This window comes from Chenopodium quinoa, unplaced genomic scaffold (assembly GCF_001683475.1).
Source record: "Chenopodium quinoa cultivar QQ74 unplaced genomic scaffold, ASM168347v1, whole genome shotgun sequence".
Lineage (NCBI taxonomy): Eukaryota > Viridiplantae > Streptophyta > Magnoliopsida > Caryophyllales > Amaranthaceae > Chenopodium > Chenopodium quinoa.
Genome location: NW_018745666.1, coordinates 62,009 through 203,401, shown reverse-complemented (window position 1 = coordinate 203,401; position 141,393 = coordinate 62,009). Strand labels below are relative to the sequence as shown.

Sequence of the window (141,393 nt, the reverse complement as noted above, 5' to 3'; positions counted from 1 at the left end):
GTTTGAAGATACTCCCGTTCCCTTATTTCAGTATGACGGGTACGGCGGGCCCTTAGGGTCCCGTCTGGAGCTGTATGAGTTTCAACTTCAAATTCACTTTCGGTATCATGGTCCGACTGAACTTGAGGGTCGTCTAGGGGACGCCTCTCTTCTGGGGTCGGTACAGACTTGGATGCCATCTCTGAAGTACTCTCCCCACAGACGGCGCCAAATGTTTCGGGGTTTTCTGATGTCCTGCGGGAGAGTTACAATTCCGAGACTGGAACCGGACGCCTGTACCTGCAAAATAACGGAGACTCCTGAGAGCTCCGCCTCCAACGGTCAAGTTAGTACCTGATTAAGGAGTAATTAATACAGAAATTAAAGTAATAAGGTCTCTCTAGGTGAGAGTATTTAATGTAGGTAATCTGCTTTGCTAGCGAGATCAGCCGGTTATTAGTGTGTTCTGTCAATTATTCGGTCCCCCGATTAATGAGGATTAATCGAGTATTTATAGCCTTGGGAAGCGTGCAACTCTCTAGGTTTAAGGTAAACCTAGGGCCGAACGGGCTTCTAGACTGAAATGGGCCTTGATGGCCGGTTGTCCCATTTGGCATGGGTGGACACGTGGCGTGTCTTAAGTGGTCCGTGGAGGACGCGTGGCGGAACCTGGTTGGTCCACTTGTCAAACGGCGCTTGGTGGATAAAAATCCCCTAATCAACAATAACAATTGAATTAATCAAACCTGCTAATATACAACCACCATGTTATTAAATTGATTAGCAAGCTAAGACCAATTATCACAATAATATATATGAGTATATAATCAAAAGGCTATAATATGCTATGATTGCACCCCAAAAACAAAGAGTACTTATTAAACGAACGTTGGAAATTTTGAATTGACTTCAACTACTCATTGAACTTTTAATCACTAATTAAAACTAAAATGAATTTAACTCTAAATTGATCAACAACTAAAACGTACTTTACATGCTAAAAAGTCTAAATGAGAGGTTTGATTTAAAACGCTATTTAGAAATCACTCAATTTAGTTACGCACTACGTTTACTTTGCGCATGTCATGCAAATTAACTGTCATCGTCACCCTTTAGTTAAATGGAGAGAGAAAATATTATAAAGAAATACGTAATAATACAATAAAGTTGACAAGGTGAATAGTCAACTTGTAATTTAAAGGCATTATTACCAAATTTAATGGAGATTCTTTTTAGCTTACTTTCTATCCTATCATTTTCCTTAATTTTCATGCTTTTGACAAGTCAAAATATTTTAATATTATATGGCTAAGAATTTAAGATAAAGTTTTTTATTTTCAATAATCAATATCAGTTAAATAAATTTAGCTAGTTAAAAGTTTCACAAAAGTCAAAACCATATTACTCCATTATTTATGACTCACTTCATCTGTTTTTCTATACTCACTATACTTGAATTTGCAAATAAATTTAGTACTACGTAGAAGATTAGTACAATACTCCGTAATAATAACTAATTTAAATATATACTTGTAAATAAATAACTTCGTAATATTATGTTATACGGAGTAGTTCATCCCTTGCCCTCCCGATGCCTTATTTTTTGGCTCTCCAAACACCATCATAAATAATAAATATCAAAGAAGTAATGAACCAAAAAAAATACAAGTAGTTGATAGATCCAGAACTCGATCTAATGCATATATAAATCAATTATATATATTATGCAACTTCAATTTTCTCTTTTCATTAGGATAGAAAAGAGAAATTTGTTAATTGTGTTTGTAGTTAGTCTAAATTAAACACAAACATAAGAGCCGCATTGTCGTATTGCTGTCCCTTGGGCCATTGAAAAGTTCCAAGAGGCACAACATCATTTCACTATTACTCCTTTAATCCTTTACTACTAATGCTATTACATAAGATCAAGAAGGTTTAATTTGGATTTTTGTCCTAAATTCTTTTCTTTTAAAATCATTCCTATATAATAACTCTATAATACATCAAAAAGGTTTTGTTAAAACCCTATCTTTAATTTCAATCAATTTAAAAATATTCATGTTGAACATTCACTTAATCACTCACATATGAAAAATTATCATTTTATAAGGTATAGAATGAAGTTATTTTAAATATGATTGCTAAATTTTAGTATGTATTCCATATATAAAATATCCTTTGACTTGAAATTGAATAAAACTCGTTTATTTTATTAGTTCGTAGTTATAGTGTCGCTTTTGTTTCTCCCCTTTTGGTTCCCCACCACTGAGAAAACGATAGGACAACGGACATGAACTTTGATGGGACAATTACATGGTATGTCCCTCTCCTTCTCATATGAATTCCAAAAGGTCAATTAAATTTTCGTACTACAATAATATATGGCCTTTTTTATTTGATTGACCATGTAATGAAAAACAAAGTTCAATGCTTCAATTCGACGTCTTAATATTCAAGAATGATTTTATTACATGCTTCAATTCTAGCTCTGTTTTATTTTTATTTATTTATTTTGTTTATTTTTTTGACATGTACATTTCGTACATGATCAGTACATGCATGCACCTTGTTATTTTAGATGAACTACTACAAGAAGGGGGGGTAAATGGTAGTAGGTTCCAATCGCGGAACTTATGCGGAAATTAAAAACAAAACGTAAAGGAACTTAAAGCACACAACAAGTTTTACGAGGAAACCATCCAATGCCCAACTGAAAGTAAAACCTCGGCCCTATTGTGACTTATAAACAAATTCCACTATAATAGGCAACTCTCCTAGTACAACATATTACACAGACCTTTGCTTTGCAAGTTCCACCACGGACACTTGACTCTATGATAGGACACCTCCTACCAGACCTAAGACACCTCTCAGGACCCTTTTCTCCCTTTACCCAGGACACTTCCTAGGTGACCCAAGACACCTCTCAGGTTCCTTTCACTCACTGTGCACTCACAGCTACCACTCGAATTTTACGAGATTTCAAACTCATACACAAGCGTGAATTTAAGAGAATTCACAATCTCACCCCAAAATACAAAACACTCAAAACCCTTTTTCCTATTACAAGATCTCATTGAATATCCCTAAATACATATCTATGAATAAAGAGATAAAACTAATATGTTGAACACTCAAGATCTGTCTGGAACTAAAAACCTGATAGGAACTTTGACCAGGAGGACTGACTTAGCTTCGTGGTGAAGGATAAAACCATTAAGCACGACCACTACACTTCATCAGCCTCAACTTTGAATGAATACATATGAGCATATTTATAGTACACCCAAATTATTCTTTTCGTAAAAGATAAGTTTTATTAAAAGATAGAAATAAAAGAGATTTTCCAAAAAAAAGTTTTCCAAAAATATATCTTTTGTTAAGAATATATTCTATCAATAATAATAAGATATATTTACCATAAAATCAGATTTTATCTAAATCTTATATTTTTCAAATATACTAATATATCTTTTAACAAAAGATATACTTACCATATCTTTTTACAAAAGATATACTTGCCATATCTTTTGATAAAAGATATACTTACCATATCTTTTTTTACAAAAGATATATTTACCATATCTTTTAACAAAAGATATACTTGCCATAAAATTAGATTTTATTTAAAACTTATTTTGCTGAAAATATTTTCCAAAAATAACTTATCTTTTTCCAAAAGGGATTTATTAGAAAATAAATATTTTTATTCTGTAAAACCAAATCCCTAAAAGATATGCACGTATTAGATAAATATATATATCATTAAAACCGACTTTTGACGACGTGTATACTTAAGTTCCTATTAGGTTCCTGAACTCTAACAGTCTCTGAGTTCCTGACAAGTCAGTTACTCTAATTTCATTGACTGTTTGGAGTTCACCTTGGTTCTATATCGACTTGTTCCAGACCGACTTTTATGTCCAACATACTTACATGAATCCTAGAGCAATATACTTCTATTTCTCTGTCTTCATGTTGCTTCTCTGAAACTCTTGTTCTGGAATCCTGTAGTCTTGATATATTCTGGATCTTAGGGTTTGCCCCAGCATTACACCGGAACCAGGTCGTTACAACCCGTTTTGAAGTTCCTGTTAAGAAACTTCTGGAAGTTCCATTTCTGGAACTCTTCTTCTAACTTTACTTGTATCCTCATGGATCTTCCAAAGTTCCTCTGTTTCAGTTCCTACTTCAGCCCTAAACGCTTACTGAACCTGCAAACATCACAACACTAGAAAATCCTTATTAAATGGAAGTTTGCTCGATCAATTCTTAACATCATCATCAAAACCTCATAAGGGTCAATAAGTTTCTCCTTTTTAATGATGACAAACTGAGCAAACTTCTGAGGATAACAAAGTAACTCAGAAGGTTAGTTTTTTCATTTATAAAAACAGTAAAGAAAACTAAACTAAATTAAAAGACTCCTACACATACATGACCTATATATGTATAGGATACTTACCTTACGAAGCTAACATATGCAAACACATGTTTACATAGTTACCTTCATGGTTCCTTAGCCATCATCATGCTTATCAACCATAACATTTATCGTTGTTCTTGTTCCTCTATTGCTTATCCTATATTGCTCAAGTTCCTTACATATATACCTGTCATTACTCAAGTTCCTTGTATCCTGTTCCAAGCATAACTTGCTCTTTCTATGCACAACTTAACATACACGTTAGATAGATAATCATCATTAGTTTATAATCATCAAAACCTAATTGCTCAACACACCTAACCCAAGTATAGTGAATGCCTTGAATGGTTTCTCAATTTTTTTTTTGGCAGGCTAGTATAAATGTGAATTCATGGAGTCTAGTTGAAGATTTGATTATTATACATTTATACGAGGGCAATCAATGAGCTAGGCGTCTGTTGATCGAATTTACTATACAATATATGTATTATGTAGTACTCCATACAATATATTTTATGAGTTATACTGTTTTTTTAATAAATAATTTATAAGTTTAGAAATGACATGAATTTTCTACTTCCTTTTCATCATGCTTTTTAAATTTGGAGTCAAAGTCTAACAATGACTCCAATCTAATATTATTCAATGTTTTTTCATTTAATTACTTTTATTTTCTAATTCCATCATTATAAAACCAATTATTTCAATTACTTTACAGTTTTATGATTTTGATTACTATTTCAACATCAATTTAATTACAATTGCTGTGCAGTGATGATTATATGTACATCATATTGTTTGGACTTTAAGCAAGCCATATTGTATATATGAACTATATCCTTAAGTACATGGATGAAGGCGCGATATATAAAAATGTACTTATATATAAGTATTTATTTCTACTAGTAATAATTTGGCATGATGAAATGAGGACAGAAAAATTACCCTACACATAATATGTATGATGTATAAGAAACAAATTAAGTCTTATAGTTATAATTTTCAATCCAATTTAGCAGACATCTTCAAACGAAAGGTTCATCATATGATTATGTGTGTTTTGCTGTGGTGTACAAATATTACTTTGCATAGTAATCATATATAGTAGGCGCTCCAATGCTCCATAATGAGGATAATTTGAATTAACGGCGCTCTCTCATTGCATGCTTCTATACACATTATTTTGCATGTATGTTGCATATATGAATTGAAACATATAGCACGTCTGTGTTAGTTAAAAGTTGTTATCATATATCAGATTATCAGCTAATAGTAAATCACCGTCATTTTAAATCTGTAAATCAGAATCCTACGACTATCCTTCCTAATCTAATATTTTTCACGACTCCAATAACCACTAGTATATCCTTTCTTAATACAGACTATTCATTTGTTATACGGGAGTACCATAAAAAGTAACAGGAGAAAAGTCAAATAAAAATTTAACTTACCAAATTTAAAAAGTACTCGTATTATTTACGATCCAACATAAAGTTAATTAGAAATAATCAAAATCGTTGGTTTGGAACTGGTAGAGGTAGTTTAGAAAAAAAAAAAAGTTAGTTTCACTTAGTCATAGCATGAGGGGAGACCAGAGTAATAACTTCAATAAGAATGGTCGTCGGTGCATTGACAAATTGACATAGTCGTCCATATTCACATAATCACATTTTCTGCCTCTTTGTCCCTTTTCTTTCACCAACAGAGTAATAAATAAATAATCACCTATATTTTTCTAATTTACGTAATTTAATAAATATATAAAACCTATGAGACTAAGACTATGCTCAATTTTATTTTATTATTTTCTTTTTTGTTACAAGTATAAAGTATTTTTAAAATTGTGTAACTTCATTCCTGGTGTCCAAAATTCAGAAGCTTCCTTAATTATAGAATTGATCAGTCAACGAAGCAGCAAGTACATGCAAACATGTTTTCAAAAAAAAATAAAATACATGCAAACATGAAACATGCACAAGTGCACAACCGCACAGGTTTACACACATATATACTATGTGTGTTGTTTCATGCTTTGCACGTATAGTGTAATTCCTTTGCCGTCTCGATCTTCTACTTATTACGGAGTACTATGTATTATTCTATACTCTTTACGTTTGAAATTAATTATAGTAGTATAAAGTATGTAACATTTTGCATTATACTATGACACTGTTTGGTAATTAGTTTTAAATTGGTTGGTTTAACTGGTTTTATTGATTGCTGGTTTGACTATATAATCGCACAAGATGTTTTGAAATCGTTAATTTTACCAAACATTGAATTTCTAACTTATTGTAAGAATGGCTCGGATAACTCTTATAAAAAGGTAGGTTAAACTATTTTTTCCTTATGGAAAAATTGTAAATAACATATAAAAAATGTAGATAAGATTTGATATAACACCAGGTAAACTAACTGATATTCATGCTCCGTGATTAAAACTTTTAATTAAGGATTATCAAAGTCAAATACGAGTATATGTATTAGTAAGGCAAGACTATACAAATATACAATTGCACAAGCTAAGTGATGAGGTGTGATGTATTGATATGTGAGTCATAATGTGACCGTGTGAGGCCTTATGGTTTGGTCAATTCAAGTCAAACAAAGATTGGTAGTTGCATTTATAATATTTTTTTTTTTGACACAATCATTATAAATTAATTATTCCGTTACCGTCCATGTATAACATACTTATAGTAATATAACATTAATACGAGTAATTAATTAATAAATAAATTAATAATTGATAAGTACGTGATTATGGGCGGTTAATAGGGTATTTAAGCAGAATATTCCTGATGTTCAACTGCTATAAGATGATTAAAAAAGTAGTCAAAAGCTACATTAACTGTATAGTGTATATATCATATCGTTATTAGCTCTCAATTAATTAATACTTGGTACGCGAATACATAATTAACAAGTAGAGGGTACAACAGAAATTGCCAGCTTGTTAATCATAGGAACCACATTAGTATATTATAAAGTTGTATACTAGTACAGTAGTACTCGTATTAAGAGTATTATTTTTTTTTTTTTACTTGATAAGAAGGTATTATTATTAATTAAGTACTTTTGTGGTCGATTGCATGCTAGACGTGGTCCTAATATTAACTAAAATATATGTAATGTAACATCATGCATCTTCTAGAGAATCTAGACATTAAGAATCATTCATGTCATCACCAAATAAATTTTTTGAATTGCAAGTGATGTTGATTAAAAAATAATATTAAGTAAAAATAAATTTGATTTAGTAAAAATAAGTTCAATTCAGTAAAATTTAGTAACTTTTAATGAAGAATTATTAGCAAAAATAATTTAAATTCACTAAAAATAAATTCAGCAAAAAAAGGTAAAGTGAACGGGAGCCAATACGTAGTAATAAAAGAGAAAAAAGTTGATAATACTATATTAGTTGACTCAAAGCAGCCACTAAAATTAAAAAGTTAAACATACTTAAATATTATATCGATTAAAGTGTGTCGAGTAAATGAAAATAAAGAGTAAGTGAAAATAAAGAGATTTATAGTCAATACGAGTACAACAACTAGTATGATTGTATATATATACACGATACACTAATATAGTAGTTTAAATCCTTAGTATTTTATATATTTCTATGATTAGAACGTATGATGGAGAATCGAACTCGAAGAGGGATCAATTTTATTTTTTGGTAGGGGTGCTTTATGCTTTTTTTCCCCAAAAAAAATTTAAATAAATAAATTTTAATGGTGGGGCTGAGCTGGAAATAGCGGGAGACAGCTGGCGGTAGTACGGCAGCTGAAGTCCAATACGCTACTAAACGTCGCCGTTCCAACTGTCTAAAACTGTAGACGCGCCTTTGTCTCACTCTCTTTTTTTCCCTTTACATTTACCCAAACCAAACATGGTCTTAATATTTCTTCTCTTTTTTTTTTTTTTTTTATTTTATTTATATATATATTTATTTTTACAGAAATATATAAATAAATAAATAGAAATACCTGGTTTGTCCTTGTAAATTGGGCCAATGCCAGTTGGATCCTCTCAACAAATTCTGGAAAAAAGAAGAAATAGTACATTGGAAGAATAATATTTATGCTTAATTATTTGAAATCAGTGCCTTTCTTTGGTCAAGCCAGGTGCTTATTTGGTTTTTCATGCCTTGGACAATAATGCCCTTTCCTTCCCTTTTTTTTTTCCTTCCTATACTTTCCTTAAAATATCACATTGAGTGATTAAAATTATTTTAGGCTGTATCAATATTTTTGTTTCTCTCAAAAAAAAAAAAAAGTGTTTGTCTAGTTTGAAATACTCTATTTAAAGATGAAGCTAATTGACCATGATTATTTGCATTAGGAATACCCTCGTGAGGAGGGGTTCTTAATGTTTTTCTTTTTTCTTACCCTTTAAAATAAAAAAAATTGACCATGATTATTAACCAAAATTTAACGAAATCATACACTCATGTACACTCTTGCTGAATTTGTTTTGATGTAATCTGTATAGTTTCAAAATATGAAGTATGTGCATTTTAAATATTAAAGACATTCACCTGATTTTTTGCACATCTAAACTTATTATCAACTCTTAATATAACTTATCTAAACTTATTTCTCATGAATTAGTGAATAGCACAAGCTCGTATTGCACGTCATTAATCTATATGTGTCAAGAATAAACTCTTTGAAAAGCATCAATGTCCTTTTAAAGAAACTGATTTATTAATGATCAATGAAAGTGACAACCCAAATTTAAAACCGTGGAAATTCTTAACGAATAAAGATACATGATAGTAGTTAAAAGTGCACACCAGTTTATTAATAAATATCTAAGACATATATTCTAAAAAGTGGTACTCATAGAATCTAATTATCAACATAGAATCAAATGCCACACCATATTCCAATTGGAGAATGTAACCATCTTTATTTTGAACATTCTAACATGTTTACAAGACTTATAATTGCTAATTATTTCAAAGTGCATCAACATATTCCCCCCTTTTTCCTACAAATTAGCATCTTTAAACGTTTGACTAATTCATAGTTTCATACCCAAGTTCTCCCTATTTAAACAACTCCAACAAAGAATAAGCAATTAAGCTAAGTATGACACATAATAGGGTCATTTTTGACATTTTAAATAGAATAAAATAGGACCATTAGTCCACAAATAGTAGCAACGAATCCATTAAAAAAGCACGTTTAAGTTTGTAATTTTGCTCATATGAGAAAAAGTCTACATCATTGAGTCAAAATGAATGAAGTCCCCAAATAATTCGTTCAACAGCCAAAACCCACCAACTTCTCCAATGGCCAAGGGCAAAATCTGTAAAAACACACTTCTTTCTTTTTAGGTCCTTATTAAAGCACATAGCTGATTAGAGTTTGAATGGAAAAACACTAGAAAAAAGGTAAGTAAAATCGACTTATAATAATGTTATGCACCAAATTATACATCACAATATCCCCCACCAGATTTATTTTACAAGAATTTGAAAGAATATATCTTAGCTTTCCATTTTATTTTAGATTTGAAATACATTTAAATCATACATAAATATTATACTACGCACTGGTGTACACTTGTACGAGTACGTGAAACTTGAGTTTAAGATTCAGTTGATTGTATCTTATTACTCAAATATTGTAAAAGTATTACTTCATACATTGGAGCATTGGACTGATTGGAGTGTTTACTACGGATCGGAGTAGTAAATCGAAAAGGAAAAATATAATATGTAATTCAGTTAAAGATATTAAGAAAAATAGACGCCGTTATACTACATATATAGTACGTATTAATTCATGTTAACAAATTAATTATTTAACAAAAATAAGTCATTTAAAATATCAATAAACTATGTACCAAAAAAAGTACTCCGTATCAATAAACTATTGTGAATATTCCATTTATTTTTAATTTAAAATTTGAAATACATATTAATAAACTACTCGTACAAAGTATGGTATTTGAAACCTATTCTATTTGAGTTTACATGAATTTCTATTATATAGTCTTATTTATTTACATGAAATTAGTTAATACAAAGTATAAGTTGAATGGTCAATAACCCTTATAAGAATGCCCGAACCAAATGCCCCCCTAATTATTAACTACTTTGTACAACGTACAGTACTAATTTAAATAAAAGTAAACGAGGACTACTAGTACTATACGTAGTACAATTATACATTCTTCAATCACACGTAGATTTGACCCCCGCCAAAAAATAAAAAATAAAAAAAAAACAAATAAAAATAATTTTGGAAAATTAAAAAAGGGCAAAATCGTCATTTCACAACGAGTATAAGTAACTATCGGTTCGCTTTCCAACACTACTTAGCGCAACCCCAGTCCCCCCCTTCGCTCTCCTTTTTTCCCCTTCTCTTTCTCTCTCTAATTTTATTTTCATTTTCTCTCTCTTGAACATTTCGTCGAGCAGGTGTACATCGCCGGAAAACCGCCTTTTAACGGCAAAACCAGACCAAAATAACTCACACTCACTTCTAAACGGCGAGTTTCAGATCGACCCACTTCAAGAACGACGTCGTTTGTGCCTTCTGGGAGGTGGCAAAATGCGGAAGAAGGGGTTGTTCTTGTTATCGGGGTTTAAGTAAATAAAAAAAGGAAAATACAAGTATATAAATAAAGAGGAGAGAGAAGGAGAGGGATGGGAAAAGTGGGGTTTAGTATAGCGGTGGGAATAGCGGTTGTGACGTGTGCGGTGGCGGCGGCGGTGGTCGGAAAAAGGGTTAGAAGTCGGAGAAAATGGAAGAGAGTTGTTGGTGTTTTGAAAGAATTAGAAGAAGCTTGTGGGACCCCTGTTAGTAGATTGAAGCAAGTTGTTGATGCTATGGCTGTTGAGATGCATGCTGGTTTAGCCTCTGAAGGTGGCTCTAAGCTCAAAATGTTGCTCACTTTTGTTGATAAACTTCCCATTGGGTATCAATCATACATTTTTGATTTCAATCTTTGTCTTTTTGTTTGATAAAATGTGTTGTTAATTTTATCTATTTTAAAGGGGTTGGTCGATTAATTTGATTGTTTGTTTGGATTCTTGATTGGGAATGTGGGAAAAAGATTGAATTTTGTTGGGGGTTATAAAAGTTTTTTTTCAAGGTAATTTGATGATTAATTGGGTTGGTTGATGGCATTATGAATTTTTGGATGTTTATGCTTTAATTTGTTGTTCACATTGCCAAACTTTTTCATATTTTTTTTAGGTAATAAGTTTTGACTTGTTATGAACATTGAATATTGGTAATGTGGGTGTTTGATCTAAATTAGTTAGATTTTAGCACCTGGGAAATGTAGTTGCTTTATGATGTATATGGGGTTGGTGAAGTCCAACTATAATTGTTATAAAAATGGGTAAAAGAAATTTCCAAAATGTGATGTATTCTGTTTGTTCTCTGAGTTATAATGTACTACCTGTGGCCCTTTTTACTATTCGTTTTTCCTCATGTTTGATACTATTGGGATGATACTTTGGCAGATTTCTAGCTAATGTTGATTGTTACAATGTGTGAACATGTAATGTGGCAATGTGTCATATTATATTTTCCAAAACCCGACTTTAAAGCCGCATTTGTAGTTGGATTTATCAAACCAAATGCTTTTGTTGAACCATTGAAGTAAAGTTTCATATTTTAATTGCCGCTTGCTCTGAGCTGGCGGCATAGGCTATGGCCAAGTTTGTTCATAAGCGTGCTTGACGAGTATTTTTAAATAATTATATCGTTTGGTTCTTTGTGGAATGAGCTATGCAAATAGCAATGTGTTGGCCGTTGTGTTTAGAGCATTGAATCATCATCATATGTTTAGACTTTAGAGCATTGTTAATGAGCTTGATAGCCTTTTTTTATTGGTATACTTTTTGGTTTTTAGTTTCAGTGCGCAGTTGTGTAATTTTTTTTATCGATTGTGGGGGACGGTAGCAGTCATATTTCTGTTGAATGTGTGGGTTTTTATCTATGCAGCTGGCACAGTTGACAGCCTGTTGCCATTGAATGTGGACCTCACCATTGAAAAAGGGCAATATTGGCATTCTTGGAGTCATATTGTCCTGAATACAGTGAATAGTTGTCCTGTTTTTCACACCCAAGTTTTTTCTTACTGTAATGTTTTGTTAATTAGATATTTAGATGTGATACCTTCATGAAGGTAATTGGTTGTGGACCTTGTAGATTTTTATTTTGTTTACAATGCCCGATTACTGGCTGAGTGGCTGCATACTACTTGGACAAAAAGTGTATACCTGTAATTGTCTTTTTGTTTCTGTCTTATACACTCAATTGATTACTAGCAATTTTTTCCTTAGGAGTGAGAAGGGAATATATTATGCACTAGATCTTGGAGGTACTAATTTTAGGGTCTTGCGGGTTCAGCTAGGAGGACGAAGATCCGGTATCGTTAGACAAGATGTTGAAAGGAAGCCAATCCCTGAGCATTTAATGACTAGCTCCAGTGAGGTTGCTCACTTTCTTTCTTTGTATTGTCTTATGTGATTTGTTTTTTAATGTTCAGCCGTATTTAGAATATTGGATTGTTTTCATTGCAGGACCTGTTTGATTTCATAGCGACATCTCTAAAGGAATTTTTCGATCAAGAGAATGACAAGGATTCAGACATTTCTCCAGCCCCAAAAAGGGAACTTGGTTTTACCTTTTCTTTTCCTGTGAAGCAAACATCAGTCTCCTCTGGAATTTTGATGAAATGGACGAAAGGATTTTCCATTCAAGACATGGTCAGTGCTCAGTGTGTGATCGCTCATTGTTTGATTTTGTTACAGCCAGATTTTTTTTATAGATGGATTGATAGATGCTTTACTCACTGAATCATGGAGTCTATTCACCCCCCCCCCCCGGGTTTTTATGTATCAAATCTTACCATATTTTGCCACCTTAGTAACTATAATATGAATGTAAAAGGTTAAAGTTTGGTCGTCAAAAATGGTTATCTTTCCGTTTTTGTACTTTTTTTTTATGGTTAATGAAGATTTTCTCTGATTTTTCTTACTGTTTGTAATTGTTTGTTTCATCTCAGGTTGGGAATGATGTATGTGAACTCTTGCATCAAGCAATGTCTAGAAAAGGCTTAGATATGCATATTGCAGCCTTGGTAAGCTTATCTTTTTTGGCTAATGTATTTGTCTATGGTGTTGGAGTTCTTTGTGGCCAGTCTTTAATTATCAAAGCTACTTATCGTTTAGAATATAGGTCTTCAACTTTCACACCATATGCTTCAGTGATGATGTTTCAAATTTACAATCCAAAAGTAAACAATTACATGCTTGATATAAAATAGGAGGTAGTTGTAGTTCTTCTTTCCTTGCCTGTGCAGTCTGTTAAGTGTTGATGGACATAGACTGCCATGCATTGTAGTCTCTGATTGAAGAGTATAATTTTAATTTGTTGTTAAGCAGGTAAATGATACTGTGGGAACTTTGGCACTTGGACATTATAATGATGAGGACACTGTTGCTGCAGTGATCATTGGGACTGGAACAAATGCCTGTTATTTTGAGCGGGCAGATGCTATCATAAAGTCTCAAGGTTTTCCAACATCTTCAGGAGGCATGGTATCTTTCTTCAACCATATTTGGTTAGCACCTATTCTGATAAACGTTGTAAATTGTTATGTACTTATGGTATATGTCTTGTATTGATCAGGTTGTTAATATGGAGTGGGGTAACTTTTGGTCGTCCCATTTACCAAGAACTTCTTACGACATCGAGTTAGATGCAGAGAGCCCTAATCCCAATGATCAGGTTGGCTTGATCACCATCATGAAATTGACTCTCGAGGAGTTTCTTACACTCTCTTCCAAGATAAGAATAGATCATGAAGGAATAATTGAATAAAAGTGTTTTCTTGCTGCAGGGTTTTGAGAAAATGATATCTGGAATGTATCTGGGTGAGATTGTGAGAAGAGTTATATTGAGGATGTCAAAGGAGTCTGATGTATTTGGACCTATTTCTTCAAACTTATGCAAAGCTTTCATCTTGAGGTATTACCCTACTGGTGACTTTTGAATGGCTTTTATGCTGCCTTTTGTTATACCCCCTCCCTGCCCTTCTCTTATTGGCGTTATATTGGTTTCAACTTTGACTTTGTGTTAAAGAAGTGCCAAAAAATATTTACGGCATCTGCTTACTGGCAAGTGCCAAGATCCAGATTTCATAAATCCGCTTGGATTTTCGCTCTCTAAATTTGGCTAGCTTCCTTGATCACAATATCGGAAACAATTTTTTAAGGCAAAATAGCCCCTACAAAACAATGATGTCAATTTTATATTTGATTTAAACCACTCGGTAAGCTGCTGCATTGATGCATATTTGTCCATGTATTAGTACTTGTAACATTATCTCACAAAGAAAATCATCTCAGGACGCCTTTGATGTCGACAATGCATGAAGATGAGTCTCCTGACCTGGAAGAAGTAGCAAGAATTTTGGATGAGGTTCTTGGGGTATGTCCTTCTGACTGTATACTACAGCTAATTTCCCAACTGAATTTTGTAAATTTAATTCTTACATCACTTGTCTATCTAATTTTCCCTCTCCTTAGATTCGAGATGTGCCTTCAAAAGTCCGGAAACTCGTTGTGAACATATGTGATGTGGTAACCCGTCGGGCAGCCCGCCTTGCAGCTGCTGGTATTGTCGGGATACTAAAGAAAATTGGTCGAGATGGGAGTGGTGGGGTTGCTAGCAGCAGAGCCAAAGGTCCAAGCAGCAGCAATAGATTAAGGAGAACAGTGGTTGCAGTTGAAGGCGGCCTATATTCAAATTACAGAATGTTCAGAGAGTACTTGAATGATGCCGTGGCCGAGATTTTGGGGGAGGAACTCGCCCCTTACGTAGTTCTGAAGGTAACTGAAGATGGGTCAGGCATCGGAGCTGCTCTTCTTGCTGCCACATACTCGTCACCTGAGACTGTTGATACGTAAAAAATAAAAAAATAAAAAAAAGAAAAGGTTGCTTTGCCTTATACATATAATGTGTGCATATTATATATATTTACATAATATAAGTATAGGCCTTTTGTACAAAGATGTAGAATTCATTGGGTTCGGTCCATATGTATTCAGTATATATATGGTAGTATAAGGGCGGCTTTCGGGGTCTTGTGCAGCAGTTGATAGGGTGTTCTTTCCATCCAATTCTTATTAGTATAGCACAAGTGTAATATTTTGGTAAGAATAGTGAATTTGTTCTGGGTTTGTATTGTGTAAATATAGGACAGGTTATCAATCTCATGGCCTCTCTTTCTCAAGCTCAATATTCTATCATCAACCTTTTCAACCTTTTCAATTCAATTAATAACTTTTGACCACTTTATTCAATAGTATCATCTTTTGGTAAACTCGTAATTTTTCTTGCTTAAACGCATATTAAACCGAGTTTAAGGGAGGTGTTACTAACTTATATGTTTGTCCATTTTGAAAAGGCTGATTTGAAGTAATTGACTACGGAGTTTTGACTTTTAACAACAAAAAATGCGAATTTTAACAACAAAAAATTGCAAAATTTTCAAAATTGAATTATGTTTCTCACTAGCAACACATAAGTCAAACCCCTTCTTCGTATGAGGGTGATGGGGGCATTTTGATGGGCTTGGGCTGTTAGAAATTTTAGTATTAGTTGGACTGCATCACTACATGTATACATACCTCGTTTCAATTTTCTAACAACTTTTGACTACAATTTTTTTTCATCTTAGTGGTAAAAATTAAAAAGCATTTTAGTTTTTGAAAGAAAGTATCATAATTTTATTAATGGAGATTAATAAACATATTGATGATTAAAATTGTATAATTGACAACGTGCAACTCTAAGGGCCTGTTCACATTTATTGAACATAGACTGATTGAAGCTGAACTGAACTGAACTGAATAGAGTTGAAATGAATATTTTATGAGATGAAGAAAATTGGGAGCTGAATTGAACCGAACTGAACTGAACTAAAATTAAGCTGAAGTGAACATACCCTAATTGTTGTCATTATTAAAGAATTTTTTTTTTTTTGACGAGATAATTAAAGAATTATTAATCCCTAAGACAAGTATAACAATTGAAAGTTCCTTCCCCCCACCCCCAAAAAAAGTAAAGCAATTGACAATTGTTATACTTGATTCGTAAGATCTAATCCTTAATCAATTTATTAGGCACAAAGATTTACGTACATGCCATATAAGTGTACATGAAAAGTATTTAATAATACTTACAATCATACAAAATGTATCCGTTTATTTAGGTGTAACAAATGAGAGCTATAAGACAAAATATTTTAATCTGAACATGTTTTTTGGAAACAACAACATTCAAACCTTATTTATTGAACTTATGGAATATAATGAACAACTTTGCATCAAACTTTCTACGTAGTATTTTTATTTCAGATTAAAGACATCTGTATTAAACCTTACGTATATGGTAAAGAGTTTTCCGACTTCCCATTGACTCCTCGTCTACACCACGTGTTTCCACAACGCAATGACACCTTGATAATTTTTATTTTCCATCAACTGTTGTGATTTGTAAATAAAGGGGTTGGTTTTCCAAAAAAAAAAATAAAAAATAAAGAAAACAACAAAACAACAACTCTTTCACTAACTAAAAACTAGCCGTTGGAAAAGGACGCGTATAATCACGCCGCTCAACTCTAACGTTCCAAAAACATCAATATAATTAAAAAAAAAAGTTTATTTCTTTCTCAAACTTTTTCTTCATATTTTAATTTCAACATCACAGTGTTTATAACCCCAAATCAATCAATCTCTTCTTCTCAAACTCATCACTTTTCTTTTTCTCTCTATTTTCTCTCTCCTCCTTTCTCTCTCTACGAAGGAAGAAGAAGAAAGGAATTTCAAATTTCGATTTACTCAAGTTTCTTTCTCTTTCTTCTTTCTTTATCTCTTTAAATGGCGGCGATGAACGGCGGTTACTCCGACAATACTCCGGCGGCAACTCCGGCGGGTCTTCCGGCGAAGCAGAACGTTGCTCCTGCTAAGACTGTTGATACTCAATCCGTTCTTAAAAGGTCAATTGATTAACTCTTGTGTCAATATAATAAATTAATTATTTCTGGGTTCTTGGAATTTGTAGTTTCAATTACTTGGTTTGTATGAAGAATTTCAATAATTCGATTAGTACCCACTACTTGAAATTAGTTTATTCATCCGGGTTTTGATTGAATTTGATTAATTTTATCGATTTAGAAAAATGATAATTAGGGTTTCGATTTAGGGTTTTTAATCGAATAAGCTCCATCTTGTTGATCTAGAACATAAAAATTAGGGTTTTAAAAATCATATAAAATTGGGGGTTTTAATTTTATTATGACTGATTTTCTGACGATTTCTTTCCTTGTTTTTTTTTTTTCCTTGCGATTTTTGAACAGGTTGCAGTCTGAATTAATGTCTCTTATGGTAAGTAAATCATAATATTACAAAAATACATTTTGTTAATTAGTTTTAATCAACTAAAACATAATTCTAAAAATCTTTATTTTGTTTATTTGAATTAGATGAGTGGTGATCCTGGGATCTCAGCGTTTCCTGAAGAAGACAACATATTCAACTGGAAAGGAACAATTCATGGAAGCAAAGAAACAGTATTTGAAGGCACTGAATATAAACTTTCCCTAAGTTTTCCTGCTGATTACCCATTTAAACCTCCTAAAGTCAAGTTTGAGACTGGTTGTTTCCACCCAAATGTCGATGTTTTTGGTAACATTTGCTTGGATATTCTTCAGGTACATTCTGATTGTTAATTGTGCTTGATTATTGTTTTGATTTCGAGTCCTCGGATACCCGAACCGCCACACTAACTGTAAATTTATGAAATGTTTAGGATAAATGGTCATCTGCTTATGATGTGAGAACTATATTGCTTTCTATCCAAAGTTTGCTTGGAGGTAATTGAATTAAATGCACTTAATTTGGGAAGTTTATTTTGTTTTTCTAATTGTAGTTGTGATTAATAAATTTCTGATTTTTGGGGTTGTAATTTCAGAGCCTAATACTAGCTCACCATTAAACACACAAGCAGCAGCTCTTTGGAGCAATCAAGAAGGTTGGTGGTGATTTTGGGTTGTTGATTATTTTAATACAAAATTAATAGTTGTCGTAATAATATTAGTATTCCCTCCGTCTCTAAATGGCTTTGCGGAACTACTTTTAAAGACGGAGAGAGTATAATATATCATAATTAAAATAGTGGAGATTTTGACTGAATTTATGTTGTTGGTATGATGCAGAGTATAGAAAAATGGTGGAAAAGCTTTACAACAAGCCAGCAGCATAGAGAGTGTGGGGTGTTAGATGATGAAAAGGTTGGGTGGTTTGGGAGCATAGTTTATGATGATTTGTTAGGTTGAAAAGACAAAATTCTTTGTGTTTCAATCATTTGTGCCAATCATTTGTTGTTACACAGAACCTTTTTATTTTAATGGAATTTTTACATTTTTTTTACCTAATAAATAATTAATGTGTGTTTATCTCCTTTTGGTCTATAAAACAAGACACAAGTCTTGTACAATTCTGTATTGAAGGATTAACATTGTGAATCATATTGTCAACAATCGTAATATGTTAGAAAAATGTTACGCCCTCACCATTGTGAACTCGTCTGTAACAAGGGTGAGTTTTATTTGGCTTAGAAGAACAAAGTTTTTGACAAATTCCGAGTAAAGTGTAGAAAGATTAATGTTACAAACAAGTCACAAGTCTTAAACAATTCTGTACCATTGTAACATATCATCAACAATCATAAATATGGTCGAAAAAACGCAAGTGCAAGTGTAATAAGATTAAAATAATGTATGAAGCTATAATAACTTCAGTGTTAGGGGAGGAATTTATAAACTCCCTACTTCCCTAGTGACAATGTACTATTTGCTTCTGCTTCCCAAAGCTTGTAAATTCAGATTTTGACGAAAATATTCAAACTTATGAGAAGAAAAATATAGTTAAAAGGGTAAATACTATAGATCTCAAAACAATCTCCTGAATATTTTGCTTATTCTCTAAAATAAGCGGTATTATGATAATAAATAAAATAAATTAAAGGAATATGGAGTTGATTTATTAATTCATATTTTCAAGTTGAATAATGAAGGCTTTCAGAGAAAGTGAATGTGTAAGTGCACATATGACATAATTCTAAGTTCTTTTAGTATAAATCCAACTTCAACAAAGACTAATGTAACAATCACTAAAGTTCAACAGACTAGAGTTAAAAATTTAAGCTGAAACAGATTTGTTTATTTAGTTGAAGACTTGAATTCACTAGCTCAACAAACACACAATATGAGGCAAATAGGGGGTTTAGAGAAAAAGAATGAGCCACTAGTATACAACATTATGAGTGTGTAACTGTGTACTATCATCAAGATGCCCAAAAAGAGTGTCTTGATCTGAGGCCATATTCTTGTTGTGTGTCTTGATCTGGGGCCATATTCTTGTTGTCACTATTGACGTTCTTGTTCTTATTGTCCAAGTTGAATCTCGAGCAAGCCTTACTTAAACCTGGCTATCATGATGTGAGCTGCCTCAAATTAAACTTCGCCAACTCTTTGTACTTCTCCACAATACCAACCAAGCACACAGTCTAGAAAAACAAGGTCGAATATAAGATTCACATGGATTTAGTCTTAACAAACAAAAATCTAGAGACGACTATGGAGAAAACTAAAGCAAATTATGTATGCCAGCCAGTCAAGAACTCAAGACAACACACTTTCAGTACCTTAACAATTTGGACAATAATAGTCTTCTGTGGATTTTTGAGATCTACTTTATGTGGTTCAGGAACAGCTTTGGCAACCGCATCTATTATCTTCATCCTCTCGATGCCAGAATTGGCACGGGCATCATATTGAACAGCAAACTGAGGGAGTACATCCAAAACAAATCAATTATCAGATCCACAAGAACACTGCCATAAAGTTGAAGGAATCTAAGCACCACCAGCTTCCAACTTTCTATGTCGAACAGATATGCAGGATTTTTCTTCCCATGTCATAGTTCGTTTTGTACATTAAATGTCAATCACTCCATAGTAAAAATACCACAATTAATCTTCATAGAATTCACCAGAATATTGATTGTATGAATAATTAAAACCCAAGTAACACTATCTTCAAGCAAAAAAAAAAAGCACTGTTAATGAAAATTCAACATGCATAATTATGGCGAAATAATAACTTAGATCTGCCGGTACCATAGAGTGTTTGTCAAGCATGTATGGGCAAGTACCTTAATCGGTGCTTCAGCGGTGACAGGGAAGTATTGTTCAATAACTGGCTTAATAGCTTTTGATATTTCCTCTTCAGATGCATAACATGAAAGCTCTACGGGTAGCACTCTCAGAAGAAACCTACAGAAATGAAACATCTCAGTGAAGTCCACAACAAAGGTAGTACTCTTTTGTGAAGCTGTCAAATAAAGAAGCTAAATAAAGAAAGGCAGCTTGAACCTTGACATATGCTTTTTTGTAGCTGAAGCAGATTCCATCATATGCTGTACAAGTTCTCCAGGGCTAGGGTCTCCATCCCTTCTCCGCATAAGTACAAAGACAACACCATTACAGCCGGTATCAATCTTTGAGAAACGCCGCTGGTTCAACAAAACAATTTTACTTCAAATACTAGTATAACAGAAACACTCATTATGATGTATAATGTACCTTAAACATGTTAGACTTGGAGGGTGGGGGGCAGTGTTTTACGGATTGTCATATTAACTCACCTTGCTCTTATCTCCTAATTCCTTAAGTTCAGCTTCTATCAACTTATCAACAGATAGCTCTGCGGTATGATTTATGCTTTCTAACTTTTTGGTATCACTGCACTGTTTCTTTTCGATTGGTTCCTCATTCTCCTTGCTTTTGTCATCAGCTTGTTTATCAACTTCCTCACAACCATCAGCAACTTGTCCTGATCCAACCTCAGGCAACTTATCATCCTTCTTAGCAGGATCAGTATTTTCTTCCAGGGTACTTCCATTGTTAGCAACCTCTTCTGCAACTTTTTCAGACTGGTTCTCGGCTCCATTCTCGTCAACATTGTCATCATCTTCTTCATTATCAGAAGAGTCAGAGTATGAAAACTTTATTTTTTTGTTTGCAGGTTTCTCTGGTATCACTGTTATATTAGCCCTTGAATCCTTACCATCGATCAGCTCTTCTAAAATCTAAAAAAAATAAAAATTGATACTTTATAGGATTATCACACAGACAAACAGGAGGAAATAAACCAGAACAGGTCCAATTTCATGACAACATAAGGGCCTTCACAGCCAAATCATATAACATTTAAGACTTGAGTGTATAAGACACTCCATATACTTTGTTATGTGAAATTTTATGCAAAAGTTCAAGCACAGAGAACAACAAGTAAGACTTGATAATGCTCAAGTATTGTACAGTATATGGGTGTTTATGTATGTGCCAATTAGGTCTGTATGAAACAGCTGCTTTGCAAGGATACTACAGTAATATTGATCCGGCACAATTCATGAGCTGTCGTCTGTTTAATAGTAAGACCATAACACTTTTGGCAAATGACAAGCTCTTTTTAATTGTTTTCCTCTTCTCATCATCCACCTTGTGAAAAAAAAAAATCTGGACCATTTGTGCAGCACAAGAAACAATGGTTTTTGGAAGCTGTACTACTAGGACAAACTCACGCTGGAAAATTCTAGTACTAGAAAATAACTGAGTTCGGACCATTCAAAGTTCAAGTCTTGACCAATAATAAAGATAAAAGAAAAGGTACACTATAATCTCTTGAAGCAATGATACAACTTCAAGCCAATATCCATGCCTAATTGCCTAGGCAAGTAGGCAGTAGGTAGCACAGCTATGAAGTCCATGTTATGAAAGATGATACCTACTAAATATCACTTGAATTACTTTGTTCATGGATATTCAACTAATGATCTATTTGTCAGTAGTTTACAATCTTTCTTCCACGTTTTTCCTCTTGATCATTTGTGCAACCTAAGAAACACTACTAGGAACAGGAAGCTGTATTATCAAGGAAAATGCGTGCCGAAACTTTTTTATATAACAGAATGTAAATACCTTAGTTGGAACCCTTCAAAGAGTTCAAACCAATGCTAATGATAAGGGAAAAGGTCCACTTTAATCTCTTGTTGCAATCATACAACTTCAAACCAATACCCATGCTTAAGTAGCATAGTCTACATTAAGCATGTTCAGAGCCCATATTCAACTCAATATCTGTAGAACCACTTGGTTAACGAATATTCATCACTTTCCTTCTATGTCTTTACTTATTTCATCACTTTCCTTTCCTCCAAAGTTCTTATAAATTTGAAATTCCAAAAGATAATTTCTTCTCATCTTTCCTTAAGCCTAAAATAACTATTAGCTCTTGGAAACTTCTCATATATTCTAGCTTAAATACTTGAAGTTCAAACCAACAACAAATATCAGCGAAAAAAGCCCAACTTTTGACAATTACAAGGTCCACCTTAAACAATTAAGCAAGGCTCAATCTTCATAAACCAATTAAACTATAAATTTAACCACAAATCACATTTCACTTCAAATCAACCACCCCACCAAGATTATCAAACCCCATCAATTAATCACATGAATTAAGCCTAACAAATTAATAGTTGAGTTAATTAACAAAATGAACATAAAAATTTAAACTTGAATAATTAGGGTGCTAAAGATTACTTTTTTTATCAATCAAATAACATTTTTTGAATCTATTAACATAAATAAATAATAAAAGACGAATAAAAAATAAAAATCATACAGTATCAATGACATTGATAGCTTCATGAGAAGCTTGGTGTTCCCTTCCACCATCACAGGTTATGAAGAAGCCTTGAATTCCTGGTCTTAAAGGGCTTGGCCCCTTCTTCTTCACTGCTTTCTGGTAAACAAATTAAATTATAAAAAAAAAAAAAAAAACACACACACACAGAAATCAAAGAACAAGTTTATTAAATTAATCATATAATCAATAGTATATAAAAACTGAAGAAATGAAAATGGGAAAAGGAGGATTTACGTTGTGAGGTAAGTAACAACGTTTGCGTTTTTTGGGGTCATTGGTGTTTGCGGTTTTTGGTTGGTTTTCAGAAGCCATTGAAAGAGAGAAAGCGGTTAGTGAAGCACTGAAGCCGAACAACTGAAAGAGGGTTTTGTTTGAGAGAATTTACTTCAATTGGTTTTTACAACCTAAACGCATCGGTTTGTTGAGATGCTCGAACAAAACTCATCGTTTTGATATGTTTTTAATTTTATATCTTGTTTGAATTTACCTAAAATATGGAGTAAGAAGAAATAAAGTACTCGTACAAGGACAAGTTAACTTTTCCTTTGGGTATCATACTATCATTGTATCAGTGACAACCTTAATCTATTCTTGGAATCAATAAATTCGAATTTTGGAGCACTATAGCCAACACTATTGCATCTCGTTTTTTATGGGGCAAGCTGCAAGCAACTCTTATTGATATTGACTAGCTTCTTTGTTCGCATTAAGTGGATTCTAAGAAATAACACTACTCGTATTGATTCCAACAAAACTATTCACACAAGTAATTGACATCAATAAAAGAAATACATTTGTTTAAGTTTTCCTTAACAAATTACGTAATGTGCATTACCTTTGTAATACAAATGAATCCCAAAAGAGGGATTACAATGCCTTAAAAGGATTTAAGTAACAAATCCTTATTAACCGAGTTAACCAAAAAATACAAGTTGAAAAGGCTGATAAACAATTAGCCGGGACCGCCTCCGAGGCTCCGGAGCAAACCAATCCTCACTTGTTGTGCCTCTAGCCAACTTCAACATGGTTCACTTGACTTAGGGCTCAAGGCTCAAACCGCTCATGTAGTCAAGTCTAAAGTGCTCTCCTCCTCTCCTCACATTAGAATTCCAGTCGTTTGATTTCGCGCTAATTAGCCATTGATTTCTCTCTCCTACACTCCATTTTTTCCGCTCAAATTTTCTTCAATCAAGCTTCATCTTCGAATTCAAGGTTTCGAATTTGCAGTTTATTCAACTTTAATTAGTTCAAGCTTCCAATTTCTTCAATTGTTACAATTAGGGTTTATGCTTCCCTTAATCAAATTTTCAATTTTTCTGGTAGTAGTTTTACAATTAATAACCGAATTTGCATGTTGTTTCTGCAGATGGAGGCGCTTTACTCTAAACTCTACGAAAAGTACTCAAAACTCAAGGTTTTCCTCTCAATTTTTATCCTTCAGCCTTTTCATTTTTAGGGATTTTTCCCCAAATTGGGAAATTTTACAGAATTATGAGTTTATGCGGGTTTTTTCGATGATTTTTTCTCTCTCTAGTGAATTTTTTTTGATGAATTTATAGGGTTTCTGGCGTTAAATGATTGTCTATTTGGAATTTAGGTAGAGAAAGATCGTGAGTTGGATCAAGCTAATCAAGAACAAGAAGTGAAATTTATTGAGTTTATATCTGGTAGTCATTCTTTACTCTTAAATTTCACCACTCTATTAACGATTTGTGTAATTTTGCTCGATTTTCGTTCTCTTTAAAGTTTGATTTTCATTGCTAGATATTTAACTATAAAGTCTACATTGTTGGTAAATGGGCATTGCATTTTTTGGATGATGGTGGTTACTTGTTCATGTTACCTCCATTTTAATTGTCATTGCAGCGTCGGAATCTCTAGTAAATCATTTGACCAGTGAGAAAAACAGATTGTTAGAAACTATTGATGAATTACGGAGTGAAGTTGTGTCTCTGAGGTATCTATCGTTGCAATATTTGATGAGTTTTATTTGCTAAGCCTAATCATGACCACCTTTTTTTTTTTTTTTTTTTTTTTCGGGTTGCAGAACTGCTAAAGACCAACAGTATGATGATTTCCAGCAACTTTTAACGGAGGAGAAACAAAAGAGTAAGTTTAATATACTGCCAATTTTTCTGATAGTTGCTTTATGTTCTTGGATTATGCTATAAGCATATTGGATGATAAACATGCCATATAGTGTAGACTGTAGAGGTTCATGGGTAGTTGCTGCTCATTCCATTGGGAATTACTGAATTTGGTATTAAACATTGGAATTTGACATTAAAGGGTGCACAAGGATACATTTGCCCCCCCCCCCCACCCCCCCCAAAGAGAAAAGGAACATACGATAATTAGAATCAGAAAAATGAAAGGAAAATCAGTTTTGTTCCCCTCACTCCTTAGCCCCTAAAATTCCTATGTTTTGCTAAACGAGGGTAGGGATGCACCTTTGGTGGTAAAAAATGCTTAGTATGGGATTAGGGCAAAGCGCAACACCTAAGTGTGGGGTGTTAGGTGGTGATGTTGTTGCCAATGCCAACAACTCTTGGGGCCAAGGCATGGGGAATGTGCACAAGGACAATGCATAAAACACCTTATACTTGAAAAAAAAAATTCTATTTTTTGGCAATTGAGGGTAGCAGCTTGGCTTGCCTTAGTGCCAAATCAAGGTATTGCAAGGCCTAGGAATGCAATGCAATGCAAGCTAAGACAACGCAAGGCCAAGCTAAGGCATTTTAGGACATTATGGCAAAGAGTGGATTAAGGCTTGAGTGAGATGGTTTCAGGCACTAAGTATGCCTCTCATGTTTCTTTGGGATCCTTCGAAAACACCTCGATGCATAATCTGGCAGGTTAGAATTTGTTCTCTAAAAGCTAAAACTGAAGGCTATAATACATGAAATCAAACCTTTTTTAGAGGTTTTGGGACCCGATGTCAAAAAGTCTTGAGATCGTAGGTGATTCATTCCAGGGTCATATAATATTGTTCAAAACCATATACGACTAGTATTCGGTCATATAAAGGTTCGTGGCGGCCTTGAGTCGCTGAAAGGAGACATACGTTGTAAACGGTTAAATTAACGGTACAAAGGCAAAGTGGATGGTTCCAACCACCCAAATGGACTCCCCCCAAGGCCCCAACAAGGTTTTATCCCCGGGTCCAAAAAAGTCAAAATTTGTCCAAAAGTGAAGGCTATAATCCACGCTTTTGGACCAATTTTGGAGGTTTTGGGACCTGATTACGAAAACTTTTGGGATGATAGGGGATGCATCTCAAGGTCATATAATGTTGTTTGGAACCATGTATGACCAATAGTTGGTTGCATAATGGCCCATGATGGCCTTGAGTTATTTAAGTGAGGCGTTTACGTAAATGTCTTAATGACAATTTGGCAGATGGTCCTAACCACCCAAATGGGCTTTTGGGGTCTCGTGGGGTACATGGGTAGCACCTTGCCAATGCTTTTGTCTAGTTTGCAATATCACCTCTGTTTTTGAATTTTATCTCATGGTTAAGGACTTAAGAGTGTGGAGGGTTCTCTCTAGGTGTGGTGCTTTTGTTGCATTGTTAGTTTTGACTCAAGACTGACTCTTTGTCAAGTGTATGCAGATCACGAGCTTTCTGCAGAGGTTGAGAAACTACACCAGTTACAGCAGGAGATTCCCAACTCTAGCAACCAAAATAACCAACATGAGGAGCAGAATATTAACAGTATTCAACGTAGCCCATCTGTATCTCGAGGGCAGGTGAATGAATCACCAATGAGTATGACAAGGACACGTGCTAGACTTCTAATGGAAACTGATTCTGCCACAAATAGTGCATCAGCTGGTCTTCACGAGCCTCCAACCAAGAAAAAAAAGTTATCAGATCAATCTAAAGATGTTTCGAATGCACATGTGCAGGTACTTTTTGGGGCTATTCTTGAGCCTAGGATTATTGATACTTCGTATTATTTACTGATTGTTCTGTGTGTGAACGTGCAGCCAGAATGTTGTTGGAGCAACATTGACAATGAAGGTATGTCTATGTTGTTATCCCACCAATCAACTTGAGAATATATGCCTGCTAAATTCTTTGTTAACTAACAAATTTTCTTTTCAATACTCTACTATTTCCGTAACAGGTCCTTGTAAATGCCTGTTTCAAAATTTTGTCGAGTGCCTGACTGGCATGAAAGTTTCTGTTGCAAATCAGCCTGAGGGAAGGTGTTTACATGCAGTTCATCAGTCCAGTGGTAATTCATTGTTGATCATCTGTTAGCATGGATGGAGAGATTGTTGCTGACAAAGTGACAAGCAGCTCCCATCCTCATGACATATACGCTTAATGTTTGGAGTTTTGTGTTAAGTTTGAAGTGTCACTATCTCTTTCACCTGTACACTACATTTTTACCTTAAATTTTCTGTCCTCACTCTCTTTCTGAAGTATAATTTATTGTCCCATTTCTCATACAATAACCTATACTACCTTATGTAGTGCATATTTATGGAGATTTTTAGCCTATGACTTTCACATAGATTTCATATGAGCCTTTTGTTCTGTATTGAACCATGCCCCTGTTCCAGTTTTTTTTTTTGGCTGTGTTTTTAGTTTGAGTGAATTTATAGAAACACCAACGTGAATTCATAGAAACACCAACACACATGCTTATATTCATGGACTTCCTTCATGGACATTCTTTAGTGGAAATGGTGTTAGTGTGTTACTATTTTCTCATTTCATGGACAAGCTAGTCCTTGGACTGTTGCTGTTTGCCGCATAAGTGCATGTATGTTATATGATAAATTTACCTTTGCACTTAATTTGGCAAATTTTAAACTTAAATTTGTCTATTTTGGCTTATTGCAGGTTATTCATTTACTTTGACATGGGTGAATAAGGCTGCCCCAACTGGAGAGTTATTGTATCATGTTTCCTCCCTAGGGACATTTGCTAATGTGGCTCCGGAGTGGATGCAAGAAGTTATCATCTTCAGCACGAGCATGTGCCCCATTTTCTTTGAGAGGATATCTCGTGTTATCAAACACTGCTAGCTTTGGCTTCTTGTGCTGCCGCAGGCTCATTCTGGTACAGCGCCTTTGATCCAATGACTGAAATTCGAGACTTTATATGTGCATTAGTGATGGATATACTACCACTTATCCCTCATTATCTAATAGTTCTAGTAGCATTTTTAATTCTTCATTCATATGTGATGTATGTAGTAAAACCTGTGAATTTTCAGGTAGTTTCTCACCTATAAAAGCTACTTTTGTAAGTTAATAGTTTTTAATCTAATTCCTTCTACAGTGTTGTGTACTTGTGTGTTCTAGTTTATTTATTGCTTTAATGCCTCAACATAGATTAGCATAAACGATCTAGTTCAAAAGGCAAAACCTGATAACCTTGTGTTCAGAATTGAATACACATTTTTTTGTGCTTTCAGGGGTGCCTAGAGGCTGCTGCAGGCAGTGATTGACAGCGGTTTGATTTCAGTGGTGTTGTACTGACTGCTGAGTGAACTTAAAGTTTAACCTGAGATGATTTTGGAGCCATATTAACTTCCATGAATTTCTAACAGAGGCTATAACTCATCCCTTGTGTGATACAGGATGAATTTACTACAGTAAAAGGTTGTTTATGTAAATTAGGGGACAAATGGCACGTTCTGACTGAATACCTCTGCATGCAGATGCATAATTGTCCAAGTGAGAGGAATTTGAATTGCCCAAATCATGTCACAGTAAGAGTAATTACAGATGATCTGGATCTGAGTCTGCAATCAGAATGTGCAATTTCCATCACTTAGAATATTTTTTTATGCTTCCAACACTTTGCCTCTGAATTGCTAGAAGATGTGTAATGTAAGTTGCATCCTCGGTATGATTTTTTGTTCAGACAGACTTTTGGTTATTTCTCTAGTTCAAATTACAGGTCCAATTTTTGTTTGAACTTCAGTTTGCTACATTTTGGACTGATGATCATCAACCTTGAGCTCTAATTATTGGGTGTCACTTGGAAATAAGAGTGCCTTTACAATACAACCTCACTTCCGACATCGAGTCAAGATCTATTAACATGATTTTATCAAGATCTACAAAATATTTGAGTCATGTTGAAAATAAATTTGCTTTCGATATTGACAACTTGACCTATCTATGTAATCACGAGTTTTTCAAGTCTGACAAGGCGTCCTTGGTTGTTGCTGAGATTACAGCATCAGAAGCATTAGGCAGATAATAGTATTTTCCTGCATAAAGATTTGAAATTTGAATCATATCAGAGAAAGCATAAGAAATTTAAAAAGAAATCTGTTAGTGTAAACCATACCCTGAGCTACTCTGGCTATCTCTTTGGCAAAGCCGGTGGATACAAATTTGTTCTCTGTGTCAATGACAAGCAGGGACATTCCTGATTTGTAAATTTTACCAGCCACTTCCAGAATCTCTTCCTAATAACGAGCACAACCAGAGTAAATAATTTTCAAGACTTAAAAAATAAATTGCAGAAAGGCTGACAGTCAAGGTAATATACTAAGTTTAATGATCTACATTTTAGCAATCATTTGGTGTAGGCTGTAGAGTATAAATTACCTTTAACTCTTTTGAAGAAGGCCGAGGGGTATCTGCAGATGCCGCTGCTTCTGGGTCTGTAGATCTTTTCAGTGATATGTTTGCTCTACCATCAGTTATAGCAACAATCATGATGCGTCCAACATCTCCACTTTTTTCTGCATTCATTCCGACCCTCACAGCCTAAGCATATGCAGAGGAGGAATCAGAAAGGATTCGCAGCATTGTAGCTTGAGTACAGCAATTTGAATGCAAATGATGAGACACATTAAGGCACAGCATAGGTAGTGCAAAAGTACTGACCATTGTAAGACCATGAGCCAGAGGGGAACCTCCACCACACGGAAGTTTCTCGAGACGTTTTCTTGCCATTGAAATTGATCTGGAAGGAGGCAGGAGAACTTCTGCAGAGTCCCCGCGAAATGGAATGATACAAACCTAAGTAACAATGTGAAAACATCAACATAGGGAACCTCCTTAATATTAAAAACAGAGATCTAGAAGAAAATATAGTGCCTTTGTTTTACTAGTTGAAATATATAAATAGAAAGTTTCTGTCTGTCCCCATGTCAGATAGAACAGATATTGTGTAGCCTGTAAAGGAAATGCACTACTACACAAGTATCTGGCAGAGTGGCAGTCAATGGAATCTTAAGAGGTTGTTGGCCTTTTTGCTGAACTGATTACATTATATCAAATTCAAAGCCAAATTATTAACAAGACGAAAAGGCAATATAATCATTCGAAATTTCGAACCATCACGCCCTAACATCAAGTTCGAACATCGCTAATGATGTGACAAGATTGAGCACCCCCCCCCCCCCCAGCATCAAAACAATTCTAAATGTTGGAATCATCAGAAATAGGAAGGTAAAACTGGATACTAGAAAAGGAAGGGGGGGGGGGAGGGGGGTTAAAGATTCATTCGCAAGTTCTCAACATTGATGACTGTCTGTAGAGCTGTCAGTTCGTGTAAACCGGTCGGGTTTGGGTCGGGTCATCTCGGGTCGGGTCGATTCAGATTAATTCCATAACCTATGCGGGTCGGGTTTGGATTAGGTCATGCATGAGTCGGGTCATACTTCTTACCTGGTTAAGGTCGGGTTACATTTGGGTCGGGTGAACAATAGGTTGGGTTTAAATCGGGTTTTCACGGGTTAAAACGGGTTAGGGTAATTCTCGGGTTCGGTTCAATTCAATAATTTGCGGGTTAGAATCAGGTCAGGTTATTCTCGGGTTTGAGTCGGGTTCAGTTCAAGTCAATAATTTGCGGATTATAATTAGGTCGGGTCATTTTCCAGTCGGGTCATTCTCGGGTTCAAGTCGGGTTCGGTTCAAGTCAATAATTTGCGGGTTATAATCAGGTTGGGTCATTTCCAAGTCGGGTCATTCTCGGATTCAAGTCGGGTTATGTTTAAGTCAATAATTTGCTAGGTTACAACCAGGTCGGGTCATTTCCAAGACAGGTCATATTTGGGTTCAACTAACTATAAATAGATAATTATCGTTTTCATCAAGCTAATTATTTCCTTTGACTATAATATATATAGCAATATATTAGGGAAATATAGTCTATAATTTAGGAAGATAATTATCTCCTTTGACCATACAACAAATATATACTATATTTAACTCTTAAATTTGAGGAATATGCTCCTTTCTTTTGCTAGCGTGGACCGACTTGGTCTCCCAAGACAAAATGATTTGATCAACAATAATAAGGTGGTCTAAATTGCATTTAAGGTGATTAGAAATCGAGTCAGGAACAATTAGGGTTGAATTTAGGTCGGGTCAATAACAAGTCGTGCTAATTTCGATTCGGGTTAGTAACATATCAGGTTGAATTTTTGGGTTGGGTAAGTAATAGGTATGGTAAAAGTCAGGGTCAGGTCAATAACAAGTCGGGTTAAATTTGGGTCAGGACAATAACAAGTCAGGTTGATTACGGGTAGGGTTTGTAACAGGTTGGGTTGAATTCGGTTTGGGATAGAAACGGGTCGGGTTCAATTCAGGTCAGGTTAATAACAAGTCGGGTTAAATTCGGGTTTTGACGGGTTAAAACAAATTTGGGTCAATTTCGGTTCAAATCGAATTTAGTGCAAGTTAATTAAATTGGCCGTTGTAAACCGGTAAATCGGTGCAAGTTGTAAACCAGTAAATTGGCCGTTTAAAAGCATATTGAATGGTTTCACACACCCAATTGGACTCCCGGAGGGTATTAGGGACCATGGTAAACATTTCAGCAATTTTTATTTCCAGGCGAAAAAAATCAAAAAATTCTAAAAATTGAAGGCTAATATCCACGTTTTTTGAGAAATTTTAGAGGTTAGGGGGCCCGGGGTCGAAAAGTCTTGAAATTCTATGGAATACATCTTAGGGTCATATAATGCCGTTTGGAACCATATATGATCATTATTTGTTGTCATAAATGTTCGTGGTATGCTTGAATTAATGAAATCGGTGCAAATTGTAAACCGACCAATTGGTCGTTTAAAGATTAATTGGATGGTTCCACCCACCCAGTTGGACTCCCGAAGAATATTAGGGACCATGGTAAACATTTCGGCAATTTTTATTTTCGAGTGAAAAAAAATAAAAAAATTTCAAAATTGAAGGCTAATATCCACGCTTTTTGAGAATTTTTCGGAGGTTTCAGGGCCCGGTGTAGAAAAATATTAATATTTTAGGGGATACATCTCGGGGTCATATAATGCCGTTTGGAACCATATATGATCACTATATGTTGTCATAAATGTTCGTAGTAAACTTGAGTTAATGAAATCCGTAAAAGTTGTAAACCGGTAATTAAATTGGCCGTTTAAAGGCAAATTGGATGGTTCCACCAACCAAATAGGACACCCGAAGGGTATTAGGGAACATGGTAAACATTTCAGCAATTTTAATTTGCGGGCGAAAAAAGTCCAAAAATTCCAAAATTGAAGACTAATATCCACGCTTTTTAAGAAATTTTAGAGGTTTCGAGACTCGGTGTCGAAAAATCTTTAAATTTTAAAGGATACATCTCAAGGTCATATAATGCTGTTTAGAACCATATATGATCATTATTTGTTGTCATAAATGTTCGTGGTAGGCTTGAGTTAATGAAATCGGTGCAAGTTGTAATTTGGTAAATTGGTCGTTTAAAGGAAAATTGGATGGTTCCACCCACCCAATAGGACTCCCTGAAGGTATTAGGAACCATGGTAAATATTTCGGCAATTTTTATTTTCGTGCGAAAAAAGTCAAAAATTTCAAAATTGAAGGCTAATACCACGTTTTTTGAGAAATTTTGGAGGATCCGGGGCCCGTGTCGAAAAGTCTTGAAATTTTAGGGGATATATCTCGAGGTCATTTAATGCCGTTTGGAACCATATATGATCACTATTTGTTGTCATAAATGTTTGTTGTAGGCTTGGATTAATGAAATCGGTGCATGTTATAAACCGATAAATAGGCCGTTTAAAGCAAATTGGATGGTTACACCCACCCAATTAGACTCCCAAAGAATATTAGGGACTATGGTAAACATTTCGGCAATTATTATTACTGGACGAAAAAAAGTCTAAAAATTCCAAAATTAAAGGCTAATATCCACGCTTTTTGAGAAATTTTGTAGGTTTCGGGGCCTGGAATAGAAAAGCTTTGAGATTCTAGGAAATACATATCGGGGTCATATAATGTCGTTTGGAACCATATACGATCACTATTTTTTGTCATAAATGTTCGTTGTAGGCTTGAGTTAATAAAATCGGTGCAAGTTGTAAACCGTTAAATTGGTCGTTTAAAGGCAAATTGGATGGTTCAACCAACGCAATTGGACTGCCGGAGGGTATAATGTACCATGGTAAACATTTCGGCAATTTTTATTTTCTGGCGAAAAAAGTCAAATTTTTTCAAAATTTAAGGCTAATATCCATGCTTTTTGAGAAATTTGGAGGTTTCGAGGCCCGGTGTCGAAAAACATGAGATTTTAGGGGAAACATCTTGGGGTCATATAAAGGCGTTTGAAACCATATATGATCATTATATATTGTCATAAACGATCGTGGTAGGCTTGAGTTAATGAAATCAGTGCAAGTTGTAAACCGTTAAATTGACCGTTAAAAAGGCAAATTGGATGGTTCCACCCATCCAATTGGACTACAGGAGGGTAGTACGGATCATGGTAAACATTTCGGCAATTTTTATTTATGGGCGAAAAAAGTCGAAAAATTCCAAAATAAAAGGCTAATATCTATGTTTTTTAAGAAATTTTGGAGGTTTCGGAACCTGATGTAAAAAAGACTTGAGATTTTAGGGAATATATCTCTGGGTCATATAATGTCGTTTGTAACCAGTTATGATCAGGATTTGTTGTCATAGATGTTCGTAGTAGGCTTGAGTTAATGAAATCGGCGCAAGTTATAAACTGGTAAGTTGGTCGTTTAGAGGCAAATTGGTGGTTCCACCCACCCAATTGGACTATCGGAGGGTATTAGGGACCATGGTAAGTATTTTGACAATTTTTATCCACGCTTTTTGAAAAACTTTGGAGGTTTCAGGGGCCCGGTGTCAAAAAGGCTTTAGATTTTAGAGGATTCATCTCGGAGTCATATAATTCTGTTTGGAACCATATATGATCATTATATGTTGACATAAATGTTCGTGGTTGGCTTGAATTAATAAAATTGGTTCAAGTTGTAAATCGGTATATTGGCCGTTTAAAGGCAAATTGGATGGTTCCACCCACCCAATAAGACTTCCATAGGGTATTAGGCACCATGGTAAACATTTCGACAATTTTTATTTCTGAGGGAAAAAAGTCAAAAAATTCCAAAATTGAAGGCTAATATCCACGTTTTTTGAGAAATTTTGGAGGTTTCGGGGCTCGGTGTTGAAAAAGCTTGAGATTTTAGGGGATATATATCGGAGTCATATAATGCCATTTGGAACCATATATGATCATTATATGTTGTCATAAATGTTCGTGGTTGGCTTGAATTAATGAATTCAGTGCAAGTTGTAAATTGGTAAATTGGGCATTTAAAGGCAAATTGGATGGTTCCACCCAACCAATTGGATTCTAGAGGGTATTAGGGACCATGGTAACATTTCGGCAATTTTTGTTTCCAGGCAAAAAAAAGTCAAAAAATTCCAAAATTGAAGGCTAATATCCACACTTTTTAAGAAATTTTGTAGGTTTCGGGGCCCAGTGTCGAAAAGTATTGAAATTTTAGGGGATATATCTCGGTGTCATATAATGCCGTTTGAAACTATATATGATCATTATTTGTTTTAATAAATGTTCGTGGTAGGCTTGAGTTAAGGAAATCGGTGCAAGGTTTAAACTAGTAAATTAGTCGTTTAAAGACAAATTTGATGGTTCCGCCTACCCGTGGACTCCCGGAGGTTACTAGGGACCATGGTAAAAATTTCGGCAATTTTTATTTCTGTGCGAAGAAAAGTAAAAAATTCCAAAATTGAAGACTAATATTCAAGCTTTTTGAGAAATTTTGTAGGTTTCGGGGCCCAGTGTCGAAAAGCCTTTAGATTTTAAGGGATACATATCGGGGACATATAATGTCGTTTGGAACCATATATGATCATTATTTGTTGTCATAAATGTTTCTGGCAGGCTTTAGTTAATGAAATCGACGCTAGTTGTAAGCCGGTAAATTGGTCGTTTAAAGGCAAAATAGATGGTTCCACCCTTCCTATTGGACTCCCAGAGGGTATTTGGGACCATGGTAAACATTTTGGCAATTTTTATTTCGGGGCCCGGTGTCGAAAAGCATTGAGATTTTAGGGGATACATCTCGGGGTCATATAATGTCGTTTGGATCCATTTATGATCATTATATGTTTTTATAAATATTCGTGGTAAGCTTAATTTAATGAAATCGGTGCAAGTTATAAACCGGTAAATTGATCGTTTAAAGGCAAATTAGATGGTTCTACCCAGCCAATTGGACTGCCGGAGGGTATAAGGGACCATGTTAAAAATTTCGGCAATTTTTATTTTTTCGTGAAAAAATGTCAAAAAAATTCCAAAATTGAAGGCTAATATCCACGCTTTTTGAGAAATTTTGGAGGTTTCGGGTACAGCTGTCAATTAAGATAAATGGGTTGGGTTTGGGTCGGTAAGAGTGGGTCGGGTGAAACCGGATCGGATCAATTCGGATTAATTCCATAACCTATGCGGTTCGGGTTTGGGTTGGGTCATGCATGAGTCGGGTCATACTTCTTATCGGGTTTAGGTCGAGTGAATAATAGGTCGGGTTACATTCGGGTTGGGTGAACAATAGGTCGGATTTAATTCGGGTTTTCACGGGTTAAAACGAGTTAGGGCAATTCTGGGGTTCGAGTCGGGTTCGGTTCAAGTCAATAATTTGCGGGTTAGAATCAGGTCGGGTCATTCTCGGGTTTGAGTCGGGTTAGGCTTAAGTCAATAATTTGCGGGTTATGATCAGGTTGGGTCATTTTCAAGTCGGGTCATTCTCGGGTTCAGTTCAAGTCAATAATTTGCAGGTTATAATCAGGTTGGGTCATTTCCAAGTCGGGTTATGTTCAAGTCAATAATTTGCAGGTTACAATCAGGTCGGGTCATTTCCAAGTCAGGTCATATTCGGGTTCAACTAATTTACGGTTACATTCGGGTCGGGTCATCTCCAGGTCAATTCATGTTCATGTCGGGTCTCACATACTCGGGTCAACTCGGGTTTAGGACTGGTTTCAGGTCGGGTTTGGGTCACCATTTTTTTGGGTTCAGATGAGTCGGTTAATAATCGGGTTTGAGTCGGTATTTCGGGTCGGGTTAACTTTTGACAGCTATAATTGTTTGACTGACTAGTGCCGACCGGCATGGGACATGTATAAGTGCACACATAAGCCCACAAACCTGCTATAAATCATCCCTTGAAAATATATGGAAACACGACAGATTATATAATATAGAAGTGGAATGCCTGGCCATAACATAGCATGCAGTGGATTAGCAGAGGAAGTTATCCATGTGCTATGTTTGGTAGGAAATATGCAAACCTATAACATGTAGTGGAGTAGCATAGGAAGTTATCCATGCGCTATGTTTGGTAGGATGTATGCAAACCTTTGCAAATTTCATCCAGAATAACATCATGTTGGTTTTATTAGTTAAGTTAGATTCACCTGATCTCTACTAGTATAGCTCTCAGCCAACAACTTGAGTGCTGCACCTTTTGCATTCTGCATACGGTTTAGTGCCATGCTCCCACTAGCATCAACCACAAATATAACCTGTCATCAAATAATTATCAAGCCAATGAAATACAGTAGTAAAAGTAATGCCATTTCTAAATTTATTTCTCAAGACCGTAAAATCATTATTTTGCTATGGTATCAGGGTTAAGCTCTGAAAAGTCTGTGTTCTAGTGTTTTGAAGGCTCGGGGAAGTAATGCAATCAAAAGTGTAAAAAATATAGGAAAAATAATCCCAACTTTCATCAATTTTGGTACAATAATCCCAACTTTGAATTATTCTGGAATAATCCGAACTTTGGGGGGTCTTCATTTTCTTCGGTCCTAATGACCGGTTACCTGTTGAGAAGGTTAATTTTTTTTTTATTTTTTAAAAGCCACGTGTCAGCACATGATTTGTCCAAAATTAAAAAAAAAACTTTGAAAATTAAAATAAAATAAAAAACATAAAACCCACCCCTTCCTCCTTAACCGCCACCCAAACCACCCCCTCCCAAGCCCCCACCCCGAAAACACCCCACCCCAGCCGGAAAACCTCCCCCACCCCGAAAACACCCCCCACCCCAGCCGAAACACCTCCCCCTCCCTTCCCCCACCCACGAAAAACCCCTCCCCCCTCCCTTTCCCCCACCCCGTAAACACCCTCCCTTCCCCCACCCCGTAAAAACTCCCCCCTCCCCTTCCCCCACCCTCGAAAACGGCAAGGGGCTTAATTTCCGGCCGTTTTTGAGGGTGGGGGAAGGGGAGGGGGGAGTTTTTACGGGGTGAGGGAAGGGAGGGGAGGGGGTTTTATGGGGTGAGGGGGAGGGGGTTTTACAGGGTGGGGGAAGGGAGGGGTGGGGAGGGTTTCGTGGGTGGGGGAAGGGAGGGGGAGGGTGGGGAGTGGTGGTCGGGGGGTGGGGGGAGTTTTCCGGCTAGCTGAGGGTATTTTCGGGGGTGGGGGCTGGAGGAAAGGGTAGGGAGGGGGTGGTTTAGGTGGGGAACTGGTGGTTTGGGGGGGGGGATTTTTTTTTTTTTAATTTTTTTTTTTTGGACCAATGTCAAGCTGACATGTGTCATAGTGACCTCTTATTAAAGGTTGTTGACTCACATTGACCGGTTTGGGATTGAAGAAAATGAAGATCCCCTAAAGTTCGGATTATTCCAGAATAATCCAAAGTTGGGATTATTGTACCAAAATTGATGAAAGTTGGGATTATTTTTTCTAATTTTTCCAAAAATATAAACGACAAATATAGAGAAGTATTAAAGCCAGCAGTGAATACCAGAGCTCCTGCTTTTCTAGCCATTCTTTTTGCTCTCATGTCTGTTTTTTCCACAAAAACTTTCCTTTCCTTGAGCAAATCCTTTTCCTTCCTCAGTTTTTGATACGGAGCAGCAGCTCTAAGGGTTGCATCCACGGCTAATCTCCTGACAGGACCCTGTTCAGAATAAGTCTTGTTTAGTGGAAATAGAAGGATGGTGGGGCTCAGAGTATATCAGAGGCAGCTAACAGGATAATCAAAGCAATTAAAAAAGTGTCATATTCTGGTTCAAAGTCTTCTGACGCAATACACCTATCCTGCCTTCTGCAATGAAAGAATAATTAGGAATCCTGTTTCTTCTTTTAATCAGTCTTTTCTGGGTGGGTAGGTTAAAATCATTGGAATCATTGGTTTATTGTGGATATTTAGGATATAATAAAGCTTTAGAAAAGTAGATAAGCTTAAGATGCACTAGAAACCTTTGGAAGCATTGGCTTAATGTAACGGCCTCGGTCCTCTGAAAATATGACATTCTTTGCTCTCCCAGCCTTCCCTTTACGTCTCTGAGCTTGTTGAGCAAAGAAAAGAAGTTTCTCATCCACTAAACCTCCCTCTGCGTCAAAGATAAATTCTTCGGGTAGCTGATCTTGTTGTTCATTGTCCTCATCATTTTCATCATTCTCATCCTGCAACACATCAAGTAAATGTCAATCTAGAAACAAGCAAGCAGGAACTAGAACTTAGAAAGGGGGAAAAAGGAACATCTTGGTCTTCTTCCTCATTCTGCTCCTCAGATGAATCCTCATTCTGTTGAGGTGGTGGTGGCGGTGGTGGCTGCTGCTGATTTTGATCTTCTGGAGGCCTTTCCTGAATGATTGAACGAGGAAGAATTACCAGTTCAACCTGAAATGAAACAATATAATAGAGTTTCAAAAACTAGTTGTGTGCTTCAAGAGGTCATCATATCATTTACCAATCCATATTCCAAATGACATTGAAGATGTCCACAACTACACTTGATAAAATGTTCAAATCTAAGAGAAACTCCCAAGCTACATATGATTTTAAAGCATAATGTTATCATAATTTGTGATGATCCCAGGAAAGTTTGACTCCACAATTTCACAAAAGCACTAAGAAAATCCAGAAAGCATTAAGGTGTACTTGAACGATACTTAACAGCTTTCTTCAAATCATCCACACCAACTTTTTCACGTCCTTCAAACGCAGCCAGGCATTTAGCAACACGCATAGCATACAACTCAGCTCTGTGGCCCTGCAAATAAATGTTACGCTTGTAGAAGCTCATATTAATTTGAAATTATGCCAAGATGATCAAATGAGAGTCCAATTTTTAGAACCTGGCAACCACCTCGCATTGCTTCCATGACCAAGTATTTTAGTTGCTCCCTGCTAATAGTAACATCTTTCAAGTACTCACGTGCCAAAATGATCTGCGATATATTCCAATAGACAAAGAATTAAACATATATTCGGGAATCCAGAACCCAAACAAGGACAAAGCCTTTCACAGACAGCTGTTTGGAGAGTCTCAACACTAATAATAATATGCAGCTTTGAAGCCTTTGATGGCTTGATATGTGCATTTTAACAGTGACTGAGGAAGTCTTTTGTTTGGGATGGGGGGATTATGGGATGATGCATAGCCTCCGGAAATGTAACAGCAGAAGTATTTTGTTTGGGTAGTGGGGCATTGTGAGGTGGCTGCATATCTTTGGAATAAATTGGATATGATGGTGATAAATTGGGTTATTTGTCTCTTGTTCTCCAGTTTCTACAGGCCTTTTGTACTAGTTTTGGAATATGGAGAGGACATTTCTATCGGTTTAGGCTGACTGTTCTTCCATTCTTTTATATAAAAAAGTGTACCTTTCTTTACTTTACTGCTACTCTATGGGAATTTCCAGGGTTGCTAGGGAAAAGCATGACTGGCATGCTAAATTTTATCATTTACTACTTTATAGGACACCTTATTCTCGGTTGTTGTTGTCACTTTCGCAAATGAGTTACTATAACAAGTCCATTACAAGATACCGCGCTAATCTGGAATGAGTTCATACATATGTATATTATCACAAGGCTTCCTCACTAGGTACATAAAAAATTTCCTTTCGTGAAGAAGGGACTTCTTTTCAAGGTTACAGAGAAGTGAATATCAGAAAAGGCTCAACTAACCCGCTAAAAGAGGTGGCAGCTATAAGTGGGCATGCTTACAAGATAGTAGGTAAAATCCAACTTGATTGTTACTTTATTACCTGTGTTTTAGCTAATTCTGTTTCCTCTTCAACCATTTTAAATACTTCATTTATTTGTTCCTGAAACTGTGTTGCAATTCCAACAGCTGCAACACGATCATCAAAACTCATTGGAAGATCTGCACTGCAGAAGGAATAGGACATCAATGTAGGATGCAAAAAAACAAAGAAAGAACAAGCCTACATGATGTGCTGTTGAGGAGCCTGTATCTTACAAGAAAGGGGATGGGCAGATTGAAGCAATACCAACTCATAAAACCCAACGATGCATATTCAAGGAACCTAGAATACAATACCTCAAATTAATAGCTACACGATCCAACAAATGCTCACGTACAGCACCCTCTTCTGGGTTATAGGTGGCAATCAACAAGGGCTTGCATGGGTGACGAAAACTAATTCCTTCTCTTTCAACAATATTGACACCCTCGGTTAAAACATTCAGGAGCAAGTTACTGATCCCTTCGTCCAGAAGGTTTATCTCATCAATATATAGGACACCTCTATGAGCTTCAGCCAGAAGTCCAGGCTGGAAAACAGTAGTTCCAGTTTTCACAGATTCCTCAACATCAACAGACCCAATAAGCCTATCCTCTGTAACACCAAGAGGAATCTGCAAAGTGTAGAGCCAGTAAATCAATGAAGGTAAAGAACATAAAGGTAAATATATAAGGATGTTAAATGTTTTATGTACAGTACCTGTACAAATGGAGATTTTACAACTTTGGTCTTTATGTTGCCAGATGAGTCATATTCTAGACGATCAGCCAATCCATCTTCCCACCTTCACCATATGCACTAAATTAAATGATTAAGCAAGCAAACTAAATGCACACCAAACAAAGTATGACTGATAAATAACGAAGGACAGCACTACACCCATATTACTTGCTTTTGCTCATTAATAAACTAACAGAATTGAAAATTAAGGGTTTATACTTCATATAATGCAATTTCAGATGAGCCAATAAATAAATAAATAAACACTCAAAATATATGGAGTAACCTTACTCTTCTGGATTGGATGGATCAGCATTTGAAATGGAACCCACAACTACATCAATAGGTGGGAGAATGGCATGTAAACCACGTGCCATAATTGTTTTGGCTGTCCCTCGCTTTCCTGATATGCCTATCCCTCCTATTTCACGATCGATGGCTCCAAGCAAAAGTGCAGTTTTAATAGCATCCTGCGATTAGATGAACAACTTAAAAGTAAAATCAAGAGGGTACCAGTAAGAACTGGTCATACATATAATGTTCCACAAGACTAGTCACGATATGCTTGCAGTTTTAGTGGTACGCTCTGTAGTACATCAACAAAATATTTTAGCTTGCATTTCAAATCAAATGTCCAATCATTCATTCATATAAAAATCCAAATACCACATCTATTTACTGATCAACTAGAAGTTCTAAAACAATGACACCCACTCTTTAGTTTTAACTGCAAGTCTTCTGTTCCTAAAACCCCCAAAAGATTGTGAAGCAATTGATTCACCAGGTTCTTTGAATATGGGTGAAAGATATTGTACTAGGATAAGGTATATCGACAAAATTAAGACCGATTTCTAGGTATTTTATTACTTGCGATCAAGCATATGACATACTTCCAAGAATGTTGCTCCCTCCCTCCATTGCAAAAAGAGTGCAACCAAGGTGAGCTTCCTGGTTCATCAATCATTAAATTCTTAAACCAGGAAGTAACTAGACGAAATAACTCAATAAGGTCACCTGCATCACCATAGTAACTTGATCAAGCCAGTGGAGAAATAAACCAGTTGTCCCATAGAGTCTAATCAATCCACAGGAATACATAATTGGCTCCCAATAATTAGACGGACTAATTATATTAGCAGTCTTGAAGATGATGGTATAATCACCTCGATCTAGCAAATGACCTTCTGGCTCCACCGGATTCAAGGCCTCTCCTCCTTATCTCTCACAAGAAGACGACAAAATAATGCAAAAATGAACTACACTAAGCTGCCCACAGCCCAACTCGAACTACAATCATCTTCATCTAGATGTGTATTTCATTATTAAACAAGATCCTCTACAATAAGCAAAATGTGGAAATTCTGTATCAATCTGCCCAAAACCCGACTCGATATACATCATCCTCAGTATGCCCAAAGAACCTAATCTCCTCCATAGCTAGTCAGCTAGATGATCATGTTCAACTCACAAAGAACCCTGTTGGTTGCCACCTATATAACCCGACTCGATACACAACAATAAATTTAATCATGTTCAACTCTCAGAGAACCTAATCTCCTCCATAAATAGATGATCATTATGAATAAAATTCGAAATTACACTCTAATTTGAACAATTGTAAGCATTTCCAGATCATTCCAACCATAAGTTTCAAAATTTTAAATCAAGAGCCAAAATTTAACAAATTAGGCAATTAGCAAAAATAATACAACACAGAAATCGACAGAAAAGGAGAGATAATGAGAGAAGCCATACTTGTCCAACAACAGCAGCAAGAGGGAAGAATTGTCGACCATAATTAGCGTCTTTAGGGTTTTCGGAGTCGGAAACAACGGTGCCATTGTCGGAATTAAGAGTTGTAGCGGCGAGAATTCTAAACGGCGGCGGTGAACGGCGGAAGTTGCGGCCGCGCATGAGCTTAGTAGAGGTGAAGGTGGTGTAGGAGAGAGAGAATGGTTTGTTGGAAAAAGAGTGTGAATTGAGGAGAGAGAAGCTTGGAGAAGATGATAACGCCATTGTTGTTGAGCTCGAGCTTGAGCTTGAAGAAGAGGATAGAGAAAAGTGTTGAGTCTTCACTTATCTGGTTCTATATATCAGCCCACCAATTGGAGTATTTTGTTTTTTTTTTTTTTCTAATAATGACCAATCTAAAGAGGACACTTGTATTTTCTCCCTCAACGAGATTCGAACATACAACTTCTAATAGTCGTAAAACTAATAATCTTACCACCGAGCTTATTAAGGAGTATATAGAAAATAACATCATGAATAACAATTTATTTGCAAAAAAAGTTAAGTCATAAATTAAAATATACTGCATTTTACATTTTAATGTCAACCCATGCATATAAGGACTAGGCATAGCCCGGGCATAAATGGTTGTTTATTTATTCCAATCTAGTTATTTTGGTTGACATAACCATTTGTTATGTTGGATATGGGGATTTATTGCTTGTTCTTTAAATGCACAACATGTTTTGTAATTTGTATGTGGCTGGTTAACTGACCAATTGAGTAACTCTTAACCAATTAGCCCCTGACTGATTGATAACTTCATGTCAAGTTCTCATCCAGATACTTCAATTTGAGTCTATTATTTACTTTTATTGTAACAAATAACTTTTAAAATATAATGTACATTAAGTATATAATATTATCAAGAATATCTATAAGAAATAGAAGAATTATTGGAATAGATAAGTATATATGAACCGTTAAGCTTATTTCTACACTGTGTGGCTAGATATGGGCATATACGAGCTATGTTGTGATGGCTCATGTGCCAAGAGCACATGACTTTTATCACTGCAAGTCGTGCTTAAAATGGTTAAGATTAAGTCATGTCGAGTTTTAGAATATAAAATTTATACACAGTCCAACAATGTTTTGTGATGTTTTAGACTTATGTAGTACCTAGTGTGTTGCTTATAATTCCTAATATTTATTGATTTACATCCAAAGTGAACACATTGGCAGACAGACCCATATTGCTCATGCTTAACTTTCAAAATAGTAGAATGTACAATCCATAACAAAGAAAAAGTATGTTTTTATTCGATTCAATTGGCATGTATTTGTTTGATATAAATCTCTTTGTAGATATCGTATGACTTTTTATTTATGAATCAATCTTTGTTAAAAATTAATACACATAATCATTTAATTGAGTGAACATCAACTTAAATAGTTATTTAAAGTCTACATGGAGTCTTGGATCGAATCCTATCTGCACGACTACACCATTACTTGTAACTTTCTCTACTCCAAAACCAAACATAAAGAAAAACTAACCATTTAATTGATGTGGAGCGAAAGAGAACAAAACATTACACTATAAATACCACGTACAAAGTTTATAAGGGTTAGAATAGTGTATCTTTATATTTCAAGAACATGAAATAATACATGGGCTAGAAAGCCAAATGGATAATTCATTAAGGAATAAGGACTATTAGGAGATACACTGCAGCAATTACAGCATGAAAGAAACATATTGCGTTATACCAGTAACTCCACATTTTTTCTGTATTCCAAGGGCTGCAAGCATTCAGTCACCCCAAATGAGTCTAAAAATCGAACATTATCCTAGTTTCATCTTCTTCCCTTGCAAATGTAAAACCACCACGAGGTTGAGAAAGTGACTCATCATCTTCAAACATCTTAGCTCTTCAGGAATACAATCCGGCAATTATACATGTCTCACACATCATAAAGAAGATCTAAGATTCTCCTAGCAGATCTAGTAACACACTGATACTCAATTGCAGCACATGAAAACTTACAGGTAAAGTATAGAGAATTATTCATGACAAAGAATACAATTTCTTAAGTTAAAGGTAGACTTGTAAAGTGGTAAGGAAAACATGATTGCTAAAGAACTATTGTCACAAAATATACTCATTCAAGTTTACATGCCTTAACAAGTTTTTTCCCGCTATTTCCTTATGTTTGCAAATTAATGGGGTGGAATATTTGTTTGGTACATTAACACACTGAAACCAAAGAGAACAATCTTGTATCAAAATATAAACCCTATTTGGTAGTATAGAAAAGATGCAAAGTGATATTCAACTAAATCTTATAAAGCTTTTTTTGGAGGGGATAGGGAACAGAACAAACAAGCTAAATTAATACAAGCATATACCATTGGAGAGACACATACAGAGAAGTTTGCAAAGCAAACAAATTGCCTGACCTGCTCAGAAAATTCCACCTTGAAAGCACGTAGGATTTGGCCTCTGCTTCTAACTTCCAATGCATGTCCACAGGATAAAATGTTCAAATGATGTGTTACATTTCCACAAGCTTTCAAACTGTCAACCCAAAATTCACCTGAAAAAAAACCAATCAAGCTAATCTAAAGCTTCCTCTTAACATCCCTAAGATCAGCAAAGTTCACCAGAGAACTGAAAAGTTCACTGTTTTCAATTCCTCAACAAAGCTGAATCAGATAAGTTTTCTTCGGCCTTGTAAGTTGTAATATGGCTATGAGTATGCCACATCAACACAAACAAAAACAAAAGCCAAAACAAATATTATGGAAAACAAATTGAAAGCATTCTAATAACCAAACCAGCGAGCAGTGTGAGTTGATGATTCCTGCTGCTGGAAATGTCAGACATGTCTAAGTATTGACAATGCAAAGATCCTTATTATCGCCTGTCATATTAGCAGGCAACTGTTTCCAAAAACACTAATGTAAAATGATTGAAAACATGCACCACTGTTAAAAACTACGAGCAAGATGGCAGACGTAGTGGATGCCAACTAGATTAGTTGGTTAATGTCATGGGGGTGGAAACAGCAAGAAAAAGAGGATGTGAAAAGGTTATGGACATTTTCAGTAGTCGATTTACAAAGATCCTACAAACATCGATATAAATCAACTTTAATCCGAAATGAATCTGTTCATGACCAACAGATTACATCCAAGAAACAAAAGTGACTGTCTGACACCAAATCCTTTCAAACCTGAAACATGAGACATCTTTGGGAATCAGATGAGTTTCATAGATGGTTGCCCATGCAACCTGCTTATAAAACCCAAACTAAAGCAGCCAAATGAACGCTCTGTGTCAAGTATTCAAATCAGATAAAGAGAAACATAAAAACAAAGGAAAGATGCTGTTATGGCAAACTAAGAGATAAATTTACAAATTGGCTCTTTAAGGTGGAGGTGTGGGGCCAGGATTGCTATCAAAACATATCATCAACCAAAAAGCTTCAATAAAGATGCAAAGGGAAAAAAATGCAAGTTATTATACATTCGAATAAAAGGCGAAAGTTCAATGACCAGATGTTGTATTCATAAAACCAAGACCAAAGCTAATAATGGCCCTTGACCAGCAACAAGACCGACAATTTCCACAGCAGACTTTAGCAGAGCTTTTTTAAAAAAATATATTTGGCAAGTAACTTTAACAGTGAAGCAGCATCAAGCTAAATTAATATGATGATACTGCATATTAGAGATGAATGCGACAGAAGAGAGCACAAATCAGCTTGCCCCATGCTTGTCATGTCCATAGCTGTAGAACTAAAAAATGACCTGTTAAAAATTCATTTGAGAAAACAGCCTCCTTGGGAAAAAAATCATTACGACATGTTAGATTAGTCATAATTGCAAAAACAAAGGTTTAAATTATAAATTTTCATTAAATTACGAAGAATCAACAAAGTATTTATCATTTGATTCCGCTGTAAAAGCAATCCTACCTCTAAGGTCTTTGTATCTGGTCACATGAATCAGAAATTGGGTGACAAAATCATGGAGGTATCACAACCCCCACTGCTACAATTAGTGTCGACAAGAAACTGCAGCCTCTTCCTTTACATGATTAGAGGCTATAAACAAATACCAAGGTACAAGAATAATGAACAACGGGTATCATCTATCCTTTCAGCTATTTTTAGATTTTCTGTGTCCATCGGCTCCATCCCATACTGAACTGATGTGCAGAACTGTCGTCCAGTTAGTAGTGTTAACTGTGATCATTTAGCTTATTGCTTTCTTTCCAAGATGCAATTCTCATCAGACTCCCTAAGCAATTTAGACTCCGTATCAAGATCTTGACTTTCAATTGAACAGGATACAACTTCCTTGCTGGTAAGTATCCCGTTCACAACTCCTACCTCAGGATCTACAATCAGAGTCTCAACCTGGCGAAGATTTCCATCACAACTCGGTGCCGAATGAACTTCAGAGGATCCTTCAGTGCACTGAAGCTGTTGTGCACAATCTGTTTTCTTGTGAATTACAACTCCAGGTAACCCCGGAGCATCCAGAGCCTTACTTGAAGATTCATTGAAAAGAGGTTTAACTTCTCCTGAATAGGATGCAACCTCATTGCTGGTAGGTGACCCATTTTCTACTCTCAATTCAGAACCTAACATCAGAGTATCATTCTGGTCAAGATTTCCATCACAATTATGAGCTGAATCAATCTCTACAACACCGGATGAACCTTCATTGCACTGAACTCCTATCACCTGAGGATCCAGAGCCGCACTCACACTTTCAATAAAAAGAGAATTATTATCCTTTGAACAACATACAACCTCATTGCTGGTAGGAGACCCATTTACTTTTTTCAACTCAGAATCTAGCATCGGAGTCTCACCCTGATCCTGATTTCCATCACAATTTTGTGCAGCATGGACTTCTACGACACTGGAAGAACCTCCATTACAGTGAAAATCTAACACACAATCGGTTTCCTTTCGAACTGCAACAACCTCATCCGGAGCCTCACTTGAAGATTCAATAAAGAGGGTACTAACATCCCCGGAACTAGATGCAATATCATTACCAAGTGACCTGTTTTCAACTCTGGTCTCAGAATCTAGCATTAGAGTGTCATATTGGTCATGAGTTCCATCACATTTTTGTTGAAGCTCTAACACACAATCTGTTGCCATTTGAATTGCAACAACTTCACGTAATCCCTTGGCATCCGGATCCTCAATAGAAGCTTCAGTAAAAAGGGTACTGTTGTCCTCTGAACAGGATACAGCCTCCTTGCCAAGTGACCCGTTTCCAACTCTGGCCTCAGAAACTAGCATTGGAGTGTCATATTGGTCACAAGTTCCATCACATTTTTGTTGAAGCTCTAACACACAATCTGTTGCCTTTTGAGTTGCAACAGCTTCACGTAATCTCTGGGCATCCGGAGCCTCAATAGAAGCTTCAATAAAAAGGGTACTGTTGTCCTCTGAACAGGATACAGCCTCCTTGCAGGCAGGTGACCCATTTACTACTCTCAACTCAGAATCTAGAATCAGAGTCTTAACCTGATTAAGATTTTTATCACAATTCTGTGCTAAATGAGCCTCTAAGATGCCAGAAGAATTATCATTGCACTGAAGCTCTAGCACATTATCTGTATCCTTTCTAACAGCAACAACTTCTGATGATTCTTGAGCATCACAAGCAGCTTCCATAAAAAGCATACGTACATCCCTTGATTTGTCAACAAAAGGACAAGCAGGAGGGCTCCTATCACGGCATACGTGGCATTTGAAACCTATAAGACTATCAATATTTCCTTTGTTAAGCCCAAATGCATCACCATGGAACCAATCTGCAAACAAGAACTCTCTTTCAAAAACCACAATACATATCATAGAAAATTAACTTAAAGCCATTCAAATTAAAAACGTAATCAAGGTTCAGTAAAGTCTAAGTACATCACCTCCACATACCACAAGAAATATACATCAAAGCTGATGTATATTTTTTTAAATCTATTAAAATTTAAAATGTAATCAAGGTTCAGAGAATTCTAAGAACATCACCTCCACATATTTCACAAGAAATATACATCGAAGCTGATGTAGATCCTTGCTGAGAGCAGAGAGAGCATTTTGGTTGATCATCAATCTCAGCAGAGACTTCAGATGGCGCAAGGAGTTTTCTTCTTTTAAACTGTATTACCCGCTCATCATTTGGCTTCCTAGATAACATAAGGCCGTTTATCCAGAATGAATGGAGAATTTGTGTTCTTTTCTTCTGCCAGGAGATTCCTTTTGGGGTTTTCTTTGATGCCAAATTCCTACGCTTATTCCTTTTCCTCTTTTTTCCTCCAGCAGAACTATTAGTATGCAGAGTTGTACATATTGCTTTCCTAGCAGAACTATTAGAATGCAGAGTTGAATTATTCGTTTTCCTAGCAGAACGGCGCAGAGTAACACCAGTAGAGACATTGGTAATTTTCTGTGATGGAGACTGCTCATGGGACAGCATCTTTTTAGCATTTCGCAGAAGCACTTTTCTACGACTGCCTAAGGGTCTTCCCTTCTTCCGAGGCTTAGCCCTCAATGCTGCAGAGTGCCCTTCACTGACAACCTTTACATTTTTCGCAGCCCGAAGTTTACCAATTTTCTGTTTCCCCAGATTGCTTTCTTTCTTTACATGCTTCCCTGCCCAGCATTTGTGGCATGTATATGAGCATTCAGAAGTAATTCCCTCTGAAGACTTCATGACATGTCTTTTATGAAAATACCCTAAAAATGAATGCTGATTAGTCAGATTCATCCAGATATATGAAGCAAAATTTAAATTTCATGCAAGTATACCAATAAAATCAACCAAAAATGCCATGCACCCATGCAAGAGCCAAGGACACCAACAACAACATCCATAACAATTGTGTACAAGACTACAAATAGCAAATCAACAACAAAATCATATATGATCGGAAAAAATTTAAGCTTCAACTACAAGACAGATATTGTAATTTCCCTAGGAAGATTTAGCAAAAAGAAATCACTATCATCCAGAAGTAGAAAGAGAACTTCAAGAAAAGGGGGAATAGAAAACAATCCTACAACCCCAATACAAGAAAGAATACATAGAGATATAAGCATGTTCAAACAAATATCAAAAGATTACTATTGTAACCATTATTCAAAGTGCAGAATTCAGCAACGCCTCCAAAAGTTACAAAAGTCCATTTCCTTTACATAAAATGTATTCTTAGTAAACAGTGATTTGCTTTATATATCAAAGTTTTGTTACATGCAGCAAGGAAACAACACAAGTTAGTCTATACTTCAGACTCGAAGTTGTCTTCTACCCTCAGTAATAAAACACAAGGACGTGATATGAATCATGATATTGATTTCTTCGAAGGAGTAGTAGCAAAGACATAATGCCATAACCACATCAACCATCATTCACAAACCATTATCAAAAAAATTTACGTACCGTTGCAAAGTTGACAGCTCACAGCTTCACTGAAAATGCAAAGAAATTTGCATTAGTTCTACAAGAAATCATGATAATACAGAAACCATTCACAGAAGTATGCTCCCACCAAGCAAAACCAAGCAAGTTCTCATCTTGTAACAAAGTGCCAAACTCACACGCCATCAGATATTCTTTCAAGTTTTTCCAATAAAGAAATGACAAACCACAATTTAGCTATACTGTCTCAAAATATACAAGAACACTTCAAAATTACAAATCATCTTTACTCCTTATCATACTCACACAACATCAAATGTGTGTGAGAGATACCCCCAGACCCCAAAAACCTTTGGTGTTTTTCAAAAACCAATGCCATGACAGATTCAGGCATCAATGCAAACTATATGCAGAAAATGAATACTCATACTTTTATTCATGTGGCAGTGGCTCCACCAAAAAAAAAAAGGAAAAGTTATAACTGTACAGATGCCAACCAAATGTGCAGAAACAGTATTCAAACCTAAAGTCTAGAATAAGAAATGAAAGATCAAAAACTCACATCCCACACAAAGAGCATGTCCCCAAAACAAAAGTTCAGTTTAGCAAAGACTCTAAACCTATCAATCTATAAATTTCAGGCCAAAATGGAAGATAAATGCATTTGAGTAGCTCTGTTAAAGAACCAAATTCGGCATTTTTCTTTTACATATAGGCAAAAACAATTCTAGAACAATCTAACAACAAATCCTAAATTACATAGAAAATAAATACTTAATAAGACTAAGACTTCTAAGTTCTAACAATAATGATAATACATGTTTACCATACACGTAAAATCAATCCTAAACATGTAGGACTCTTAAGTAAACATTTAAAAGATATGACTTATCCTAACTAGATTAGAATTAAGCCTTAGCTTCCTTGTACGTCAAAAGTCCTTTCCAACCCAACTACCATCGCATCAAAATAGACATGTAACCAATATAAAAACCCAAAACAACAGCATATAGAGTATAATCGGTATAGAAAACCCAAATATGATGTCAACTTTGATTCTTTACTGAAGCTACACAAACTTACATCCAGATAACCAACTCAAGCAGGAAACAGTTATCTAGAAGAAATATAAACAGCCAAAGACCTGAATTATAATGTTCCTTGTTGAGTATTGACCACACAAACAGGCAATATCATCAAATATAATTTAATTATTTCCCCATATCCTGTTCTGTTGTTAATTTAACACCACCTAATACAGTAGTCCTAAACAAACTATTATAGCAGTGCCAATTCACAACACATCATAAGAGAAAAAATATATGAAATTTTACAAGACTGGAATTAATATACCTAATCAGCACATTCTTGTTACAGTGTCCACATTGGTAACTGTCAACCCTTTCTGCTCTTGAGAAAAGATAGTCAAAACCTTTTTCTCTCGAAGGCTTCTTGCACACTTTAACACCTTTTCGGAATTTATTGTAATTTTTCTTACCAGCCTTGCGGGTTATTCTTTTCTCCTCAAAACTCTTCAAGAGATATAAAGGAACATACACCTCATCCAACCAATATTTTTTCCTCTCACAGTCAGATTTTTCAAACTTTTGCCCATGTTTGAGAACAACATCTGGAACACTTCTTCTCTTACCAAAATCCAAAAGATATCTTGCAACCGTACCTTCTGAACACTTACGCCTGATTATGACTTTCTTAAACAACCTGATCGACTTTATAGAGTTCTTGTCCAATAGAGAATGAGAGTGAGTATTCTCAATATCATCCCAGCGAATAACCAGGTCAAACTCTCTCACCTGAGCCAACAACATAACAAGAACTGGCTTTATCGGCATAAGCATAAGTAGAGCTGAAGCACAAAAGTAGTTTACTCTATAAATTCCACAGCCTCAACATATCATAATGCTCTGGAGAGTAGGTTACATCATAGTCATTGGCATAATCACACGTAAAACTCGAAAGTTAAATTACATAATCAGTGCATCAACATCAAAAACAGTGGTAGGGCTGATACTAGCACAAAAACAGTTTTTTTTTTTTTTTTTTTTGGGGGAGGGGGGGAGGAGGGGGTTTGAAATGTACTGGAAGAGATTACCAAAAAAACTGCATAAGATTTTCCACAAGTTTACGTAACCTATGCAAAACTGCAATTTCTATGAACATAATTTTGACAAAAACTTAGGTTGAAATAAAAACAATTAGAGAGAAATGAGAGGATTTGCATATCAAAAGGCATAAAAAGCTTATGTTGATAACATCAGATACTCAGATCTACTTGCAGTGGAAAAAGCAGAGCAAGAGCAAAGAAGCATGAATCTGTTTTATGGTGTAAACATTAAGAGTGAGAGTTAAATGAGAGTAGTAGTTAGTAGACTACTGCACTAGTCAACAAGACTACATAAAGATTTTAAACTCCATCTGTCTTTCTTTCGTTTGTGTGCTACATACCCTTTTTGGTAAGACTACCCCTTAAAATGACATTATTGCCATCGTGAATTGTGATAAAGGACAGAGAGTGGTGGGTCGTCATCAATATTCCATTCTCTAACATTAAACTATTTCCACATGTTTCTCCATTTCTTGTTTCTATGCAACATAGGCTTATAACGATTTAACAAACATTAGTATTTAAAAGGATGCACTCAGTTAATTTGGAAGATCAGAAGGCTTGGACCATCATGTGAATATTTAAAATAGAGTTTTTTGAAGCATCTGATAGCCTGAAATTACCAAGTAGATTCTTGATGTCTCATTTCACACAACGGAATAGTAAAATCAGGATAGACTATAAACCTAGAGGATATGAAAGGCTATTCTAAAAGTGGCCACTAAATAACAATTGATGAGCAAAATTACCTGCAAAGCTAGCTGCTCAAGACTTGTAGATGTTTCTACAGCGGCCCGCCATGCAACACATTTAGTTCGCCTAGCAATTTCAGAAGCATCAGGATATTGTATATCCGGTAACTTCATGCAGCCAGCTGCAAAAAGTCAGGCTTCAACTGAGTTGAAAGAACATGTGATTGCTAAAAGAGTATGTAATACTGACCTCAAAGATCCAAAACATAAGCATACCTTTTCGGGCCACTTTCAAAGCCAATGAGCGAGGTATGCCTTTCCAATTGAATAGACTACGAGAAGTCTTACCCCCTCTCCACCAAAAGAAAACTAAACCACGACCAGCAGTTGATGATTTATTTTCTGAGTCTGCATATCTATTCTTCTTTCTGCTGAGACCGTTCTTTGAAGTTGCACGTGAACTGGCCACAAAGTGAGAAGCTGAACCCATAGTAGTAACCAAGTCAACATGTTTCCACCAATCAGCAGAAATAGCCAAAGGACGTACATTGGCCTCCAGCTGCATGTACAGTAACAAAAATAAATACCAGAAATTCAGAAAATGATGAAGGCAAAATTCCAAACCAAATAAATCTCTGAAAGTATGAAGAAGGAAATTCACAGATAAAACTAATAATTACTAGATTAATCTACAAAAGGAAGCAGTATATTACTAATAGTCCATCATTTCAATGTGCTATTCCGTGTAGGTCAACAAAAATTCAAAAGGACTGGAGCACAATGACCAATCAGATACAAAGCATCCTTGGCAACCAAAAAAAATGCAAACTAACAAAATGTTCAGTTACATAAAGTAGTATTCACTCATGCTCATAGTATTCAAACTGGATAATCTGCCAAAATATAATGAATGCACCTGAAGTCTTGAAAGGTCCCCTTTGTAATAAAATCTTTGGCACCCCCGCCCCCCAACCCCGCGCGCGCGTCACCCAAAGGAAAAAAATTCCAGTTACAGTAAGTCAATAAGGTAGAGTGAATATGACTCTCTGGAACTTAAGGGACAACTCTGTAAATAGCAAACACTGACTCATATTCTCTGTCACATTCAAATTAGTTAAATAGCTTTTCCAACAGTCTTGTATATGATAAGTTTACTATTATAAAATGGGGTTAGTCACCCCAAATTTAATAAATGTACAAGCTACATCAAATAAAAGCCACCCCTTTTGAAAACTTGCCTTTCATGCGAATTGGATTGACATTTATATACTTCGGGGTGGTAAACTGATAATTACTAAATTTGAGGTGACTAAGATTGTTGTATAAAAAAACACTTTGCGAAGTTTTAAACTTCAACTCATTGACTAACTGGTCAGTGAAAATTAGATAAGCTAGCATTTGTAATGTATAAAAATACCATATACATCTCAAAACTTCTTCCTAAAGATCAGCATTTATTTTTAAGAATTTCGAAAAAATAAACTATTCTACAATTAGTTGCACAAATGACCTATAATTCACAGTTTAAAACGGAAGATGTTTTTAAATCAGGATGTTAGAGAGAAAACATTACCGTAAGCAGAGGGAGTTTCAGTGAAAAAACATCACATGCTTTGAGGACACGTTGACGCCAAAGCTCACTGTATTGAGGTCGCAGCCATGGACCAGAGAGAAGTCCCCGCAGGCGTTCTTCCATACAAAGAATGTAGCAAATGACATCTACAAGATGCCCCTTCTTATTCCTTTTTGACAGGATACCATCAATTTCTTCTTTAAGAGCATCTGAAACAGATATTCCATTCAGGTTACTGAATAAACAACCTCTTCCTTCAACAGGAAATCTGCAACAGTAGCACCATCCACATTTTTCTATCTGTCTCTTCCTATTTAGGTCTTGAATAGTAGTCCAACAAGACTTCACTGACTTCTTCAGAATAAACTTCAACTGAATTGAAATAATCTCCTCCTCAGTCTTAGGAGCATCTTTACCGGTGGGTTTTCTCAATAATTCTTCAACAACTGAAAATGCTGTCCGAGCAAAGCTATAGTTATTCAGATAATTATCTCCAGATTGCTCTTGTAACACATCCTCCTCTTTAGCCTTCAAAACCGATCTACCTTTTCTCGCAGGACCTTTTTTCTTCCTCAGTTTAGAAGATGAAAGCTTCTTTCCAGATGTACCTCTGGCAGCCATATTGGGCACAGATCTACAAGATTTTTTAATCAACTCATTCTCCTGTAAAACTTCACCAGATCCTTCAGAACTTGTAAGTAGATTGGTTGTTTCTCTGCAAGTTTTTGCAGTATCTGAACCAAACAAATCTGCAGGTTCAGAAATTTCAGAGCCCGAATGACCAGAATATCTTGTATTGGTAATTTTTTTTGATTTCCTTCCATCATATTCAGTAGGGAAGGCCCAATGTTGAGAAATTGCACTTAGGATTGAGCTGTATAAAATAGTAGATGATTGCAGAAGTTGAATAACATCACTGAGGTCATCTTTGTGGTAATAACTACATACAGCCTCAGCATCACTGGAATCTGACCTGTGAATTTAATAACATATCAATACAAATATATGTTTTAGGCAAATAATTCTCTTCTCCTTCCATCTCTATCAGTAGAATGGCAGAACAAAATGAAAGAAAACAAGATGATGTACTATTAAATGTTGATATTTTGCATGAAATAGGGAATATGAACATAAATGTAACCACCGGAATAACAGAGACACAATAGAATCATTAAACATAAGCCTGTGAACCTAAACTTTTTCAAAAGTTACATTTTATTTAAAAGCTTTTCCCAACAGATGTTTAAAATGTAAATATCTTACCCATCAGAATATGTATTGTCATTGGTACACACTACACAGTTTCCCAGATATTACTGTTGATCAAGTTCCAAACATCAGAACAGGTATTGGAATCTTCTTTGTTCAGAATTCATAAGTAAACATATGGCAACAGATAAGATGTCATTTAAAATCTTATAGTTTTTCTTTTAAATTACAAGTACACATAACCCTGTTGGTGGCAGCTCTCATGAGTGAGATATGAAGAATTTCAGAGAAAAACAGATACTGAACTTGCTGGATAGTGGATATAATGAGAAAAATATCTATCCTCAATGAAGACTCAAATCCTAATAAATATTCTATATGCCATCCTGACAGAACAGGTGCTTACAAAAGAAAGTGAAAAAACCAGTGAGAAATGGTAATATCTCCAAGTAATAAATACTCCCTCAGTCTCACTGAAACTGTCAGCCTAATACTTCATCCCTTGCTATATGGTTGGTCATAAAACCTAAGGTGGACACGAGGAAGAGATAACAGTTTGTCAATCCTTGGATCATCAGAGTTTGACCAAAAAAATTGTGGAGACCTCTACTTCTACAGAAAATTGAGAGGAAAAGAAGACAAGCAGAATTGTGGAGATACACAAAGATATATTCTTAAATTTTTCAAAAAGAGCCCCAGCTTCCTTTTATTGACCACGGAAAAAGCCAACCATGATGAAAGGATTAGAACCATGATTAAGATTATTGCAATTTATCGCAGAACCCTACCTCTTTCAAACGATTCTAAACCCTGTATATATATATGTGTGTGTGTGTGTGTGTGTGTGTGTATATATATATATATATGTATATATATATATATTAGATCCACCCACATCCTTTAGAGGGGTAATCAACCAGCAATTTAGCAATTATATCTACACCATAATTCAGAGACATGTAAAAGCCACTTAGCCTGTCAATGTGCAGTATTCAAGTCCAGTGTCTAACAGTGACACATGCTCTATATTCAAGGAAGAAAAATAGGAAACGCTTTCAAAAGTTTCTACCCCGTACCAAGGAACACCGAACATTCTTCCAACATCTACCCCATACCTTAAGGTTATGAAGCATTAATAGAACAACACTTCTTCAAAAAAAATGGAGCTCTAAGAATTCTACAACCAGCGGGAAGAAAACTTCAGAAAGAAAAGGCACTCATGCTTTTCAATCTATCTTCTTCTAAGAAAAAGGAATACATTAGTTTTGAATTATTATGCTACCAATTTTGAGTTCAATCATTATTTTTTCCAGTTATGCTGTTCAAAGAGTTGTTACATACAATGTATCTTACAGAACATGAAATTTGCTTCTCAAGTTTTCCCCTTGATTTAAAAACCACAAGTTATGAGCTACCTAGGGAGTACTTATACCCTAAAAATCACATTTACTATGCATCTTTCTGGATGAATAACAGAAAATAACAAACCTTGCTTTTGTTGATGGCACTTTGTCATGCTCTACATTGATTCAAAGTACTTGGAAAAAAATCATTAAAGAGGTCCATTTCTTAAGTAAGATAGCATATCTACATTCATTCTGTTTCATCCTGGTAAAAGTAATGGTAAAATAAAGCCAAGTTATATACTATCAGCTTCTAACCACATTAATAACATTTGTAGCAAAAAAGTTATTCAGAAACTCAGACACAGCAACTCTAAAGCCAGACCATGTAGTCATGTAGATATATAATATATATTTAAAAAAGCTCAGTGTAATAAATATGGTAATTTAACTAAACGAAATTCCAAGGAGCTTACACCAAAAGGTAATCAAAGCAGCTGAAAAAAAGGCGTCCACAAGTATCAGTTCCAAGTAACTCTGCACCGCGAATGTATTTCTGAGGTTTGTCGGCAAATTTCAGTTTGCCAATCACACATTCTGGACAGTACCAGTTACCCTCTGGCAAAAGACTACTGACAATTCCAACACATTTTGAATGATATGCAGCTGGACAACCATCACAGCATATCAAGTTCCCATCCATCTTACAAAGGCAACACTCATCACTGTTTCCATCAGCTACCTCTTCTTTCATGCCCTCACTTGGGCAAGAGTCCACAGGAACGTCTAAAGAGGTTCTCCTTTTCCTATCATTGCACACCATTCGACCAGTATCCATATTAGCCTCTGCAATACCTGTCCTTTTACTAAGCTCTGATCTAATGGCCTCAACTTCAACAACATCATCACAAAGACAACGAAGCAATTCAATCTTCACCTCTGCTGGGTTTTTGTAGTATTCGCCCTCAAACAGCTTCAAGTGATTGAGAGAAAAACCAGACTTTAAACCTGAACCGTGAATAAGTAGATATTCAACCATAAACACAGGCCATGTAATTGCATCCAGAAAATCCCAGTTCAAATTCCTATCATTATAAAACAAAGAGTAACGGTAATCAATCACAAAGTTGATTTTTTATTTGCCAACAATCTTTAATATTCAAAGTGTAAACTTTACCTCAAACAAATCGATGCAGATTCACATCCCTCACTTGCAAGCAATTCCAGATGTGTTCTCAATGTTTGCAAGATGGCGACATGAATTAAATCAATTAATTGATTAGATACCCTGCTCTTCAATGCTGCTACAAGATCCTCCAATTCAAAAGGACTCAAGTATAATTTGGTACTAAACGACCTAAGACAAGCATATACAGAGAAAATATCTAACACAGGAATTCCCTCTAAATTTAAATTAGCTGAAGACGGTGGCAGTTCAATCTTAGGAGGAGTTTGAGGTTCTATGATTCTTTCCAGCACCTGAGGAGCAGGCTTTTCTTCAGCTTCATCAATAACCCCCGACACCACAGACATATCATTCACTTCATCTTCTACCACGGCACTGGAAGCATCGTTCTCATTTACAGCAGCAACCTTTGTTCGTCGTGAACTTCTTCTCAACACAGTTTCTGTTGGAGTACTTAAATTCTTCTGCATCTTTCTCCTCTTCCTACGACCAGAATTTCCATCCTGGCATTGATTCGGTGTCACAGCCTCCACACCACCTCCATCTAACTGATAATCACAAACCCTACTATTTACAAGATTAGCATCAACAGCACTAACATCCCCATCTTTCACTTCTTCACCTAAACCTACACAAGAATTGATATTTATTGTCCCATTCTCCCCGTTAACGCCCTCGTCTTCAATCCCTAAATTCAAATCGAACCCGCGTTCTATCCTCTCAACTAAACCAACCTTTTCAATCCTAGTGTCATCCCCATCAAACCCATCATCGTCTACACTCAAATTCAAGTCAATACCACCCCTAACTTCCCCATTTTGAACCCCATCATCGACATTTAACCCACGGTTCAAATCTAAACCATCATTTCCATCAATACCATCCAAATTCCCATTAACATTAACAGAAACATTACAATCATTCACTGCAGTTCGACCTAATTCAGACTCAATCACTAAATTCTGTTGCGAATTATCAACTTCCAAATTGTCAGAAGATTTACCTGGAACATTACGACGCCGTTTCTTGGGCTTCCTCCCAACTTTTCTTGTCTCAACTTTCTGATTCCCAGCAATTGAGTTAACAGCAGCAACAGAAGATGAAGAAGAGATCAAACGAGTAACCTCGGACAAATCAGCTTCCTCGGAATCGCCGTCTTCGTACAAGATTTTGAAAAACCCAGTTAACGAATCGTATGATTCAACAACTCCTTCAAAAACCCCAAACCCTTTGAACTCCTTCGACACAATTTTCCCCACAAATTCCATCAATTCGATAATTGGGAGTAAAATTAGGGTTTTGAAATGGGGGAAATTGAAAGGATCTGCTGCAAGTGCAGCAAATCAACCCAGAAAAACGCCCAAAACTTTTGACAGAAAAAAAAAATGGAAAAAAGAAAAAGAAAGGGGGAAAATCAAATGTTAGTGGGGAAAGAAAGAAAGGTTGGAGATGTTAGACAACTCTTGCGAGTAGCGAGTTTGTTGCACACTCTCTCTCATCCCTCAACCCCCCAATAGTGTGGAGAGTTGGTACTTTTTAGGTCTCGTGTAGATATTATAATGTAATAATCCCGTCAAAACTCAAAAGTTAACCCAATCTGACTATATGAAATGAATCGAACACAATATTGGGTCCATAAGACTAAAGATATAGTGTATCGTATATGGGTCAGGTCGGTACTGAGAATGACACGATAATATGTCACGTCTTTTTTTTTTATAGTGTCACGTGCAGGCATGGCGTTTATTAAATTTACAGGATCATAATGGGTCGGGTGAGTACTAAGATGACATGACACGACACGACATAACATGTTTGATAACTCCACGACTCTACGTGCAATGTATGATGTTTAAGAATTTTAGTGTATAATAAATTGGTCAAGTTATTAGTGATGAGATGACACGATACGGCATAATATGTTTAATATCTCCACAAGCCCACAAGCATTGCATCATATTTGTATGGTGTATTAGTGTTTAACAAAAATTGTTGTAGTTGGTTCGTATGCATGGTATCTACCATCTTACCGTACTCTCTCATTATTAGAAGACGCATTTTCATCATTGTGTATTTGTAGGTTTTGAAATCTATCTTGCATTATATTTTTGCTTCATCATTGTAAGTTTTCTTTAAAAATTTGTGCATAAAAGTGACTAACTAGTTTCATACTACAATTCACTCCATTTTATTTGCAATATCTCACTCAAATCAATTCCCTCCCATTCCAACATGTTCCACATTGCTCCTGTACATATCATACAACTTAAAATACCTTCAAGCATCTCCATAATCACCAAATATATGAATATAATATAGTGCTTCTCCATTTTGCACTTGAATTTGCCCTCTTGGCCATATAATATTTTGACTATAAATTTTATGTCTAGCTTGAAGCTTTATAAAGTTATTATTTTTGAAAAAAAAATTCTTCTCAACGTGTAAAGGTATTTTGGGTAACAAGATGTCCAATATCCAAATGTACTTGAGGTTTGCCTTGCAAGGGTGTTTGAGCGCCACACCTGCAAAGACAAAGAAAGTAAGCTGCCCGAGGATTGACCCGGGATCGCCCACCGAAGTCACTGCACGTAGTTTATATAAAGAGAAGGTAGTGAGAGGAAATAAAGAGTGAATGAGGAAGTAGTTTAACGTCACAAATTCATATAAAAAGTTATAAGATAATAAGTTCAGATAAGTAAAAATCGAGAAAATACAAGTTCATCTTGATGAAAATTTGTTTATCTAATGATATTTCCGTAAATAAATCAACAAAAAATCTCAGTCAGCATGAAATTTTCGTAAATAAGTCAACATTTGTGGGACCCGCATATTATTAAAAGTTGTTCACTTATTTACAAAAATGTCATACTGACTGGGATGAATTGTTGATATATTTACGAAATTGTCATTAGCATGAAAATGAATGGGGGCTCCCTCATAAAAATCAGGTGAATAGATCACACCCTTAGTTACAAAAATTTATCTTTTAACGTCACAAGTTTATAATGACTTTTAACAAATATAATGACCCTAAGAAATTACAATTAGCACCGGGATATACTAGAATTTAGTACTCAAGTGCTAATTCTTACTTGAGATTAAAATTTAAAACATGTAATCTGCCAATTTTCATTCTCTCTCCTTAAAAACCTATCTTTTGCATACCAAATTCTTACAATTTGCTAGTGTTTCTTTGAGTTCATCGATTCTTGTTGATTTCATAGTTAATGGGGTCCATGTTTGGCGACTGGCCTTCACACGATCCTCACAACTTCAGCCAACTCCGCCCTTCTGATCCTTCAAATCCCTCTGTAAGATGCAATTTCATCTCTCAATCTTATCGATGTTCGAATTATTGTTCTTAATTTCGTTAGAAATGGTGTTAATTTGATCTGGGTTTGCTGTATTTATCTTATTGAATTATGGGGATTTGTGTGTCTCATCTGGGTATTTCGAATTATGATCAAATTTTGTATGCTGAATGCTTGGCTTATGATTTGTTATGTGAAATGTGAAATTATTGTTATTGTTATTATTGAATTGTATTTAGCAAGCATCATCATAATTTTATCAGAATTATTTAAAAATTTTAGCTTTTTAGTTAAGCTTTTGTACAATGGGTGACTCAATTTTGCAATCTAGACAAATTTAGGGATTTTATGGCATAAACTATGAGTTTGTTTATGTAGGGTTGAAAGTTGGCTGTCTTTGGATGTGTTTTGCTGTGATAGCATGGCGGAGAAATTCATCTGGGTTTAAAAATCGAAACTTGGCTGTGTTCCAATGGTTGAGAAAATATTTGATGCTCCTTCTGAAAATTTGATCTTCACAGTTGACGCAGTTCAATTTTATGAAGGTCATTAAACTCAATAATGTCATTAATCTCATTATAGACATTGTTTATAATCACCAAAAAGAATAAGAAGTTAAATTTGTTCTTTATATGCCAATGTAAGTATAATATGCAGTTGCATCTGATGTTGATGAACTCTATGGGTTAATTAGACTGGATAATTTGGTTTTCTAGGGCTCTCAATTAGTCTAAGGTTGCTTGCTTATTGATAGTCTTAGCTTGAACTTCGTATTCATTTTGCTATTTACGAAGTTTGATGAAATGAGCAGCATTTCTTTAGTAACTAGGGCGAAAGGCATTTGATTGAATTGACTCTTCAATCTTCACAACCTTCAAATATTCAACTTGTAGTGTAGATTTTGGTCTTCATAAATCATAACTCAATTTGACCAATATGGGCATAACTTCATAAAAGGATTGGGTGAGAGACCCGTCTCCTTCCAGAGAGCGTAAAGCCGTAAACTAGTCTTTGGGTCAATTAGTTCTATGTTTCCACATTGCACCAGCCTTCTCACTTCTGCTGGGATTGGAGTCTAGGTTCAGGCTACATCCAATCTTCTTTAAAGAACTCACAAGTCACAAGTTTCAATCTTGTTGTACAACTGAAGAAGATTTCAATCGCAAGGAGTTAGGATCTTGATTGTATTGTTCCGTGTAATGTATGGCTTATTTAATATCTACATGCCAGATTGATTAATGGAAACACATTTTGTAACCTGTAGTGTACGTAGCTACGTACCGCACTTATCAAGAGAATCAATTGTAGTGGTATACATGCTGAGTGATTGTTGACTAATGACTCACAGTCTCACACCTTGGCACCTTGTTTTTATTGGGTGGGATATATGGTTTTTCAACATACTCCGTATATAAGCTTCTGGCACACGTGAGAAACTAGGCTCTTTTGATATTTGATGGCTGGAGAGGAAAATTGAGAGGTATGAAGAAGACTTATCTAGTATGACGACAACTCGACAAGGTATATTAGTAAGTAAAGAGGAAATGAAATAAAGACAATCATGATTGATTTGTTGCATCATGTTTCTGACCGATACTTCACTAATGATTTGTCATTTATTTAATGAAATTGCCTTAACTAGTACACCGTTGTTTAAGGTTACTGTACCCCTCTCCTACATTTTTCCATAAAATAGTTAATGAAAATTGAAGAACAGACTCTTTGCACTAGAAGTTGTGAAGCTTTGCATGTTTAAACCCACCTTTTGTACAGGCGCCTAGTAATAATACATATGCTATTAGGACTTCTTGATTCCAAGATTCTGTTAGCGTCTGCTGTGTATGTGTGTGTTTTTCCTGAAGTTAGTATAACCATGCATTTATAATCTTTCCTTGCCCTCACTCACACTACCCCCCAATAAAAGGTATTTTTCTTTACCGACTAGCTAATCAAGCATACTCTGATACATGTTGGCCAATTATCACTCTTTCTCGACATGTAAGTTTCCCTCAAAACAAAAACCTTCAGTTTTAAGTGTGGGAATCTTTTTGCGTGGACTGTGGAGCAGAGTAAAACTGCAAAAATCACTATCTGTCTTAAAACATAGAGAAAGAAGTAGTACTTCCGGTATGCGAGTTGCTCCCTATTATGGTATGTCCAAGTCTTTTGAAAGTATTGTAATTTTGTTACTTCATGAAGTACAAAGTGAGAGCACATTATAACATTGGGATCCCTAGGTTGTGGCAGAAGAGTATACTAGACTGATTTTGAGAAGGATATCTATGTGACTGACATGAGTAACAGGAAGAGGAAAAAGCTCTGACACGAGTCTCACATTTCCTTGTTGATTTAGGATATTGGTTCACTTCCTTTTGACCTTTTCAGTTATGTGGTTGCTCTCTTTTTTTCTTTTCTTTTATTCCTTTTCCCCATTAGCACTCAATTTCAAGTTCAATTTGAATTAGAGTAGAGAATTAGATAAAGTAGAAAGAATGGAGCCCCACATACCAGGCAAAGGGAGTACCTTACTTGAACAGTTTATTGATTTCATTAGGGATAAAAAAAACTTTACCTGCAGAATAGGGGAGAGTCTAAATGTTGAAGTTGACTGAGTGTTTTGTGGCTATCAGTTCCTTTGTGCATGTTATTCTTCTCTTTTCCTCAAATTTTCAATGTACCTTATATAATGATTTGCCACCTCATGCTGCACCTAATTACAGTTTTCTCTTAATTTTCTGTTGTTTTCTTAGAACTCAGAAGTAATATCTTCATGTGATTGAACCCCCCAAATTCCTAATCCTACCTGTGACCCTATTGCCTACACCAGAGTCCTTAGTGTTCTCTCCTGACAGACCTCTTGTCAAGCGTCAAATTTACAACTAGTTACATAAGCCTGTGATGTACTCCGTTGTAAGGTAGCCAGCAAACAAATGTATATCTGTGCTGGATAATTTTCCTAAAATACAATTTATGCTGGGTCCAGCATTGAGTAGGTCAAAGGCCTCAAAGCCTTGTTGATTTGATTTATGAAAGGATTATGTTTAAATTAGGAAGTCCTTCATCACATGCCTTTACATAGCATTCTAATAGGCTACTAATTCCTGTTTATGTACAGAGATTGACACCTGCCACCTACCATCCCACTCACAGTCGTACTCTTCCACCTCCTGATCAAGGTATTGCTAATTCTATATTCCTAATCATATAAGCATGTTGCATTCATACAGTAAATGCACAATATACAGTAATAATTTTCCATAATTTGCATAGTATAGCTTGAAATTTGGATGCTACATAGTAGGATCTGTGACAATGTTTACTACTAATCTAATATATACACTAAGGTATCTATGTTATTGCTTGTTTTTGTCTACCCTTTTCTGATCTTTTTAGAAATTCTGCATACTGTTCCATTTAGACAATGACAATATCAAAATTGACATGACAACAGTTTCATTTTCAAGGAGTTAGTTAGATGAACTACGCATTTGCAGCTGCAAGTGCTTTCACAACTTCACATGTTCATAATGTGTAGAAGCAGTCCAAATGTAAAATGAACATGAGTTAACATATTCTTTTTTATGTAGAAGCTGTTTCTTAAGGATTGGTTTTTGTTTTAAAACATTCTTCCTGATAATCATGGAGAAAGGTATCTAAGAATCTAAGATCACTGATTATTGCTTGAGAGGCTGTTGCACATAGGAAAAAGAGTGAGAACAGGATGATCAAGTTTACAGGCAGTAGATGGAAAATCATCAACTAAAGTGATGGGTTGGAAAGGAAGTCTGGCATAATCATATAACCGCGTTACACAAATTATCCCCATAATGACAAGTACGAAGCAACATAAAGGTATACCACGAAACAAGAAAAAAAAAAAGGGTGGGGGGAGGGGGGCTGTTGAGAAGCACCAACCTGTTGTCAGTAGCTAAGTAACTTGATATTTTGTAGCATCTTAAAATTAGTGAAAGTAATTTATTTTTTGGAAGCAAGTGTTTCCAGTAGACAGATAAGGACAAAGAAGAATAAGAGAAGAATGTACTGCTGAAAAAAAGTAATAGCATCATCTTTAAGCAGTGGAACAATCATTCTATGCAGAAGAATTACCTTTTACAAAAGCTATAATGGAATAATATTGAGTCTAGGCTTTTTTGAGCTGCTGATTCATCTGCAAGCTACAATTATAAGTAACTTTAAATTCTAGGTATGAAAATATGCGATATTGAATATTCTAAACAATGATAAATTTTATCTGCTCTATTTTCACCAAGGCTGCTTCTATTCTCTTTGCATATCTTGACTGGCTATGGATAGGAGGTTACACAGTTACACCTTGGCCTTTACAAATCAATACTTGATATCTGCAATGATTGTTAAATGAATACTTATTTTATATTTCCTCTGTTTTTTATTAGCTTTTCCATTTTGACCGGAAACGTATGCCAATGCACAACTTTCATGTGCTGGTTAAAAATAATTTGGTTATTATAGGGTATGTGAATAGTGTATAAAGTCAAGTGGTGCAAGTATTTAAAAACAGAGCGAGTATATGAGTGATAATGATGCTTAGATATCTTTTTTAAAAACAAAGAGAGTATATGAGTGATCAATGGTCATTGGATATCTTATTTACCTTAACCATCCATAGAAATAAATCCCCATAGATTTGACCTATCAGTTGGTAATATTAATTGTGAAGAAATATCTTTGCTAGTGTCAGATATTGCTTTAAAGCTCAATTAGGTCTTATCTCTCTGTAATATCTGGTTTTAACCTTTAGAAAGATTTCTCATCTACATTTTGTGTACAATTTATAGCATTTGATAATCTTGAAGCTTAATTATAACCTCTCTCACTTTTTTTTTTTTTTAAATGAAAAGGTTTAATTAAATCTCGGGGGGAGAATCTTTGCTAGTTTAAATGTAAATAATTAAATATGTTGTGAACTTATGATTGTTTGGCTAGCTGTTTCTGGAGAATATTAACTACTTGAGAACTCGCCTTACTTTCTGTTCCGAGGAACAGAAACATACACTGACCTGTTGGAAACCTTCCTTGCAGTTATCTGTACAGAGAGCAAAAATATTCTAATCAGACACTTCTATAAGCATGCAGAGGAGAAGGTACCAGTTTGATTAGTATATTTGGCTGATTTCCGTGCTTTTATGCATGTATACCAAAAATGATTTTGGCCTTCTTTTTTCTTGGATGGATGCAGCTGAGGCCCAAGAGAGCTGCTTCAGAACACCTTGCGCCTGAGAATGGAGCCAAGCATCTGAGAGCATCTTCCTCAGGAACTCCTCTATAAGTTATTGCCAGATGAAGCATTTTGATCATGTTAATAAAGCCATGTACATAATTTTTATAAAACAATGATGTTGTAGATGTGATAGTTATATTCCAGACTGTTTTGATTTGTTGGTAATTAATAGGGTAAGGTCCTTGAGAGGGTACAGGTGTTCCCTCGATGTAGGGTGATGAAGAATTGATCCCCATTCCAGGGTTCAGGAAGATGAGCTACTAAATCGCTGTTTTCTTCCAGTTTCCTTGACAGAGTCTCACCGAGGAGCAAAACTTGTAATGCTTGTGGCGTGTACAGTCAGTGTGCATAATCAAATAATGTAACTGATCTATGTCGTTTATGCGCTTTTTAAGCGTACACATTGTATGATTTGTACTTTCCAACAGTCGCTACTTGGCGCCTGTGTTAGCTCTTTGAGAAGCTTGTGTTAATAGCTGCTAGCAATAGTTGCAAATTTCGGGTACAGAATAATGTATTGATTGCATTTACAATTTTAACAGCATTTTTCACTTTGCTGGTGTTTGCCTTTGGGCTTTGTCTATCACTTTTTTTACCACAAAATATTAAAAGCTTACTATGATTGTTTTGATGCATGTGACTTAACCCTACTGTAATTTATGCTTTTTGAAAAGAAATAAATGGAAGAAAAACGCTTTCTTTTGAGCTTTTATGATAGATATGGAATTATGGAATCAACCAAGTGTCAAATAATCAAAGGTTTTCATTCTATGTTTATACCTTTACTAATTTAACTTAATCTTATGATCAATTAGCTATATGATTGATCACCAATATAGTACATTGTAAATACGATTTTCTTATGAAGAGGGTCTCTTAATGTTATTTTTTTCTTACCTATAAAAAATATAGTATGTACATACATACACATTTCTTTATTTCATGTCGAGCTATTTTCTACATTATTACGAGAAAAACAAAAACACGTATGGTATTGGATCCTTGAAATCAATATGACCCTCAGGTTTATTCTGGAAATGCCTCCTTCACACAAACAGGTCATGATTTTTGTACCTAAATATTGTAACTTTCTATAAATTGCAATTGAAAAATATGAACCCAAAATTATGAAGGCCAAATTAATATTAAAATTCTGAAGAAATAGAAAAGGACCGACACTCTACGAAAATGGATAGTATCATCTTCTTCAAATTAAATGAAAGATCAGATAATAAATACTGACACAAAAAAATAGAACCAGTGGCTGAAAAGAAATAGAGCAAATTATGACATAAAATAAGAACCAATTTTCCCTCCCTATAGGCAAGAAGGACCTTTGCAACATTAATGGGGGCAACAAACAGACATACCAACCTAACATTTTTTTTTTTTGGGGGGGGGGGGGGGTTAGAAATTCATACAATATTAAAAATTCCAACAAGATTTTTGGCCAATCAGATAAATACTCTCTTTATTATTATCCGTTTTTCACATTTATCAATGCATAAACTTGATAATTAATCTAACCATTATAAAAACTTAATTATTTGCTTAAAAATAGATATGGAGACACATCAGCCAATACCTTGCATGATTATGTTTTTCCTTACACACAACTTATCAAACATTGTGATTATGCAAATGATGTCAGTAATCAATATAATACGATTAATAAAAGAGTAGAGAAAGTATACCATGTTTATGTAAAAACGTTTTATGTGTATCGTAATCTATTAATTAAATTCGAGGGAGTGTATTTTAATAATTTTGTGTAATGAAAAATAAAAGCCAATAATATGAATGAATGATGTACTTGTTATAAATTCACATGGTGTGTTTATTATAGGTCTTTGATAAGTCATACCTTTTTTGTGTATATGTGAAATATTGAGAGAAGTTTAAGGCAAAAAACTCGAAATAGTTGAGCATGTGATAGCACATGGAAATGGGCCTATTTCATGCTATCTAACTTTAAATTGGATTTTATAGTTGCACATGGATGATACAATATCCAACTTCCCACCAAGACACAAGTCCCTACTTTTTTTGTATACCACTTATTATGTAACGGTGCTTCCTTCTTATTTATTGTCACTATTTTACAAGATTGGTTACAAGATTTTATCACATACTTGTAAATTGACATTTGTCTTTAAATCTACTTGTAATTTCGTTTTTTCGGTTTCAGTTTCGGTTACCCATAAAAGTTTAATAGGTTTTCTAATTAATATTGGTTTATTAGTGTATGAAATTTTTCTGCATTGGTTGTTGTTATTGATATTTGATTATGTTTAGTGGTTTTTATTGTTAGCTTCTCTATATATGAGACTTTAATGTAAAATGAATCGTATTATTATTGGACAAAGTGAGTAATACTTTAATTTAGGTAATGACTGATACTTGAAGCACAATTTCAATTCCATAATTTAATAGAGATTTCTTTCTTAACCCTTGCTTCTTTCCAAAGGGATAGAAAACGAATTAAACGGAGTTAGGAAATCATGTACAAAAGTCAGGGAACTCTAAACCCATACGGGTGTTATATAAGGCAATTCTTGAGGTTTTGGCGTCCAAGTTTAGAACTTCAAATTTTTTTATTTTTTATTTTTTTTTTTAAAAAAAAAAACCTTACTATAGATTTGTCGATTTTAGTTTGTTTTGATCCCTTAGCAAAGCACATATATATATATATATATATCATGTCTAATCATCGTCATATGCAAACATAATATAACTAGAAAATATCTTTAGAATCAGTTATCTTTTAAGGTTATAGTTGTGCACACATTGCGTGCATAGATTTACAAGCAAAAGCATAATAAACATTTGTAATAGTTTGTCTAAATAATTTTATTAAGAGGAAAAAGACAATTAAGATATTAAATGAAATTATATTTGTGTGGGTTAAAGAAAGTGTCCCTTGAGGATAGTTGTTGAGGATTGATCAAGGTATGAAGTGATGGTGTATGCACATGATACCTTTGAAATTGCCAATTGTGGTCTTTCAAATTGAGATATGGTTGGGAGTTAACTTACATGTTCCAAGTGGGAGCCTACTTCCCTACTTTCCGAAAGCCTCAACTCACAAGTCACAACACAATCCTTTTGGATTATATATGCATTATTATTATTATTATTATTATTATTATTATTATTATTATTATTATTATTATTATTATATGGAAAAATGTGACTTATCGTCCTTCCTTCCTTAATATATACCCTTTGTTTATGTTAAAAGATCATTTTAACAAAAAACTTAAGCTTATGATTGAAATCTAGACCAGGATTGATTTATATACTCTATCAGCGTACAATAAGAAATAGAAAGAACTAGTATCATCAAGTTATAAGTGAGACATAAAACAAATTTATTACTTTGTATTAGACAAAATGATATGTTTAATTTCATTAAGATATAAGAAAAATCCCCCTTAAACTAATTAACATCACTAAAGTGCATGTGTTTGATTGAGTGTTGACAAAAGATGTATTGAAGTTAAGTACGAGAGTCACACTCGAAATTGTATTTGATCTATTTGTTGCAAAGTTTTTGAGTATTAAATTTAATGTTAACTACTTTGTAGTATGTGTTTTATACTATGTAGCATATTTTTGTAGGAAAAAATGTATCTTTCTCCGATTAAAAACGAGAATAATCAAAACTTTGTCATAAAGAATGAATGTTTTGTATTTCTTTGTGTTGAATTGAAGGCATTGCCCATGTTTTTGTAAAATTACTTGAGTTATAAATATTTTAAAAACTATTAAAATAAACATATGATGCTAATATGGTGTTCATATTTAAATTTGAACAAACCAAAAAGATATTTCTTACTAAAAGACCATAATAAATTGCTAAAATGAAGGACAATTTGGTCAAACGTCACTTTCACAATTTATAAAGTTTGTAAATACCATAGATCATATATTGCCTATAAATACCATCTCATTTCACAAAAACTTACATCCAACACACTCTCATACACATCCTTCTTTGAAAAAAAAAAACCCAAAAAATCTCCTTTGTTTCCTTAAGAAATGGCAATGTCAAGGAACCTTAGTCTTTTGCTTTATGTCACTTTGATGCTTATTGTATTGACAGCAAACCAGGTACGTTACATTAAATTACTAGCTATCACATAACTTAATGCAACAATCCCTACTTTCCTTTTTAGTCGTGCACATAAATATTTTTTTAATTGTCTATTCTCTCGTTACAAATTCTACTAAATTAGTGACCGCTAAATACTGTCACTAATCTCGTAGTTTCTTATAGTGATATACAATATAGAACGTTCTTTCATTACGTACTTATACTCCTTGTACACTAATATACAGAATTATATTAAAGTTTAATGTGTGTGTTTTTTTTTACATTTTACAGGCTTATTGTCAATCTTCTCAACCACAAACCAAAAGTGGCCACTCACTGGTAAGTGCTAACAACACTAACAATCCATATAATTTCGTATTAAAGTTGAGAGAAATGGTGAGTGAAACTTTATACTACCTTCGTTAAGTTTTAGTTGCAACTTTGGGGCATCATTTGTGAGATATAAAATATTCCAAAGTTACTGCTAATATTTAACGACTAATTTAACACTATTGATCTCAATGCATAAAAGTGGATAATTTCTTAGAAGGACGTTTCTTTTGCTGATTAAATGTAGAATTTTTCTTTCTTTTTTCAAAATTATTTTGTATGTGAACTTTTATGACATTTAATAGAGAATGACCTTTTTACACAATTATGTATATGTTGGTTGGAAACTTGGCTAAAATACCCATCTAACCATATCCTGAAAAGGAACAAAATTAAATTACTCATTTCAACTTTTTTTTTGTAATTTATATGCAGTACGGCGCGTCACAAGGAAGCCTCCATCCTCAAGGTAGGTTTCCATCAAATCTTTGTGACACTAGCTAGATTTAAAAGTGTTAGACATCATATTAGTACCTATTGATAACACATGTCGACTACACTAGCACGTATATCCTATAACAAATCTTATACTTGGTACGTGTTAGTGTAGTCGACTATCACTCACATAAGTATATATATTTATGATTTCGTATCTGTATCTGTAACTGTATCCATATTTGTGACCATATATACTTACGAACATAATATTAATGGCATTACAGAATGTGGACCACGGTGCACAATGAGATGCTCAGCCACAGCATACAAGAAGCCGTGCTTGTTTTTCTGCAACAAATGTTGTACAAAGTGTCTGTGTGTCCCACCTGGTACGTACGGCAACAAGCAACTATGCCCTTGCTACAACAACTGGAAGACCAAAAGAGGCGGCCCTAAATGCCCTTAATTATCTCAACTACTCTTATAACTAAGTATTTATTATTGCTTCTACTTCACTAGTTGTAGTAGCTAGTAGTAGTAGTAGCACTAGTAGAATAGTACGTACTTCCTTCAAACCTAACTACATATTTTAAGGTCGTTTTTAGGATCTACTACTACTATTATTACCCAAGAAATGATGGAACCATGTAACTAAGGTGTGGTTCATTCTATTTTATTGATGCATCGATTAATCTACATGATGTAATTCGATTATATTGTAATGTATGTTTTACGAATTATATGCAATATACTACTATAATGTAATGAAATTATCCAAGCTCAGTACCTGTATTACATTTCGATGTAAGAGTTCTCATTTTCGTTTTTACCTTGGAGTTCCATAATTGTCTGTATTATTAGTGAATGCAATAGAGATTAGTAGATTACAACAGTGGCGGATCTTGGCCGAAAATATTAGAGGGGCCGAGATTTGAATCTTTTACCTCTCGCTCAAAACTAATCACTATACTCCAATAATTTATAAGTTAAATTAGGTTATTTATTTACATTAACTAATTAATTACACAAAGTTACATGGGGTTGGGCCTGGTAAAAGGTCCCCCTCTCGGATTATTATCTATCTAAATGAGTTCAATGTAAGAGTATAATCACTATAATGATATTTCCAAGGATTCAAGTAGACAAGTATTCTCCTGAAAATATTTAGAGGCAAAATTTTGAGAATAGTGAAATTGGGTAGGAACAAGGGAACAACCACCCAAACAAATTCAGGAACATATGACATTTTAGGCCCATGGACTATACTTTGGGTTTAAATAAAATAAATTCAGTAACAAAATCACAAAATATGCAACACTAATAGTTCGGGTCTCCATCAAATTGGGCTGGGCTGACAGTAATATAAATCTGGGCCTTGTACAATAAACTTGAATTGTTGAATATTGGGCCTTCACAAATCACAAGCTTTGTACTGTAATTCACAACTTGGGAAATATTGCAAGAACTCCTTTAGTCCTGATTCCTGAATCAGCTCAGGGCCAAATCAGCAGCAAGAGAACTGTCAAAGATCAAGGTTTGAGATAAAAAGGATGCCGAGTTTTCGCTGGATGCTGTTCAGACAGTCTTGACTAAGTTCCGGGTGAAAAGAGTTGCCTACATTCAGAGGAGGACCTTTCACCGGGGCTATTTGGGGCCCGGCCCTTGGTAAATTATTGTAATTAATTAGTTAATAAACTTAAATAACCTTGTATTACTTATAAAATATTGGAACATAGTGACTAGTTTAAAGCGAGAGGCAAAAGATTCAAATCCCGGCCACTTTAATATTTTTGGTCAAGATCTGCCACTGCCTACATTCCATGAAGAAAGATCTAGTGGAGTGTAGGTTGATCCACTAGGAGTATTGGCCTATCCATCCACATACATGCAGAGAGTTAAGAACCAGCAAACCTTGTGTATGTAACCTGCACACCTAAAGTGCAGGGTGTCTGAGCAATAGAACAGAAATTTGTGGCTAATTATCATATACAATCGCGATATCTAGCATCACCATTGATGATTAACATAGCAGTTTTCAGGTCTAATATAAGCGCGGTTTATTTGTTATTCTGTCATGGTTGATTATGCAGAAACGCATTTTTTTTTTCCCACAGAATATGGTGTTAGCAATTTGACATTGTAGTATGGCAACCAAGAAAATGTTAATAGGAGTAACTTACTCAAATTGATACAATATACACACCCAAAAACACAAGAAACCAAAAAAAAAAAAAAAGGAATAAAGAAGGCAAACCCAATGCTAAAATAAAAGATCATAAAGAGGTTGCTTCCTCATATGATTTACTGGTATACATCTGCTAGCTAACAAAACTATTCATACAAAGATTGAAAACAAACTAAACCAACAACACACTATCAAATCGTATCGATTTCACCTCCTACACCTCCATGCTGATACTGAAAAAAGGGGGCGATCTTGCCAGCAGATAACAACACATCCATTCTCTTCCTTAATCCTATAACCATCACAACTACACCCTTGGAGCAATCGCCGTGCTTGCAACATTCCCATATAGCTTAAAGGAATACTTCCAAATCCAGCTATATCGAGCCTTTGCATCCACCTATCGAGCTTCTCATGCCTTTCTCTTCTTTCCCCTCCTTCACACGCGATTATGTTCTTGATCTCTTCCCCTAGAAGCATCTTCTCTACTTTCCTTCTCTCAACTGATGCTCTTGGTAAGGTACTCTCTAAGCAGTCAAACAATGCAGCATAAAAGTACAATGCCTCAGACAATCTTTCCATCAGTCCTGAACCATTATGATTTGAATCTTGCTCGGTTATCACCATAATCTTCGGTGATAACCCCCACAAAGAAGCAAGAAAACCATCCATCTTAGCTGAAGCATTGACCGAGGTAGGTGATGATGAAGCAGAATCATTACTCGGGCTACTACGCCTATTAGCATTTCCTCCATTAGCCCCATTTACATGATTAAACAATCCTAAAGACGAACTTTTCCTTAGAGTTTCATCATCAGTGGCCAAGAGGGTATGAAGCTGCAGGACTGAGCTTATAGCTAACGCCTCACCGGTCTTAACACGAAGCTTTTCGACATCAAGATTCTCCAATTTGCACACTACAGGATTAAACTGAAATGGCAAATCCAACTTCTCAGCTTCATCAGTTAACCTATGAGCCACTTGTTCTAACACCTCTTTCTGTTGATGAACACCAGTTATTCTCAAATGAGGCGGTCCTTCAGGCCTTGCACTCAAGGCCTGAATAAGGGCAATCCATTGTGCAGGTTCTGATGCATTAAGATCAATAATATGAACCATCTTTTCACCATCCATTGCTTCAAGAATGGATTGATTCGTTACCACGAAAGCGAGCTTTAAGAAGGGAAACAGCTCAAAATACAGCTTCCTAGCAAGAATTTCCTCTGAAACAACAGGCATTCTAGTAAACTGAAGGGCTCTATATATACCAGGCCATGATTTAAGCACCCTTTCAGAAAGGGATTCAGCAAAATAAGCAGCAATTCGCTGCATTGTATCGCCATCAGGCGCGGCGAGGTGAGAGATTTGCTCTAGGGCTAAGTTTGCATTGTCTAGGCTACCATTAGAGACATGGTTTGCACAAGCTAACAACAAATGTATCAAATAAAGACCCCTTTCTTCAGGTTTCAATTCTCTAAGCCAAGGATGTGATGAACCTATATTTGGTGACATTCTAGAGAAAAATTGAAGGGGTGAAGATGAAGTTACTGATGATCCATCATCTTGAAGCATTGGTCCCATTAACAATTACACCCCCAAAACCCCACAAAAATTTTATCCTAATTCAATCAAGCAATCCCAAAAAAAAAAGGGATTTTTTAATTATGGATAAACTATCAAAATCACAGTAACCCAAATCAATCAAACAAATAACAAACTATATGAAATGGGATTTAACAGGTGAAATTCAACAAGGGTTTTTGATAGAATAAAGAGCATGAACTAAAGCAAGAAAAAACAGAAACTTCTGAAACAAGATAGATCAGATATTACCATGAAAAGAGAAAAAAACAGAGGAAACTACCAAGAAAAGCTTGAAAGATGTGAAATTTGATTGAATAACACCAAACCATTTCTGGGTTTTGCAATTCAATCAAAACCCATAAAAAGCCCCCTAAAAAGTTGACAACTTTTTGATCAAATAGCTCGAATTTCTCTATCTAAGCCTCTGTTTTCTCTCTAAAAAATGGGTTTTTGATTGTAATAAGTTGGAAAAAGGAGGAAGAAGAGAGAGAAATGAAGAAAGGAAGTGAAGCTTTGAAGAACTCCACAACAAATGGGGGGGGTGGGGGGGTAACGTTAGTAGACAATGCGTGGTAGTAGTTTTTGTCGTCAACTCATTTGTTTTCTTTCTTTCTACTCTTTTATGAAAAAAATAAAAGGAAAAAAACAGAGGAATATGGAATTTATGTGAAGGAGAGCCTCATTTTTTGTTGTTTTTTTGTTAACCTTTTTCTTTTTTGACAAATAATTTGGAGTTTTGTTAATTTTTTATTTGTTTGATTAATTAAAAACTTTATACATTACATACTGTACATAAATTTTTTACAATTACTACTGTTATTTTTACTTGCTCATTTTATGTTTGTTTAACCTTGTTTTAACTTTTTTACTCTGTATTTATTTAGACAAAATACTTATTATAATAGGTATTGTACTTCATAAAAATTTTCTATTGGACTTTTAGACAATATCACACAAGTGAGATGAGTTTAGAAAAATTAAGTTTATATAACATAGGTTTAGTCGTTTAGATAATTTCATACGGAGTATAAGTTTAGGTAAATTGAATAATAAAAATTAAATCAGAGAGTCGAGATAGGGCCTTATAAGATATTGTACGACTTCAATTGAAATTAGTCGAAATTTTGAATTGTAATGCTTTGCCTTATTCTGCTTATTTGACCTAACCTGAATTCATTTTCTAATCTAAAATAACTTGATTATGTGATTTGATTTAATTCTGACTTTATGTATGCGCTAATTCAAAGAAAAATATACGCTTTATTGAAAATGGATCTTATTATATTCATATTTGTGCATTTCCTAAATATGTAATTTGAATAAATAAATTTCACTACTTACATTATAATTAAATACATACTTTCTTAGTATTTACTAATGATTATATATATATATATATATAAATAAAAAAATAAAAAGGTAATCCAAAGTGAGTATAATATAGTTTTGTCTAATGGGAAAAAGATATGGTAGTGGCTTAAATTTCAATGGATGGTTTCGTCTTAACCTGAAGTGAGTTTGGGAATCAGGGAAAAGAGCCAAAGAAAAAGGCTCCCCAAATTTATTCCCAATCAACACTTGGCTCCAAACATGCCTTAACAAAGACAAACAAAACACTCACACTTTCTCTCTCTAATTTTTCTCTCTCTAAACCCCTAATTTTGTTTGTTAGTGGGGTTTTGTGTTTGGAATAGGGAATTTACATGGAAGCTCACAATTAATAAAATTTAAAAAAATAAATAATTAAATTGGTCTTTTTGTTTGAAAGCCAACACACCAAAGACACATACAAATTGGTATTTATCCCATTCTCCTTATTTAAGACAAACGGGACAAGGTGGTTAAGGATACTTCCAAAAGTAGATACCACTTTTATCTTTTTTTGTGGACTCTCTTATTTTGTCCTTTTACCCAACCACTTTTTTTTATTTTTCAAGCCTTTTTTCTTTGTATTCAATTTTATTTTGGGTACAATGTATATGTGATTTAATGCAACCAGAGAATTAGTTTTGATTCAAATCTTTTCTTTTGATTAGGGATTATAATGCTTGTTATCACAAGTCCACGTGACATTAAGTGAATATCGACTTTAATGTTTGGATCATTAATTATGATTTCGTTTCACAATCAGGCGTTGGATGTTGGTTGATTTATTGTTCATTTGTTTGCTTTATAATTTTATATGTGTATCTCACCTGACTTGTTTTATATATATAGAATATTACCGTAATTTTAAAGTTTTAATAAACAAAAAATTAAGTTATATTATTACATATTTACAAGTATAAAAATTAGATTCAAATGTTTGTTTAGAGGTCTTTAAATTTCACAATTGATGTGTACATTTACAACAAACATTTTAGCATGATACAATTTTTAATTTTAATTTTATTTTTGACTGGAATTAAAAGGAAAGAGGTGATATAAACATGTAAGTCATTTTCCCTTGAAAAATTGTGTTTAAAAAATTTTTTGCTCAAAACTTGACTATAATTTTGTTCAACAATTCACAAGTATATTTGATGCTTGATAAACCTAAAAATGATGTATTCTATTGTCACTAAAAGACAATTCCACTTTCCATCATAATTTATCCCTAAAAAAATTAGCTTCATTTTGAAACTTTATTATGTTCATAGTTGGATTATGTATAGCTCTACACGTAAAAATTCGATTATCTCTAATTATTTTTTACCAAAATAAATAAACTAAGATTAAAGTTGTTGGTTTTTTAAGCAGAAGCCTAAAATTTATTAAAAGAATTTCCATACAAGTTCACAAACTTGAGAGTACAAGCAACTAATTTAATAAGGGTGGTTTTGTTAAACAAATAACCTAAGCAGCTGTAGGTCACTGAAAGGGAGCTTTATTAGCTGATTTTGCACATTTCAACTTTTTGTCTTTTTCAATTTGTCTTCAATGTAAACCAAGAAGTTTTGTAAAAGGAAAAAAAAAACACAAAAATTAATTATAAAATCATAAGTAGTGAAAGAAATTTGACTGAGTTACTAATACGAGTGAAATGGAAAATAACCTACCACAATTTTTTTAAAAGCAATCCTAATTTTCATCTATTATTATATTGTAGGTTCCTTCAATTCACCCTCTTAGAAAAACTACTTGGATACAAGTTTTATTTATTTATTTACGGAGTAATATCGTTTAGTAAATTATACGAAGTACTTCATATGTTTCCTCAAAAAAAAAAAAAAAAAAAGTACTCTATATGTAGGCCCTGTTCTCATTAGATTATTTTCAGTTCAGTTCAGCTCTAATAAGTTCAGTTCAGCTCTAATAAGTTCAATTCAGCTCCTAATTTCCTTATAATATTCAATTCAGTTCAATCCAGTCCAGTCAATGAGAACGAGCCTGTAATGTTTTTTTTTTTTTTTTTTTTTAAGAAAAAGTAAATTATACATAGTGTATGTACAAAACACTTCCTCTATATTATCCAACAAAAATAGATTATTATGTCCGCTCTGTCTAATTCATCCTTCAATTCATTATGCAATGTACTTTGTTATCTAAATTGCTTACTTTATAAACTCGGAATATCTTTCTCAAAATAATTATTATACTTGTAAATTGTATCTAAAATTGTTACTCCTTACAATTTCTCCTCAAGATTTCTAAGTAGAAATACAAAGTAGTACTCCGTATTATTTTTGTTCTGAGAGAAAACACTATGCAAAGTAAAATTTAATTTAAGATAAAGAAAAAAAATATTAGGAGACTCTCCTCACGAAATGCGTAAAAAATTTGATAATGTATTGATTGATGTTGTACTACCATAGTAACCGTACTTGAACAAAATTTCGTGTAATAAGACCAAACATTTACTGCGACTTTGAAGCAAAAGTCCAAATAAGCAATTCATAGACTCAATAATATTAATTTTGTCTTTTTAGGCCACCGACTAATTTGAAGAGAATTAGTACAATGTGTAGGTAGAACAAGAATTAAGACTAGTAGTAGTAGTAATAGTAGCTGATTTTAATGACATCTAATTAATTAGGTGTGCTTGCATAATTTTATTAGTACAACACAACATGTATTTCTCCTTTATTGGATGGTTTTGTACTAGTGATCTATATTGTTGTTTGGTAACTACTTTAGTTTGGAAGTGGTTATGTTTATGTTTATTCCACTAGTTAAACCATTACAACTAACATTACCACTATCTATAACTTGTAATCTTGGTTATGATTTACTTGTATGTGTTAGTGTATTGCTGAAATTGCGTGGCTCGATTTTTACTCTATGTCTATTAATCCGGTCATAAAAAAAATTAATGTTGTATTTGTTTAAGTTGTCACTATAACAGATAATCGATTTATTTAGCTTATCGTCCAACTATACTGATTAAAAGTAATCTTATGTTCCATACAAATCAAATGACTTATTTGTCGCATAAAGTTACACGTTCGTACCGTGTTATCCGAATACAAGGATCATTCTTGCCTAATTTCTTTGAATGAGAGGGAGGGCCATAGCACCAAAACCATGTGGGTAACCTAGTTCATGAAAGTCCAATATTTTACAGAAAAGATCCAGCTATAACTCTATTTTTTGGGGTCAGTCATCATGATAAAATGACAGCAAATCTAACGCTCCATCTACTAGAATTTTTCTAAGGAAAAAGAGTAATCAGAAAGTTTCTTAATTTCTTTTTTCTTTTTCCTTTGCAAAAAATCCTTACTGTTTTAAACAGTTGCCAAAACAGTTTGAATAAGAATTTTCTCAAAAAAAAAAAAAAAAAAAAAAAATCCACCAGTGCTTTCCTTTGAGTCATGCACATGAGATCATACAAAAATAAATTAATTATAAAAATTATTGTAACTTAAATTTATATTCTAAAGCTTTGAAAGCAATTATCTATTCAGAATTTTGAGCTTAATATGAGTTTAAAACAAATTATGGTCAAAATATGACCAGTCAAATTATACTTTTGGCTTTGTACCCAAAAAAAAAAATTATGCTTTTGGCTTTTTTTTAGAAAAGTTTTCCTTTGATCAGAAAAGTCATTAGATTCTAGTATTGAAATCTAAAATCCTGCTTACTTTGATCATGAATCTTGTATTATTGCTTTTGAAACTAAAGTAAAAGATTAAGATTTTCACCAAATAGTGAAATACATAATTTGACGAATTGATTCATTTTAAATCTACTTAATTTTGAATATGAGTTTGTAACTTTGTTTTAAAATATAGAAATAGTGTATCACCATCATTAATGTCACAATGGAACACCACATAATACAATTTTCCGAACTTATTTAAAATCAAGTAATTTCTATCCCAAAACCATGATAACAAGCTCAATAACAATCATAAAATCAAGAGTTGGAATTATGATCGTATAAATCAATATTTCGCATTTGGATTTTATTTATCTTGACCGTCTAAAATTTGAACAAATTGTGTTTATACGAGTACTTTTTTATATTATAGAAGAAGAAAAAAAAAAGGGAATCTATAAAGATTAGGAATGCTAGAAATACATAAATATTTATGATTAGGTTGACTGTTCAGCTGTAAAACCGACTGACTAAACAATGTAGTTATAGTGGGACTGCAAATGCAGCTTGAATACAGAAACTTGCAGACAAACAACTTAATTTGGATGACCAATTGTCTTTGGAATCACATGAATTTAGTGGAAGTTTTGTTGAAACCCACGTTCACCTGTTTGAAATATGCAACCCCCAATGTTATTATTAAACTCTAACTTACACTAAATCATAGGAGTAACATTTATTCTCAGCTAAAATTCATACAGTTTGTACAGTGGATTTATATGAGTAAGGCTTTCCCTGAAAGATTCATCGTTTCCAATCCAGCATAAGACAGCAACCGCCTCATATGAATCCATATGCAGCCACACTCTAGCCATATGACGCGATGAATTGAAAATGATGCACCCTGATGAACGTTGCATCGTCAAAGCCATCAACTTCTGTCATGAGTCGTATAAAACAGACGTAGCCTGGCTGCAGGAGAAGGAACTATATTAGTAACGCTGAATGATTCATCAGCTAAAGATTATTTCTATCCACAATAATGTATTACATCCATCAAGAATTAGAAGTCACATTATCCCAATTATGACAGGATTACACAAAATAGTCAGGTTGTCATCTTAATTGACACACAATTGATACTATATTAAAAAGGCGAGCTATTTCCAGACATCCTAAAGAATTCTCATATAATCATATCATCTATAGTTAAAGCATTCTTGGAATAGGCCAATGTCCTGCATTACTCTTCTTCATTATGAATTTATAGGGCTAAGGTTGATCTAAAGATGCACGTTATGGAATATAACTTTGTAGCCCCACCAAAAGTCCAAAACGGGGGAAATTATGGGGAGAAACATGCTTCCATGGTCTCAAATACTGATCAGAAACGACAAACTTATAAGCACGGAATATATGATACATGTATGAGAAACTGTGACTACATATCAGAATGATGGAGTTTGAGATATAGATACTTACCTTGTCAGATACCGTAGCCAGGTCACAAATAGCTCCTGGTGCATAGACGGCCATTAAGATTTAACTTGATCACCATATCCTCTTATTTGGGCAAGACAAACAGCAATCCTAGAACCAGTGGTGGCATTATTCTTTACAAGAGCAATATCTAGACGCAAGTCAAGTAAATGTATCAACTCATGTAAAACTCAGGTCAGTTAGGCATTCAACTCGTGTCAGACACAGTGAAGCAAAACATAACTATTTCACAACTTCGAACTTGATTACTCGTCTGAGGGGGGAAAACGGGTGAACTCGTCATATTGTAAGGGTTTCAAAGGATACTAGAAGCCAAAGAAGCTCCTCCAGTTAACTCATTCACTCTTGAAAGCAAGAAAGGAGTTTCAGCACTGCCCTTTATATTTTGCTCCCTGAAATATATTCCAAAGGAATTCATGTAAGGAATAAACAGGGACACTACAAGCAACTAAATCAATAAACAGGGACACTACAAGCAACTAAATCAATAGTTTGAGCATTTTTCTGAGAAGAAATCTAACTTTGCTTCCATCAAAGCCTTCTGTATTGCAGATTCAATAAAGTTACCAGAAGCAGAATGTTCTTTGGGAATAGGAACTGCAATTAGCACACCAGTTCCAAGATTGAGTTTTGTGTTGGCTTCTGCAACCAAATGATTGCCATCAGTAATATGAATAACAAGGACCGTACAGCATTAGAAATCAAGGATATTGTAAAAAATTTGTCATGCACCTATTAACTGGGCAGCATCTTCTGGGGAATCCACACGGCAAGAAACCTAAAAACACAAAATACTAGGTGACATAGATTTCACAAGGTTTATGCTATGTACAGGTACAGCATATTACAGGAGACCTGAACTCAAGTGCATTGCAAGTGAAATATATGACAGAAAATTAACGGAAACCAGATAAATGCATACAAACTCCCATAGCTATTAAAATGTAATCACTTGAAAACGATCTCTAAACCACAGCTTGAATCTGTGCTACTATTTTCATTATAAAGGTATGTGAACTATACTACATATGTGATGTGAATTATTTTGAATGGAGTAATAAGAAAAAAAAGGTATCAAACAGTATTTGTTGGAAATTTGATAGCTTCATTACTGCCACTATCTTCATATTAAAGGTACTTGAGGTACACTCTACATATGTGTTGTGTATGAGCTAAATTATTCAGAATAGAACTCTAAGAAACATAGATAACAAACAAGAGTTGATGGCAATATTATACGCTGTAAAACAAATATCTGATTCCAATTTTACCACTTGCAAAAAATTAGTGGAAATATAGAAATGCCAAAAGTACCTTACAGCCACTCTTTTCAGTAAAAAAGGCAGGAAATTCATTGGTCCTGTATCCAGCAACACACACTCCCTGAGTTTCCTGCATCAAACACATGGGATAAAAATAGAACTTGAGTATTGATAACAGTTGTGAAAGTGATACAAAGTCTGAATTTTTCAAAGATATCACACCAAATACTCGAGGGTTCTAGGTATGTCAAGTATTGATTTAGCACCAGCAGAAACCACTGCTACTGGCGTCTTCCCCAACTCAGTAAGATCAGAAGATATATCCATGGCTGCAAAGGATATATCAAAATCAAGAATAAAATATTGGTTACTGAAAGCTGACAGATAAAACTCCTTTACACATATTGAAATTATTCCATGATTACAGGTCAACAAACTATCATCATCGGCATAAAGCATTGTCACGAAGGGGGTGGAAGGGGAAGGTTATGGACAAACCTCTGCACAGGAGAGAGGGGAAAAAAAAAAAAAAAAAAAAAAAAAAAAAAAAAAAAAAAGCCATTAACAGAGAGTACCATTTGTTGCACAACAAGGAATGTTTTTTACTATCTCACATAGAACTATAAAAGCAAATCCGGCTTCTATGAACTTCTATATGCACTAAAGCATTCTGAAAACAATGTCTTATCCATCGAGCTAATAAATAAGCCTGGTGCTTCAGATTCACTAGAAACAATTTTATGCATTGTCAAACTAGAAAATCAGCCAATATGATTTACCACAATCAAGATAGAAATCAATATCTGATGTAACAACAACAGGTCAACAGCAATAACATTATTTCAACAGCTCTAAAGAGTCTCAGTCAAATTGGGTTAAAGAGGGTGTGCTGTCTGCAGTGTGATAGCAGAAAGATTGCTTGATTTGCTTCCATTAAACTCTAGGTTAAAGAAGCATATAAGATGTACGGGAATTTACTTTGCCATTATAAAATAGTCCCGAAAATAGATACAATGAATGAAAATGTCAATTTTTTTTTATAAATGCAAAAAACAAGTAAAATGGAAAGTGAGAAGACCTCAGTTTTTTAGAATTTCTGACAATGTCAATATTAAGTATGAGGCTGGAGTGCTACTTCTCTATGGCTTTCAAACCTAATTAGGCTAGGCTAAGTATACTAACTTTTGTATAATTGTCACAGCATTAGAAATGGTAAAATTACTTTGCTCTCCATGCCTGTGTACTCCCCCAATTCCTCCAGTCACGAAGACGGAAATGCCAACCTGCAATTGCAATCATGACAGTAAGCCAATATATGAAGATAGGAAAGGACACAGAGAACTATGTTGTGCAATCTGCTGCTGAGGAAAAGGCTGACCATTGAGGCAAAAAACATTGTTGCTGAAACAGTTGTAGCACCATCTACTCCAGCAGCAACCTAAGCAGGCATGAGATCAGTTATTGAAATTAAATGACACTAAAACTTACTGCTGTGCATGCATGTACAAGACACAATTGGTTGTTGAAGAAACATTAGGCCAAGCGAGACAACTAAGAGTTGCACGGAATTATGATCCTTGAGAAAACAACCACAGCAATTCAAGCAACTTGACACTTGTGCAGAGATTTGCAGGCAGAGCAAAGAGGCTAAAGTGAGCACAGTACACAGGAGAAGACTGAGCAATAAGGACATGTCTAGATTCCTTAACATGGGAAATATAAGCAGACAAATATCAAATATGTATTAGCAGCTCGCATATGCTCTACAGAGAGGTCAGAATTAGTAGGATTTATGAGACAATGCTACCATGACAATCATTATCCTAATGCCTTTAGTAGCCGAGGGAGTCTAACATATACAGCATTGCCCATTCAAGTGATAACTGCAAATGTTTCACCTATAAATCACTTTTTACGAATAAGATTTTACCAGCAGCTGTTTCTATAAAAACTAAACATGGACAATAAGAAACTACAATTATATTATTGCTTTACAAATAACAATAAATACTTATATTCGACTCATCTAACTTTCAGACAGCCAGACAAAAAGAAGATGGATAACTTGTAGGTGGCTAAATTGTATTCTTGGTCCAGACTCTCCAGAGAACACAATCCATGACTGTACCTGACATAAGACGGTGCTAGACAACAAAATTGGAGCAAAAGCTTGTATTCTGGTCATCTCTAAATGTCTTTGAATCAAAAACCATATTACATGGGTTGATTAGCTCTTATTATCATATTCCACATCCATTTGTTCCCAACAAATGATGTTGGAATAGTGCTAAGAAATAACCAAGATGGCAGAACAAGCATGGTGCACTTCGCAAAGCATGTTCAGATTTAAAAACTAGTATAAATATCACTCTATACCTAGCTCCCCCCCCCCCCAACCCCAATGCTGGAACACTACAATCATATGCAGCTTCATAGTAAATCATTTAACTCCATTGAGAACAGAGTTTCTTTCAGCCTCGGTACCAAAAAAAAAAAATTAAAAAACTTCCCAAGTATTATAAGATAAATGTATTTCCTTCACTGCCTCAGGGTTTGCTCCATTTGAACTTAACAACTTTAACATCCTAACAGAGGACAGTCTAAAAAAAATGGAGACTGAAGTATTGATTACGTAAGAGATCACCATGCACAAATTCCAGTGTCAATGATTAAAGTAAAGCACTGATTCTAACAGAACAAAAGTGACAAAAGGTACTGTATTTAAAAACAATAACGTACATAAAGAATCAGTCGTAGATGGCAAAGGGTGAAGGAAGTTACGAAGACAATGCAAAATATACAATGGACACTTACAACAGCAGCAATGTCACGACGAGCAGTCTTTCGAACTTGCACTCCTGTTTTAGCAAGCCTCTCCAACTCTTCAATCTGGAGACCTAATATTGATTTAAGTCACCTTAGAGACTAAAGACAACACTTCATTTTTTTTTTCCAGCTTGCTTAACAATGATTAAATATTCCATGATAGCATTGATGTCAGGTTGACTATGATGAAACATTCGGTTCAATTATGAGCATGAAAAGACATCAAAAGGACATCTAAAAAAAATATCAACGGACTATATTTAAATGCAAAGTCATTATGGACAAGAGTAAGAGTAAAACATATATACAAATGATTGGAAAATAAGCACCTATACGCAAAATTCCATCCAATATAGCAATGGTTGCAGGAATCGCTCCATTGTCTCTCACGATTGCTTCAATTTCCTTTGCAGTTTTAAAATTTTGAGGGTAGGGCATTCCTAATATCATCATGAACAAACCACAATCAGCAATGGTATCATATATTCATATATTGGCAAATAGAACTCAACAATACAAAATTGCCTTTATTTCATTCTATCCATCAATAAATTAAGTCGCTCACTTCATTGGAGTGTAGCTTACGGACGGGCACAAAAGGCCATTTGCAAATCCAAGTACACAAACACTAAGAAAAAACTATAAATTAACCAGGCCCGACCCTAAACTCACACCCCACCCATAGTTCTTGTTCAATACCCGAATTACTTAGCTACATTAGTCACCGGCTGCACGATAGCCCAAAAAGACCCTTAGTTCAGCCAATTAACCAGCTAAATCCAGATGTCTAAAATTCAAAGAACAATTGGAAAACCATGATCAATTTTACTTTCGATTACCCAAATTGCCTTTCAATTGAACAAGCCATAGTTTCAACAGCAATTCAATATCTTCCTAACTAGTAACAATAATTTCACTTTCAATTTATAACAACAAATACAAATTAAGAATTGAACAAAAGGGATTTTCAGTAGATCATACAACTTACAACAACAATATCAAAGCCTTAATCCCGAGAAGACGGGCCGATAACCAATGATACATGACATACCATGACAAATAATAGTTGATTCCAATGCAACAACAGCTGCTCCACGAGATAGAGCATCAGAAACTTCTGGGCTAATTTTGATCAATCCACCCTACAAATTTTGATTAACTTATAAATGCAATTGAAATTTCCTTCATTCATTCAATTGATATTAAGAACATAAAAGAATTGAAAAACCCCATAAAAATAAATATAGAAAAAAATGGCGGGAAAAACCTTGGGAAGATGAGAGGTTGAAGAAGCAGCAGCAGGTTGAGGATAAAGGTGTCTTGTAATATTAGAGAGTCTGGAAATTGCTGCTGAATCCATTGTTGTGGAACTTCAAATGATTGCGATGCGGTGATTGATTGGTGGTCGGCGGCGGTGATGACGGCGAGGAGAGAGAAAATGGGGCAGGAGTTGTTTAGTAGGAGATGAACTGGTGATTAGCATCAAGGGGTTTTAGGGTTGATTCGGCGGCAAAATGCTTCTAAATCTTTGAAGCTAATTGTAATAGAATGTTACGAGTAATAGTTAGTACGGAGTACTGACAAAATCGAATTGGAAAATTGGAAATTAATAATCTCATCTTTGCTCCATGCAAAAACAATTAGAGTGTACGGTGCAAAATGCACGGGAAATATATTATATTAGAAAGATTTTAATTATTACTTATATAATATAAGAAAAAATATATTTTAATTATGGGAAGTGATTTAGATGTAGTAACTTAGAACCGAACTATTTATGGTCTCTAAGCCCTGCTCTACTTTACGGTCACCTGCTCTACTCTTTTGCAATATTCTGCTGATCATAAAATCAAAAGAACAAAACCTTACTCTTATATGTGGGTGGCCACGCAAATGTGTCAAGTTATTACGGGGGCTACTTTGTCAAAGCTATAGAGGTTACTCGGTTAATGTCATATGGGTTATTTTCTTTTGCAAGCAACTATTCGATGGGGACAGTTATGCAAAAAGCGTGTTGTACATATTTTTGTTTTGATGATTAGAGAAGTGGAAGTTGTTTGAATTGAAGGGTTGGGGATTTTGAGTTCTATGGTGAATTGTTGATAAAAGTAATTGTATATCCGTGTAGCCGTGCTAATACACGACATATGTTATACACGAAAGAAAATAACACAAAGTGAAATGTTAGTAGTGTTTAAGAAAAAATGAATTGTTATTAGTTATTGCAATCCGTTGAAAAATGCAAAAAAAAAAAAAAAAAAAAAAAAAAAAAAAAAAGTTGGTTGGGTAGTTATTGATACTTTTTTTTTGGTTTTTAGTGGAATGGTAGTTACCGATTTTAAAAAAAAAAAAAAAAACTAAATGCTTTTTTTTAGTGGTTAAAAAAAAATAAAATAAAATAAAATAAAAAACCTAAATGCATGAGATTTGGGGATTTGGAGGGTTGTGGTGAAAACGACTCTGTGATTATAATATAGATTCCACCTAAAACAACCTCGCCTTTCACCCTAATCTTCTTGTAACAATCTCCGACCGTTTGGATAGTTTTGGTAATAGGTTTTCTTAGGTTTATAAATATATTGCCACGTGTTGAAATTTTAATAAATTTATTCTTTTTTTTAATAATTAAAAAACCAAAACCCCCAACCTAGACCCCGCCATTGCCTTCCCTCCCCATCCTTGCCCTTGCTTTCCTTGGAAACCCAACCCTACCCCTCTAAGATATCGAAACCCCACCCAGCCACTGAAACCCCAATAGCAACCCCCCAAAACACTGGTAAGTTACTTCTGTTTCTTCACCGACATAGTTCTAGAGAATAAGGAAGCTTTTGCGGTGGGGGTTTTGGTGGCCGGTGTCTGGTTTGTGATAGAGATTTTGAGTGAAGGAACAGTGTTCGATTCAGGTTGGATTGGGGGCTCTGGTTTTGTTGATATAAGTTTGGTGGTGTCGGAGCTCAATCATGTTAATTTTATTGCCAATTTCGACCTCAATTTGGATGCTTAATAACTTAACCAACCCCTAAAACTTTAATGAAACCCTTTTTCGGCACACAAAACGAGAAAAAAATAGCTAGCCACTAACAGAATTACTTAATGTTAGGTTAACAGCAAAGGCATGGTGTGTTAAAAAATTGTGAATGACAAGTATTATACTACCATGTGTAATATAGATAAAACATTAGGCACAAATTGAAAAAATCAATTACACAAGAATACTATGTAGAAAAACCTAATTAATTTTTATACGTATAAATAACAACCATTCAACATCTATTTTATCGAATACTTATGTTTTGATTTGTTATCTTCGTAGAATAATATTCATTAAAAGTCTATAAGAGTAATGTCAATCACAAATTCTTATACTTCGTGTGGTCGGCCACACCGTATCAGGGGCGAATCCAACTGAACCTCGTAAGATCCAGGAAATAAAAGTCTGGTTCGTGTTTGATGAAGTACCCATTTGTAGTGAACGAATCTTCTATATTTATTGAGTTTTTTAGGTTTAATTTAAGGCTTAAAGTTTCAAGTTCCATTAATGGGGAAAACGAAGAAACTAGTGTACGTGTAAAAGGAAGAAGAAGTAAATTGCGGTTGACAATACATCACAACCTTTTTTTTTTAAAGATGGTGGACCCTTCTTTTTCTAGTTTTTCTCTATTTTATTATTTTTTTATATACTTTATTAGTGCTTACTGTCTAGTATATATAAACTACTGTATAGTAAGTAGTGTACAACTGTGTATTTTTCTTTTTTATAAAAACATTAAAAACTTTAGTTCCTATTGAGAAAAAGATACGCATGGGTAATGGTAGAGTCCAAAGAAAGTAAATACTGTGATAAATTTAAAATTATATATATAAAAAAAAGAAAATTTCAATTTTAAAAAAATCGGGAACTCTACATACATACGTCCTAGGAACTCTTTAGCCTACGTTCCGCGTTTCCGTATCACGTTTCCAAACGTCCCACGTACCGTGTAATGTTGATATCGGATCATTTTATTTTGCACTTTTATTGAAACTTGGACTTATTTTGTTCTGTACTTGTGTATTGGTATTTATTTGAACACTCTATTTTATACTCTGTCCAAGAAAGAACGACTTATTTGGCCTAATCTTTGTCCCAAAAAGAATGACCCATTAGCAATAAAATACCCGAGGAACTATAAATCAAGGGTGAAAAAGGTGGTGTAGGCTCAACTAAAACTTTTCAGACATGTATCACGTGTAAAAACGAACAAAAAATTTTGGGGACCGCTACCACTGAGGTTATATTTTGTTCCACTAGCTTTTTGAAGTACCGCTGAGACTATATGTTATACCACTGAGAGTATATTTTGTACCACATAAACTCCAGTGATAATATTTGATAACTCAATGAGATAACTTTAAACTGACGCCTGAAATACCTATATTACCCTTGTGAGACATGACTTTATTGTCTCTCAACCCTCCGTTTATATAACCTCAAAATACCCACCAATTTGCAACAATATTTGTGCAAAATTAGCTTCCTCATATAAAATTTTATTTTTTCATATACTTTTATTACTATCTCTCTCAACTTTTTTGTAAACCTCATATAAATTTAACTTTTTAATATAATTTTACTTCTTTTTATTTAACTTTATTAATACCCGCAAAATTAACCCACAAAGATTGTTCTTTCGGGAACGAAGGAAGTACTTGAAAAAAATAATGAATTTGACTCACAAGTCACAACAATCACAATATAAAGATTATATAAACCCATATAATTAGAGATTAAATAAAAATATTAAAACCCCCAAAGAAAATAAACCGGATAAGGTCCTCATTCAGTGAGTAGGATTTCATGGCAGCAACAAAACTGTCATTCCCTCCAATTCCAGCTTACACCATAAAAAATCAAAGAAACCCATCCTTTTTTCAATCAATTACTCCTATTTCTTCGATACCCACAAATTATTATTACAAATGCTGTTATTCGAAGCACAATTTCTCCATAAAATCATCTCCAATCGTAAGTGTTGTGAAACAAGATGTTGCTAAATCATCCGATTCAGAGACATCCAATTACCCTTCAGCTTCAACTTCTAAGTTGGTTCTTGTTGTTGGTGGCACTGGTGGTGTTGGTAATTTTTTTACTTAATCTTCATTTATAAAGTTTATGAATGTATTTGTTTTTTTCTTTTTTTTTTGGTGGGGTTTAGGGTTGATTTTGCCATGATTAGATTGTTGGTTTTATATTTTATCACGTATAAATTGTACGAAATATTTCCTAATAAACAAATGAGCGTTTATTAGATTTTAGTTCGATACCCTAGTGAGAGTTAGGTACACCCGGATGTATACTAGACTCCCTAACTACACCTATAATTGAAGTATGTTATGTAATGAATTTCAGGAGAACCTGTGTGTCCATATGATGCCCCCATGACAGGAACCCTTAGGATTCAAAGGGTTAATATCATTTTTCATGTATTCCACAAGTTTATTGTAATTTGGTACATTAATATATATATGTTTACATCTTGGAATGACATGAGATAAAAAGTTTTGGTCTTGTAATGAAGTGTAATGATTGAAGGGGCGAATTGGATGTTAATTAGCTTAGTTGGTTGTACTCCTAGGGTGGTACCTAAGACTAGCAATTCAATTCCGTTACCCTTTGTAGGCTTGTAGCTATCTCGTTACTTTGCCTGGTTGGTTATAGTCTAGGGTTGGTGCCTAAGACTAGGAATATAATTCTGTCTACATCATTTACCGGCTATCTCTACAACAAAGAAATGTTAGGTGTGAATTTGAAAGGACATACACCTATGATGTAGAGCCTGTTCTTATTGAGTTATTGAACTGAACTTATTAGAGTTTAACTGAACTGAACTGAACTTATTAGAGCTGAATTGAACTGAACTGAACTGAACTTATTAGAGCTGAATTGAACTGAACTGAACTGAACTTATTAGAGCTGAATTGAACTGAACTGAATATTTTATAGGAGAAGAAAATTAGGAGCTGAACTAACTAAACTGAACTTATTAGAGCTGAGCTGAGCTGAGCTGAGCTGAGCTGAATATTTTATACGAGAAGAAAATTAGGAGATGAACTTAACTAAACTGAACTTATTAGAGGTGAGCGGAACTGTACTTATTAGAGCCGAGCTGAAAATAATCGTATCAAAACAGGCCCGTACTCTTTGTAGTCACTTGAGAGTAGCAACTGCGGAGAAAATTAGGAGATGAACTTAACTAAACTGAACTTATTAGAGGTGAGCGGAACTGTACTTATTAGAGCCGAGCTGAAAATAATCGTATCAAAACAGGCCCGTACTCTTTGTAGTCACTTGAGAGTAGCAACTGCGGAGTTTGTATGGCCTCACTAAGAAACCCGAGGTTTTCATGTTGAACTGACCTTGTTGATCTTCTACTCGTAGCTACTTTACATATTGGGTGGTTAGAAGCTAAGGTCAGGTTAAGGGCCTTAAGGCTCACACTTGGAAGTAGAGAATGTAAAAATAATTGGAATATTTGCTCATTTGCCTTGGGAAATGAGGGTAATGGTTTTATATTTGCTACACCTGGACAATGCGTTACCTTACCTTCCCCAGAGAAGAAGGACCTTGCTGAATAACTGTTGAATATGTAGAGATTATTAGATACGCAGTATTTATACAATATAGTTCCTTGTGATTATGGTTGTTGTCATAACATTTCATCTATGAGACTAAACCGTTCGTTTTGTTGTTTCTTTTCAGGGCAGATTGTAGTGGCATCATTGCTCGATCGCGATATCAAAGTACGTCTCTTATTACGAGATCCTGAAAAGGCAACCAAATTGTTTGGTGAACAAGATGAAGAGAAATTACAGGTAATAATTTTAATATGCTAACATGTTTATCTTGTTGTGAAATAGATTTTAGTTTTTCATAGTGTCTGAATTCATTTATTTTCCTGTGGAGATTAAAGTTTATATTGAAGGAGATTTTAGAACTCTGACAGGTGTGTAAGGGGGACACAAGGAACCAAGAGGATCTTGATCCATCAATTCTCGAGGTCTGTCCTAATGAAAACAGTGACTGAATTCAATCTAGTTTACAATGCTGATTAAACCAGTAGACTGATAATATTGGTTAATTCTGGACAAAATTTTCCATTTAGGGTGTCACACATGTTATATGCTGCACAGGGACAACAGCTTTTCCTTCACGAAGATGGGATGGAGATAATACACCCGAGAGAGTTGGTATGTTGCCTCTTTAATCCTGTCATGCTGACCACTTGCTAGAAAGTCATAAAATGTAACACTGGAAGGTTGCTACAGCTAGAATTCAGCCCTAGTATATAGTCCCTCTGTTTGGAAATTGTCGGATGTTAAAAATAAGAAGATTGCCACCCTTCCTAGAAAGAGTATGGTGTATGACTGGATTTCCTTAATATGTCCTTAGATTTAAGTGGTGGGACGATGATAGGGCTATCTTTCTTTTTTTTTTTTTTTTTTTTTTTTTTGAGACAGTATGACAATTTTCCGGACAGAGGGATTACGACTTAGATTATGTGGCAACCTATACATTGTGCATGTTTTTGGTACAAATGTCTGATATTTGTGCTGATGACTGATAACTTTTGTATACTGTTCCGAAGATTGGGATGGAGTAAGAAACCTCATATCAATACTGCCCTCGACTCTGAAAAGATTTGTTCTTGTTTCATCAGTTGGAGTGACCAAGTCCAATAAACTACCATGGAGGTATGACTTCTTCATATATACATAATTTGAGAATTGATGACTGATTTGATCAAACTTTTAATTAGTACAGAGTATGTTGTTAACATCTTTTCTCATGTTCATCCTGCAGCATCATGAATCTTTTTGGTGTTCTGAAGTACAAAAAGATGGGAGAGGATTTTCTTCGTGACTCTGGCATTCCTTATACTATAATCAGGTTTGAGTTGTGAATCTTTGATTAATTTGTTAGAATTTGATAGTTTTGGTATGTGGTATTTCACGGAGGATAATCAAGGATAATAGAGAATACACATACTGACAAACAGCACAATTTGTATGAACATTATTAGATCATCATAAACATAATATTGATCTTCACATTCTAATATAGTGTAACCTGGCTGTAGTTTATAAATTTCTCACTGAAGTTGTTTTTGCCACAGACCCGGGAGGTTAACTGATGGCCCGTATACCTCATATGATCTCAATACTCTACTCAAAGCTACAGCGGGTGAGCGCCGTGCTGTCCTCATAGACCAAGGTATGCTAAGGTGCCAACTTTGAGGCCTTAAGTAACTGTAACAAGGGTAAATCTGTTAATGATATCTGGGATTGTGACTAGGGGATAAGCTTGTTGGAGAAGCAAGCAGACTTGTAGTTGCCGAGGCTTGTATACAATCACTGGATATTGATTTCACAGAAGGGGAGATTTTTGAAATTAATTCTGTTCAGGTACTAAAATTATTTAGCCTTCATTATCATTTTTCATAGATGATTTATATTGTCGTCGTGCATTTTTTTTACACGATAATGTATATACTAACAAGTTAGGCTTATCATCAAGGGTGCTATGATCGTTTCATACGGTGTTAGTTATAGTTATACAACTAATCCGTATATTTTTTTCACCTGTCTTGACTCTTTTTCCACCTGGAGCTCAAGATTGTTTCATATTTTTGGTTTTGGGTGTTGTATTCTGTAGGGAGATGGACCAGGGAGTGATCCACAGAAGTGGAAAGAGCTGTTTGACGCTGCTCGAACGAAATAACAAGGCCTGCTTAACTTGCAAGGCTGGTATTCTAATTCAATTCCTGTGCTGAATTACCTTCTGTTTCCCTATACTGTTATGCTGTATAGTTACTAGATCACGTTCATGCATTTTTATAGTGAGAAAATGCAAATTTGGGAGGATGAAAAGTAAGGAATGATTCTTTCCTAACACTTCTTTTCCTTTCCTTTCCTCTGCTTCCATTATAAAGCAAACATAAGAAAGTTATTCAATTCCTTTTTAATGATTCCATCCATTTATTGCTACCAAGTAAAGGCTTCCAAAACTTGAATTATGAACACATTTTGTGGATTCTGGAGAAGATAAGCGGAATTATATATAATCCAGAACAATCGCGAGCGGGCATGGCCCAAACATGTGCACACGTAGCGTACGTACTAAAGGAATACCTCTAGTTTTAATCAAGGCTTGCAAGGGGCGTGATAAGTATAGAATATGTAAAGGTCTTTTATTTTGTCTATGTGGGACATTTGGTTATTTTGAAGTGACACTATACTTGAAGTTTGATTAAGATATGTTACTATTGTGGAAGACCAAAACTTCGACAATTGTCTCAAACACATATTGACCTTGTTATTGCGGATTGTAAGTATGTTAATACGTAAAAATCCTTTAATGGCAATATGGCTTGTTGCGTCCACAGCCCACCAAAGTACCAAAGTCCTACACATACCGGCTCCAACTGAGGTTTGAGGCCAAGGCTTCGCAAAATTTGGAAATTACATCCGTGTACTATCCTTATTTTCTATAATTGGGAAAAAAAAACGGAGAATGGTAATAATAATAGGTGAATTTGAGTTATAGCGTGCTAAATTTGACTATGTTTACTACCAATGTGAGTTTTGAGGTAACTTGAAAAAATGATTGGTTAGAATTCTTGGAAATATGATTACCTTATTTCATTTAATTTGAAATTTGACATCAACACACAGTGTATTACATAACTGGACCCAAATAGTCAAACAAATTAAAATAACTATCAAGATGAATTGTAATTTGAACTAATTTAGCTTGAAAAAAATCCAATCGATCGAATATCCACCCAGTTCTAAATGATATGTAGCCTATTCTCGTCCACTATCAAAATTATCTACCTACTTGATTACTACAATACTACACGGACTTAAACTAGAATTTATGTGGCGATAGTTTCAATTATTTTATTATTTGTATCATGTACGTAACTATAAGGGCCTGTTTTGATTTACTGAGCTGAGCCGAACTGAATTGTTTATGAGAGAGAAATTAATAATTGAATTAAGCTGAACTAAACTGAACTGATTAGAGCTAAATTGGGCTAAGCTGAAATAAACTGAACTGATTAGAGCTGAATTGGGCCGAGCTGAAGAGAATAGGCTCTAAGTATATATATATTCTCATCTTGAGAAAATCCAAATACATTTTACTTATTTTCATGCGTAAATAACCCGTTAATAACATAGACATTCTACTTATATGTCTCTTACTCTCTTAAGTAGCCACCTCATCACAAAGAAAGATAAAAAACAAGTGTAGTTACTCTAATATGTTGTACCATATTCAAAAACCTAATTAAGAAGTCAACCAAACTTTCAATCTCAACCCTCCCCAAACCACAAGAACTTCAAAACACTTCATTAGATGACCACCACGTGTGATAATCCATTTAACACTAATAATTCTCTCCCCTTTGACCCCTACCTCATACTTAATTAACTTGATTGACCAAAAAAAAAACCCACTAATTTCATTAACCCTCTAAAAAAAAAAAAAAACACCCAACAAACACTCAAAGCCTAATTCTTTTTTTTTTTAAACAAATTCTTATTACGTTCACTTTTTTCCAATGAAACTAAAATGTGTAGTATATTTTTTTTAGAAAAAATAAAAATAAAAACACCAACAAAACACTCAAAGCCTAATTTTTATTATTTTACTTTTAAAAAATCAAAATTTTAAATATTAGTACATTAGAAAAAAATAAAAACCCAACAAAAATCTCAAAGCCTAAAAACTTTTATTTCACATTTTTACAATCAAAAATACAAATTAAAAATGCCGTCAAAAAATAAAAAATAAAAAATAAAATCAAAAAGCCTAATTTCTATTATTTCACTTTTAACATCCAAAATTAAAAAAGAAAAAAAAATAATTCCCCTGATTTATTTCAATTTTCACCACTACCAAATAAATTTTCCCTAATTATATCTCACTTTCTCTCTCCTCAAAAACACCTTTCTCTCTCTCTCTCCTCTCAAAAACCCAAATCAACCCTATCATCCTCCTCTCTTTTTACCCTTTCAACCGGAAAACCGCCTTTCTCTCTCCTCTTTTACGGCGGCGATCGTTTCTCCGATAATACTCTCCGATTTCACAGTATTTTTTTCCGTATTAAACAAGTATATAATATTTTTCCGATTTCCCAAAAAACCCAACAAAAATTAAGGACAAATTTATATAATTTTGTTTTTTTTTTGAAATAGTAGTCCCTCCTTTTTTTTTGATTTTCCGGCCAATTTTCCGACGGGTTTACTGAGAATTTGTGCGCGCGATTATTTAACCGGCGCATTATTTTCTCTCTGATTTTCATTAATACTTCAATTGGGCTTCGATTTTTGCAGGTATGGTGGATTTGATTAGTGGGTAGTGAATTGTTTTTGAATTAGGGATTGATTTAGGGTTTTTGGGGTTGGATTATGGGTCTAGATTCGATTTTTAGGGTTTGTTTGTTTAGGGAGTTTGTTAAGTGTTTAGCTCGTTTTGTTTGGAGTGTTCAGTGGCCGATCCATTGTTTGCCTATTTTAATTTGTGTGTTTGATTGAATTTGGATTTGATTGATTGTTTTGGTATTTGGGGTTTGATTTAGGTTTAGTTTATGATCAATCGGACGTTGAATTTCAGTTATTTGTGCAGTGTGCTAGATATCAACTGTATTTCTGGGTCTTTGTCTAATCATTTCAATTGCTTTAAACATGTCTGGAAGTTTGATTTAGTCATCAAAAATTTGTTTTTTTTTTGTTGCATTATTGTCTGTTTGTGTTGTCGTTGAGCTTGCTCTGCTTGCTTTCTCGGACAGTGATTATGGTTGATCACTCAAAATTAAGGAAAATACCGGTTTTATGATAGTCAAAGTCGCCACATATCGAACCAAATGCCACCATTGTGCAAAGGTTTCTCATAAAATTCAGCTCATATCCCGTGTTAGTCGACTTTGGTCTCTTCGTTCACTCGTCTTACATTAGTTTTACTGACTTTGTACTGCTGTTCTTTGGAGCTCTTACTAGCTGCTTAGTTTAGTTTGGCACATGCAATATGAGGATTTTTTTGCTTCATCTGATTGTTTTTTTTGTTCTTGTGTGTTCCTAGGAATTCGTTAGGTTAGCCGAGCTTTTGGAATTAAGCTGGTAGCTAATCTGTAGATTATAAGATTACAATTCCATGATAGAGGATGGCATTTTTTAGGGATTATTCGAGTGAGGCAGTCACCCACAGAGCCATGGAGGACAAGAATGCTAGTCGCACTGTGAATAGAGTACACAACTCGATAGACATAGATTTGAATTCAAGTGAAAATGACTTTGAAATGAAGATTGATGGACACTATCAAAGTGATGTTGAACCGGATGCTAGCAGACTACCTAATGAGGTGGCTGTCAATGGTGGTGCTGATATGGAACCATCAACTTCGCATACATATGAGAGAAGAGGTAGAGGTTCAGCTGAGAAATGGGGTTCTACTTTCTGGAAAGGCAGTCAGCCAATTGTTACTCATGATATTTCGGACTCTGGTCATGAATCTAGAAGTGGCTCTGAGTATAAAAATGATGAAGGTTCTGAAGGTAATTCGTTTGGTGGGGAAGACAGATTAGAGTTAGAGGAATATGAAGGGCAGAAGGAAGCAGAAAAGGTTCCTGCAGACGAGATGTTGTCCGATGAGTATTATGAGCAAGATGGGGATGATCAGAATGATTCATTACAATATAGAGGTTATAATGCTGCTACATCCAATTCAAGACCTCAATCAAGGACTATTATGGCAGCTAATGCAAATCCACGAAATCGTAGGAGAGCTTATGATAATGATGAATATGCAGAGGTGGAAGATGATGAAGATGATGATGAAGCAGATGGTTAGTCAATTATTTTTTTTCTATGGGTTTTCCTTATGAAAAGCATTGGTCATACCACAAATATATGTTAGGAAATCACTCCTATTACTTTTCTTCTGGCTGTTAATAGAGGGTCCAGAATTTGGAATATCGTGCTTTAGAATTTGCACTTCTTTGGCATTGAAAGTTTCTTTTCACAATTCTTGCAGAGGATGACCCTGATGATATTGATTTTGAGCCTGATGGAGTTGCTGATGACCGGACAAGGACGAAGGTTGTCTTATATAAATTTTAATGTTGAAGATTTTTTTATCTGTTTTTATTTATTGTGTTTTATACTTCAGCTTTATTAGCATGCCTTGTTAAATATTCCCGTGTGAATACCTTCAGGACGATGATTGGGAAATTGAAGATTCAGAAGTAGAGGTTGAAAGTGAAGGGGAGGTTGATGTTTCTTCCGATGATGATTCATACTATAAGAAAAAGCCTAGGGGTGGTCAGCGAGTGAAAAGTGGAGGAAATGCAAAGGCTAGCAAGGGGCAGAGATCGATCTGTGCCCCTACTCGAAGAAGAAAAGGTAGGGTATCGGACGATGAATTATCTGCTGAGGATTCTGAGGATGTTAGTGATGAGAATTTTAGGACAAGGAGAGGTGCTAATCTCCGCAAAAATAGCAACTTGGGACGAAAAAATGAGGCACGCACTTCCAGCAGGTCAACTCGCAAGGTTTCATATGCTGAAAGTGAGGAAAGTGAAGAAGTTGATGAAGGGAAAAATAAGAAGTCTCAGAAGGTTTGTGATCCTCATACTCAAGTCTTATATTGCTGCATAATTGTGCATTGGCCTCTTCATTGCAGTAAGATGGGCTAAGGTACCTTTTGTCTTTTCTCTTTTCTAACTAAAAAATGACATGGTCACTATTTGCCTTTTGAACTCAAACCTTTCATAATCCAATTGAATGTTGATTGTCCTTGTGATTCCAATAATTATATTCGCTATACTATGTATCAGTTTATTATGTGCCTAAACCTATCACGTCAAGCTTTGTTGGTACCTAGGTCTAGAATCTATGATTAAGTGTAATGGACTCCATTTTGATGGTGCTATTCAATTGGTTGACTTATCTCTGAATTGATGACTTGCTTCTCTGAAAGTTTTGAACAAAATGTTTTTTTTTTTAATTGCTACTTCAACCCTCTGTTTATTTTTACTTGAAGGGTGTATTGGACTTGTATTTTTTAAGGGTGTATTGGACTTGTATTGTTCCTTTATTAATACATTTTTCCTTACAGGAGGACAATGACGAAGAGGATGCTGATGCAATTGAAAGGGTTTTATTTCATCAGCCAAAGGGAATGGCTGAGGAAGCTATGAGAGCCAACAAATCTACTCAGCCTGTATTGCTAGGCCACTCTTATGATACCGAATTAGATTGGAATGAAATGGAATTTTTAATTAAATGGAAAGGGCAATCTCATCTACACTGTCTGTGGAAACCATTAGCTGAGCTGCAAAATGTAAGTCTGCATTTATCTGATTTGCCTGGTCATTTCTGTGCTGTCCTGAATAGGAATTATTTCTAGTCATACTGAATGCTATCCTTAAATTCATTGTGGTCCTTTTCTCCTGTCTGTTCTTTTGATTTTATTCTCTTTTTCTTCTCTTTATTGTCTTCAGCTCAGTGGTTTCAAGAAGGTTTTGAACTACATGAAAAAGGTTGCAGAGGATGTAAGATTTCGGATGTCTGTATCCCGTGAAGAAGTGAGTTTCTTTATATATCCTACTTCTTTAAAAATAAGAAAGTTCAGATTTAGGTCTTCCCAGAGAATTTGCTGGTTGGAGGTCTGGGGTTGCAGGAATATTGAGTACTATTTAGTTTCTGTTTGATTTGTACTCCTTTTATTATGTGATTTATTGTAAATTACTGTCAGTTTCCCCTTGCCTTTGTATGTATCGTTTATGTGGTGGAGCTATGGGCTGTAGTTGGAATTTGCCTCTGTTTTTTTGGTGGAAGCCATTGCTGGAACAATTTATCACACCTAGTATTCCACAATGTATAATGTCTCAAACAGTGTTAGAATACTTGCATATGTGCATGTTTTTGATTTTTTTCTTGCTCCAGCCTTTTCCATTGACTTTTAGTGTCATTACTTTTGCTTTTTTTGGATATGCTGACATGCTTTGGCGCCCAAAGTTTGACTTTAGGATTTATGTATTAACTTAGTAAAAAGGCCGCTATGACCCTTCCTTGATTACTCTTACTACAATTGGTATAACATAAAACCATGCATGATCTGTAACCCTAACAGCCTTGATCATATGAAAGTTAAACAGGAATTGAAAATTGTTTTTTGCAAAACACAGGTACTATGTATACTTGCATATATAGTGTCAGTAATTCTGCCTGAATGTGCAGCTTTATGATTAATTCTTTGCATATCAACTTATGTTATCTCCGTAATTTGTTTTCATATATTAAGCTGCGTTCTTAGCTGTTAAGTGCAAGGCTTTGATAAGAAATTTTAATTGTCTTTGTTTTTGCCAATTGATTTCACAGTTCAGCATGACATAAAAGTTACAGAGTAATAATATCAAAAGATAAGGACAGAAATACTTCCTCTGATTTTTAGACGCATCACTTTCTAAATAAAGAAATTTCAAATTAGATGCATCACTTTCCTCTTTAGTTAATAAATTCTCTCTATTTCTCTCACATCACATGGGTCCTCCTTTTACTTTCTCTCTATCTCTCTCATCTCCAAAATCTGCCTAGGAGTCTGTATTTTATAAAATGATACGTCTAAAAAAATCTGAGGAAGTAGCAGTAACTTGATGTAGTAATATGACTAATATCATGCCCACAACTGTCAGATCTATGCCTTTAGGAGTGTGGACCATTGTACTAATAATTACTTATGATTCTCGTAAAATTAACAATAATTGCTTATGTACCTTTTGCTTATGTGTCTTCTCCCTTCCGTGTCATTTGGGTTCAAAAGTTGCTTCAAAATAGCCTCCCAAGTCCCAATGTAAAAAATAAAATAAAATGACCGTCTAATTTGCATCGATCCCTCCAATATTACTCACATGAAGGGATGACAATGGGTCTCGGAGCGGATTATGCTAAAACCGAATTCGACCCTACATGAAGTCGGAGGCTAAATTTTACTCTTACTCCAACTCCGATCTGACTTCAATATTCAACCTTCGACTCTGACTCTGATTTAACTGGACTTCGTGTTTTTTTCGGTTATTCAATTATTTCAATATACTTTGAGAATTTGGGCTATTTGGGCCTTTTGTAATCCACATCCACTGTCAGCACGACCCACACCCAAATCCATAATCTATTGAAGTTGGAGTCAGATAATTAGTCAGAGTCGGACATTTGTCAAAGTCGGATTTGTTTCTCTGGTTGTTTGTAGGATCCGGCTTTGACCTTCCTCCGACTTAGAGTCAGATTATTTTTAACGTAGTCGGACTCGGATTACTTTTTTCTCGGACTCAAAGCAGATTTTTTTCCTCGTATCAGGGCGGAGTAGGGCCGGATCCGGACTGGATTGCCATCCCTACTCACATGGCTTTTTAGTTACTTTATTGGCATTCTTAATTATTACGCTTTTATAAATTTGACAACTCTTGAATAGGAACTAGGAAATAGGCCTTAATATGGTTTACCTACTCTTTGTAATGTAATTTTGCTGCATGATTTGTTAGATTGAAGTCCATGACGTGAGCAAGGAAATGGATTTGGATCTTTTCAAACAAAATTGTCAGGTATTGTCTCATAGACCTTGAAGGCTTGAATTTTGCTTTCCTATTGGTGTAAAATATGACTCAATATATTTCCACCTTTACCTCTAATGTAAGTTCATTTGCAATTTTGAAGATTTATAGTTGTGTATTACATATGTAGGTGGAGAGAATTATTGCTGATAGGATCAACCGAGATAGCTCAGGTGAGGTGACTCCTGAGTATCTGGTGAAGTGGCAAGGATTATCTTACGCAGAAGCCACCTGGTATGTTTTTGAGCTCTGTTTATTGGGTGTGTGTGTGTGTGCGTGTGCGCGCGTGCGCGTTTGCTGTACAAATGTTTTGAAAACAACTTCTATTATAGTTGAGGTAGTGTGCATAAAAGTGCATTTTGATCTTCCAATAACAAAGCTTTCTAACATGGTATTTTCTTTGTTGCTGTTTTTTTTTTCCCTTCACATGCATATGATATCTGGTCAGACTGCTTTACAGATTGTTTTGCTTCATTGGTTGTAATGTCCTGCTGTTCCCCTGGATGCCTATGGTTTTTACTGATTGAACTAAAATTTACACATTGTATCTTTTTGTAATTATGAGTTACATGTTATTGCAGGGAAAAAGATGTAGATATTGCATTTGCTCAGGAAGCTATTGATGAATACAAGGTAAAGTATTCAGGGCACTGTGCTTCTTTTCCTCTTATGTATTTTTTTTCTTTCACATCATTTCTCTTCTTGGTTAGTATGGGTTTGTGTGCTTGTAATGCTTGGACTATGTTGCTTTATCGTTGCGCCAGATGGATGTACAATGGTTATATATGGGTCAATAAAGAAGTCACAAGCCGATTTGTGTATTGAACCCTCATAGTATTATTTTGGTTGCCTCATAATTATGTAACAGTAGATTACATTGTGGATTGTGTGTTTTTGGTCAACATAAGTGTTCTAATTATATCACTGGAGTTTGGGTCTATAATTGTGAATTTGAATTGTAGAATTGCTTTTGATGCTGGAAGATAAAAACCGTTTCTATGCTTTTTTCATGGATGATCAACTAGCTTCTTCACGGCTAGTCATGATATGTTTTCATCCTCTATAGATATGAATGACTTGATTGTGGTATAACTGGTATCTTGCAAAAATGTACATATGTAAACTTCTGCATGGTACCCATTTGTTAGATCCGAAAACTCCAAAATTTATATGTTACCCTTTTCTTTCAACTATTTACATTTTCTGACAATTCAATGGCTCTACGCTGTGCGCTCTCTTTCCAAAAAATCTTGTATAGAAGCTACTCAACAATTCCACTGGCCTTCCCTCTTACCACTCTCTCACCCCCCCCCCCCTCTTTTTTTCTCATTCGCCAACAACTAAAACCAAAAATTTACATATCCACTATCATCCCATGCCAGTTTCACCAATTCTTTTTCTCTCTTTCATCTTTGTCCACAGTACCAGCTTCAATAAAATATTTATTGCTGCTGTGATTAAGACCATGGTTTTGGACTTTTTGGTCACTGAATAGAGTGAAAATTGCCAGCAGTTCTAGATCTAGGCAGCCAGTCTGACTAGCTAGGGTCAAATATAGCCTATCATCACCACTAAGAAAGGTTTCCTCCTCTTTCCCTCCTTCCCCTGATTTGTGTTCTGGTTGAGAGGTGGTGAAGAAGTTGATGGATGTGGTGTGGTTGCTGGTTTAAAGTGCAGACTATTGATGGGGATGATTATGGCTATAAAGGGGAAGTGTTGAATGGCTACCATGGGGTGTGGTGTTAGGGATGGTTATCTTTGGTATGGGATGGGTGTGAATGATTGTTTATGAGCAGTTGTTTGTGGTTTTGTGGTGAATAGTGGAGGTAGCGATGCTGGTGATGGAATGCTGAGGTGGGTTGGGTGTTGTTGAATTGGTGGCTTGGTGGGAGAAAAGGAGGAGAAGGATGGTTTTGTTCTCCTTTTCCTTTTTGTGAGGTGAGTGGTATATCTAGTTATTTCAGCTATGTGAGTATGTGACATGAGTTCTTAAATAAATAGTTCACGGAAATTGGACTGAATATTCCGGTGTAAAATTGGTTGCAATTGATATGGTGCCAGATAAATTTCAAGAAATTTTGGTACCATATTGAATTGATCATATGATTATCTCTCGTTGGTTTGTTGGGTTAGGAATTTGTAATGCTTGATGGTAATATTTGTTCTGCATGTGGCACTTTGTTATTTTCACAAAAAAAAATCTTTATTTGTGAATTTAGTGTCTTACTTTGTTATTTTTATATGTGCATAATTTGATTGTTCTTTATTATATGTCGTGCTTTGATCAGGCTCGTGAGGCCACTATAGCGGTGCCGGGAAAAACAGTGGATGCACAGCGTAGGAAGATTAGAGGTATGACATCTTCAATAAGTGCTTCTTGTTTTCATAAATGAAGCTAATTCTTGCTACAATTTTTTTGTAGGTGCATGATTTTTGGTTTTATATTGTAAGAAGTGGTTGTGTTCTGGTTGATGCTGTCAAGTACTTCCTCCGTTTGTTTTAATCGCAACGTTTGAAATTTACACTATTCACTCATTTGATCGTCTTTTAAGATTTATATGTTGGAAAAAATATAGTTGTGTGGGTTTTTGTTAGATTTGTCTTGAAATACACTTTCTTAATATGAACTTTTTATATATATTTTTTTTACTAAAATTCAACTTAAGATATTTAAGTTATAAAATCTGCATTGACAAGCGTGAAATCCCCAATGTTGCGATGGAATAAATTGGAGGAAATATGCTGTTACAGTATTCCTTTTTATGTAGTTACTTTGGATTTAATTTCATTATGGTGTTAGCACAAACATTCCCTTCTACCGTTCTACATCGATATTTTTTGCTGTGTAGGAAGTTTGCGGAAGCTGGATGAGCAGCCTGAATGGCTGAAAGGAGGAAAACTACGTGATTATCAGCTTGAGGGCCTGAACTTTCTTGTTAACAGGTACGGAGTGATCTTATGTAGTTTTCAGTGTGACTTCTGAAATTTTTTAATTATTTTTTGGTTAAGCAACTTTTTTTATTTAACGATTCTTGATCGGCTTCAACGTGAATTAGCTTTTCCTCTTCTTTCCCCACATATTAGAATAATTGAAGGCTCTTTGAACTTGTTATTGGACCTTAAATGTCAATTTGTGGCCTTTTTGCCTTCATGTCATCAACTTGGTTTTGGGGGGTGGGGGCGGCGTATTATCTTATCCTGTTGGGGAACTGGGGAATATGACAGTGCTCTTTTAGTTCATTGTAATAGGTTAATTTTATGTAGATGATGTGGTTGAACATCTGTAAATATTTTGCTGTACTGGGGCATGAAATGTTAATTTAGCTCATGTCTGGTTGAGCATACGGTGAATATATACTGCATGCGTAATGTGCGAATCCTCAGAACAGGCAAGTCCTTCAGAGGGCTTTTAACACGCAATTGAGCTTGAGTTGCCTTTCTGTTCCAGTTTGTGAATAAACTATTTAAGTCATGATACTATTACAAATTATTTTGCAGTCAACTGGCCAACTAGGTTTGTATTTGTTTTGGGATGCTTTGATATTGTTTATTTTATTTTAAATTTTTTATTTAACTTTTTCCCCTTGTGTTTATGGGGAATGAAATTGTCATTTAAAACTGCTTTGTAGCTTTTTTACTTGCAATGATTGTTGCCACTTTCTTGTTACAGCTGGAGGAATGATACTAATGTCATTCTAGCTGATGAAATGGGTCTTGGCAAAACTGTTCAATCAGTTTCTATGCTTGGTTTCTTACAGGTAGAATTTTGTTTGTATATGTTCAATGAATTTGCTTCCATTTTTCCAATCAAATTTGTAACTGGTGTTTTGCCTTTTTGCAGAATGCCCAACAAATTAATGGTCCATTTCTTGTAGTTGTACCATTGTCTACCTTATCCAATTGGGCAAAAGAATTCAGGAAATGGCTTCCAAGTATGAATGTTATAGTTTATGTTGGAACCCGTGCTAGCAGAGAGGTGATTATAGCATGATTTTTATTTCTTCTTTTTTTTTTTTTTCCCTTGGCAGAGTTTTTTATTTTTATTTTTTTTGTGTTCTTCCCCCTTTTGTTATGTATCTGATTCTACTTTATGAAGAAGGCATTGATCCTTTGTTAATTGTCGCGTTTTGGGATGTTTACCATTGTGAATCATATCTTTATATTTAAAGCAGACGCAATTTATTGTTACAGCCTATTTGCAAACCTATGTTGCCAGTACTTTTTAGTAAGGGAAGGGTTTTTATGGTTTATGTATTGTGTTTTATATGGTTACACAGTGGGTGCTTGTTTTTCTTTCACTTGCAGTAGTCTGTATTATGTGATTATCTGATGTAAATTTATTAACAATGTCCCTGTCCCTACTTTATTAGAGTAAATTGCTTAATTTTTTTCTTTTTATTTGTTTTGTTTTGTTTTGTGGAAGAGACACTAAAGGAAAGAATGTATGTTGTAAAAGATTAGCCTCCAAGATATATAGAAATCAATCCATCAAAGCCTTAATCCCATAAGTGGGGTCGGCTTTCAAGATATGTAGAAGTATTGAAACCAAAATAAATAGGGACAATGTAGTACCATCTGCCAGATACGGCAGGGCTAAGTGTAGACGACCTGTTTTTTTTTTTTAAAAGATATGAAACTTGAATTTAAACCTTATCTACTTACCTTTTGGACCCTGGCCCTTTCACTGCAAAAATTGATCTTTTTCCAAAAGTTGTATACTTTCCTTGTGTCTCTTTTCAGACACCTTGTAAACATCAAAGGATGATTAGGGGGAAAAAAATGCATGCCTCCTTAGATGGAATAAGCCCAATAATTTTTTTCATTATTGGATAATGCCTTGATCTTATATGTTTTTGAATATATGGGTTGTTTTGTTTTCTTTCCATGGGTAATACTTTGTATGAGTCTACTGTTTCTGGGTGGTTCCATGTTTCGTGTATCCATTTCTAATCGGTTTGGAAAATTCTAGTCTGTTTTTCCCATAGCTCTTCCTTTTGTTTGATGTTAAAAAGACCTTAGTTCTTCGTATTGTAATGTTTGGAAGATTTTAGTACCTGATTATTTTGTTTAATGTATAGCTGGAAGTTCTGGCTGTTTTGCATGTAATGTAATGGTGGACTGTTCCATTCTCTGATTTGCAGGTTTGTCAGCAGCATGAGTTTTACAATGAAAAGAATACAGGCAGAACGATTAAATTTGACGCCTTATTGACAACATATGAAGTTATTCTGAAGGATAAGGCAGTGCTGTCAAAGATCAAGTGGAGCTATCTAATGGTTGATGAGGCTCACCGGCTGAAAAATAGTGAAGCATCACTATACACTTCTCTCTTGGTATGCCCCGTTTGCCAAATATTGTATTGGGTTACTTTTATATAAACTTATTGTCTGTTCCTTAATTTTTGGCAGGAATTTAGCACGAAGAACAAGCTGCTCATTACTGGAACTCCATTACAGAATAGTGTAGAGGAGCTATGGTAATTATATAATTATTGAAGATATTTCTGCCTTTGTGGATGCTTACTGTATTCTTGTCATGCAAATTAGTATAGCACCCAATAGAATTACATGGAGAATGAAAATAAATTGTGTTGTGGTAGAGGGGGAGAGAAGAGTGGTGAAGGCATTTATTAAAGCTTGTTAGATATACTTGTTCATTCCAGTCATATATATGGGAAATTCATCTATTTTCTTTAAATCTGATATTGGATTGAATCATTGCAAGTGGCTGATACAACGTGGACTGTGGAGTGGATTATTGATCACTACAGGAGCTCTTATTCTCTGGGTGTAGGTGATAACATATGGCTTAAAAGGTTTTGTTTCTTTGAGGCCATGTTACCCTTTTTATGACTTAGGCCCTGTTTGATTCACCTTAATTTTTTTGAACTGAAATTATTTTTACTGAACTGAACTTATTTTTACTGAACTGGAATTATTTTTATTGAACTTAAATTATTTTTATTGAACTGAAATTATTTTTACTGATTTTCTATTATAATTCTTCTTTAAGAAAACTGAATTTTACTGAACTGAACTTATTTTTACTGAACTGAAATTATTTTTTACTGAACTGAAAATAATTTTACTGAACTGAACTTATTTTTATTGAACTGAAATTATTTTTACTTATTATTATTTTTTTAAGGTGAAGAGAACAGGGCCTTAGATCTCAGCTCCTGAATGACTTTTGTGATATGTTGTTAATAGAGATGAAAATGAAAATTTGAATTTTATCTTTGTGTAATCATTCTATTGTTTGGACCAACATTCAAACCCTTTTTTGTCTTTTTATTAAAAAGTTAATAAGAATTATTGCTTGATTGTTTAGATTAGGAGTAATTTTAGGGAGTCAAAACCCTAATAAATTAATCTTGTGAGAGTTGGATTAGTTCTCTTTCTAGATCTAAGTTTTTTTTTTACAGCTATTTGACGTCGGTTATTGAACAATCCAGTCAGTTATTCCAACTTCCTTTAAAGCTCCATTAGCTGAATTAAGATATGTCTCAGCCTAAATATGGGGGTTCTTTCTTCCATCTGCAGTAGGCTTTATAAGGAAACAGATGGGTTACTTTTTGAATAAGTTCTAACAGCTGCCTACATTACAGTCATAGCTATTGTTTGTCTTATGCCTTAGCTTAAAGGCATCTGTGTGCGAGGAGTGCAGATGTGCGTGATAAATTGTCTCAAATAACTTGAGCACTGTGATCTACAACACATACCAGTATGCACTCACCCCCAGCTGTCTCTAGCGCTGTCTTGTAAGCTTCTAGGGAAGAAGTGATTTCAGATAATACAAAAATTTTAGATAATATAAGAGTACGATGAATATAGGTTAATTGTATTTTGTATGAGGCTTTCTGTTATGGACTGGCTACAAGGAGTCAACACCGCAGGTCAACCACCACTTTTGGTGTATACGAGGCGCGCTAAATTGGGGCAGCAGGGGTCAATAGTTGACAGCAACAAGAAGCAACATGACAAGGCTAATTAAAGAGTAGTCTCGGGAAGGGAAGCAGCCCTCTTTAATCATGCCCTCTATGGGTTTCTATTTTAGTTAATTAAAATCACATGTTTGATCTAAGTCTTGAGTATATGTATGGTAGTAGTAGCATTAGCAAGAATCATCCAGAAATTTGTGAGTTAACATTAGAGAGACTTGTAGCCTCAAGCTACTAGAGAGAGTCATAACCTCAAGTTATGTTTACCCCTTTATAATCATCCTTCAGTCAATCAAAATACTCAAGCTTTCATTCTCTATTTCTAATTTGCTTGTGCACACTACAATAGTCGAATTCAGTACATAACACTTTCATACCGCAATATGTCCCAAATCCGCCATTTTATTGCTTTTGCTTTAACTTGGCTTTAGATTAGAAGCCTTAATTTAATTAATCCCTGAGGTACTGAGTCAATCAAAACTGGTGGTTTCTGGTCAAGTTGGCTGAGTAGCCTTGGGAAGCTCTTTAATGTTTGCGTGGGTAAAAGAGAAGTTCACTAGGAGGACTGTTGGTCCTCTGGAGTCAGTTGTCATGCTATAAGTAGAGTGCAGTGATGTATCCTAACAGACCCACAGGCATGAACCTTGTTCCTACATGGCCCGATCAACTCGATCAGGCACTTGCCATCGAATCCATTTTCATTGTTAATTCTTTGACAATATGAAAAAACCATCGGTCTCTTTGACAACATGAAAAATCCAGAAATCCTGCCCTTCCTTTCTATCTATCTTATCCAAGAGATAGAATATGTGAAAACTGGTGGCTTGCAGTAAACTTGGCTGAGTAGTCTTGGGATGCTCTTCAAAGTGTGCCTGGGTAGGTGAGAAGTTTACTAGGAGGCCTGTTGTTGGTTCTTTGGGGTCAGCTGTCACTTCCAAAGGAGGGAGTTTTAGGCTTGGTAAAGTCCTGAGAGACCTACAAAGGGGAGAATAGGATCTTGTTTATTATTCTACCATGGTTTCCTGAGTGATAATATCCATTTGGGGTTCTGGAATCAGTGGCTGTTGTTAGACCTATTATTAGGTTTATGAACAGATTCTCTGATGAATGCTAAATACTTCCTGGAAAGACATTTTTCTGAGAAGAAGAATCTGCTCACTTATATAGTTGGCATAAACTATGCCTTTATTTATTTATTTATTTATTTATTTTTATTTATTTTAATTTTTTTTTTTAATTTCTGGGAAATAATAAATGTCTCCTTTGCAGTCTTTTGGAAATGGATACCCAATGCCTTGCCTTTGTGAAATTAGCGCTGGTTTAATTTATTGATTATTTCCTGGTTGAATTAACTGTTGCCTTGTTTTGATCACAGGGCTCTGCTTCATTTCCTGGATCCTGATAAGTTCAGGAATAAAGATGTATTTGTTCAGAACTACAAAAATCTTAGCTCATTTAATGAGATTGAGGTTAGATTACTTTTGGTAAATTCTTTTTGTTTCAGTTATAATGATTATAAAACTGTATTTTGATCCTAAAAAGTTTTGCTGGAATTTTGCTAGCTTGCAAATCTTCACATGGAGTTGAGGCCTCACATTCTCAGGAGAGTTATTAAGGACGTGGAGAAATCTTTGCCACCTAAAATTGAACGAATTCTTAGGGTTGAAATGTCCCCATTGCAGAAACAGTGAGTACTTAACCCAGTGTTCTTTTTTCTTCTTCGTTTCTTTTATTTTTTTGTTTCAGTCATCTGCTGTTCTTTTATTATTTTTTGTACATTTTAATGCTCTTATGCCTTGCATATAGGTATTATAAATGGATTTTAGAACGCAACTTCCATGACTTGAACAAAGGAGTTAAGGGAAATCAGGTAAGTTGTCTTCATTGATGTTTTTCGTATAGCAGATGTCAAAGATGTTATGTCTTTTACCATAGCACATTTCTTATGGCTACATGTTGAATTAATTGACTTTTAGCCTCTTAGTAATTTCTGATAGGAATTTATATTGATTGTGCAGGTTTCACTGCTGAATATTGTGGTGGAGTTGAAAAAGTGTTGCAATCATCCATTCTTATTTGAAAGTGCTGATCATGGCTATGGTGGGGAGTCTAATGATGGAAGCAAACTTGAGCGAATGATCCTTAGTAGTGGCAAACTAGTGATTCTTGATAAGCTGCTTGTAAAATTGCATGAAACAAAACATCGAGTTCTTATATTCTCACAGGTTTCTTCTGGAATCTTTTTGTAGTTTTTAAATTATTGTTTTTTTTTTTTTTTTTTTGGGGGACATTTTTCTTCATCATCTGTTTTGAAGTTGCTTATTTATGTAGCTGTTTTATCATTTCTTTGCAGTACTGCTGATTTTAATACATTGTGTTAAATTCTTGATTATCTGTGGTTTGCATCTCATATGACTAGTATGAACTTTGTGTATCACTGCATCTTCATACAGACCTATTAAGTTGGATGTTTGGCTACATTATATCTTGTGTGATCTAAAGCTGTTGTCAGGGAGTCACAGAATGAGTGAAACTGTGTACCACCTGGTATCGAAGTATTTTGTGTAATTTTGCATGAAATGTCCTCCCCCCCCCCCCCCAAATTCTATTGTATTGTTTATTACTCTGTCCATCCCATAATATTTGCTTGTATTCTTCTTTTGGTGTCCTAAAATGTGGTATCTTTTTTCTAATACATAAATTTGCTTTGGTACATTAGTACCCCAGCTTTTTTCCTTTTTTGCTTACGTATGAACATATCCACAACTTTTTTCTACTATTTACAATTTTTTTTTTGTAACATTTCCTAATATAAAAGTGATAAAAACACCTATGCTGCTTTAACTTTTCTCGTATAAATGACCCCTTTTAAGATTATTAATCCTCGTGAAAAATGAGAAACGGGCACTATATTGTGGGACGGAGGGAGTATCGTGTAGATTTAGGTATTAATGTTTGAAAAATAAGTTTATGGACATGCTATGAATTAACACAGCTTAAGCATCATTAATGGCAGAAAATAGGAAGAATATGGTTTTTGATTAACTGAATTTCAGCACTTTTGTATGATAATTAGGGAGGTGGATTTATCTGAATTTTGCTTTTTAAAGCTAACCCTAAGCATTAATCAATATTCAACATAGTGATATCTTCCTAAATTTCTCTTCTCATAGCATTTCTTCACTAACAAACTCTTTAACTTTTTCCCAGGCTTCTCATAACTAACTATAATGATGCTGTCTAAAACGCCCCTGTCCCCTAAAATCAGTTGATGGCAGAACATTATCATTTATGTGTACTCTTGTTAGCTGACTATACTTCGGCCAGAAAAGAGGAGTTTTTTCGGTTATTTGTATGTTTGTGTCACTCTGAATTCTTATCTTAAACACTTGTAGACTTTTTTTCCTGTTGGATTTACTTGTGTATGCAACTGGTTAATTGGAGATAATTCTAGACTTTTTTCTAAGTCTTGTTTTATATGCAGATGGTAAGAATGTTGGACATATTGGCAGAGTATTTGTCTCTGAGAGGATTCCAGTTTCAAAGGCTTGATGGTAGTACTAAGGCTGAGTCACGGCACCAAGCTATGGAGCATTTTAATGCCCCAGGAAGTGATGATTTTTGTTTCCTCCTGTCCACTCGGGCTGGTGGACTTGGCATAAACTTGGCAACTGCTGACACAGTTATTATTTTTGATTCAGATTGGAACCCTCAGAATGATTTGCAGGTTTTTAACTAGAATACGTGAACTCTTTACCTATTTGTAGAAACAAGAACTTTTTTTTGTAAGAATTCATCCATTTATTAGCAATTTAGAGAACTTAAATCCTGTACAAAAACTCCAGACAAAGGTGAGAACATAAGAAGATATGTTTTTTTATTCAAATTTCAAACAAAAGCAACCTTGTCCTAAGATCTGTAGAACTTGTCTTGGTAACTATATTTTGGACTGTTTCTATCATTGCTTCTGTAATCTCCTCTTTATCTCTCAACTTCCTCTTTTACTTGATTCTTTGCTGATTTTTATATTTTCCATTGTTGTGGTAGGCAATGAGTAGAGCTCACAGGATTGGGCAGCAGGAAGTTGTTAACATATACCGTTTTGTAACAAGTAAAAGTGTTGAAGAAGATATTCTTGAAAGGGCAAAGAAAAAGATGGTAAATGATGACTCTTATTTGGTCCTTGATGATGGTATATTTTCGTACTTACAGTTTTAAATTTTATTTGTGTCGTCTCCTTGTTATAGGTCCTTGATCATTTGGTGATCCAGAAGCTAAATGCAGAGGGTAGACTAGAGAAGAAAGAGGCGAAAAAGGCAGTTACCTTTGACAAAGTAAGATGAGTAACTTCTTATCTTATTGATTACTTTAGCCTTATCTTTGTCTCCTTCTTTATGTTTCCTTGGTATTTAAATTTTGACTTTTTAGTTTCTGTATTTTATTGTTCGTCTTTAGTTTGCTACTTATCTTTGAGACTGTCTGATTTGACATCTTCTGTCTCTGTAGAATGAACTTTCAGCAATACTGAGGTTTGGAGCTGAGGAGCTATTTAAGGAAGAGAAAAATGAGGAGGAAAGCAAAAGAAGACTTTTGAGCATGGATATAGATGAAATTCTCGAGAGAGCAGAGAAGGTTGAGGACAAGGGAACTGAAGGGGAACAAGCCAATGAGCTTCTCAGTCAGTTTAAGGTATGATCTGATGTTTCATTTTTCTGATGAAGCTCCTGTGCATCTTTAGGCAATGAATTTAAAATAATATTGGGGGAAAACATATGTAGGTTGCAAATTTTTGCAATGCTGAAGATGATACTAGTTTCTGGAGCCGTTGGATAAAGCCAGATGCTGTTGGGCAAGCAGAGGTTCAATTTATTGCATTGTGTACTTTATTATTTGGTGGCATTTTACTACAAATCCTTTATATGTTTCCTTATAAAATTGATATATGCAGGAGGCATTAGCTCCTCGAGGAGCAAGATATACTAAGAGCTATGTGGAGCCTGTCCAACCCGATGGTAGCAACAAAAGGAAAAAGAAGGAAGCTCCATCAGTGAGGGCAAATACAAAGCGTCGTAGAGGTGAATCATCTCATATGGTCCCAATGATTGATGGTGCTTCAGCTCAAGTAAGAGATTGGTCTTCCGGAAATTTGCCAAAGAGAGATGCAACACGTTTTGCAAAGGCTGTAAGATTCATATATCTGGCCTCCCTAGTTTGAGTTATGGTCTTATGGATTGTAGATTTATTTGTTAGAGGGAATTCAATTATTCCCTATATTCAGTATAATTTTGTTTTGGAGGAGGGGTGGTGGAAAAAGGGGCTGAGTTTTTGTGGGCATCCCATTACATTTGTGTTCCTTTGATGAGATTTTGCTAATATTTAATCTTATTGGTCTGATGGATTAGGTTATGAAGTTTGGTAATGCAAGCCAAATAGACTTGATTGCAGCTGATGTTGGAGGTGCTGTTGAAGCAGCTCCAGTCGATTCTCAGATTGAGCTTTTTGATGCTTTGATTGATGGGTGTCAAGAGGCAGCTAAAGAAGAAAAGATCGATCCCAAGGTATATATTAATGTAAATTATAAAGGCAAAGCCTATTCAATTTTGTTATGGCTGTCTCTTGGCTGTGGGGGGCTTGCTTATGTTTTTATGTTAATCTGCAGGGTCCTCTTTTGGATTTCTTTGGTGTTCCTGTGAAGGCTAGTGATATGGTAAATCGTGTAGAGCAGCTTCAACACTTAGCCAAGCGGATAGGTCGTTATGAAGATCCCGTTTCGCAGTTCCGAGTGCTGAAGTACCTGAAACCTGCAAATTGGTCAAAAGGGTGTGGGTGGAATCAAAGTAAGCAAATAGTATGATCTATCCTGTCTAGGTTTTTTTTTTTAATAATTAAATTTTTTTCTGTTCATGTTTTTGTGAAATATGTGATTTGTCTAACCTGATGTGCTACTTGTTAGTTGATGATGCAAGATTGCTTTTGGGCGTGCATTATCATGGTTTTGGCAATTGGGAAAAAATTCGGTTAGATGAAAGGCTTGGTTTAACAAAAAAGATTGCCCCAGTTGAGCTTCAAACACATGAAACTTTTCTTCCGCGGGCTCCCAATCTGAAGGATCGTGCTTTGGCACTACTTGAAATGGTATTTGAACTTTGATTAAGAAAACTGTACTGATCTTGATGTGTTTTTTTTATACTACCTCCGTTACAGGTTATGTGCAACGATTAGACATTTTTCCTCTCTGCTTTATGTCAAATCGTTGCACATAACCTGTAATGGAGGTAGTATATATATTTTTATCTCTATTATTGGTTCATTCTTTGTGTTTCCCGTTGTGTGTGAATGAATGTAATGCTGTTGTTATTCATTAAAATCTTAGGAACTTATGTATAAAGTTCGTTTATGCATTGTCCAGGAAATTTCTGCTGTTTCCGGGAAAAATTCTAATCCTAAGGGGCGCAACAAATCTTCAAAAAACATGGAGAATCTTCATAATGTAGCAAAACCTCGTGGCCGAGGGCGGGGGAGGCCGAGCTCACCCAAGCTTAACCAGATGGATAAAAACAGGTCCCAAAGATCCCAGAAAGTAGAACCTTTAGTTAAAGAAGAAGGAGAAATGTCTGATAATGAAGAAGTTTATGAGCAATTCAAGGAAGTGAAATGGATGGAATGGTGTGAAGATGTCATGATGGAAGAGGAAAGGACTTTGAAACGTCTTCAGAAGCTGCAGACTACTAGCGCTGCCCTTCCAAAGGAGAAGGTTGGTCTGTCAACTTTTGCAATGTCAATGAACTTGATGTCTTTGAAGCTAACTTCTGTCTTTTTTGTAACCCTGTTCCCTTCTTGGTACAGGTACTCTCAAAGATCCGCAAGTACTTGCAACTTATTGGCAGGAGAATTGACCAAGTAGTTTTTGAACACGAGCGTGAACCACATAAACAAGATCGTAAGTTCAATTGCTTTCTGATAATTTTGTTTTATATTATTTTCATTTGTGCAATCTGGCATCCTTTGAAACTAAGAGAGTATTCTGGGGCCAGGGCTAGTTTGGGAGCTCTATGAAGTGTGTGCTACTCATCATCACTGCTCTTCAGTTGTTTCTGGATTTAGTTTTTTCGAGTGATATTTTAAATCTGATGATCTGATCCTAACTTTTTCCGTTTGTTAGGAATGATGATGCGTTTATGGAAATACGTTTCAACCTATTCTAATTTGACTGGGGACAGATTGTGTCAAATTTATTCCAAATTGAAGCAGGAACAGGAAGATGAAGCTGGGTTGGGGCCGTCCCACATCAATGGAAATAACGCCTTTCAGCGTCAGTCAGCTAGACTGAAGGGACTACAGAACAATAACTCTTATCAAACAGGTGAACCGGGTCTCAAACTCCATGATCCAGCAAAGTTTGAGGCATGGAAACGGAAGAAGAGAGCTGAGACAGATGCTTTCTTAGAGGCGGAAGACCCTTTTCAGAAACCTTCGAGTAATGGTCAGAGATTGCCAGCTTCAAATTCTTTGGGAATATTGGGTGCGGCACCAGCTGACAGCAGGCCTTATAATAATGAGAGGCCATACAAGATACGTCCAGGCGGTTTTCAACAGAGGCAGGGTTTCTCATCAGGTATTAGGTAGCTGTCTAAATGGAGGTGGACTGAATCCTGTTAGGTATCAGGAAATATTTCAGATGGCTCTTTTGCCACCTGATGGGGTCTTGCCCTTGCAGCGACTAGCCCCTCAAAATTTTATTGGGCTGTGGGGATAATAATATACTATCTGTTGTCAAAATGGCCAACGCTAAGCCTTGGCATGCCAGATAGAAGCGTCCTGGTTTAATGGTTTGAAAGTGCAATCATCTAAACTTTTGACATAAGCAGTGACAAGAAACACAGACAAATGAAGATGTATTCAAGTCCTGGCAAAAGCTGTGTTTTGTTTTTTCTTTTAGATAGAGACCAGCAATTTTCTTACAAGTATATCTTAAAGTAGAGAAAGAAATGTAGAGAGGTCTTTAACCTAGTTTCTTTGTAATCTACCCATACTGGGTGGATACTGTATTTAGTACTTACCGAAGTTAGCGAGCCTTCAGAAATGTACATTATTCAGTTTTGTTATCAAAATCAATTTTGGTTACTGCAAGCAGCTTGTAGATACTTTTTGATTGATGATAAAAGTTTACATTCTCATTTATACAACATTGAGATTGATTACTTTAGTTTTTTGTTTTGCAATTGTTCTGTTGCTCTCTTTTTCTAACCCATTCACATCAATGAATATCTGCTGTAATATTTGTTTTTATACACCATTACTGCTAACTGTGCTTTTCTCTGTTGTTTTTCCTTCACCATCTGTATCTTGAGTCAGATGAAGACCTTTTTCTTAAGATGGTGAAATTTGATCGCTCAAGGTGCATCGCCAATGTGAGGTAACAGTGCACATTCCATTCTTGTCACATTTTTGGTATTGAGGATAGGAAATCATTTACAGATTTATTTTGTTGAATGCAGCTGGTTTATTGCCAGATTCTTGAATCTCCTGTATATTACTTTGATTGAATTTACGCTGATGCTTCCATTTGCTGAGGGCCTGATTGCCCTGATGTTCAAAGTGAATCAAGGTCTGAATATTCGTGCGTGATGATTCTCTTGCCATTTTTTGATCTGGACGTCACTTAAAGGTCAGTTCATGCTAAACAGCTTAAGTATGATTCTTAATGGAGTCTACCTTATACAGGTTATCTAGAATCCTAAGCTGTGTTTGACAAGAGAGCTGTCACTTGGACTCAGGTGGTGCTCATGTGAGACACGGGTATGTGTCCAAGCGTCGTACTGGGTTATTTTATGAAAAATGTCCGTATGTTGGCCTATTGTTTAGAGTATCATCTGTCTAGGGTAGAAGAAATGAGCTTCTGCAAGTGAAATTGAGAGTACGAGAATCTAGGCCAAAATCATGTATTAGGGAATCTTTGTTACATGGGCAAGTTTAAGCTAAGTTTACTACTAGCATTAATTCATGAACTTCAGTGTTTATTAGTCAAGTGAGAATTATAGAACTTCAAAAACATGTTTCAGACCAAGGGAACTAAATAGATTAATAATTGGTTACCAATTAAGATCTTTATTTTTTGATGATATCCTTTTCTATGCAATTAAACTGATTATCAATTTTTTTGTAAGTATTTGCAATTTGGTCACTCATGTACTGCTGGCGAAAGCGCGGACTTTGGATGTATGTTTGATAGCCTAATGTTTTTGACATTGCTAAGATGAGGCTCTGGAGGAATGAGCCAAATGATCACACGTCCCCGGTGTTTGGTTTGTTGTTCCTCTATAATATAAGTACAAATCTAGAGAAGAAGAAGGAACAAGAATCCACATCATAGGAAAACACATTGGAGCTTGTGTGGTAGTTGCCTTCCTGAGAAGATTGTGGTTGATACTTCGTTATCTTGTTATCTATTACTTAGCTTTCTCAGCCCCAAAATAAAATCAAATTAGATAAATAAAGGATTCTACATTATGTAAAATTTAATTTTGCACTTTTTACAATTTTGGGAGTTTTATGCTTCAACTTTATTGATGTGTAAGGTTATTAGCCTTATTGTTGAGTTAAGTGATTAAGCATTTTAATTATTATTGTTTTAAAAAAATGCCTGAATTAAGTGGTTTTTTGTTGATCATAGGAAGTATGTTTGTTGGAATCATTGATACACATTTCTCAATTATTAGTTATACGGTATATTTAGTCTAATATATTAATGTTTAATGACTCAATTCGTGTTGGGTACTTTGAAAGTTCAATTTAGTTCAAACAGGATAGAAGAAGCATTTAAAAAAGGAAAATGTTATACATAACCCTTAGGGCTATGTAGGGCTACATATAAGCATTAAATTTGATAGAAAAAAAAAATGGAAAACGATAGAAGTGTGCATGAAAATTAAAAATTGAAAAAAAAAAAAAATCATTATCATGCATTTAAAATGAACAGCTACAACTTTAATTGAGTAACTACACTCCAAATCTCCAATGTGCAATAAGGCAGTGAGAGATCTTATCTCTAATATTTCGCCAACTTAGATTATGTCTAATCGTCTGTTCCAACTTATTTCGTGAATTTATTAATTTTATGTATAAGAATCATACCGAATTAAATTAGACTTGAATAATTTGGGCAATATAAATTTTCATATCTACATTCAAATATTGCCAGATATCTAGGATAATATTGTAATAATTTTAATAGTAATATAAATTGTTGATACTTGATACACATAATTTCTTCCAAATATTAGACTACATATATAGTCAAAGTTTACTCAAATTAAAAGATACAATACTATATATTACTTCCGATTTTTATTACTCGCAACAAAGGAATTATATTTGTGAGTAATAAAATATTTTTTTGTTGCGAATAATAAAAACTGGAGGTGATATAAAATATAAAATATCTAGACCAGAACAATTTATTTCAATTTTTTTGACTTGGAAGTGTAATTTTTTTATTTCTTGATAATATAGTTGTGCTCTATTTTAAGAGCTGATGTAAGCAATTTTCGGCCGCAAAGGTTGGAAGAAGGAGAATCCTTATCTGCCACGTTTTAAGGATATGGCGTGGGATCCACCTCAGTGTACGTTGATTAATATCATATCCTTCCTATAAAAAAAAATTCATTAAAATGGTGGTTTATATAATATTCTAAATTTTGTGTTTTTTCTTTTATAAATTATAATATTCTAATTTTTGTGTGTTTTAATTGGCATGCCCCAACTTTCTTGGGTTGTTTAGTACTTATATCAGTCAGTTTTCTCTGCATCCTACTACATCATTTGGGAATTTGAAGCAAGATTTTCTGGTAATCATGCCTTTGACTTCTGTTTTTGCCTTTTTGCTACTTTTAGTAATCTTACATATAGTCCTCTTTATGTTTTAATATCAATTTGTAAATATCCTACTACTACTACTACTAGATGTTTTGATAATTTTTCTACTAGGAAAATCTCGGAATAGTTTAGTGGTATTCAGGCTGAACCGAGAATTTTATACTTGTTGATAAGATTACGAGTTTAAGTTCTAAGTTGAACAGAGAATTTTATACTTGTTGATAAGATTACGAGTTTAAGGAACTTTCATTATGTAAGCCATTTGTAGGATGTATATATATGTTATCAATGAAATAGTATCCTTTGTGTTTGTGTATAAAATTCTATTCAAAGTGCTTTACTTTGAGACTTTTTCTCATGTATAGTTATGAATCGACCAAATAAGTACACTTTATATTCTAAAGTCAACTTTTTGATGATATGAACTATGAAGTTGATGAGTGGATGCTACTTTAGTTCTTAAATCTTAGGAGGGTTTGTATATATACAAATTGCAAGTAAATAAAAACTTCTCTAGCAATTGGTTTTGCAGTTTCAGTGACTTAGTTTAACTATAGTTTGATATTTTAGTTAAGAGGAGGAGAAGATGGACTACATGAATGGGCCAGGAAGACATCATCTCTTTGTTCCGGGACCTGTCAATATCCCGGAACCTGTCATTAGAGCTATGAATCGAAACAACGAAGATTACCGTGCACCTGCAATTCCAGCACTGACAAAATCACTTCTTGAAGATGTCAAGAAAATTTTCAAAACTACCACAGGAACCCCATTTATGATCCCCACTACAGGTACTACTGTCATTTTTTTTACTGTAAACTGCAGGCATGTTTTTTTGAATTTTATTTGTTACTGCATGACTCAGTTACTCAGTAGACCTAGATTTAGTGCTTGTATACTATCTTTGTACCATAAGGTATGTAGCATAGATAGTTGTATGAAACTACCCTTTAATGGATAATACAGGAAAAAAAAAAAAGTGCTTGAACCTGTTACATCTTTGTAATATTGATGCTTGAACCATAATATTGAAAATTTTCAATGGGTTTATCAGTTATAATTAATGCTTACTGTATGGCTCTTTTACAGGTACTGGTGCATGGGAAAGTGCACTGACAAACACCTTATCTCCTGGAGACCGAACTATATCCTTTCTGATTGGGCAATTCAGTTTGCTATGGATTGATCAGCAGAAACGCCTTGGCTTCGATGTTGATGTCATAGAGAGTGAGTGGGGGTATGGTGCCGACCTTGAAGCTATGGCATCAAAATTGGCAGCTGATACTGCACACAAAATCAAGGCTATCTGCATTGTCCATAATGAGACTGCAACTGGTGTTACCAACAATCTGGCCACTGTCAGGAGGATTTTGGGTAACTTTTCTACCTCAGATCAGATACATGTTGTAGCTTATATGAATTTTTCAGTATCGATTACATGAAAATCGTTGAATACATTTAATTGATTAATAGTTATCTCAGCCTGCAAAAACTGGTCAGAGCTGTTAGAGATAGATATTGCATGCTTTGTTCTAAGAAAAAAAATTTGGGCTAGTAAAAATAAAATGTAGCCTTCAAGCCGTGCATGATTATATTACATATGCACTATTTTTCTAGGGACTACTTGGATAATTTTTGTCCATTGTTCTTATTTCTTGAATATATGAAAGCTAACTTGAAGATTGTTCTGACTGTTTTCAGACCACTACAACCACCCTGCACTCCTTCTGGTTGATGGAGTGTCCTCGATCTGTGCGCTTGATTTCCGCATGGATGAGTGGGGAGTAGATGTTGCCTTGACTGGCTCTCAGAAGGCTCTTTCTCTTCCGACTGGGATGGGTATTGTTTGTGCAAGCCCCAAAGCTCTACAGGCAAGCAAGACAGCCAAATCTGTCAGAGTTTTCTTTGACTGGAATGATTACTTGAAGTTTTACAAGGCAGGAAGTTACTGGCCTTACACTCCATCCATCCAACTCCTCTATGGTCTTAAAGCCGCTTTGGAACTGATTTTTGAGGAAGGCCTTGACAATGTCATTGCAAGGCATAGCCGCATGGGAAAAGCAACCAGGTATGCCTATTTAAATCCATCCAATAACTGTACTGTGATAACGCCTTTGTTCTTCTCATGTGGAAATCACCATCTTGTCATAATTTGTCTGCGCGAAAAACTTGATTAAGTCTAGCCTGAACTTATCCAAGCTTAAATTTTCCTGAAACTTTTTTTAAAGGTGAAAAGACCAATAGTGAATGCAAATAGAGGATTCTTTCTCAAATTCACTACCATGCTCTTCTGAAACACCCGCAATTGCACACATCCTGTGAATTCAGTTCATATATGTGATTAGGGATGATCGTTTCATACTCTAGATGTGGATGTTACATAGCTTGTCCGGTTAAGTACAGTGTCTAGATGGGTGTGGGGTTTGACACAAATACATTGCCTCTACATCAAAAGAAAGATTGATAGGATTATATATTGTAGATGCTTATGATCTTGAGATGCAGACTTGCAGTAGAGGCTTGGGGTTTAAAGAACTGTACAAAAAAGGAAGAATGGTTCAGTGACACCGTGACTGCTGTGGTCGTTCCTCCCCACATTAACAGCAATCAAATTGTGAAGAGAGCATGGGAGAGATATAATATGAGCTTGGGCCTTGGTCTTAACAAAGTAGCTGGAAAGGTTTTCAGAATAGGGCATCTAGGTCACTTGAATGAGGTACGCGCAGTTTTGCTTGTTCAATCATGTAAGAATATTAAGCACCTTCAGCTCTAATTTCTGTCTAACCCTTCATGTTGTGTTGTGTTGCAGTTGCAACTACTTGGTTGTTTGGCTGGGGTGGAGATGATACTTAAGGATGTGGGTTACCCTGTAAAGTTGGGTAGCGGAGTTGCAGCAGCCGCTGCATACCTGCAGAACAGCACACCAATGATCCCTTCTAGGATCTGAGGCAAAATCTTGTTTCATTTCCTTGTAATTACCCTTGTTTATTGGTATACTCCTGTAAAAAATAATGTGTAATATTTGCCTTCTTCCTGCCTGTACTCTTTTAAGGCTTCTTTGGACATTGACAGCCATTCGCGTTTTTTTATCTGGGAAACTTTTTAATCAAAATCTTTGTGTTGAACAAATTACTAGCTTCTCATATCATGAAACCCAGTAGTTTTAGTTACTGAAATTTATTATTGTACTTGAATCAAATTTACTAAAACTTAAAATTATTTTATCTAAACATGGAGTATTATTGCTTCAAGGAGAAGAGAACGGGGCATAGAGAGTAGATTATGCAAGATACATTCAATTGTCACTGTACAACATATTACAACTGATCACAAAAACAGAAAATAGTCAATTAAATCAAATCAGAGTGATCAGACCATCAATCTTTAAGTAGCTGCTTTGCAAGTTCCCTATAGCTAACTTTCTTCTTCTTCACAGGTTCTCCAGTGGGTAATTCTATGGAAGAACCCTCTTGTGTTAGTGTTGATGGTAAGTTAACATTCGCATCTTCAGACAACCTTTTGAGACTTGGGATCAAATCTAGCAACATCCCTGAAGTAGAGTAATCACTGTCTTTATCAGGTTTACTGCAAGTAACAGAGCCAGCATTGTCCAGGCAGTGTGTCCCTACCGCATTTAAATCAGGCTTGTGCTCACCCGTATTCTCTTCATTCTTTTCAATACCAAACTTTCCTGTTGTATTAGTCTTCCGGTGACTAGGCTTATCATCCCGTTCATGTTCAGGGCTTGCTTTCATCAGTTCATCAGTCTTGTTTTCTTCCTTGCACTCCTCATTATTGTTTGATAAACCAGGTCTTGAACCTAATCCAATATTCTCCGTTTCAAAACCAGATTTTTCCAGTGCATCAGTATCTTGCTTGGCAGGCTGATGATCAAAAGCAATCCCCTGAAAAACATGATCATGCAGTTTATGTTCAGGGCTCGCTGTAACTGGTGCATCAGCTTCTTGCTCACTAATCTTTGGACTCTCATCATCAAACGCAATGTCCTGTAATTTAGCAGGCTTGCTTCCAATTCTGGCCCTTTTTGTTATTGGAGGTTTGCTGACAATGGTTTTGCTTTTCTTAGTGCTAGTTCCAACAGGCCTTCCTCGTTTTCTTCTGGGTTCCCTAATATGAGGAATGGTTTCTAAAACAGATTCACTCAACTTTTCTTCATGAGCAGAGGAAGTTGGGTGCTTCCCGCAAACATTTTCATCTTCACCTTTCTCCTCTTCAGAGGCAGATTCTTCATATGTAGTTGGCTTCAGGTTGTATGCTACTTCTGGCAATTTCTGCCCCTCCTTGAGACAATCCTCCAACCACTGTGATCCAATAACATGTAGTCTTTTTCTACGTAAGATGTACTTTTGGTCTCCTGGAAAACTCTGCAACAAGGTTTCAAACTTCAGCTCATGTCCGGGAATTGACATGACTACTATATGAGTTGCATGAGAAGGGTTGTCACTAACTTTCCCACCACCTACAGAAACTTCTACTTTCATCCTCCTTGTGGCTATTTTCAAAAAGATGTCCCAATTAGCACAGTGGGACTTTGCACATAAATAGAAATATATGCAGCAACCATAGAAACGACCCCATTTTTCACGCGGACAGTACTTTTTCCTGTAATGGTCAACCATTTTTGCATCTTCTGATCTATTTACATTGCCAAAGGTCTGTTTCAACTCAGCAACATCGACGTCCCAAAAGTAAGAGTCTGAGAATTCATCAATCTCCTCCTGTAACTTCTTTCTTGAAGAATCCGAAAGGAAGACAAAATGTTTGGGCATCAAGGGAAGAAGCTGCTTCTGCGAGCAACAATCGAGAACCCAAGAGTAGTGCATAATGTCACATCCACGCCTCTTTGCTGCCTCATACTTGATCCCTCGACTCTCTGCACCAATGCAATGAGTAACAGTGTCATTCAAGTTCATGGAGAAAGTTCCACCATTCTCGACAACCAACTTGTGCATAGAATCCAAGGAATGATTAGAAGGCACATTCACAAAGTGAAACACCTTATTAGAAAATATTTGTGATTCCCCCTTCACACTAGAAACATCAGTCCGAGTGAAATGAGAAGGAACTGTGAGATTTAGCCTTCTTCCATTTTTCGCACCCCTTGCACGTTTCGATTTATTACCTGAAAGCCCTTCATTACCTGCATCTCCTCTTTGTGTTGTCCCACTCGATTGTACCAACTCCAAGAAAGACTGAACATCAAGACATTCATGCCAAAGTTTGTCATATCTTACACGGTCAAACCGAGGAAACCTCAAGGAGTAAGGTGCAGCATACACGTCAGAACTTATGGGACGAATATCACTACTAACTGACACAATCACTGACTTCTCAGGGCTCTCAACCCAAACATCAGGCTTTTCCTTATTAGTAACTTCATAAAAACTCGGGGCTGACTTCTTCTCAGACTTCCTAAAGTACGGCTTCAATTTAGTCACTAATTCATCACGCTCTTCATCATTAAGTCCTGTACCCACCCTAGCAAAGGAAACAAACCTCCTAGGGTAAGTACCTTGAGTAGGCCTCTCCGCAAGGCCAACCAGAAACTGACCCACCTCCCCTCCTTGACGACCTGAACCATAATATCCGCCAATGATCAGAACATCCAAATCAGACCCAGCATTAACATAATCAGGCTTCATTTTAATCCACTTCTTCTTATTCCTATCACCCGGTTCCCACTTCGAACCAAGGTCTTTTATAACAATCCCTTCTTCCCCCTCATTCCCAACCTTCTCCTTAAAAAACCTCTCAACATCATCCACATGGTTAGCCACAATCGACCAACATGGCTTACCATCACCGCGATTGGCATTTGGGACCGAGGTCTCTAAACGACCCTTTACAGTTCTCACAACCTTCCTAAGATGTTCATGCCTCTCTTTCAATGTTTGATGAATCACACTAGTATCCCCAACATACAACACATCAAAAGCAACATAACACAATTTCCTATCACTCTCTATACCTTCCCTAGCAGCCTTAGCCATCTCCCGATTCAACCCGAACTTAGTAAATTTATTCGTCAAACTATCCCAACCCAACAACTCTCCATCAAGTATACACTTATCAACCAACACATTCTCAATTATAACATTCGACATAGCAGGAGCATAATCACTACGATCTCTATAGTTTTTAGAATAGAAATTTACCTTCCCACCATTCTTATGGACTTGAATCCTTTCTCCATCGAACTTAACCTCGGCGACGACTTCCTTCCCATGAAGCCTCTTCATAGCCTCTCCACAGGTCGCAGCTCTATCAGCCATCTGCGGCAACACAGCTTTCCCAACCTCAATGTCATGCCTTTTATGCCGGACTTTGGGATCAGTCAATTTCTCACAAACAAGCCGTAAATCACACGTTACATTGAACAATTCCTCAGCATCAGGATGAAACACATCAAATATACTCTTCTCAGTCATCCCAATCTTCAACTCCTTCATGATAATCATAATTATCCACTTCATCTCCGACGGGTTTGTCTTCCTTATCATCTCCCCCATCACATCCACCTTCGCATTGCGGGTTTCGGCATTCGCAAGCCGGTCAAGGAGATCATTCACTTCCTTGATAGTCAACTCGCCAGAGACGGAAGACTGCCGGCGTTGCAGGAAATCGGCGGCGACCATAGAGAAGTTTCCGGCGTACTTTCCGGCGACTCTGGAACCTCCTTTTCGCCAATTGATGAGCTTCTGGGCATCTTCGGAATCGCGAGAAACAGCGAGAGCGTCGAGAAGAAGAAGAGCGAGAGCAGCTTCTTTGAGACCATATGAACCTCTTTCTCGATCTAATGAAGGAAGAATTAAGCGGATTGAAGGGAAATAATCAGTGGGTTGGACGCAGAAATTGTCGAGGAATTTGCGGAATTTAGTGCGTTTGATTTGGGGTGTTCTTGATTTTGAAATATAGTGGAATAGTCTTACCAAAGCGGAGAATTTGATTTCGTCCCCCATTGTTGGAGGAGAGAGAAGGAGGAAGATGCTGAAAATGGTAAGGGTTTAGGAGAGAGAAACCGCCATTAGAGGGTTTAAGGAAGGTGGAAGCTTGTTTGAGACGATTTAAATTTGGAAATGAGTTTTGGGCTTTTTTTTAATATACGACGTCGTTTCAATGCATAAATTTCTTTCAATTTTTTATTTTATTTATTTTATTTTATTTTATTTTTTTAAACAACTTCACTGATGAGGTGATCAACTTCAGCCCAGCCGCCCCGAATGAAAAGGTTGTTATATACGCTCGGGTGTATTGTTTCCATTTTGATGATTGTTTTTCATTTTATCATCAAATGAATAGCAAAAACTAACCTTAGATTAGTTGGATGTACGGTATACCGGGTGTATATGACAAGTTCTAACCTGAATAGGGCGTGTTTGGTCTAGCCTAAAAACACATTTATAGTTAAATACCCAAACATGGCCCAATAAAAGCCCGTAATCTGCTTTGGCCCGACAAGCTCGCTACTTTTTGCGAGTTTGGGCACGAGATATGATGTTAAGGCTTGGCCTGATTTTTGGACCACCTACACTATCACCCCAAAACTTTAACTAACCTAATTGACATCCACTAATTTGACCTTTGTTGATGACCTACTATGATTGTGTAAGTAGCCTAAATTTTACTACCTCCTTTTTTGTATTATATGCAACTTTAAGTTATTATTTGTGAGATATAAAAAATTCCAAAGTTGCATATAATATGATCCGGAGATAGTATTTAGTTGACAAGTTTTATCATAATTATAAATCACAAAAATTAGTCAAAATGCAAGTTATGAATAATGTAAAAATCAAATGATGTCAACTAAAAAAATGGAAAGAGTATATGAAAATAAGAGATACATTAAATAAGTTGCTGATATTTTTAAAAACTAACACAACATTTTAAGTAGAGCTGTCAAAAGTTGACCCGACCCGAAATACCGACTCAAACCCGATTGTTAACCGAACCATCTGAACCAAACACGACCTGAAACCAACCCTAGACCCGAGTATGTGAGACCTGAACCCGAATACGAACTGACCAGGAGATGACCTGACCCGATTGTAACCCGTAAATTATTGACCTAAACCGAACCCGACTTGAACCGAAATTGACCTAAACCAGTTTTAACCTGTCAAAACCCGAATTTAACCCGACTTGTTACTAACCTAACCTGAATTCAACCCGACCCGTTCCTAACCTGACCCGAATTTAACCCAACTTGTTACAAACCTGAAACGAAATCAACCTGACTTGTTATTAACCTGACCTAAATTCAACCCGACTTGTTATTGACCCGACCCGAATATTACCAAACCTATTACTAACCCGAAAAAAAATTAACGCGACTCAAAATCAACACGACATGTTATTGACCCGACCTAAATACAACCCAAATTGTTCCTAACTTGATTTCAAATCACCTTAAATGCACTTTAGACCACCTTATTCTTGTTGATTAAAGCATTTTGTCTAGGGAGACCAAGTCGGTCCAGGCCAGTAAAAGAAAGGAGCATCATCCTCAAATTTAAGAATTAAATATAGTATATATTTGTTGTATGGTAAAAGGAGATAATTATCTTCCTAAATTATATACTATGGTTCCCTTGTAAATTGCCATATACATTATAGTCAAAGGAAATAATTATCTTGATAAAAATGATAATTATCTATTTATAATTAGTTGAACCCGAATATGACCTGACTTGGAAATGACCCGACCTGATTGTAACCTGCAAATTATTGACTTGAACATTACCTGACTTGAATCCGGGAATGACCCGACTTGAAAATGACCCAACCTGATTATAACTCGCAAATTATTAACTTGAACCGAACCCGACTTGAACCCGAGAATAACCAGACTTGAAAATGACTCGACCTGATTATAATCCGCAAATTATTGACTTGTACCGAACCCGACTCAAACCCGAGAATGATCCGACCTGATTCTAACCCGCAAATTATTGACATGAACCGAACCCGACTCGAACCTGAGAATTACCCTAACCCGTTTTAACCTGTGAAAACACGACTTAAATCCGACCTATTGTTCACCCGACGCGAATGTAACCCGACTTGTTATTAACCCGACCTAAACCCGACCCAAACCCGATAAGAAGTATGACCCGATGTGACCCGACTCAAGCATGACCCGACTCAAACCCGACCCGCATAGGTTATGGAATAAATCCAAATTGACTCTACCCGAGTTGACACGACCCACTCTTACCGACCTAACCCTGACCCTTAACTCGAATTGACAGCTTTTACCCGAATCCTCCAAAATTTCTCAAAAAGCGTGGATATTAGCCTTCAATTTTGGAATTTTTTGACTTTTTTTTTCACCCGTAAATAAAAATTGCCGAAATGTTTACCATGGTCCCTAATACCTTCCGAGAGTGCAATTGGATGGCTGGGTGGAACCATCCAATTTGCCTTAAAATGACCAATATATCAATTTACAACTTGCACCGATTCATTAACTCAAGTCTACCACGAACATTTATTACAGCATATAATGATCATATATGGTTCCAAACGGAATTATATGACCCCTAAATGTATCCCCCAAAATCTCATTGCTTTTCGACACCGGGGCCCGAAACAATCGAAATTTATCAAAAAGCGTGGATATTAGCCTTCAAGGAATTTTTAGACTTTTTTTCGCCCGAATATAAAAATTACCAAAAATTATCAAAAAGCGTGGATATTAGCCTTTAATTTTTGAATTTTTTGATTTTTTTACACCCGTAATTAAATGTTGCCAAAATGTTTACCATGGTCCCCAATACCCTCCCAGAGTCCAATTGGGTGGGTGGAACCATCAAATTTGCCTTTAAACGGTCAATTTACTGGTTTTCAACTTGCGCTTATTTCATTAACTCAAGCCTACCACAAACATTTATGACAACATAAAATGATCATATATGGTTCCAAAATGCATTATATGAACCCGAGATGTATACTTAAAATCTAAAGGTTTTTCAACACTGAGCTCCGAAACCTCAAAATTTCTCAAAAAGCGTGGATTTCAATTTTGGAATTTTTGACTTTTTTGGCTGGATTTAAAAATTGTCGAAATGTTTACCATGGTCCCAAATACCCTCTGCAAGTCCAATTGGGTGGGTGGAAGTGTGGAACCATCTAATTTTCCTTTAAACGACCAATTTACCGGTTTATAACTTGCATCAATTTCATTATCTCAAGCCTACCACGAAAAATTGACAACAAATAATGATCATGTATGGTTTCAAACGACTATATGACCCCGAGATATATCCCCTAGAATTTCAAGCCTTTTCGACACTAGGCCTCGAAACCTCTTAAATTTCTCAAAAAGCGTGGATATTATCCTTTAATTTTGGATTTTTTTGACTTTTTTTCGTCCGTATTTAAAAATTGCCAAAATATTTATCATGGTGCCTAATACCCTCCGGAAGTCCATCAATTGGGTGGGTGGGACCATCTTATTTGCTTTTAAACGACCAATTTACCGGTTTACAACTTGCACCGATTTTATTAACTAAAGTTAACCACGAACATTTATGACAACAAATAATGATCATGTATGGTTCCAAACAGCATTTTATGACCCCAAGATTTGTCCTCTAATATCTCAACCCTTTTTCGACACTGGGCCTCGAAACTTCCAAAATTTCACAAAAAGCGTGGATATTAGCCTTAAATTTTAGATTTTTTTGACTTTTTTTCGCTTGTAAATAAAAATTGCCGAAATGTTTACCATGATCACTAATATACTTCGGGAGTCTAATTAGGTGGGTGGAACCATCTAATTTGTCTTTAAAAGACGAATTAACTAGTTTACAACTTGCACTGATTTAAATAACTACCACGAACATTTATGACAACATATAATGGTTATTTTTTGTTTAAAAAGTATTATATTACCCCAAGATGTATCCCCTAAAATCTCAAAACTTTTCGACAACGAGTCCCGAAACCTCAAAAGTTTCTCAAAAAACGTGGATATTAGCCTTCATTTTTGGAATTCTTAGACTTTATTTAGCCCGAAAATAAATATTGCCGAAAAGTTTCCCATGTTCCCTAATACATTCCGGGAGTCCAATTGGGTGGGTGGAACCATCCAATTTACCTTTAAACGGCCAATTTACCGATTTAAAACTTGCACCGATTTCATTAAATTTAGCCTTCCACGAACATTTATGACAACATATAATGATTATATATGATTCCATACGGCATTAAATGACCCCGATATGTATCTACTAAAATTTCAAGCTTTTTCGACACTGGGCCTCGAAACCTCCAAAATTTCTCAAAAAACGTGGATAATAGCCTTCAATTTTGGAATTTTTTGACTTTTTTTCTCCCGAATATAAAAATTACCGAAATTTTTACCACGGTCCCTAATACCCTCCGAGAGTCCAATTGGGCGGGTGGAACCATCCTATTTGCCTTTAAAATACCAATTTACCGGTTTATTACTTGCACCGATTTCATTAATTCAAGCCTACCACAAACATTTATGACAACAAATAATGATCATATATGGTTCCAAATGACATTATATGACCCCGAGATGTATTCCCTAGAATTTCAAGACTTTTAAACACCAGGCCCCGAAACCTACAAAATTTCGCAAAATGCGTGGATATTAGACTTCAATTTTGGATTTTTTTTTTTTTTTTACTTTTTTTCGCCCGAAAATAAAAATTGCTATAATGATTACAATGGTCCTTAATACCCTCTGGGTGTCCACCTAGCTAGGTGCAACCATCCAATTTGCCTTTAAACAGCCGAGTTACCGATTTAAACCTTGCACCGATTTCATTAACTCAAGCCTACAACAAACATTTATGACAACAAATAACGATCATATATGGTCCCAAACGAAATTATATGACCCCTGAATTTATTCCCTAAAATTTCTAAACTTTTCGACACCAGTCCCTGAAACCTCCAAAATTTCTCAAAAAACGTGGATATTAGCCTTTAATTTTTGAATTTTTTGACTTTTTTCACCCAAAAATAAAAATTGCCTAAATATTTACTATGGTCCCTAATATCCTCCGGGAGTCTAATTGGGTGGGTGTAACCATCCAATTTCCCTTTAAACGACCAATTTACCGATTTACGACTTGCACCGATTTCATTAAATCAAGCCTATCACAAACATTTATGACAACATATAATGATCATATATGGTTCGAAATGACATATATGAGTTCGAGATGTATCCCCGGCCTAAAATTTCAAGGTTTCTCGACACCGGGTCTCGAAACTTCCAAAATTTCTGAAAAAGCGTGGATTATAACCTTCAATTTTGGAATTTTTTTGACTTTTATTTGCCCGAAAATAAAAATTGCCGAACTGTTTACCATGGTCCCTAATACCCTCCGGGAGTCCAATAGGGTGGGTGTAACCATCCAATTTTCCTTTAAACGGCCAATTTATCGGTTAATACTTGCACTGATTTCATTAAAGCCTGCCACGAACATTTATGACAACATATAATGATCATATATGGTTCCAAACGGAATTATATGACCCCGAAATGTATCCCCTAAAATCTTAAGTCTTTTCGACACCGGGCCTTGAAACCTCCAAAATTTCTCAAAAAGGATATTAAAATTCAATTTTGGAATTTTTCGACTTTTTTCGCCCGAAAAAAAATTGCCGAAATGTTTACCAGGGTTCCTAGTATCCTCCGGAAGTCCAATTGGGTGGGTGAAACCATCCAATATGCCTTTAAACGACCAATTTACCGGTTTACAACAAACTTGCATTGATTTCATTAACTCAAGCCTATCACGAACTTTTATGACAACTTATAATGATCATGTATGGTTTCAAACGGCATTATATGACCATGTATTCCTTAAAATTTCAAGACTTTGCAACACCAGGCTCCAAACCTTCAAAATTTCTCAAAAAGTGTGGACATTAGCCTTAAATTTTGGAAATTTTTGCCTTTTTTTCGCCCATAATAAAAATTGCCGAAATGTTTATCATGGTCCCTAATGCCCTCCGGAAGTCCAACTGTGTGGGTGGAACCATCCAATTTTCCTTTAAACGACCAATTTACCTATTTACAACTTGCACCGATTTACCGGTTTACAACGGTCAATTTAATTACTTGCACCAAACCCGACTTGAATCGAAATTGGCCCAAACCTATTTTAACCTGTTAAAATACGAATTTAACCTGACTTGTTACTAACCCGACCTGGAGTCAACCCGACCTGTTCCTAACCCGACCCGAAGTTAACCCAACATGTTACAAACCCGACCCGAAATCAACCCGACTTGTTATTGACCTGACCCAAATTAAACCCGGCTTGTTATTGACCCGACCCGAATTTTACCAGACCTATTATTTACCCGACCCAAACATTCAACCCGACCTTTTAATAACTCGACTTGAAATTAACACGACTTGTTATTGACCCGACTTAAATTCAACCCAAACTATTCCTAACCCGATTTAAAATCACCTTAAATGCAATTTAGACCACCTTGTTATTGTTGATCAAAGTATTTTGTCTAGGGAGGCCAAGTTGGTCCAGGCCAACAAAATAAAGGAGCATCATCCTCAAGTTTAAGAGTTAAATATAGTGTATATTTGTTGTATGGTCAAAGGAGATAATTATCTTCGAAAATTATAGACCTAAATTCCCTAGTATATTGCCATATATATTATAGTCTAAGGAAATAATTAGCTTGATACAAATGATAATTATCTATTTATAGTTAGTTGAACCCGAATATGACCTGACTTGGAAATGACCCGACCTGATTGTAACCTGCAAATTATTGACTTGAACATAACCCGACTTGAATCCCAGAATGACCTGACTTGGAAATGACCCAACCTGATTATAACCCGCAAATTATTGACTTGAACCGAACCTGACTTGAACCCAAGAATGACCCGACCTGATTATAACCCGCAAATTATTGACTTGAACCGAACTCGACTCAAACCCGAGAATGACCCGACCTGATTCTAACCCACAAATTATTGACTTGAACTGAACCCGACTTGAACCCAAGAATGACCCGACCTGATTATAACCCGCAAATTATTGACTTGAACTGAACTCGACTCAAACCCGAGAATGACCCGACCTGATTCTAACCCACAAATTATTGACTTGAACCGAACCCGACTCTAACCCGAGAATTACCCTAACCCGTTTTAACCCGTGAAAACCCGAATTAAACCCGACCTATTGTTCACCCGACCTAAATGTAACCCGACCTGTTATTATCCCGACCTAAACCCGACCCAAACCAGATAAGAAGTATGACCTGAGGCACCCGAATTAAGCGTGACCCAACCCAAACCCGACTCACATAAGTTATGGAATTAATCCAAATTGACCAGACCCGAGTTGATCCAACCCACTCTTATCCGACCCAAACCCGACTCGTTTATCCGAATTGACAACTCTAATTTTAAGTCACCTAATTGAAAAACAAACACGTATTATAGGGACGGATAGAGTATCAACTTTAAGTATGTTGTGGCCGTTGGTAACCTAGTTAACATATTAAGTGAGACACGTACTGATCGATATTTAAATGGTTAGGTTTCTTTTAATTAAAATAAATAATTTTTGAAAATGGGCAATGTATTTAACAAGCCCACAATACATTTGTGCCATCATTGGTCTATAAGCCCACAACTTTGTGGCTTTGTGCCATCATAAGTCCACAAGACCACAACCTCTTCCATCCCTATTTTAAAATTTAAATTATCTTATCTTTTAAACACGTGTAATTGATCTTCATTAATTATTAATGAATGATAAAACTTGTTACTTACTTGCAATCTTGCATATTGACATATCATGGCATCAAAATGAATCAAATGGAAAAGTAGAAAGTAGTATCTATTAATTGGAAATTTTGGTATTAAGACAAGCTTGATTTGATATCTACTTCTAAATTTTATTACTTATTATCTTTAAATCATCAAATCAACTTCCATAAGTATATTTACAACCGTGTTTACCCATAGTCAAATTGTCAAAGAGCACGTTAATAATAGGCTATCCTTGACCTTGACCAAAATATCTTATGCAATCATTGCATATCTTCGTACAAAATAGTACAAAACTACAAATAATCACCTATTAACCGATCAAATAATTTAAAATCTTTTACATATTTAATTACATTTCTAAATCGCCTTATTTTTCCGGGGTTGCGAGAGCATAACCACATGAGGGAAATGATCTACTTGAAACTGCCCACCCACTTGCATTACCCAACTCTATCACCCCCAATAATTAAACAAAGAATCAAAATGATCACACAAACAATTGGGTTGCTAATGTTAAAGTCAACTTTTTCAAAGAGAAACAAATCCATAGTATTTCATTCTATATGGTACTAAATTTGACTTTTATATTTCCACTAATAAGAGAATATTACATTAAATTACATATACTCCATACTCAAATCTCATCATTAAATAAAAAAATGATGGATAAAAAGATATTAAAATAAAAAATTCCATAACCTTAGTAATAATTATGCTTGTATTATAAAATAAGGGGAAAAGGGAGAAGATTAGAGAGAGATGTAGATGGTAATTGTATTGTCTATCCTTTTATTTGTCCATGCTATATATATATATATACATAATGTAAGTATGTATCCTTCATGGAAATTAAGATTCCATTTAAGCGGAGGTTACAATAGAGGTAATTACATATGGGGGTTACAATGGGTGGCATAATACTAGGGAGTTACAAATGATAATGAACATCCACATAGAATATATTTTGTAACACTCCCTCTGGATGGGCATTATCTAAAATATATCTAATGCGCATATATGCTGCCTCATTAAAAACCTTTCCAGGAAAAACCCAGTGGGAAAAAAAACCATGGATAAGGGAAAAAGAGTGCAGCGCGCAATTACTCCCCTTCATTATTATATCACTGAAGATCTTTGAGACGACGCAATCCAATACGATAAACTAACTTTTTAAGGGATTTGTTAAACGTCGCCCGCAAATCTCCACATAAAGCCCACAAATATTTTTACTTTGACTCTTTTGCCCTTTTTCTAATTTTTACCGAAACCGTAATTCACTCTCACAAAGAATGTGGAGCTGGAGTGGATCGCCGAGGGACACCGAAGAGCCGTCATCGTCGCCGAAAAGCGAGATAATCCGGGGAAAAATTACGAAAAGTAGGGGTGGCGTCTGGTCAGGACGCCGCCACCATGGCTGTGGCGTCCTGGCCAGACGCCGCCACCATGGCTGTGGCGTCCTGGCCAGACGCCGCCACTATGGCTGTGGCGTCCTGGCCAGACGCCGCCACCATGGCTGTGGCGTCCTGTCCAGACGCCACCCCTACTTTTTGTAATTTTTTTTTTTTTTTTTTTTTTTTGTAATTTGTTATTTATTTTTTTATTTTTTTTCTTTTTTTTTTTGTAATTTTATTTAAACTTTTTGTAATTTTTTTTAAATTTTATTTAAAGTTTTTGTTTTTTTTAATTAAACATTAACACAAAAAATTCTGATTTAAAAAAAAAAATATATACATTAAAAATAAAAACATTAACACATAAAACAAAAATATTAAACATTAACAAAAGAATTCTGATTTTCCAAAAAAAAAAATATTAGATAAAAAAAAAAAAAAAAAAAGAAAAAAAAGTGGTAGGGCGCCTGGCCAGGACGCCCAGCCCCTGGTGGTGGCGTCTGCTCCGGCCGCCGGGACCAGGGGGCTGGCGTCTGACCTGGACGCCCAGCCACGGCGGTGGCGCCTCTGGAAAACGCCACAACTGTGGCTAGGCGTCCAGGTCAGACGCCAGCCCCCTGGTTCCGGCGGCCGGAGCAGACGCCACCACTAGGGGCTGGGCGTCCTGGCCAGGCGCCCCACCTCTTCTGGTTTTTTTTTTAAAATTTTTTTTTAAAAAAAAAAACTGCCACCGTGAGCCGTCCTTCCCTCCGCCGCTGTGGCCGCCAAGTCCTTGCCTTGCCGCCTCAACATTGCCGTATTTTCGGGTGATTAGAGTGTGGGTATGGGTTAGATTTTTTTATTTTAGGTTTAGGGCAATAAGGTAAATTCAATATAGATTTGTGGGCTTTATGTGGAGATTTGCGGGCGATGTTTAGTGAAGAGCCTTAGTGAACAGGTCTGCTAAATTCTCACTTGAACGTATCTGCAAAACATTTATATCTCCATTCTTCTGAAGATCATGAGTGAAGAAAAATTTGGGTAAGATGTGCTTTGTTCTTTCACCTTTGATGTATCCTTCCTTAAGTTGAGCAATACAAGCTGCATTATCCTCGTATAAAGTTGTCGGTGCCTCTTTCCCAGATGATAAACCACAAACTTCTTTTATATGTTGAACTACCGACCTTAACCATACACATTCACGACTAGCCTCGTGAATTGCTAAAATCTCAGAATGATTGGAAGACGTAGCTGCAATGGTTTGTTTCATAGAACGCCAAGAAATGGCAGTACCACCATATGTGAACACATATCCAGTTTGTGATCGACCATTATGAGGATCAGATAAATAACCTGCATCTGCAAAACCAATCAAATTTTCTTTGGACAACTTTGGGAAAAATAAACCCATATCCTTCGTACCTTGAAGATAACGAAGTAAATGTTTAATCCCATTCCAATGCCTCCGGGTTGGACATGAACTAAACCTTGCTAATAAATTAACTGAAAATGATATGTCGGGTCGTGTATGACTTGCAAGGTACATTAGTGCTCCAATTGCACTAAGATATGGTACTTCAGGACCCAGAATTTCTTCATCATTTTCCCGAGGTCGGAATGGATCTTTCTCTACTTCAAGTGATCTTACAACCATAGGACTGCTCAATGGATGTGTTGTATCCATAGAAAATCTTCTAAGAACCTTTTCTATGTATGTTGATTGATGCACAAGGATTCCATTCTCTAGGTGCTCTATTTGTAACCCTAAGCAAAATTTTGTCTTTCCAAGATCTTTCATTTCGAATTCTTTCTTTAAATAATTGACAGTCACTGAAATCTCTTCAGGAGTTCCAATGATATTCAAATCATCAACATACACTGCAATTATAACAAATCCCGATCCAAATTTCTTTACAAAAATACATGGGCAGATAGGATCATTCTTATAACCTTCCTTTGACAAATACTCACTTAGACGGTTATACCACATACGCCCAGATTGTTCCAATCCATAAAGAGATTTGTTCAATTTAATACAGAAATGTTCTCGAGAACTAGATTTTGCTGCTTCTGGCAGCTTGAATCCTTCTGGGAGCTTCATGTAAATGTCATTATCCAGTGGGCCGTATAAATAAGCTGTGACTACATCCATCAAACGTAAGTCAAGTCCTTCTCTTATTGCCAGACTAATCAAAAATCTAAAAGTAGTTGTATCCACCACAGGAGAATATGTCTCCTCATAATCAATACCAGGTCTTTGTGAGAATCCTTGTGCAACTAAGCGTGTCTTATATCTTACAACTTCACCCTTTTCATTTCTCTTTCCCACAAAAACTCATTTATATCCCACTGGTTTTACACCTTCAGGTGTACGGACTACAGGTCCGAATACTTCTCTTTTTCCAAGAGATTTTAATTTTGATTCAATTGCATCTTTCCATTTTGGCCAATCATTTCTTTGTCTACATTCTTCAATGGATTTTGGTTCATGATCCTCATTATTATCCATAACATCTAATGCTACATTGCATGCAAAAACATCATCGACGTCGATTTGATTTCGGTTCCATGTAATTCCAGACATGATATAATTTGTTGAAATTTCTTCATTATCAGGTACCTGAATTTCTTCTTGTATCATGTCTAAATTCTCTTCTGGAGATCCTTCGGAAATTGTTTCTTCAATTTGACCATCATCAATCAATGCTCCTTTTCTTCATTAATAGTACATTATATAGATCAACTAATAGTACTCCGTACTAAATTATTACTCCTACTCGTATTAATAATAAAGTATATAAAAGTAGTTGTCTTAAATGCCGGAAAAACTAGGACGATTGCTTAATAAGAAAGAGTGTAATTAATTAAGACAATTGGATGCATGAAACGTAGCTTCCCCTACATTATTATTCTTCAAAACACTAACAAGTTGTTATTACTTAAAAGTCAATGATTAATTAAAAGTCAAATTAGACAGTTCCTAACAAGTTGGTAGTAATTCGTCAACATCAACAGCTAATGTATATATACTTGCGGGTAGTGCAAGCCACAAGAAACTTCTCCGTAGTCCGTACTAGTTCAATTTGTTTTTCTATCACTCGTATTTCATTAATATAATGAGATTGGTTCAAGTCTAAGTAAGCTCATGACAATAGAGAGGAAATAGCATGTTTTGGGTTGACCATTTACATGTATATAAAAAATCATTTTTTTTTTAAAAAAAAAAGGCCTAATTTGTTTATTAATTTTTATTATACGAGCTTGAAGGATTTATTAATTATCTAGCTATTTGTAGCCTTAATTTCATGTTTTGTCTCCCTCCGTTTCCGAAAGAACGACCCTTTTGGATTTTTTTGCAGGTATTAAAAAAGTTAAATAAAAAGAAGTAAAAGTATATTGGAAATATAAATTTACATGGGGTTTGTAGGAAAGTAGAAAGATAAAGTATTAAAAATACATAGGGAAGCTAATTTTGCAGAAATATTGTTGTAAATTGGTGGGTATTTTAATGCAAATGGGTCGATTATTTTGGGACTAAAATTAGGCCAAAAGGGTCAAATTTTTGGAGACGGAGGGAGTAATATAATACAGATTATTCATTGGAGAATTATTAAAAAAACACAAATTTTCACATGTGGCTAGCCATACTGTGTGTCTGTGTGGCCGGGGTTACTTATTTAAGCTTATGATTGAAGCCTAAGAATATGTTTTATGCTCTATCATAAATAGTTTCATATATGTAATATTTTCTTGATAAATTATAGTTTCATATACTTAATACTCTGGAGTGTCATTAATCATTATCCGAACTTATTATTCTTGACTTTATTTTACATAAACTTGTTTGGACTAAATAAAGTTTTTATATCCCACCAATACGACCTATAGAAAAAATCGAACTAAATAAGACCTTAATCTCTCAGACCACACAACCTATAAAAAAATATCTAAAACCACACACTATAAAAAAATATCTAAACCACACACTATCACTATCTAAATCTGACTTATTAGCGAATAAAGTAAGGAAATCGCATACCCAATTACCAACCTTTTTACAATCCAATAATGATAATTCCATCCAAGGTTCTAAGAATAATCCAATACTTTAATGTTTAAGACGATAATGCACAAAAAGAAAAACAAAATAATTGATAAAATTTCCCCTAATATTACAAAAATAAATAAATAAATAAAATAAAAATTGATACACTCAACATTTATTTAGATATTTATTTTGATGGGGCCTAACGTTTCTTTTTGTTATTATTGCCAAAATAATTCTTTCTTCACAAAAGGTTAGATGCACTACCAATTTTTTAATGTTTTTTTATAAAAATTTTAATTTTATTATTATTATATTTATAAAGATAACGATAAGTGGA

General features: G+C 35.3%; 14 protein-coding genes across 18 annotated transcripts; 8 read left to right on the top strand and 6 right to left on the bottom strand.

Moving 5' to 3' along the window:
• Positions 1-11,069: 11,069 nt before the first annotated feature.
• Positions 11,070-15,689, top strand: LOC110717167 (hexokinase-3-like). Its single transcript, XM_021895807.1, has 9 exons — positions 11,070-11,341; positions 12,720-12,870; positions 12,960-13,145; positions 13,445-13,519; positions 13,824-13,979; positions 14,071-14,169; positions 14,282-14,409; positions 14,790-14,871; positions 14,970-15,689. Exons 1-9 carry the CDS (start codon positions 11,070-11,072, stop codon positions 15,348-15,350), a joined length of 1,530 nt encoding a protein of 509 aa, XP_021751499.1. The 3' UTR covers positions 15,351-15,689.
• Positions 15,690-17,119: 1,430 nt separating this feature from the next.
• LOC110717182 (ubiquitin-conjugating enzyme E2 20-like) lies at positions 17,120-18,905 on the top strand. Its single transcript, XM_021895827.1, has 6 exons — positions 17,120-17,443; positions 17,804-17,831; positions 17,930-18,157; positions 18,256-18,319; positions 18,418-18,477; positions 18,662-18,905. Exons 1-6 carry the CDS (start codon positions 17,325-17,327, stop codon positions 18,706-18,708), a joined length of 546 nt encoding a protein of 181 aa, XP_021751519.1. The 5' UTR covers positions 17,120-17,324; the 3' UTR covers positions 18,709-18,905.
• A 636-nt stretch (positions 18,906-19,541) lies between these two features.
• LOC110717176 (THUMP domain-containing protein 1 homolog) lies at positions 19,542-23,606 on the bottom strand. Its single transcript, XM_021895820.1, has 7 exons — positions 23,453-23,606; positions 23,195-23,314; positions 21,153-21,596; positions 20,881-21,020; positions 20,661-20,781; positions 20,152-20,292; positions 19,542-20,013 (listed from the first exon to the last, which is right to left on the bottom strand). Exons 1-7 carry the CDS (start codon positions 23,528-23,530, stop codon positions 19,939-19,941), a joined length of 1,119 nt encoding a protein of 372 aa, XP_021751512.1. The 5' UTR covers positions 23,531-23,606; the 3' UTR covers positions 19,542-19,938.
• Positions 23,607-24,249: 643 nt separating this feature from the next.
• LOC110717171 lies at positions 24,250-28,523 on the top strand. Of its 2 annotated transcripts, none has more exons than XM_021895815.1 (9): positions 24,250-24,430; positions 24,585-24,632; positions 24,816-24,885; positions 25,085-25,175; positions 25,266-25,327; positions 26,823-27,127; positions 27,209-27,242; positions 27,349-27,459; positions 28,074-28,523. In XM_021895815.1, the coding sequence occupies exons 2-9, from the start codon at positions 24,585-24,587 to the stop codon at positions 28,256-28,258; spliced, it is 906 nt and encodes a 301-aa protein (XP_021751507.1). In that variant the 5' UTR covers positions 24,250-24,430; the 3' UTR covers positions 28,259-28,523. The 2 variants fall into 2 exon arrangements, with proteins under 2 accessions (XP_021751507.1, XP_021751508.1); XM_021895816.1 differs by having other exon boundaries at positions 24,254-24,430; positions 26,832-27,127.
• Positions 28,524-29,144: 621 nt separating this feature from the next.
• Positions 29,145-43,247, bottom strand: LOC110717151 (magnesium-chelatase subunit ChlD, chloroplastic-like). Its single transcript, XM_021895790.1, has 15 exons — positions 42,987-43,247; positions 41,523-41,701; positions 41,211-41,295; positions 40,808-41,124; positions 40,512-40,635; positions 39,597-39,689; positions 39,416-39,511; positions 38,998-39,138; positions 38,715-38,921; positions 38,257-38,412; positions 36,923-37,030; positions 30,080-30,214; positions 29,798-29,959; positions 29,535-29,655; positions 29,145-29,454 (listed from the first exon to the last, which is right to left on the bottom strand). Exons 1-15 carry the CDS (start codon positions 43,245-43,247, stop codon positions 29,369-29,371), a joined length of 2,271 nt encoding a protein of 756 aa, XP_021751482.1. The 3' UTR covers positions 29,145-29,368.
• Positions 43,248-46,864: 3,617 nt separating this feature from the next.
• Positions 46,865-60,074, bottom strand: LOC110717161 (DDT domain-containing protein PTM-like). The gene is made up of 9 exons (XM_021895801.1): positions 58,535-60,074; positions 57,834-58,442; positions 54,806-55,778; positions 53,509-53,791; positions 53,290-53,414; positions 51,769-52,229; positions 50,437-50,465; positions 49,026-49,733; positions 46,865-48,811 (listed from the first exon to the last, which is right to left on the bottom strand). The coding sequence occupies exons 1-9, from the start codon at positions 59,809-59,811 to the stop codon at positions 47,232-47,234; spliced, it is 6,045 nt and encodes a 2,014-aa protein (XP_021751493.1). The 5' UTR covers positions 59,812-60,074; the 3' UTR covers positions 46,865-47,231.
• A 1,513-nt stretch (positions 60,075-61,587) lies between these two features.
• LOC110717178 (DET1- and DDB1-associated protein 1-like) lies at positions 61,588-67,676 on the top strand. Its single transcript, XM_021895823.1, has 4 exons — positions 61,588-61,854; positions 64,970-65,030; positions 66,916-66,977; positions 67,073-67,676. The coding sequence occupies exons 1-4, from the start codon at positions 61,771-61,773 to the stop codon at positions 67,160-67,162; spliced, it is 297 nt and encodes a 98-aa protein (XP_021751515.1). The 5' UTR covers positions 61,588-61,770; the 3' UTR covers positions 67,163-67,676.
• A 3,390-nt stretch (positions 67,677-71,066) lies between these two features.
• Positions 71,067-72,778, top strand: LOC110717170 (protein GAST1-like). The gene is made up of 4 exons (XM_021895814.1): positions 71,067-71,227; positions 71,502-71,549; positions 71,976-72,009; positions 72,263-72,778. Exons 1-4 carry the CDS (start codon positions 71,156-71,158, stop codon positions 72,442-72,444), a joined length of 336 nt encoding a protein of 111 aa, XP_021751506.1. The 5' UTR covers positions 71,067-71,155; the 3' UTR covers positions 72,445-72,778.
• Positions 72,779-74,121: 1,343 nt separating this feature from the next.
• LOC110717158 (scarecrow-like protein 3) lies at positions 74,122-76,585 on the bottom strand. Its single transcript, XM_021895798.1, has one exon. The coding sequence runs from the start codon at positions 75,742-75,744 to the stop codon at positions 74,371-74,373; it is 1,374 nt and encodes a 457-aa protein (XP_021751490.1). The 5' UTR covers positions 75,745-76,585; the 3' UTR covers positions 74,122-74,370.
• A 4,650-nt stretch (positions 76,586-81,235) lies between these two features.
• On the bottom strand, positions 81,236-87,892 carry LOC110717175 (pseudouridine-5'-phosphate glycosidase-like). 2 transcript variants are annotated; one of them, XM_021895819.1, is made up of 13 exons: positions 87,620-87,892; positions 87,404-87,494; positions 86,682-86,792; positions 86,341-86,423; positions 84,905-84,964; positions 84,749-84,809; positions 83,749-83,855; positions 83,579-83,656; positions 82,997-83,042; positions 82,786-82,906; positions 82,571-82,656; positions 82,247-82,394; positions 81,236-81,732 (listed from the first exon to the last, which is right to left on the bottom strand). In XM_021895819.1, the coding sequence occupies exons 1-12, from the start codon at positions 87,710-87,712 to the stop codon at positions 82,300-82,302; spliced, it is 1,032 nt and encodes a 343-aa protein (XP_021751511.1). In that variant the 5' UTR covers positions 87,713-87,892; the 3' UTR covers positions 81,236-81,732; positions 82,247-82,299. The 2 variants fall into 2 exon arrangements, with proteins under 2 accessions (XP_021751511.1, XP_021751510.1); XM_021895818.1 differs by having other exon boundaries at positions 81,236-81,736; positions 87,620-87,891.
• A 3,206-nt stretch (positions 87,893-91,098) lies between these two features.
• LOC110717186 (uncharacterized protein At5g02240-like) lies at positions 91,099-95,360 on the top strand. The gene is made up of 9 exons (XM_021895831.1): positions 91,099-91,469; positions 93,092-93,204; positions 93,336-93,389; positions 93,495-93,579; positions 93,978-94,083; positions 94,193-94,279; positions 94,506-94,603; positions 94,685-94,794; positions 95,045-95,360. Exons 1-9 carry the CDS (start codon positions 91,190-91,192, stop codon positions 95,108-95,110), a joined length of 999 nt encoding a protein of 332 aa, XP_021751523.1. The 5' UTR covers positions 91,099-91,189; the 3' UTR covers positions 95,111-95,360.
• Positions 95,361-97,126: 1,766 nt separating this feature from the next.
• LOC110717152 (protein CHROMATIN REMODELING 5-like) lies at positions 97,127-118,131 on the top strand. Of its 2 annotated transcripts, XM_021895791.1 has the most exons (31): positions 97,132-97,731; positions 98,477-99,240; positions 99,429-99,493; positions 99,610-100,011; positions 100,512-100,736; positions 100,897-100,980; positions 102,937-102,996; positions 103,136-103,239; positions 103,587-103,638; positions 105,294-105,357; positions 105,855-105,948; positions 106,676-106,763; positions 106,847-106,981; positions 108,147-108,338; positions 108,414-108,481; positions 111,321-111,414; positions 111,508-111,632; positions 111,752-111,815; positions 111,964-112,170; positions 113,430-113,672; positions 113,993-114,103; positions 114,193-114,279; positions 114,452-114,634; positions 114,724-114,804; positions 114,894-115,127; positions 115,348-115,503; positions 115,605-115,782; positions 115,899-116,080; positions 116,355-116,699; positions 116,792-116,885; positions 117,108-118,131. In XM_021895791.1, exons 2-31 carry the CDS (start codon positions 98,559-98,561, stop codon positions 117,569-117,571), a joined length of 5,163 nt encoding a protein of 1,720 aa, XP_021751483.1. In that variant the 5' UTR covers positions 97,132-97,731; positions 98,477-98,558; the 3' UTR covers positions 117,572-118,131. The 2 variants fall into 2 exon arrangements, 1 of the variants encoding a protein (XP_021751483.1); XR_002510685.1 differs by lacking the exons at positions 116,792-116,885; positions 117,108-118,131 and having other exon boundaries at positions 97,127-97,731; positions 115,605-115,793; positions 116,355-116,493.
• Positions 118,132-120,618: 2,487 nt separating this feature from the next.
• Positions 120,619-123,932, top strand: LOC110717163 (serine--glyoxylate aminotransferase-like). 2 transcript variants are annotated; one of them, XM_021895803.1, is made up of 6 exons: positions 120,619-120,792; positions 121,391-121,611; positions 121,910-122,194; positions 122,522-122,888; positions 123,326-123,536; positions 123,630-123,932. In XM_021895803.1, the coding sequence occupies exons 2-6, from the start codon at positions 121,407-121,409 to the stop codon at positions 123,765-123,767; spliced, it is 1,206 nt and encodes a 401-aa protein (XP_021751495.1). In that variant the 5' UTR covers positions 120,619-120,792; positions 121,391-121,406; the 3' UTR covers positions 123,768-123,932. The 2 variants fall into 2 exon arrangements, with proteins under 2 accessions (XP_021751495.1, XP_021751496.1); XM_021895804.1 differs by having other exon boundaries at positions 120,620-120,792; positions 121,378-121,611.
• A 108-nt stretch (positions 123,933-124,040) lies between these two features.
• Positions 124,041-128,256, bottom strand: LOC110717162 (DNA ligase 4-like). Its single transcript, XM_021895802.1, has one exon. It carries the CDS (start codon positions 127,798-127,800, stop codon positions 124,198-124,200), a length of 3,603 nt encoding a protein of 1,200 aa, XP_021751494.1. The 5' UTR covers positions 127,801-128,256; the 3' UTR covers positions 124,041-124,197.
• Between the last annotated feature and the right edge of the window lie 13,137 nt (positions 128,257-141,393).

Coding starts and splice junctions, on each gene's coding strand:
- LOC110717167 (XM_021895807.1), top strand. CDS start 11,070: ATGGGAAAAGTGGGGTTTAGTATAGCGGTGGGAATAGCGGTTGTGACG. Junction 13,520..13,823: donor ATATGCATATTGCAGCCTTG/GTAAGCTTATCT, acceptor GTTGTTAAGCAG/GTAAATGATACTGTGGGAAC. Junction 13,980..14,070: donor CAACATCTTCAGGAGGCATG/GTATCTTTCTTC, acceptor TGTATTGATCAG/GTTGTTAATATGGAGTGGGG.
- LOC110717158 (XM_021895798.1), bottom strand. CDS start 75,744: ATGGGACCAATGCTTCAAGATGATGGATCATCAGTAACTTCATCTTCA.
- LOC110717162 (XM_021895802.1), bottom strand. CDS start 127,800: ATGGGGGACGAAATCAAATTCTCCGCTTTGGTAAGACTATTCCACTAT.
- LOC110717170 (XM_021895814.1), top strand. CDS start 71,156: ATGGCAATGTCAAGGAACCTTAGTCTTTTGCTTTATGTCACTTTGATG. Junction 71,228..71,501: donor TTGTATTGACAGCAAACCAG/GTACGTTACATT, acceptor TACATTTTACAG/GCTTATTGTCAATCTTCTCA. Junction 72,010..72,262: donor AGGAAGCCTCCATCCTCAAG/GTAGGTTTCCAT, acceptor ATGGCATTACAG/AATGTGGACCACGGTGCACA.
- LOC110717182 (XM_021895827.1), top strand. CDS start 17,325: ATGGCGGCGATGAACGGCGGTTACTCCGACAATACTCCGGCGGCAACT. Junction 17,444..17,803: donor ACTCAATCCGTTCTTAAAAG/GTCAATTGATTA, acceptor ATTTTTGAACAG/GTTGCAGTCTGAATTAATGT. Junction 18,478..18,661: donor TCTTTGGAGCAATCAAGAAG/GTTGGTGGTGAT, acceptor GGTATGATGCAG/AGTATAGAAAAATGGTGGAA.
- LOC110717176 (XM_021895820.1), bottom strand. CDS start 23,530: ATGGCTTCTGAAAACCAACCAAAAACCGCAAACACCAATGACCCCAAA. Junction 20,782..20,880: donor ACAAAAAAGCATATGTCAAG/GTTCAAGCTGCC, acceptor TCATTTCTGTAG/GTTTCTTCTGAGAGTGCTAC. Junction 20,293..20,660: donor CCGCTGAAGCACCGATTAAG/GTACTTGCCCAT, acceptor GTACTCCCTCAG/TTTGCTGTTCAATATGATGC.
- LOC110717175 (XM_021895819.1), bottom strand. CDS start 87,712: ATGGATTCAGCAGCAATTTCCAGACTCTCTAATATTACAAGACACCTT. Junction 84,810..84,904: donor CAATGTTTTTTGCCTCAATG/GTCAGCCTTTTC, acceptor TTGCAATTGCAG/GTTGGCATTTCCGTCTTCGT. Junction 82,395..82,570: donor AGGAGCTTCTTTGGCTTCTA/GTATCCTTTGAA, acceptor ACTTGCGTCTAG/ATATTGCTCTTGTAAAGAAT.
- LOC110717178 (XM_021895823.1), top strand. CDS start 61,771: ATGGGGTCCATGTTTGGCGACTGGCCTTCACACGATCCTCACAACTTC. Junction 65,031..66,915: donor TCTTCCACCTCCTGATCAAG/GTATTGCTAATT, acceptor CCTTCCTTGCAG/TTATCTGTACAGAGAGCAAA. Junction 66,978..67,072: donor ATAAGCATGCAGAGGAGAAG/GTACCAGTTTGA, acceptor GGATGGATGCAG/CTGAGGCCCAAGAGAGCTGC.
- LOC110717151 (XM_021895790.1), bottom strand. CDS start 43,247: ATGGCGTTATCATCTTCTCCAAGCTTCTCTCTCCTCAATTCACACTCT. Junction 39,690..40,511: donor CAGAATTAGCTAAAACACAG/GTAATAAAGTAA, acceptor AATATATCGCAG/ATCATTTTGGCACGTGAGTA. Junction 29,656..29,797: donor CTTCTTCAAAAGAGTTAAAG/GTAATTTATACT, acceptor GCTCGTTATTAG/GAAGAGATTCTGGAAGTGGC.
- LOC110717152 (XM_021895791.1), top strand. CDS start 98,559: ATGGCATTTTTTAGGGATTATTCGAGTGAGGCAGTCACCCACAGAGCC. Junction 100,981..102,936: donor TGTCTGTATCCCGTGAAGAA/GTGAGTTTCTTT, acceptor ATGATTTGTTAG/ATTGAAGTCCATGACGTGAG. Junction 113,673..113,992: donor ACCCTCAGAATGATTTGCAG/GTTTTTAACTAG, acceptor TTGTTGTGGTAG/GCAATGAGTAGAGCTCACAG.
- LOC110717171 (XM_021895815.1), top strand. CDS start 24,585: ATGGAGGCGCTTTACTCTAAACTCTACGAAAAGTACTCAAAACTCAAG. Junction 24,886..25,084: donor ATTTATTGAGTTTATATCTG/GTAGTCATTCTT, acceptor TTGTCATTGCAG/CGTCGGAATCTCTAGTAAAT. Junction 27,243..27,348: donor GAGCAACATTGACAATGAAG/GTATGTCTATGT, acceptor TTTCCGTAACAG/GTCCTTGTAAATGCCTGTTT.
- LOC110717161 (XM_021895801.1), bottom strand. CDS start 59,811: ATGGAATTTGTGGGGAAAATTGTGTCGAAGGAGTTCAAAGGGTTTGGG. Junction 52,230..53,289: donor TTGAGCAGCTAGCTTTGCAG/GTAATTTTGCTC, acceptor TTGTTGGCTCAG/GTGAGAGAGTTTGACCTGGT. Junction 50,466..51,768: donor AACAAGAATGTGCTGATTAG/GTATATTAATTC, acceptor TTGCATTTTCAG/TGAAGCTGTGAGCTGTCAAC.
- LOC110717186 (XM_021895831.1), top strand. CDS start 91,190: ATGGCAGCAACAAAACTGTCATTCCCTCCAATTCCAGCTTACACCATA. Junction 93,390..93,494: donor TTGATCCATCAATTCTCGAG/GTCTGTCCTAAT, acceptor TTTTCCATTTAG/GGTGTCACACATGTTATATG. Junction 94,280..94,505: donor ATTCCTTATACTATAATCAG/GTTTGAGTTGTG, acceptor TTTTTGCCACAG/ACCCGGGAGGTTAACTGATG.
- LOC110717163 (XM_021895803.1), top strand. CDS start 121,407: ATGGACTACATGAATGGGCCAGGAAGACATCATCTCTTTGTTCCGGGA. Junction 121,612..121,909: donor ATTTATGATCCCCACTACAG/GTACTACTGTCA, acceptor GCTCTTTTACAG/GTACTGGTGCATGGGAAAGT. Junction 122,195..122,521: donor CACTGTCAGGAGGATTTTGG/GTAACTTTTCTA, acceptor GACTGTTTTCAG/ACCACTACAACCACCCTGCA.